Below are 144,179 nucleotides of genomic sequence, written 5' to 3'. Positions count from 1 at the left end.
CTAGAGAAAGTGTGCTATTAGCGCTAATTGCAATTAATAGCACGTCATATGCAATTGAGCTCAATCTAAAAAGATTCTAAGTCTAAGGAAACCGTGCTATTAGCGCTATTAGCGCTAATAGCAATTAATAGCACGTCATATGCAATTGTGCTAAATCTAACAGAATTCTAAGTCTAAGGAAAGCGTGCTATTAGCGCTAATAGCGCTATTAGCGCTAATAGCAATTAATAGCACGTCATATCCAATTGTGCTAAATCTAAAAAGTCTAGGGAAAGCGTGCTATTAGCGTATTAGCTATTAGTGCCTGCCGGAACTGGGCCTTGATGTTTTTTGTTGATGGTGGGGACAACGGTCACACTAAGTTTCTTGCCCTGCGGAGCCCATTTATATTGGAACTCACTTGGAGTGTTTAGTTGTCGTATGGAGTCACCGGCCTCAGGCCTGCCGGCCCTGCGGCCTTGATGTTTTTTGTTGATGGTGGGGACAGCGGTCACACTAGCTTTGTTGCCCTGCGGGCCCTTTTATATTGGAACTCACTTGGCGTGTGTAGCTGCCGTATGGGCGTAACCGCCCTGGGGCCTGCCGGCCCTGCGGCCTTGGTGTTTTTTGCTGATGGTTGGGACAGCGGTCACACTAAATTTCTCGCCCTGCGGGCCCTTTTATATTGGAACTCACTTGGAGTGTTTAGTTGTCGTATGGGAGTCTCCGGCCTCAGCCCTCCCGGCCCTGCGGCCGTAATATTTTTGATGATGTTGGGGACAGCGGTCACACTAGCTTTCTTGCCCTGTGGGGCCCTTTTATATTGGAACTCACTTGGAGTGTTTAGTTGTCGCATGGGAGTCACCGGCCTTGGGCCTGCCGGTCCTGCGGTCTTGATGTTTTTTGTTGATGTTGGGGACAGCGGTCACACTACATTTCTTGCCCTGCGGGGCCCATTGATATTGGAACTCATTTGGAGTGTTTAGTCGACGTATGGGAGTCCCCGACCTCGGGCCTGCCGGCCCCGCGGCCTTGATGTTTTTTGTTGATGTTGGGAACAGCAGTCACACTAAGTTTCTTGCCTGCGGGGCCCTTTATATTGGAACTCACTTGGAGTGTTAAGTTGTCGTATTGGAGTCTCCGGCCTCGTGCCTGCTGGCCCTGCGGCCTTGATGTTTTTGTTGATGTTGGGACAGTGGTCACACTAGCTTTCTTGCCCTGCGGGGCCCTTTTATATTGGAACTCACCTGGAGTGTTTAGTTGTCTTATGGGAGTCACCGGCCTCGGACCTGCCGGCTCTGCGGCCTTGATGTTTTTTGTTGATGTCGGGGACAGCGGTCACACTAAGTTTCTTGCCCTGCGGGGCCCATTTATATTGGAACTCACTTGGAGTGTTTAGTTGTCGTATGTGAGTCTCCGGCCTCAGGCCTGCCGGCCCTGCGGCCTTGATATTTTTGTTGATGGTGGGGACAGCGGTCACACTAGCTTTCTTGCCCTGCGGGGCCCTTTTATATTGGAACTCACTTGGAGTGTTTAGTTGTCGTATGGGAGTCACCGGCCCTGCGGCCTTGATGTTTTTTGCTGATGGTGGGGACAGTGGTCACACTAAATTTCTTGCCCTGCGGGGCCCTTTTATATTGGAACTCACTTGGAGTGTTTAGTTGTGTGCTATCAGTGTGCTATTAGCGCTAATTGCAATTAATAGCACGTCATATGCAATTGAGCTAAATCTAAAAAGATTCTAAGTCTAAGGAAACCGTGCTATTAGCGCTATTAGCGCTAATAGCAATTAATAGCACGTCATATGCAATTGTGCTAAATCTAACAGAATTCTAAGTCTAAGGAAAGCGTGCTTTTAGCGCTAATAGCGCTATTAGCGCTAATAGCAATTAATAGCACGTCATATCCAATTGTGCTAAATCTAAAAAGTCTAGGGAAAGCGTGCTATTAGCGTATTAGCTATTAGTGCCTGCCGGAACTGGGCCTTGATGTTTTTTGTTGATGGTGGGGACAGCGGTCACACTAAGTTTCTTGCCCTGCGGAGCCCATTTATATTGGAACTCACTTGGAGTGTTTAGTTGTCTTATGGGAGTCACCGGCCTCGGACCTGCCGGCTCTGCGGCCTTGATGTTTTTGTTGATGTCGGGGACAGCGGTCACACTAAGTTTCTTGCCCTGCAGGGGCCCATTTATATTGGAACTCACTTGGAGTGTTTAGTTGTCGTATGTGAGTCTCCGGCCTCAGGCCTGCCGGCCCTGCGGCCTTGATGTTTGTTGTTAATGGTGGGGACAGCGGTCACACTAAGTTTCTTGCCCTGCGGGGCTCATTTTTGGAACTAACTTGGAGTGTTTAGCTGTCATATTAGAGTCTCCGGCCTCTAGCCTGTCGTCTCCGCGGGCTTGATGTTTTTTGTTGATGATGGGGGCAGCCGTCACACTAAGTTTCTTGCCCTGCGGGGCCCTTATTATATTGGAACTCACTTGGAGTGTTTAGTTGTCGTATGGGAGTCTCTAGCCTCAGGCCTGCCGGCCCTGCTGCCTTGATCTTTATTCTTGATGGTGGGTACAGCGGTCAGACTAGCTTTCTTGCCCTGCGGGGCCCTTTTATATTGGAACTCACTTGGAGTGTTTAGTTGTCGTATGGGAGTCACCGGCCCTGCGGCCTTGATGTTTTTTGCTGATGGTGGGGACAGTGGTCACACTAAATTTCTTGCCCTGCGGGGCCCTTTTATATTGGAACTCACTTGGAGTGTTCAGTTGTCGTATGGGAGTCTCCGGCCTCAGCCCTCCCGGCCCTGCGGCCTTAATATTTTTGTTGGAGGTGGGGACAGCGGTGACACTAGCTTTCTTGCCCTGTGGGGCCCTTTTATATTAGAACTCACTTGGAGTGTTTAGTTGTCGTATGGGAGTCACCGGCCTCGGGCCTGCCGGCCCTGCGGCCTTGATGTTTTTTGTTGATGTTGGAGACAGCGGTCACACTACGTTTCTTGCCCTGCAGGGCCCTTTTTATATTGGAACTCACTTGGAGTGTTTAGTTGTCGTATGAGCGTCCCCGGCTGTGGGCCTGCCGGTCCTGAGACCGTGATGTTTTTTGATGATGTTGGGGACAACGGTCACACTAAATTTCTTCCATTGCGGGGCCTATTTATATTGGAACTCACTTGGAGTGTTAAGTTGTCGTATGGGAGTCTGCGGCCTCGGGCCTGCTGGCCCTGCGGCCTTGATGTTTTTTGTTGTTGGTTGGGACAGTGATCACACTAGCTTTGTTGCCCTGCGGGGCCCTTTTATATTGGAACTCACTTGGAGTGTTTAGTTGTCGTATGGGAGTCACCGGCCTAGGGCCTGCCGGCCCTGCGGCCTTGATGTTTTTTGTTGATGGTAGGGACAGCGGTGACACTAGCTTTCTTGCCCATGCTGGGCCCTTTTATATTGGAACTCACTTGGAGTGTTTAGTTGTCGTATGGGAGTCACCGGCCTCGGGCCTGCCGGCCCTGCGCCCTTGATGTTTGTTGTTAATGGTGGGGACAGCGGTCACACTAAGTTTCTTGCCCTGCGGGGCTCATTTTTGGAACTAACTTGGAGTGTTTAGCTGTCATATTAGAGTCTCCGGCCTCTAGCCTGTCGTCTCCGCGGGCTTGATGTTTTTTGTTGATGATGGGGGCAGCCGTCACACTAAGTTTCTTGCCCTGCAGGGCCCTTATTATATTGGAACTCACTTGGAGTGTTTAGTTGTCGTATGGGAGTCTCTAGCCTCAGGCCTGCCGGCCCTGCTGCCTTGATCTTTATTCTTGATGGTAGGTACAGCGGTCAGACTAGCTTTCTTGCCCTGCAGGTACTTTTATATTGGAACTCACTTGGAGTGTTTAGTTGTCGTATGGAGTCTCCGGCCTCAGGCCTGCCGGCCCTGCGGCCTTGATGTTTTTTGTTGTTGGTGGGGACAGAGGTCACACTAGCTTTCTTGACCTGCGGGGCCCCGTTATATTGAAACTCACTTGGGGTGTTTACTTGTCGTATGGGAGTCTCCGGCCTTGGGCCTGCCGGTTCTGCGTCCTTGATGTTTTTGTTAATGATGGGGACAGCGGTCACACTAACTTTCTTGCCCTGCGGGGCCCATTTATATTGGAACTAACTTGGAGTGTTTAGTTGTCATATTGGAGTCTCCGGCCTCTCCGGACTCTGGTGGGGACAGCGATCACACTAAGTTTCTTGCCCTGCGGGGCCCTTTTATATTGCAACTCACTTGGAGTCTTTAGTTGTCGTATGGGAGTCTCCGGCCTCAGGCCTGTCGGCCCTGTGGCCTTGATCTTACACTAATTATCGCTAATAGCGCTAATATCGTTATTAGCACATCTTATGCTAATAGCGCTATTAGCACACCTTACGCTATTAGCGCTATTAGCACACCTTACGCTATTAGCGCTAATAGGGCACATTAAGCTAATGATTGCTATTAGCACTATTAATAGCGCTAATAGCGCCTACCATCCTAACAAAATTAAAAAGACCGTTATTAGCACACCTTACGCTATTAGCGCTAATGAGTGCTATTAGAGAAAAACAATTTTGCAAATGATACGTTAATAGCGCTAATACCGTTATTAGCACACCTTACGCTATTAGTGCTATTAGCATACCTTACGCTATTAGCGCTAATAGCGCAACTCACGCTAATGAGTGCTATTAGCGCTATTAACGCTAATAGCGCTAATAGCGCCTACCATCTTGAGAAAGTAAGCGATTTTACAATGATATGTTATTAGCGCTAATACCGTTACAAACCTTACGCTATTAGTGCTAATAGCGCTATTAGCATACCTTACGCTATTAGCGCTAATAGCGCACCTCACGCTAATAGCGCTAATAGCGCATACCATCCTGAGAGAGTAAACAATTTTGCAAATGAAACGTTAATAGCGCTAATACCGTTATTAGCACACCTTACGCTATTAGTGCTAATAGCGCTATTAGCATACCTTACGCTATAAGCGCTAATAGCGCTAATAGCGCCTACCATCCTGAGAAAGTAAGCGATTTTGCAAATGATATATTAATAGCGTTAATACCGTTATTAGCAAACATTACGCTATTAGTGCTAATAGCGCTATTAGAATATCTTACGCTATTAGCGCTAATAGCGCACCTCACGCTAATGAGTGCTATTAGCGCTAATAGCGCCTACCCTCCTGAGAAAAACAATTTTGCAAATGATACGTTAATAGCACTAATACCGTTATTAGCACACCTTACGCTATTAGTGCTAATAGCGCTATTAGCATACCTTGCGCTATTAGCGCTAATAGCGCACATCACGTTAATGAGTGCTATTAGCGCTATTAGCGCTAATAGCGCTAATAGCGCATACCATCCTGAGAAAGTAAACAATTTTGCAAATGATACGTTAATAGCGCTAATACCGTTATTAGCACACCTTACGCTATTAGTGCTAATAGCGCTATTAGCATACCTTACGCTATTAGCGCTAAAAGCGCACCTCGCGCTAATGAGTGCTATTAGCGCTAATAGCGCCTACCATCCTGAGAAAGTAAGCGATTTTGCAAATGATAGGTCAATAGCGCTAATACCGTTATTAGCCCATCTTACGCTATTAGTGCTAATAGAGCTATTAGCACACCTTACGCTATTAGCGCTAATAGCGCACCTCACGCTAATGAGTGCTACTAGCGCTAGTATCGCTAATAGCGCATACCATCCTGAGAAAGTAAACAATTTTGAAAATGATTCATTAATAGCGCTAATACCGTTATTAGCACACCCTACGCTATTATCGCTAATAGCACCTACCATCATGAGAAAATTAACACTTTTGCAAATAATACGCTAATAATACGCTAATATGCGCTAATAGCGCTAATAGCAATAATAGCGGGGAAATAGCGCTTACGCGCTAATTCTGCTAAGAGCCAATCCCGCACCATGTACAAAATAACGTAAGAGTCCTAATGTACATAATTTAATAAATTAATTTGATATAAATCTGTTTGACCGTGCTAAATTTGGCTTAAATTTACCAATATATGCTTTAATACGAACATGTAGGCGAATACAGACAAGATTAAAAAAACACAAAGAAAAAAAAATAATAACAATTTATTTAAAAAATCTTTAAAATTTTAAACAACAACCAAAAAATGACTCTCCCAGACGGGGAATTGAACCCCGGTCTCCCGCGTGACAGGCGGGGATACTCACCACTATACTATCTAGGATTTGTCGGAGGCACAGGCGAAATTTTAACGTATAGAAATTTCAATGTAGACCTATGCACATTTTCACATGGTAAAAGCTCCGAAAATAAATAAGAGAGATTAATTCTTTGCCTTTTTTTTAATGAAATTGCCTAGAATTATTATATTTAATTATGGTATAGGGCCCTACCTACCAGAAAAACAAAATAAAACAGGCCTGCTCCGTTTTGGAATAAGCTGAGTAATGATGTAAGAAGTTCAACAAATGTGCAGACTTTCAAGCTAAGATTCAAGTCTTAAAATTTGAGCATGTACTTGTTAATGATGTGTTTTTATATTACTTTGAAAATTGTATACATTTCTGTATTTTAATTTTGTATCTAATAGTTGTATATTTTATATAAATTGCATGTTGATAATGATGTATTGCAGGGCCCCATGCTCAAGAGGAAGGTGCGGGATTGGCTCTTAGCAGAATTAGCGCTATTTTGCTAAAACTGCTATTAGCACAAAATTAGTGTATAGAGTCTATGAGAAATTAGCAACGCTATCCACAAAAGTGTTAATTCTGCTAAGAGCCACTCAAGAATAATCTAAAAAGATTCTAAGTCTAAGGAAAGCGTGCTATTAGCGCTAATAGCGCTAATAGCAAATAATAGCACGTCCTATGTAATTTGTGCTAAATCTAAAAGATTCTAATTCTAGGAAAGCGTGCTATTAGCGCTAATAGCGCTATTAGCGCTAATAGCAATTAATAGCACGTCATATGCAATTGTGCTAAATCTAAAAGATTCTAAGTCTAAGGAAAGCGTGCTATTAGCGCTAATAGCGCTATTAGCGCTAATAGCAAATAATAGCACGTCCTATGCAATTTGTGCTCAATCTAAAAAGATTTTAAGTCCAGGGAAAGCGTGCTATTAGCGCTAATAGCAGTTAATAGCACGTCATATGCAATTGTGCTAAATCTAAAAAGATTCTAAGTCTAAGGAATGCGTGCTATTAGCGCTAATAGCGCTATTAGCGCTAATAGCAAATAATAGCTTGCCCTATGCAATTTGTGCTAAATCTAAAAAGATTCTAAGTCTAGGGAAAGCGTGCTATTAGCGCTAATAGCGCTATTAGCGCTAATAGCAGTTAATAGCACGTCATATGCAATTGTGCTAAATCTAAAAATATTCTAAGTCTAAGGAATGCGTGCTATTACCGCTAATAGCGCTATTAGCGCTAATAGCAAATAATAGCACGTCCTATGCAATTTGTGCTAAATCTAACAGAATTCTAAGTCTAGGGAAAGCGTGCTATTAGCGCTATTAGCGCTAATAGCAAATAATAGCACGTCCTATGTAATTTGTGCTAAATCTAAAAAGATTCTAAGTCTAGGGCGTGCTATTAGCGCTAATAGCGCTATTAGCGCTAATAGCAGTTAATAGCACGTCATATGCAATTGTGCTAAATCTAAAAGATTCTAAGTCTAAGGAATGCGTGCTATTAGCGCTAATAGCGCTATTAGCGCTAATAGCAAATAATAGCACGTCCTATGCAATTTGTGCTTAATCTAACAGAATTCTAAGTCTAGGGAAAGCGTGCTATTAGCGCTAATAGCGCTATTAGCGCTAATAGCAATGATAGCACGTCCTATGCAATTAGCACTAATAGCGTATTATTAGCGTCATATGCAATTGTGCTAAATTTGAAAATATTCTAACTCTAGGAAAAGCGTGCTATTAGCGCTATTAGCGCTAATAGCGATTAATAGCAAGTCATATGCAATTGTGCTAAATGTGAAAATATTATAACACTAGGGAATGCGCGCTATTAGCTCTAATAGCAATTAATAGCACGTCATATGCAATTGTGCTAAATCTAAAAAGATTCTAAGTCTAAGGAAAGCGTGCTATTAGCGCTAATAGCGCTATTAGCGCTAATAGCAAATAATAGCACATCCTATGCAATTTGTGCTAAATCTAAAAAGATTCTAAGTCTAGGGAAAGCGTGCTATTAGCGCTAATAGAATCTAAAAAGATTCTAAGTCTAAGGAAAGCGTGCTATTAGCGCTAATAGAATCTAAAAAGATTCTAAGTCTAAGGAAAGCGTGCTATTAGCGCTAATAGCGCTATTAGCGCTAATAGCAAATAATAGCACGCCCTATGCAATTTGTGCTAAATCTAAAAAGATTCTAAGTCTAGGGAAAGCGTGCTATTAGCGCTAATAGCGCTATTAGCGCTAATAACACGTCATATGCAATTGTGCTAAATCTAAAAATATTCTAAGTCTAAGGAATGCGTGCTATTAGCGCTAATAGCGCTATTAGCGCTAATAGCAAATAATAGCACGTCCTATGCAATTTGTGCTAAATCTAACAGAATTCTAAGTCTAGGGAAAGCGTGCTATTAGCGCTATTAGCGCTAATAGCAAATAATAGCACGTCCTATGTAATTTGTGCTAAATCTAAAAGATTCTAATTCTAGGAAAGCGTGCTATTAGCGCTAATAGCGCTATTAGCGCTAATAGCAATTAATAGCACGTCATATGCAATTGTGCTAAATCTAAAAGATTCTAAGTCTAAGGAAAGCGTGCTATTAGCGCTAATAGCGCTATTAGCGCTAATAGCAAATAATAGCACGTCCTATGCAATTTGTGCTCAATCTAAAAAGATTTTAAGTCTAGGGAAAGCGTGCTATTAGCGCTAATAGCAGTTAATAGCACGTCATATGCAATTGTGCTAAATCTAAAAAGATTCTAAGTCTAAGGAATGCGTGCTATTAGCGCTAATAGCGCTATTAGCGCTAATAGCAAATAATAGCTTGCCCTATGCAATTTGTGCTAAATCTAAAAAGATTCTAAGTCTAGGGAAAGCGTGCTATTAGCGCTATTAGCGCTAATAGCAGTTAATAGCACGTCATATGCAATTGTGCTAAATCTAAATATATTCTAAGTCTAAGGAATGCGTGCTATTACCGCTAATAGCGCTATTAGCGCTAATAGCAAATAATAGCACGTCCTATGCAATTTGTGCTAAATCTAACAGAATTCTAAGTCTAGGGAAAGCGTGCTATTAGCGCTATTAGCGCTAATAGCAAATAATAGCACGTCCTATGTAATTTGTGCTAAATCTAAAAAGATTCTAATTCTAGGGAAAGCGTGCTATTAGCGCTAATAGCGCTATTAACGCTAATAGCAGTTAATAGCACGTCATATGCAATTGTGCTAAATCTAAAAAGATTCTAAGTCTAAGGAATGCGTGCTATTAGCGCTAATAGCGCTATTAGCGCTAATAGCAAATAATAGCACGTCCTATGCAATTTGTGCTTAATCTAACAGAATTCTAAGTCTAGGGAAAGCGTGCTATTAGCGCTAATAGCGCTATTAGCGCTAATAGCAATGATAGCACGTCCTATGCAATTTGTGCTAAATCTAACATTATTCTCAGTCTAGGAAAGCGTGCTATTAGCGCTAATAGCGCTATTAGCGCTAATAGCAAATAATAGCACGTCCTATGTAATTTGTGCTAAATCTAAAAAGATTCTAAGTCTAGGGAAAGCGTGCTATTAGCGCTAATAGCGATATTAGCGGTAATAGCAATTAATAGCACGTCATATGCAATTTGTGCTAAATCTAAAAAGATTCTAAGTCTAGGGAAAGCGTGCTATTAGCGCTAATAGCGCTATTAGCGCTAATAGCAATCAATAGCACGTCATATGCAATTGTGCTAAATCTAACAGAATTCTAAGTCTAGAGAAAGTGTGCTATTAGCGCTAATAGCGCTATTAGCGCTAATAGCAAATAATAGCACGTCCTATGCAATTTGTGCTAAATCTAAAAAGATTCTAAGTCTAGGGAAAGCGTGCTATTAGCGCTAATAGCGCTATTAGCGCTAATAGCAGTTAATAGCACGTCATATGCAATTGTGCTAAATCTAAAAAGATTCTAAGTCTAAGGAATGCGTGCTATTAGCGCTATTAGCGCTAATAGCAAATAATAGCACGTCCTATGCAATTTGTGCTAAATCTAACAGAGTTCTAAGTCTAGGGAAAGCGTGCTATTAGCGCTAATAGCGCTATTAGCGCTAATAGCAATTAATAGCACGTCATATGCAATTTGTGCTAAATCTAAAAAGATTCTAAGTCTAGGGAAAGCGTGCTATTAGCGCTAATAGCGCTATTAGCGCTAATAGCAATTAATAGCACGTCATATGCAATTTGTGCTAAATCTAAAAAGATTCTAAGTCTAGGGAAAGCGTGCTATTAGCGCTAATAGCGCTATTAGCGCTACTAGCAAATAATAGCACGTCCTATGCAATTTGTGCTAAATCTAACAGAATTCTAAGTCTAGGGAAAGCGTGCTATTAGCGCTAATAGCGCTATTAGCGCTAATAGCAAATAATAGCACGTCCTATGTAATTTGTGCTAAATCTAAAAAGATTCTAAGTCTAGGGAAAGCGTGCTATTAGCGCTAATAGCGCTATTAGCGCTAATAGCAATTAATAGCACGTCATATGCAATTTGTGCTAAATCTAAAAGATTCTAAGTCTAGGAAAGCGTGCTATTAGCGCTATTAGCGCTAATAGCAATCAATAACACGTCATATGCAATTGTGCTAAATCTAACAGAATTCTAAGTCTAGAGAAAGTGTGCTATTAGCGCTAATAGCGCTATTAGCGCTAATAGCAAATAATAGCACGTCCTATGCAGTTTGTGCTAAATCTAAAAAGATTCTAAGTCTAGGGAAAGTGTGCTATTAGCGCTAATAGTGCTATTAGCGCTAATAGCAAATAATAGCACGTCCTATGCAATTTGTGCTAAATCTAAAAATATTCTAAGTCTAGGGAAAGCGTGCTATTAGCGCTAATAGCGCTATTAGCGCTAATAGCAATTAATAGCACGTCATATGCAATTTGTGCTAAATCTAAAAAGATTCTAAGTCTAAGCAAACCGTGCTATTAGCGCTAATAGCGCTATTAGCGCTAATAGCAATTAATAGCACGTCATATGCAATTTTGCTAAATCTAAAAGATTCCAAGTCTAAGGAAAGCGTGCTATTAGCGCTAATAGCGCTATTAGCGCTAATAGCAATTAATAGCACGTCCTATGTTTTTTGTTGATGTTGGGGACAGCGGTCACACTAAGTTTCTTGCCCTGCGGGCCCATTTATATTGGAACTCACTTGGAGTGTTTAGTTGTCGTATGTGAGTCTCCGGCCTCAGGCCTGCCGGCCCTGCGGTCTTGATATTTTTGTTGATGGTGGGGACAGCGGTCACACTAGCTTTCTTGCCCTGCAGGGCCCTTTTATATTGGAACTCACTTGGAGTGTTTAGTTGTCGTATGGGAGTCACCGGCCCTGCGGCCTTGATGTTTTTTGCTGATGGTGGGGACAGTGGTCACACTAAATTTCTTGCCATGCAGGGCCCTTTTATATAGGAACTCACTTGGAGTGTTTAGTTGTCGTATGGGAGTCTCCGGCCTCAGCCCTCCCGGCCCTGCGGCCTTAATATTTTTGTTGAAGGTGGGGACAGCGGTGACACTAGCTTTCTTGCCCTGCAGGGGCCCTTTTATATTAGAACTCACTTGGAGTGTTTAGTTGTCGTATGGGAGTCACCGGTCTCAGGCCTGCCGGCCCTGCGGCCTTGATGTTTTTGTTGATGTTGGAGACAGCGGTCACACTACGTTTCTTGCCCTGCAGGGGCCCTTTTATATTGGAACTCACTTGGAGTGTTTAGTTGTCGTATGGGAGTCACCGGCCTCAGGCCTGCCGGCCCTGCGGCCTTGATGTTTTTGTTGATGTTGGGGACAGCGGTCACACTCAATTTCTTCCCATGCAGGGCCCTTTTAAATTGGAACTCACTTGGATTGTTTAGTTGTCGTAGAGTCACCGGCCTCAGGCCTGCCGGCCCTGCGGCCTTGATGTTTTGTTGATGTTGGGGACAGCAGTCACACTAAGTTTCTTGCCTTGCTGAGCCTATTTATATTGGAACTCACTTGGAGTGTTAAGTTGTCGTATGGGGAGTCTGCGGCCTCAGGCCTGCTGGCCCTGCGGCCTTGATGTTTTTGTTGATGGTGGGGACAGCGATCACACTAGCTTTCTTGCCCTGCGGGGCCCTTTTATATTGGAACTCACTTGGAGTGTTTAGTTGTCGTATGGGAGTCACCGGCCTCGGGCCTGCCGGCCCTGCGGCCTTGATGTCTTTTGCTGATGGTGGGGACAGTGGTCACACTAAATTTCTTGCCCTGCGGGGCCCTTTTATATTGGAACTCACGTGGAGTGTTTAGTTGTCGTATGGGGAGTCTCTGGCCTCAGCCCTCCCGGCCCTGCGGCCTTAATATTTTTGTTGATGGTGGGGACAGCGGTGACACTAGCTTTCTTACCCTGCGGGGCCCTTTTATATAGGAACTCACTTGGAGTGTTTAGTTGTCGTATGGGAGTCACCGGCCTCGGGCCTGCCGGCCCTGCGGCCTTGATGTTTTTTGTTGATGTTTGAGACAGCGGTCACATTACGTTTCGTGCCCTGCGTGGCCCTTTTATATTGGAACCCACTTGGAGTGTTTAGTTGCCGTATGGGCGTCACCGGCCTCGGGCCTGCCGGCCCTGCGGCCTTGATGTTTTTTGATGATGTTGGGGACAACGGTCACACTAAATTTCTTGCCTTGCGGGGCCTATTTATATTGGAACTCACTTGGAGTGTTAAGGTGTCGTATGGGAGTCTGCGGCCTCGGGCCTGCTGGCCCTGCGGCCTTGATGTTTTTGTTGGTGGTGGGGACAGGGGGCTCACTAGCTTTCTTGCCCTGGGGGGCCCTTTAATATTGGAACTCACTTGGAGTGTTTAGTTGTCGTATGGAGTCACCGGCCTCAGGCCTGCCGGCCCTGCGGCCTTGATGTCTTTGCTGATGGTGGGGACAGTGGTCACACTAAATTTCTTGCCCTGAGGGGCACTTTTATATTGGAACTCACTTGGAGTGTTTAGTTGTCGTATGGGAGTCTCTGGCCTCAGCCCTCCCGGCCCTGCGGCCTTAATATTTTTGTTGATGGTGGGGACAGCGGTGACACTAGCTTTCTTACCCTGCGGGGCCCTTTTATATAGGAACTCACTTGGAGTGTTTAGTTGTCGTATGGGAGTCACCGGCCTCGGGCCTGCCGGCCCTGCGGCCTTGATGTTTTTTGTTGATGTTTGAGACAGCGGTCACATTACGTTTCGTGCCCTGCGTGGCCCTTTTATATTGGAACCCACTTGGAGTGTTTAGTTGCCGTATGGAGTCACCGGCCTCAGGCCTGCCGGCCCTGCGGCCTTGATGTTTTTTGATGATGTTGGGGACAACGGTCACACTAAATTTCTTGCATTGCGGGGCCTATTTATATTGGAACTCACTTGGAGTGTTAAGGTGTCGTATGGGAGTCTGCGGCCTCGGGCCTGCTGGCCCTGCGGCCTTGATGTTTTTGTTGTTGGTGGGGACAGTGATCACACTAGCTTTGTTGCCCTGCGGGGCCCTTTTATCTCGGCGCTCGCTTGGTGTGTTGTGTTGTCGGAGGGGTGGTACCGGCCTCGGGCCTGCCGGCCCTGCGGCCTTGATGTTTTTTGTTGATGGTAGGGACAGCGGTGACACTAGCTTTCTTTCCCATGCTGGGCCCTTTTATATTGGAACTCACTTGGAGTGTTTAGTTGTCGTATGGGAGTCACTGGCCTCGGGCCTGCCGGCCCTGCGGCCTTGATGTTTGTTGTTGATGGTGAGGACAGCGGTCACACTAGCTTTCTTGCCCTGCGGGGCCCTTTTATATTGGAACTCACTTGGAGTGTTTAGTTGTCGTATGGGATTGTACGGCCTCGGGCCTGCCGACCCTGCGGCCTTGATGTTTTTGTTGATGATGGGGACAGCGGTCACACTAAGTTTCTTGCCCTGCAGGGCCCTTATTATATTGGAACTCACTTGGAGTGTTTAGTTGTCGTATGGGAGTCTCCGGCCTCAGGCCTGCCGGCCCTGCTGCCTTGATCTTTATTCTTGATGGTGGGTACAGCGGTCAGACTAGCTTTCTTGCCCTGCAGGGGCCCTTTATATTTGAACTCACTTGGAGTGTTTACTTGTCGTATGGGAGTCTCCGGCCTTGGGCCTGCCGGTTCTGCGTCCTTGATGTTTTTGTTAATGATGGGGACAGCGGTCACACTAACTTTCTTGCCCTGCGGGGCCCATTTATTTTGGAACTAACTTGGAGTGTTTAGATGTCATATTGGAGTCTCCGGCCTCTCCGGACTCTGGTGGGGACAGCAATCACACTAAGTTTCTTGCCCTGCGACGCCCTTTTATATTGCAACTCACTTGGAGTGTTTAGTTGTCGTATGGGCGTCTCCGGCCTCAGGCCTGCCGGCCCTGTGGCATTGATCTTACACTAATTATCGCTAATAGCGCTAATATCGTTATTAGCACATCTTATGCTATTAGCGCTAATAGCGCTATTAGCACACCTTACGCTATTAGCGCTAATAGGGCACATTAAGCTAATGATTGCTATTAGCACTATTAATAGCGCTAATAGCGCCTACCATCCTGACAAAATTAAAAAGACCGTTATTAGCACACCTTACGCTATTAGCGCTAATAGCGCCTACCAACTCACGCTAATGAGTGCTATTAGCGCTATTAACGCTAATAGCGCCTACCATCTTGAGAAAGTAAGCGATTTTGCAAATGATATGTTAATAGCGCTAATACCGTTATTAGCAAACCTTACGCTATTAGTGCTAATAGCGCTATTAGCATACATTACGCTATTAGCGCTAATAGCGCACCTCACGCTAATGCGTGCTATTAGCGCTATTAGCGCTAATATCGCCTACCATCCTGAGAAAGTAAGCGATTTTGCAAATGATACGTTAATAGCGCTAATACCGTTATTAGCACACCTTACGCTATTAGTGCTAATAGCGCTATTAGCATACCTTACGCTATTAGCGCTAATAGCGCACCTCACACTAATGCGTGCTATTAGCGCTATTAGCGCTAATAGCGCATACCATCCTGAGAGAGTAAACAATTTGCAAATGAAACGTTAATAGCGCTAGTACCGTTATTAGCACACCTTACGCTATTAGTGCTAATATCGCTATTAGCATACGTTACGCTATAAGCGCTAATAGCGCTAATAGCGCCTACCATCCTGAGAAAGTAAGCGATTTTGCAAATGATATGTTAATAGCGCTAATACCGTTATTAGCAAACATTACGCTATTAGTGCTAATAGCGCTATTAGCATATCTTACGCTATTAGCACTAATAGCGCACCTCGCGCTAATGAGTGCTATTGGCGCTAATAGCGCCTACCCTCCTGAGAAAAACAATTTTGCAAATGATACGTTAATAGCACTAATACCGTTATTAGCACACCTTACGCTATTAGTGCTAATAGCGCTATTAGCATACCTTACGCTATTAGCGCTAATAGCGCACATCACGCTAATGAGTGCTATTAGCGCTAATAGCGCATACCATTCTGAGAAAGTAAACAATTTTGCAAATGATACGTTAATAGCGCTAATACCGTTATTAGCACACCTTACGCTATTAGTGCTAATAGCGCTATTAGCATACCTTACGCTATTAGCGCTAATAGCGCACCTCGCGCTAATGAGTGCTATTAGCGCTAATAGCCCCTACCATCCTGAGAAAGTAAGCGATTTTGCAAATGATACGTTAATAGCGCTAATACCATTATTAGCCCATCTTACGCTATTAGTGCTAATAGCGCTATTAGCACACCTTACGCTATTAGCACTAATAGCGCACCTCACGCTAATGAGTGCTATTAGAGCTAGTATCGCTAATAGCGCATACCATCCTGAGAAAGTAAAAATTTTGAAAATGATTCATTAATAGCGCTAATACCGTTATTAGCACACCCTACGCTATTATCGCTAATAGCACCTACCATCCTGAGAAAATTAACACTTTTGCAAATAATACGCTAATAATACGCTAATATGCGCTAATAGCGCTAATAGCAATAATAGCGGGGAAATAGCGCTTACGCGCTAATTCTGCTAAGAGCCAATCCCGCACCATGTACCGATTTGAGCAGGTCAGATCTATGAAGAAAAATAAAATTGGGTATACAACCGGGTATACACCTTATTGTGCTTGCTAATTTAAGACTTTTTTCAAACAAAATTAAGGATCGAATGCATTTTAGTGTCCAAAAAGGCAAAATTATCGTCAAAGATCTGCCAAGTTCTGCACGGTTGCGAAAGCTGCAATGGGAGCTGATGATCATGGAAGATCGATACACAACAACTGTTTTTATGTGTATTATTTCAATCGGAATCATAGGTCCCCTCAGTGGACTAGTGGTTTGCGTCAGGCGCTGTCAATCCGATGACATTGGTTCAATTCCTGGTAGCAGCATTTTTATTTATTTATTTATTGATAAAGGTGCGATGATGGTTATTTAGCGCGTTAGCGCTGCTCACTAGCAAAATTGCAAATTGCGCGGTATTTGCAATTTTCCACGCTAATAGTTTTTTCCACGCTAATATCGCCGATAGCGTGATAATAACAAACCTTTGCTATTTCGTGCTAATTGTGGTGAACCAGTTGCGCGCTATTACCAAAACTGCTAAAATGTTCTCGGCATGGTAAGCGATATTAGCGCTAATAGTAGGCATGTCCACTAAAAATTGAAGTACTTTTAAATTGATTCAGACCTAACTTATTGGCTGGGAATTGATGAAAGAAACATTTTGGCGTTTAAATAATCTTAATCGGACGTTTCATTCCAGAGATATGGCCTTTTGAGTGTTACGGTTTTATATAGGGCTGCTAGAACATTTTAAAAGTTAAAGTCCAAAAGGATTACTAACAGAAAGTGCAATTTTAAGGTACTTTTTCTTAATGTATTTATTAACTAGCGTTATCTGGAACATTATATTTGCTTATAACAACATGAAAATAAGATCATCCTGAAAATTTAATCGATTTTGTTGACATACAACAAAAATATAAGACCTCAAAACCCATGGTTTGTTTGGTGAAACCGCAAGCATGATCATAGATGGCCGCCATGGAAAATATCTCCATAGAGGAGATGAACAATAAGTGCATTATTTCAAATGAATGGCGGTAGTCTTAAACATTGTTCAATCTTTTACGGTCAGCACATTTTATCTTCAAAAATTATTATATTTCATCATGGCATAAGTTTGGTAACATTAATCACTGCCAATTTTGAGAAATTTGCTCCAACTCAAAGTTTATCTTTACTACATTGAGCAATACACTGTGTGCATGGAAGCCATGATGGTCCCCGGTTTTATACTCCCTATGAAATGGACATGGTAGTAAGAAGTGCACGGGGAAGTGCATGATTTGAGATGGGCCGCGGTAGGCTTAAACATTCTTAAATTTCTTAACATCCTACACATTTTGTCTTCATAAATAGTTAAATTTTATGAGTATGTAAGTTTGCTTGTCTGATTCACTCCAAATTTGGAGATAATTGCGTTTGAACACCTGATGCACGGAATGGTGTCACTTCAACCTGTTGTAGTTCTCATCTCATTAAATTTTTCATTAAAAAAGTTGATCTCTTCATGCAGGAAGGTCCTCTCTATTTACTGACCAAACAGGAAAAAGTTTGGTGAATGTTTTCTGGTGGAATCAGGAATTTCTTGAAACACCCTGATATAGGCCTACATTTGGATCAAAACAAGTATGTACGCCATTTAACATGCCTGGGATTTCTTGTATCGATCAGTTTCTCCATAGACAATACGTGTGTGAGTGCACGCACACAGTAAATGAAAAATCGTTCTAGTGGAAACTGTATTGAGAGTGGGCATCCCTACTAATAGCGTTAATAGCGGCCATTACCGTAATGAGCGCTATTAGCGCTATTAGCGTGAGTCGTGCTATTTTCATCACTAACGCTATTAGCACTCATTAGCATATCACTTGCAAAAGTTCTAAAAATGCTCTCAATAGCGTAAGGTGTGCTACTAGTGCTATTAGCACTAATAGCGCTAATAGCACTCATTAGCGTGAGATGCGCTTTTAGCGCTAATACCGATAGGTATGCTAATAACGATATTACAACTCATTGTATTATGTGCCAAATTGTTAATGTTCTGAGAATGGAAGACGCTAATAGCGCTAATAGCACTTATTAGCGCGAGGTGCGCTATTAGCGCTAATAGCGTAAGGTGTGCTATTAGCGCTAATACCGACAGTATTGCTAATAACGATATTACAACTCATTGTATTATGTGCCAAATTGTTCATTTACTGCGAATGGTAGACGCTATTGGCGCTAATAGCACTCATTAGCGCGAGATGCGCAATTAGCGCTAATAGCGTAAGGTGTGCTACTAGCGCCAATAGCGTAGTTTGTGCTAATAGCGATATTAGCGCTCATTAGTGTATCGTATGCAAATTTTAAAATTGATAATTTTCTACGGATGGTAGGTGCTATTAGCGCTAATAGCGCTAATAATACTCATTAGCGTGAGATGCGCTATTAGCGCTAATAGCGTAAGGCGTGCTATTAGCGCTAATACCGACAGGATTGCTAATAACGATATTACAACTCATTGTATTATGTGCCAAATTGTTCATTTACTGCGAATGGTAGACGCTATTGGCGCTAATAGCACTCATTAGCGCGAGATGCGCAATTAGCGCTAATAGCGTTAGGTGTGCTACTAGCGCTAATAGCGTAGTTTGTGCTAATAGCAATATTAGCGCTCATTAGTGTATTGTTTGCAAATTTTAAAATTGATCATTTTCTACGGATGTTAGGTGCTATTAGCGCTATTAGGTAATAGCACTCATTAGCGTGAGATGCGCTATTAGCGCTAATAGCGTAAGGCGTGCTATTAGCGCTAATACCGACAGGATTGCTAATAACGATATTACAACTCATTGTATTATGTGCCAAATTGTTCATTTACTGCGAATGGTAGACGCTATTGGCGCTAATAGCACTCATTAGCGCGAGATGCGCAATTAGCGCTAATAGCGTTAGGTGTGCTACTAGCGCTAATAGCGTAGTTTGTGCTAATAGCAATATTAGCGCTCATTAGTGTATTGTTTGCAAATTTTAAAATTGATCATTTTCTACGGATGTTAGGTGCTATTAGCGCTATTAGGTAATAGCACTCATTAGCGTGAGATGCGCTATTAGCGCTAATAGCGTAAGGCGTGCTATTAGCGCTAATACCGACAGGTATGCTAATAACGATATTACAACTCATTGTATTATGTGCCAAATTGTTCATTTTCTGCGAATGGTAGACGCTATTAGCTGGTGACTCCCATACAACAACTAAACACGCTAAGTGAGTTTTAATGTATAAGGTCCCCGCAGGGCAATAAAGCTAGTGTGACCGCTGTCCCCATCATCAACAAAAACATCAAGGCCGCAGGGCCGGCAGGCCCGAAGCCGGAGACTCCCATACGACAACTTAACACTCCAAGTGAGTTCCAATATAAAAGGGCCCCGCAGGGCAACAAAGCTAGTGTGACCGCTATCCCCACCATCAGCAAAAAACATCAAGGCCGCAGGGCCGGTGACTCCCATACGACAACTAAACACTCCAAGCGAGTTCCAATATAAATGGGCCCCGCAGGGCAAGAAACTTAGTGTGACCGCTGTCCCCAACATCAACAAAAAATATCAAGGCCGCAGGGCCGGCAGGCCTGAGGCCGGAGACTCCCATACGACAACTAAACACTCCAAGTGAGTTCCAATATAAAAGGGCCCCGCAGGCCAAGAAACTTAGTGTGACCGCTGTCCCCAACATCAACAAAAATATCAAGGCCGCAGGGCCGGCAGGCCCGAGGCCGCTGACTCCCATACGACAACTAAACACTCCAAGTGAGTTCCAATATAAAAGGGCCCCGCAGGGCAAGAAACTTAGTGTGACCACTGTCCCCACCATCAACAAAAAACATCAAGGCCGCAGGGCCGGTGACTCCCATACGACAACTAAACACTCCGTCATATGCAATATGCTAAATTTCAAAATATTCTTAGTCTAGGGAAAGCGCCGCGCTATTAGTGTTAATCGCGATTAATAGCACGTCATATGCAATTGTGCTAAATTTAACAAGATTCTAAGTCTAGGAAAAGCGCGCTAATAGCGCTAAAAGTCATAATAAACAAACTATTGCATGTTTATACAGGTAACTTCACCTATTTCATGAAATACAATTATACAGGGTACGTCACAACACCATTTAATAAGGCTGCATTTTTTTATCAACTTCATTAATGTCATTTGATAGTTGCAGTCCTAAAGGGATTTTTATTGAAGATCATTTCCATTTTCATATTTATCTCTCCATCCCCGGGCTCCCCATTTGTCCAATTTACATACCGGGTACCCTTTCCACATTATTATTAGCACATTGCGAGTTTGCTACCTTTTTTTTTTCTTTCCAATTTTGCGTGTTTTTGCCTATACCCACGTCAAATAAAACTACCGGTACCCTTTTTACGCGTTTTTATTATCGCGGATGGTGTACAGGCCACAATGGGAGTGAACCCCCGTGCCTCTACCCCCCCCCCCCTATTTTTCCACCTCAACCATTGGAAATAAGCTTGCCTTTTCTGCAGGCTTAACGGGTTATCCTGGCTTGTCATTTTTTTGTCTGTGTGTCCTGGCCTGATCCCAAATGGCTTTTGGCTGATTTAATTCAGCTTCACATTGATGTGCTTTGTAATATTTTTTCTGTCTTTATAATTTGTTTTTGTATTCTAATGATCTTGCCAAATAAAAAACAAACAAACTAGGTATTAATTTAAAACCAACCCATGAAAATCATTAAAAAGTGGAAAAAATGCTCTATCATGAATTGCATGACTGATGCAGTTTCCAAATAAAATGCATCTACAGGGTGTATCAAAATGATTGGTACCGAAGACTTCTCATTGTTTGCCGAATTTTTTTACTATTTTTTAACCCAGTTTGGGGTAAATTGTTTAAATATTTGTAATTATAGTAGTTTTATCTTTTCTAAAAATTTAGATCATAAAAATAGCTCATTCTGTTCAGAAGTTACATGATTCTAAATGAAAGTAGGTGTTTTCACACTTTTCATCGTAACGTTGGATCAGTAGCGCATCATTTTCAAAGCTCTATTTTACTGCAAATACCTTGTGAGAATGACATGTTAAAAATCATGGAAATGTTTTATATTTTCCTTGACTATTTCTTCATTCATAACGTATATAAATGTTCTAATCAATATTTATTGTTTTATTGAGTAATATTATTGACTTGAATGATTTAGATGGGGTGAAAGAAGTATGTGTATCAACACCTTCCAAGGCGGTAATTTAAATTGTAGTATTGAGATTACTAGATGGGTGTGGCAGAATGGCTATAGACTAGACGGTGTAGGTTAGAGTTTAGACCTGGTAAAAGTTATTGGAATGGCCCCACAGTATTCCACACTTCAGTGTGCATTCATAGTTAAGAATCACTGGTTGACGCGAAGCTATGTAGCTATTTAGTTTCCAAGAGCAAGGCGTATCCCATGCAAACATGCTATAACATGATAACTTGCAATGCTTTAAAATTTGATATGGGTAGTTATAGAATGGATCCATCTCAGGTGTTTTAACTTAAAAGTTCTTTCAAGATAGTGCTCACACTGCCAGAGTCGTAAGGCAGGGACTTCAGGAACTATCTTTTTAAAAGCATGTGTAAAGCAATTTTATGTTCTGTAGACTGAGTTGAGATATTGAAGAGCATGTATGCAATAAATGGTTCAAGCAGTGAACCTACTCATCTTGTGTTGTGTAAGTAAAACCATGATTACGCCGATCTTCGTTTAAATGACGATAGCTCTCAGATGAATCAACCTATCAACTTCAGATTATTTGATCAATAAGTTAACATATGCCCCTTTCTATCCATAGTACAAAAACTGTATTAATTACCAATTTTATATTTTTGATATATTTTTGAAAATGTCACATAGCCCGGTACCAATCATTTTGATACACCACATCTCATCTCAACCCTTTATCTAATCCTGCCCTACATGACAAGGACTTTTCAGCACATCTTATCTTGTATTGAGACAATGGCAGCCAGGACTATTTTGCCTTTTTTCTAAGCATGTTTACTATTGGATTGAGCCATCACATGATTATAATAGGCTTTACTGATTGGTGGGTAAGGTCAATGCTATTGTTTATTTTGTGATAAGGCTGTGCATATTACTGCATATATGAAAAATACACTGCATATTTTGATACAGGCGATTTACTCAATAACTTCCAACTGACGAAATTTAGTTCCTGTTATATACCCAGTAATGTTTGCTTATCTTAATTGGATCTTGGCCAATGTTATTATCTGCATGGAATTATTGAATTTCAAAAGGTATATGATAGTGTCAGTATTTACCATCCTCCTGGGAATCTTTCCAGTGTAGTTTGTACTGTTTAGGACGTATTTGATCTCATCCTTCTCCGGAAATCTTCCTCTGCTGCTGGTATCGATGGTATCTCGGGTGCCATGCTTAAAGGTACTGCCATCACCGTCTCTCCAATTCTTACCTATATTTTCAATCTTTCCTTGTCTTCGGGCAGGGTCCCTTCTGCTTGGAAAATATGTTGCGTTATTCCTATTTTCTCTCTCTGCCCATTATTTCCAAGATTTTAGAGAAAGTTATTCATAAACACATTCTCTCCCACCTTCAAGAATTCAATCTGCTCACTGAGAGGCAATTTTGATTCCTTCCAAATTCATCTACCACTGATGCCCTTCTTACAGCCATCTTGTGGCACAATGCCATTGAAGGCCGCAAAGATGTTATGGTTGCCCTTTTCGATCTGGCGAAAGCCTTTGATAAAGTTCCACACAGACTTTTGCTTCAAAAACTTAGTGCTTTTGGCATATCTGGTCAACTGCTGTCATGAATTAGTTCTCACCTTACAGACAGATACCAGTGTGTTGCTGTCCATGGGTGTTCCTCTCGTCTTATTACCGTTGTTTCTGGGATTCCCCATGCAGGGGTCTGTCCTGGGGCCCCTTCTTTTCTTGCTTTTTATCAACAACATATCTCTCATCCCATTTTCTGCAGGTAGCAAATTATTATGCAGATGACACTACATTGTACAAGCCAATCAGCAACCATCGTGACCAAATTCTCCGTTTGGTTTTCTTGCAATCTATTTCAAGCCAATGCTAAGAAAACCAAAGCCATGATCATCTCCACCAAAATTAATCCCTATCCGGACCTTCTTTTACAACTTAACAACCAACCTATTGAGAAAGTGACAGACATCATCTTCCTTGGCATTCACATTTTAAATTAAATTGGAACATCCACATTGATGTCCTTTGTAAGAAGGCTCGTCGGATGATTGGCATGATACACAGGAACTTCCACCTTGCTCCTCAACACCTTCGCCGGGCACCTTCGTCGCACCCTGTATACTTCTCTCTCTGGTCCATCCATGTCCAGCTCTTGAGTACAGCAGCTCAACCTGGCACCCACTCACCAAAACCCAAACCAACCGCCTGGAATCTGTTCAGAGGTTTGCCTGCCGGGTCATATTACAATCTGGGGACCTGGATCATGACAGCCTCCTTTCCCAAACTAACCGTCGCGATTCCTTTACGGTGCGCCATGTATTCAAAATTCTTGCCGGCCTTTCATCTGCTCCTAATGTATTCACACCTCATTCACGTTCCAACTCAAGTTGTAACCACGCGCTCTCTACCCACCTTTCAGCCGCCTCACACTTTAAGAAGTTTCTTCCACCTTAATCCTATGTTATGGAATAAGCTACCGGAAACTGTTGTCTGTTGTCCCACCTTGTCCGCTTTCAAGGCTGCAGTTAAAGCACTCCAATAATTGTCTGTTTTATCTTGTTTTTGCTTTTCAGTTAATTTTTTGTTCACTTTGTATGTAGGGCTTCCCTTTAATTTAGTGCTCTTTGAGCACTATTGGGTATTGCCTGTGCTTTTTGCCAAATGTAGGCCTAATAAATAAATAAAAGATTTGAAAGTTTGTATTTCAATGAGTCGTTTCTTGCTGGAGAGTTATAAGCCAGAGTCATGATGTAGGTATCATTTATGCCTCAAATCACTAATTTATTGTAAGATCAGTGCAGAGTAGGTTTGATATGAAAATGGAAAGTTGGAACAAATCATACAATCACCCCCCCCAATGTTGACGCCTGTATGTGGGTTTCTGACCAAATTAACCTCATATTTGGCCACTGATTTTAGCCCCAAAGTGCAATTTTTTCAAGCTTCGCACGAATTTATTCCACTCTTGCACCATATTTCATCAATTTAGCTTCAATATGGCTAAATTTTTCGTGCGCTTCGCGCGCATTTGTAGGCCTAAATTTTATTAACTTATTCTGTCGCCAAAAGCAAAAGGTGCTTGATTCACTATACTTCAAGAAATTAGTTTTGTGGGGTTCATTAGCGAACCCCAACGGTTTTAGCTTGTATTTATGTTATTTATTAACATAGGCCTATTTGTTTGTGATATTTCAAGCATTTTAAAATTTCAAAATAATCCCATTCAATTACACGGTTGACGATGGAAATTTACTGAATTTAGAGAATGCTCGGCGCATACCACCTGGTGGTGAACTGTGTCTTTTTAAAAGACTCTACTTGTTTCAGGTTGTTGTTGTTTTATTTTTATTTTTGACTTCGGAGACAGTTTTATGATTATCCTAGAGTTTTGTTATGTGTAGGGCTAAGCTTTCTTCAGCATTGATTTATTAAAAGTTCAGCTCTAGCGCTCACAAAATTGTATCATACTGCCCTCTGTTGCTATTCTGGGAGGATCATGAATCCCTACGATATGGTCGTATCGATAAGTGATCAATCAATTATTTATACACCAAGTAGCAAGCGAAGATGGCGGACGTATTCAAGGCCGGTGGCCTAGAGCCCGGACATAAGGATTCAATTACATCAGGTAAGCAGCAATGACATCTATTTTCACGAAATATTTATGTCGAATATTGTCTTCGGGATTGATTTGGCAAGTTTGGTGTAAATCGAGGGTGGAATATTGTGGATAGTGTGGTGGTAAAAGTTGAGTACGTGTGAGATGTTTACATCGCATCACTGATCCGAAACCACAGCAGTTCAGTGTGTACTGCACTAGTTACTGGTGCTGCATACATCAGTCACACTGTAAAACAGTGTAGTATTTAGTACGTGTATATAGCATTACAGCATCTACATTTGTACTTACTGTGGCTCTGCTAATGCTAGTGAGTTTGATTTTAAAGAATTTACCCCACATAATTTGACTTTCAAGTTAGTCTAGACGGTAGTGTAGGCTAGCCTGGACTTTTTTTAACTGAAGGGTAGGGAGGGGGGCAAGGCAAATCTGTGCTGAGGGGAAACATTTAATTTATGAAAATTTGTATGGTTGCTTTGGTTGTGAATGGCAGCTTGACAAACTGAGAAAATTTGGTACAGGGCCTACAGTAATCAAAGAACAGTCAGTCCCACTCCTGCCACCAACCTTCACTTGATGATTTGCCATCAATATGATATGTCTATGATTGCAGGGATGGTACCATTAAACGCATGTACCGTTAAACGCACACATTGTTTTGCAATTGCAGTAGATATGTACGCAAGTCATTTCCAACCTTCAATTTGCCATTCTTCAATGCAACAGTTGAAGGTAATGAGGTCTGTTGCCTTCGCAAATATTGTCCCATGTACAGCGCATTGATCTTGACCTAGTAACAATATTCTTTAATTAATAGGGGTTTGAGATCCAGGTGCTTCCACTGAATGGATTCATAATTCCAGTGATTAATGCATGTCTCATCACCTTCAGCCAATTGTGGCTAAAACTTGTCTCTGTCCTTACTAGGTGTAGACCTGATTTTTTCAACTGGTATCAATTTTGTGCATAAACATTATGGGATCAGGGACCTCCTGCACTTCCATCTAGATATGTCATATTTTGTGGCTATCTCATCTTTCTTGTTTGGTTCTTATTCATTATCAATGCCTTTGTACCAGCACGCATATCATCGGTGGTGAAGTCATCAGATCTTTGAATCTTGGATGATCTTCATGGATGCTCATTCCATCCTTAAACTCAAAGGACCATTTTGCTGCTGTTGAGTATCAAGGACTTCATCACCATTCACAGCAACTGTATACCGGTATTGATAAATTGTTATTTGAGTTTTCAGCTTCATCAGGATGAATTCCATGATGACCCTGTAGTTCTGGAAGTACCTAGTATAATTCAAGGAAGTAGGCCTGTTCTGCAGGATGTCCTGTCCATAGGTACAATATTAATGCCAAAATCTACTATTTTTATGTTGTGATTGTGAAGGAACAAGCTTTCAAACAGGCCTCGAAATAAGCCAGAATTTCTGAGGCCATCCTCCCAATTTGGGCCATTGGTTTTAACCTATGAAACTCCACAAAAAAGTGAGAAAATGGTAATTTTTTTGCGGGCCATTTGGGCCTACCGGATGTATCTTTTGCGGGCCCTCATTGATTTTCGGGGCCGAGGGCCCTTGGCCCCTCCTTATTTCGAGGCCTGCTTTCAAATGAGATCAAATTCATTACCCTGCAACAAAGTTTAATTCTTAAGATTTATGAACTAATTTAGCAGCCCCTTGGTAAAATCTTTTTAACCCTAAAACTCCCCAATACTACAAAAAATAACTCCCCAATACTGCAAAAAAACAACTTAACAAAGCGAAGTGCTGCAAAAACAAGCATCCCACATATGTTTTGATTGTGTGGTCATTCAAAATCACATGTACACATGGAATATAATATGTTCCACATTTGTTTGGAGTACGTAACCTTTATTTTTGTCATTGAAATCAAGAAATACCACTTTGATATTATAATAGGCCTATGTTCCACATTTGTTTGGAGTAACCTTTATTTTTGTGTAGTTATTATCAATTGAATGGCTTACTGACTCCACACTAGGAAGAGATCAATAAAGCTTTTAAAATTTCATAAACATATTTTGGACAATGGTCAAGGTCCAATGCCCTTAAACCTTAATTGCTCCAATGTGCTATGGAATGTATTGTACATTGTAGTAGTAGTAATACTACTTATATTTAGTATGTGAAAATGGATGACAAAGTTGCATTCTTTTTCAAAGAAAACTGAACATTGGGTTTGAGTTTTGGGTGGTCCAAGCCCCTTACTCACTCTCTTCCTTCCTTCCTTTTCACCCTCTCTCCCAGGTTCTTTTCTCTTTGTCTCCCTCTCCTCATTTTCTCCTTTCATCCCTTTTCTCACCCTCTAAATCACATGGGGTGATCTGCAGTTATTCCCCTACCCACTGATTGTCCTTTTAAAGGGCTCATATTGAAATACCCTACCACGTTTTCACACAGAAAGAAGGCAGTATTCCCCTCGCTAAGCGCGTGCCTCAGGAAAGCTCGGTCATAATTATATGCATCAGTGATACACCCTGCCCAGGATTTTAACAAAAGAAGGCTAGCACAGGAAAGCTGCAGGATGGCGCACACCTTCCTGTGTAAGGGAATTTCGATATGAGCCCTTATTTCTCTCAGTGTCTCAGTGGTATATTGGCTAATGGGAGGGGGACGGCTAATGCTATAAAAAAGAGTGCCAATGAGAAAGATCTGAAAGTGGAGATACCAATTTAAATGTGGTGGGTGTACAAAAACTGTACATTGTACCTCATTACACATTTATGTTAACCCAATGATGGAGAGTAACAGGGTCATAGAGTTACCTTGCATTGCCCTCAGTATTGAAAAAAAAGCATCAGGATAGTTCAGATTTGACACTGTGTGTACTGTGTAGCCTAATAATTGTAAGTTTGAATGTATGCCGTGGCAACACTGGGTGTATGCTTTTAAAAGTTATCACTCAATTCAGATCAATACAACGAACATGGGGGAGTTAACTTTATTTCATCTTCCATTGCTCAATAAATTGAAACTTTTGAATTGTATTCAAAATTATTGATTCACTTGTCAAATAACATGTTTTCCAACTGGGGCCAGAATGAATCAATTAACTGTATAATGTAGGCATACATACATGTATTTAAAATGGGGGCTATAAATGTACTATACCTGCTCATAGGTGGACAATGATAAATCGAATGGGAATTCAGAATTACATACATGTGATGTGATCAAAATGTAAGTTAGTAATTAACCCGGGCAATTAAGTAATAATATGTGGCTCACTTTTTTTTTCAATTTCTGTACATTACACAGGTTCTGCCTATATTATTTTTAAAAAGCATTATCCCTTTTGAAGAAAAATTTAAAAAAAATGAAATGATTTTAATTCACAAATGACTCATACTTACTGATCATAATCTCATAAGAGGATTATTTTTCATATTTTACCCACATCAAACAGATTCACACTCTTGCTACAAATGAATCAAATGATGCATGATAATAATTAGTTTTTTTAGTAAGTTTAAGCCTCAAGCAAAGTATTACTAGTATTATGTGTGGGGGTGTACACATTTGCCACCAAAAGCATAATATTACAACACAGCCGGGAAATATGCAAGGGCAGCCAGGCCAATTCTGCTATTAAAAAGGGCTGCTAGGGCACCAAGACAATCACATGCTAAAGAATACATCCAAAGTTATACATTATTTATGATGGGCACCAAGGCAGAGGGATGGGGCACCCAAGTCAATTGCCTTCAGTGTCTCCGGTTATTTTTTTCCCTGACAACAAAGTGGATATTTTGATAGAAGTTGTGATTAAAAATAAAATAACCGGACCCTGCCACTGAATTTGACTCAAAATTGTTTTCTAATTCATTATCTGTGATAAACTCAGCAAAATTCATTTGACTATTAAAATATTGACCTTGTTTGAAGGAAATATCATGTACAATGTAATGTGCTATTGATCCTTGGATAATAATGTCAATTTAATATTTAAAAGATACCATTAGGAAAAACCTAGAAAAAATTAAATGTGTATTGTCCATGGATTTAAGCTTTTTTTTCCTTATAGTAGGGATGCCCACTCTCAATACAGTTTCCACTAGAACGATTTTTCATTTACTGTGTGCGTGCACTCACACACGTATTGTCTATGAAGAAACTGATCGATACAAGAAATCCCAGGCCTGTTAAATGGCGTACATACTCTTGTTTTGATCCAAATGTAGGCCTATATCAGGGTGTTTCAAGAAATTCCTGATTCCACCAGAAAACATTAACCAAACTTTTGCCTGTTTGGTCAGTAAATAGAGAGGACCTTCCTGCATGAAGAGATCAACTTTTTTTAATGAAAAATTTAATGAGATGAGAACTACAACAGGTTGAAGTGACACCATTCCGTGCATCAGGTGTTCAAACGCAATTATCTCCCAATTTGGAGTGAATCAGACAAGCAAACTTACATACTCATAAAATTTAACTATTTATGAAGACAAAATGTGTAGGATGTTAAGAAATTTAAGAATGTTTAAGCCTACATGCCCATCTCAAATCATGCACTTCCCCATGCACTTCTCACTACCATGTCCATTTCATAGGGAGTATAAAAACCGGGGACCATCATGGCTTCCATGCACACACAGTGTATTGCTCAATGTAGTAAAGATAACTTTTGAGTTGGAGCAAATTTCTCAAAATTGGTAGTGATTAATGTTACCAAACTTATGCCATGATGAAATATAATAATTTTTGAAGATAAAATGTGCTGACCTTAAAAGATTGAACAATGTTTAAGACTACCGCTTTTCATTTGAAATAATGCACTTATTGTTCATCTCCTCTATGGAGATATTTTCCATGGCGGCCATCTATGATCATGCTTGAGGTTTCACCAAACAAACCATGGGTTTTGAGGTCTTATATTTTTGTTGTATGTCAACAAAATCGATTAAATTTTCAGGATGATCTTATTTTCATGTTGTTATAAGCAAATATAATGTTCCAGATAAGATAGTTAATAAATACATTAAGAAAAAGTACCTTAAAGTTGCACTTTCTGTTAGTATTCCTTTTTGAACTTTAACTTTTTAACATGTTCTAGCAGCCCTATATAAAACCGGGACACTCGAAAGGCCATATCTCTGGAATGAAACGTCCAATTAAGATTATTTAAACGCCAAAATGTTTCTTTCATCAATTCCCATCCAATAAGTTAGGTCTGAATCAATTTAAAAGTACTTCAATTTTTAGTGGACATGCCTACTTATAGCTTATCAAATGTATGTGGTAATATGTGCCCTTGTAAAGCTTGATCAAATGTATGGTGTAATTTGAAACAAACCAAACACAAATAGTTTAGATATGAATAGAGACAAGTGGTTATATAAAGTTGTTGACAGAGTGGATCTTAACTGATAGTGATGGATGAACTCTGATCAGGGCATAATACAATATCAACCCTTCCCATCATGCTTCATTGTAGAATCTATAATTAGCAAGTGATCTTTCATATTTGCCAAATTAAAACAATTTATTTTGACTGTATAAGGCTAATGAAACTTGATGTTGAGTTTAGCGTCCCATTTTTTTCAGCTCATAATGAGGCAACAATTTCATTATTCATTATTCATTATTTTCAAGGTTTCATTATCAGCGGCCTTTTACCAATGCTTATGCGCTTTTGTTCATTCTAATTGGGTATCGCCAGTCGCAATATAATGTCACAAACACACATAAACATTGATAAAAGTATAAAATTTTATCATGCTTTTTCTTTTTCAAGTTTTAAAACAAACTAAATGTATTCAAAGTATACCACGCCAGTCTTCTTCACTCCAATTTGTACTAACCTCTCTGTATACATTTGAGGATAGGGGGAAATGGGGGGGGGGTGGGGATTGACTCATTTTATACAAAAATAACAATCATGCAGAACATAATATGAAATACATTTTGGCACCAATTTGTCAAAACTAGGTCTTTCCTAGTTAAATTATTTACAACATCAACAGTGTCCATCTGGTAAAATCATTTTGGCTAGGTTGATTTCTTTTCTAAAATTCTAGTCTACCCTGGTATCCCAAAGGTATAATTGAAATAATTGGATAGAGCAAAGGTCAAAAACCTGTATATTTTTAATGCTAAAATATTTAGATGGATTCATCTAATAGTTCTCATGCTTTCTATAGTTTTTGAAGGGTTCAAATACAAAAAAAAAAAGGGTTTAAAAATTTTGAAGAACAAATTTTCTTTCTGGTTTAGTAGTAATTTGCAAAATAATGAATTATTTTCAGATTTTACATCTCAAACGCTGCACAAAATTCATAACGCTTGCGGTGGACGCTAAACTCAGAATCAAGTTTCAAGTGCCTAATCAGGTTTGACATTAGTTAAAAGTTAGGCCTAGGTCTGTGTTCTATCAACAATTTCAATGAGGCAATAACCACCCTATAGGCCTTCTGAGTTCTAGTAAGAATACAGATCCAGGATCTGTGGTAAGAATTGCAAGGTTATGTGTTTACCTGCATGTGCATGATGTAGTGTAATATTCTAGTTCAATGTCAGTTTTAATTGCAATGCATTCTGGGAACACGTGAATTTACACTATGTGATCAGGGAGCTGTATTTCACCAAAGAACAATCTGCACTGAATGTCATCTTGAAAAGGGCCAGTTTGATGGATAGAGTGAATAAAATCATAAGTGTTGCAATTTCATATTCATGCACACACCACAACCAAACATAAAACTTGTGTACTGGTACCTGGTACATATAAACATGTAAATTGCAATTTATTGTTACATGTACATTTAACGCAGTTTAAAAGAATGTAATTATCTAGTCAAAGCCTGTAGTTTTACCTTTAGTATTTTTCTTTGCACCATATGGTTGTCTAAGATAACAATTGATCAGATTATATAACCAGTAAGTACAGTTATGTAGGACCAAAGATACTTGGTAGGACCTAGGAAACACATGTATGATCATGCATATCTGTATACCTGAAATGAAGGAAAATAAATCCTGTAGTGAGAATTGCATTTTTGCTTCCACTATTGGTATTATAAATTAAGAAAACCCAAATTTTCACTGCCCACAACCAACACAGCTGTTTTGGTACAAATGTACAAAATTATAGGGGCCTACATGTTTCAGACTCAATTGAACTTTATCGTGTGTACCAGAATGAACAGTCCAGGATAAAAGTGCCGGGGTAACCAATAATTTAGTAACATTTCTCAGAGACCATCCAGCCTTTCTAGGCTACTGCAGGTCATAATAATACTGCTGTCACCATAATTTTAGCAAGATAGTTGCTGAATGTCCCTTTGGTAATGTTCAAACCTACATAGTGTTCACTGGGAGTGCTCTTTGTCACTGTTTGTTATTATGCTCCTTTTTTGATGCTCAATGAAATCAAATTTAGGTTTAAAATTGGGTAAATTTCCTGTTGAGGCCTGGTTTCTCACCCTTGGGTGATACTATATAGGGCAAATTGAGTGATTGGACAGCACACAGGAGGAGCAATGGGTGACACACATTACACAAATCTAATGCAATGTGATGCAGTATGATCTGACCAAACCAGTGACAGCAATTTTGAAAAGTGGGTTCTCCAACTTGCCCAGTAGGCAAGCATGATATAGTATTGCTGAATTCTTACTGATCCAAATGTACTTCTTGTTTACAAAGTTGTAAGCTTAACGTTGTATAAAATTATTTTAAAGCTCAAGCAATATATTAATAAAAAGAGTTTTAAAAAAAGCAACATGAATCGCTTTAATTTTAATGATGTTTTTGTAGCATTCTGCCCTTCAGAGCATGTACAGTACCGAACCATTTTCCAAGAATGCGTCGAAAAGTGTTTACAACTGCCAGCAAGGCCAATTTTGCACTACCTCCCACACAAGTCAATTCCTGAAAATCCTAGAGAGATGAGAATTAAAACATTAGTTTTGTGCAGCCTAATGTCAATTTTGTCTTCAGTTTTAGGGGTTTTTTTCAGTCCCTATTTTAATCTTTCACACTTGCTACCTTTGGCCTGGCTCGATCAGATCAGCACATTATTCACATTGTCATCAGGTGAATGAGGCGATGTAATGCATACGTACTTACGGCATTCTAGCATTCGCCTTTAGATAATGAAGAAATTGAAGATGGATGAGGGAAAAAAAGCAAGAAGTGTTAGGATGTGAATGTCATAATATAATTTAGTGGATGATGATGTATGATCAATCATTTCCAAATGCCCTCTCCACCTTTAAAGGGATATTTTCTCATTTAGTTGAAAAGCATACATGATAGTGGGTAACCGCTTCCCTGAGCATGATACATGCAGGCAATTTGTTTTATGCAGCAATTTTACTGCATTTCTTTTTATTTGAGAATTCCAGAAACATGCATGAGGTGCCTACCGGTGTATTTGAGAAATGCATATATTTTAAAAATATTATGTCAAATAAAATTAATAATTTCATTGACAACCAATCTATAGTTTTCCAATTATAATTCATAATCTACAGTACTTGTAACTGATTTGACTGTACAAATGTAGACATCAGGATTTGAAGCATATTTGACCATAAAACCAGTCACACACTACATAATCTGTGATACAATGTACATGTACTTACAAAATGAAACAAATAAAAAAGGAAAAGATCGTTCACATCCTGGTTAAAAAAACAAAAACTTATCAATTAATTTGATTTATTTATATTTTGGTCATAGTCCTGTAGGAATGTTAGATGAAACTTAGATGAAATGGAAAGCTTTCCTTTAAATATTATACAGCAATTTGTGTCTATTTAGATTGATGATGTGCATACATGTGATCAATCATATCCAGATTCCAGCCTGTTAGTCCAGATTAGTACTTTAGGAAGAGGATTTCCACTATATCCTGTCTCACTTCAAAACATTTGGTTTCTTTTCATTATGAACATCATATTTTAATTTTTCATATTTTAAATTTTCATATATATTATAATGTTCAGCACAATGATTTGATGAATAGGATTAATTATATTTAGCTTAGTACACATGAACACCAAATACGTGACAATATCTTGCAACTTAGTTAAATGCCAAATAAGAAAATCAAAGGATTCCACAGATGGGTGAATTTGTATGCTCATTTTGATATCACTTTCAAATGTGACATATGATCAAGGGGAATGAGTCGGATGTCGCTAATATTGTTATTGAGATATTGGCAAAAACAGTGTTCAAATTCTTTTGTTTTATACTGTTTTCAGCCATTGATAAATTGCTCATAACTCGGTAATCAGATGTCTAATTTTGATGGGGTTTGCATCAAAATATAGCATTCGTAAACTGCCAGAAAATGATGTAAAAAACTTCTAATAGAAAATTGCCGACATGTGACTCATTCCCTTTGATCTTGTCACATTATATCGACGACATTCCTGTATAAAAATTACTACAATATTTCAACTGTTAGTAGATAGATGAAATAACATTAACCTCACTCTGATCTTTAGTGGAAAACTATTCTAATTGACTACAAGTCTAATTGGTCTATTTCTCGGAAAACAATATAGAAAATGTGAGTTGTAATTACTGAGGTTATCATTTACAAAATGATTCATAGTAAGTGCAAATTGTGATCAAGCTATTAAAATGTTGATGTCATTTGTAAGATTTGTAACATCATTTTGCTGTTATGCATCAGCATCATTAAAATGTCGGTATTCAAAAAATTCTACTGTTTCCCGGTATTAATACATGTAGTGGGTCATATAATATAGTTAGATTCCAGTATCAGTTTATTTCTGTAGACATATTTTTACAGATTAATAATAAGTAGATATACATCACTACTACTACTACTAGTGCTAGAAAATACTATGTTATACTACGGAATTATACAGACTGTAGAAACTCTTTGGACTGCTGGAAAAATATTAATTAAACCGTAGGGATATCTCATTCAAGCCAGTGTGATATGGGCCGCTGAACTCATGAATATTGCAAAATATGACATAAAGAGGATTTAGTAGTGGCTGGTTAGTGTTGGTGATTAATGAATAAATGACTGGCCGGCCGGCTGATTACGGAATGAGTAATGAATCTCAACCAGCTGTGATATACTTTCACTACACCAGCCCCTGTCTGTAATAACTCTTCTCATAGACATTGGAAATATCTACTATAGTAGATAACAAGGCTCCCGCTATTAGGCGCAACTGTCAAGATCCTTGTGTCCAGGACACAATTTTTGGTGGGCGGGATGTCCTGTTCGGCAAGCTACATCAATGCCTTCCATCCGTATGGATGCAAATTTCAAATCATAATCAAGCTTTAGATAATTCAATATACTTAGCATGAAATAAAATTTATTGATATTTTCTGAACTTGTATCATGCTTAAATTAATATTTTCGCAACATAGAGAACAATCAGTAAATGAGTTAGCATTTAACCACATCCATTTTGTGACAACTACGGGGTCAAGACAGTCAATGGAAATTCTAACTGATTCACAACATGTGAATCGCTTAAGCTTTCACTCAAAACACGACAGCAGATTTGTTTTAATTATTTTGTTTTTTATCGGAAATAATATGACAGTACATTGTAGTAATGTTGGTTGATTTAAGTGATAGCAGGGGAAGTGTTTTTCCCATGACTACTTGTTTTGAACAGGATCCCTGTTTTGAAATAATATCCTTATGAGGTATACAGGTAGACCTACACGTAGGCCCAGTAAAACGATATAATGATAGTGATAGCACAGAATGGCAGGGCCAGTGTTTTTCACCCATGACTGCATGTACTTGTTATGAAGGCCTGGGTCACATAAAACCTTTGTAGACAGAGTGACCATTCTATGGCAGATACTAAGAATGATGAGTACCAAGACTATCAGTTCTTCTGCTTCTTTTGATAATTGAACTTATAGATCTTTTCACAGTGTGCTTCATTTTATGAGCCATAACCACCATCGAAAAGGCTTCCACTAATAATATGAGAACAAACTTGGTAATAAAAACATTTGGACAGAGTCCACCACTTTGCTAAATCATGCCAATTGTTGGAAATGAATGCATTCGCACAGAATTCTGAGGCTATTATTAATCCTGACCATTGTCCAGTGTTTAATCTGTTTCAATGCAGATCAAATAGTGAACATGGGCTTTCTGTAGAATTTCCAGTGGCAATAGATTGTATTGATATCCATATATACAAACATGTATATTGTTTCTAGATCCCAATCTGTATTTCATTTTGAAGGACACAAATCCGGGGGGGGGCACTCCCTATCTGAAATGGCAGGGATGTGCCTCGCCATGTTAAAAGTAGGGGGCATTCAGGTCAAATGTACAATTACAAAAATATGGGGTCATTCAGTACACAACCTGAATAAAAATGGGGCCATTCGGTATGAAACTTTGAAAAAGGATGGTCATTGGGGTAACAAAAAGTAAAATGGGAGTCATTGAGTACAGGATTGCCAAAAGACCCGCCAAAAGAGTATCATTAAGTACACATAAATAAATGCCAAACTGCGTAAAAACAACTTGGCCACCTTGGAAATGTGAAAAATCTCATTATTTCTGGAGGAGAACACAAATACCACCTAAATTTGGGAATTAAAAGGGGGTCATTGGGTATAGCAGGAAATAGAAAAAGGGGGTCATTAAGTACATGAATTTTTTTAAAGGGGGTCATTGGGTAATAGGTAGGACCATAACACAAAAAGGGGGTCATTGGGTACAAGCCGGTTTGAAAAAGGGGGTCTATCCCGAGGCACATGATGCATATCTGTCATGGAAGTGCCCCCCACCCCGGGCACAAATCAAGACTTGTTTCTATTCTATACACTAGGATCCACAACATGCTCACCCATCAGGGCACAGTTCTTTAATCCAATACATTTGTACATTCATTGAATGACCTTTGAAAATTTGGGGACAAAAACTCATACTCTGTAACTTGAGGTCAAATTTTGCACTATGGTTGTTTAATTGAGGTTATTGAACTATGCCATTAGGATGAGGCCATTGTGGTCCATAGTGATATCACTGACTGAATGAAATTAGAGCTTGTTTTAATGAATTGACCTATGAATAGATTCATTAAAATGCAATTGACTATCAAATGAAATCTAATAGTCATAGCTAAGATGCAGACATGTATGCCTGGATGGATGGGGTATTTGGAGCTAATGGTTCTGACACTGAACAAATCAAATATAACAGAGCAAATAAAAGGCAATTATAAATCAAAGTAAAACAAAACAATACAAATGTTAGCAAAATATTACCATACTATAAATTATTGCATTTATAAATTATCAATTTTGTAGGGGGTTGGGGCCTTTTTATATGTGACATGATCAAGAGGAATGAGTTGGGATGTTGCAAAAACTGTGTTCTAATTCTTTTGTTTTATATTGTTTGTAGCCATTGATAAATTGCTCCTAACTCGGTAACCAGATGTCCAGGGGTTTGAATCAAAATGTAGCATTCATAAACTGCCAGAAAATGATGTAAAAAACTTCTAGTTCTAATTGAAAATTGCTGACATGTGACTCATTCCCCTTGATCATGTCATATGTATTTATGTAATATATTTGAACGTATCTTAACAACCAATATTTTTGTACTGAATATGTTGGTTGTAAATGAGATAGATAGTGCTCATAGTGATTATGAATATGGCTTTGTGGTCATACATGTACATTCAATCACATTTTATGTGCTATGATATAAATGGTTGGAATGATGTAAATTTGTGCCCCTCCTCCGAAAGGGAGTGGTACAAACCGGAGGTACAAAGTACAAACATCTATTATATTTCAAGTACATCAGAAACATGTCAAATCTACACATGGAATGCTACACTCCACCATTAAAATTACTTTTTGATCATATGTCACATAATTTTTAAATAAATAGAATAGAGTAAAAAAGCTAGCTGCAGTCTTGTGGACCTCACAGACTTAGCGTGTGCAAGGACAGCCCGAAGGGCTGAAGCGAGATTTGACGCAACCTCTCTGGATATCTGTGACTAAAGTGATATAGCCCAAAAGTAGTGCTATGTTATTGATGATTTCGACTGAAAAAAAAAATTGAAAAAAATCGGACTGTGCTTTATAATGCAACCTTCCAGATCTCAGTTGAAGTTCACAGGGCTTCGTAGCCCTTTTAAAAGTCTCCCTTTCTGGACTAAATGTAAGAGAATAAAAGAAAAGGAGGTCAAATTTCAGTGGCTTTTTTTTATGGAAATGAACACAGGTTTTGTTTTACAGTTAATACATTGAATTATACATGAATGCAGGGTTGTGAAATGCTAGCATGGTGGGAGTTATCAACCTTGCTGTTACATGCCCTACCAAGTATTAGTCTTCACATTGTATGTTAGGGCACGGATCTGGCTAATTGTTTTAAGGTGGTATTGGAGGCATTATGAAAGTGCTCTAAGCATGTTTTAAACAGATTAATTGAGTAGAGCAAAGCACACTTATCAATATGCTTAATTAATTAGCATTTAGCTCATTAATTATGTAAATATGCAAATTAGAGGGCAGCTTCACTATATAGTATCCATTAGAACATATTAGAAACACTTTGACCAAGTTTCAAGGTAAAAGTATGCAAAATAAAAGTACCCTAAACATTTATGCATTGATTTATGGCAAAATATTGGCAAAAATTACATGAGCCTTTCCAGTCCTTTAAGCTCATTAACTTTATTGATTATTGATAAAAACAATAAGATACAAAGAAAATATAAATTGATATATTTTGAAAACCGTATGTCCAATTTGCTCCAAACAAAAGGCATATTGATAAGTGTTCTTTACCCTACTCAATTAATCTGTTTAAAACATGCTCAAAGCATTTCCTAATTTCTAGAAAATGCATCCAATACCACCTTAATAGTGAACTTATTCAGCAGTCAAGTGTAACTCTGGCCCCAGGGTACCCAGGCGCTTGGAGGGGGACCTCAGCAGGGCCTCAATTTTGCAATTTGACATCTCTCCCGCTAAGCCCTGTTGACTTCCATTGGAGGGGAGGGGAGGAGGGGTTGGTGACTCTTGGACCATGTTCCAGTCTGCCCTACTGCATGCAGGAGCTTGTTTCAAGAGTTAATGAGGACTCAACAGTGACTGTCTTGAGTCAATATCGAGTACAACGCCCTGGCCGATGGGGATGCTTGTGCTAGCCAAAGCTCTATGCTCTGCTAAGGGTGCCCAGGGGCCGGGTGCACAATTAGACAGCTGCATTAGGTTGCGATCACATAGAAGTATACGGTATTCGCTATACGAAATACGCTCATTCGATCAAGCTGAGTTCACATAGTATACTCCTATGTGAACTCAGCCTGATCGAATGAGTGTATTTCATATAGCGAATACCGTATACTTCTATGTGATCGCAGCCTTATGCCCAAAATCCCAGTCTAAATTGTTGCAAAGCTATAGATTCAATAGTCATTATTAAGATGCTGCTGAACCTTTGATTGCTAACAATTGGATACTGGTTTCATATATAGAAGCTGAATTTGATTGAGGGTTTGGAATGATTTTTGAGGGTTGGGAAGAATTTTGGTGTGATTCAACATACAAAAAAAGCAAATATATAAATTTATAATGGGCAAAGTACTGCACAGTTTGTACAATTCCAACTAATTTTGGTCAAGATTACAGAAACTTATGCTGCTGAACGTTCTCCATGCCTACCACATGTCTTCTTTCTTTCTTAACCACTGGTCATCTAACAGCATTTCTGATTGGTTAATAACTTGAAATGCTCATTTCAATTGCCAATTATGAATAGGCTTTAAACTATTTATGGTCAACTTGCATTTGCAGATGATCTTATTAAAATTAATACCCTCCTTGATTGGTTCAAAATTGGACACAATATTAATTTTGGCCAATCAGCAGGTAGTTCTCATTGGGTTAAAATTGCCTTTCCTTTGATCTATTTTAGACTTTTCAAAGAATTTCTATCTTTCAGCTTGGTTTTGATTTAATTTCCTTTTGAAGCCATCAAATTTGTGTTGTCACCTCATACCACTTAACTTTGTGTCAGCGATGAGTGCCAACCCAAATTTTGACAACATTTTGCAAGTTTTTGACACAACACAATGTCCCAAGGGAGGTAGAAATTAATCAACGATGAAACGCTCAATTCCAGGTCAAATTTGAGGAGATAATATTGAGTGCAAACTTGACAGGATAAAAAGCTAACAAGATAAATTTTGTATTTTAACGAAAATCTGACTTTTACATGTGAGCCTTTTTGCTGATCAATATTGGTTTTTATTGATTGACTAATCAATCAATCCAATTAATACATGTAGGGTGCTCATTCATTCTTTCGTTTACTCATTTGAACTATCTTTCATTCATTGGTAAATTCTGTCATATTTTCTTTTATTCATTTCATAATAGTCATTTCTTCATTTATGTGTTTATTCATTCATTCATTTCATTCATTTCATTCATTTCAGTTCAGTTCAGTTCAGTTCAGTTCAGTTCAGTTTATTTCCTTCCTTCATTTCATTTGATTTAAAAAGTAAATATTTATTTGCTCATCTCATTCAGTTATCATTCTTAATTAATTAGCGGCCTGAATTCTAAGATGCTATGACCATAATTTTGTTTCAGCTTTGTTCCCCATAAACCTACTTACTGCACATGACATACATAGAACTAGAAGCCCATTTTTTTAAAGGTGTAAGTATTACATATCCCTATTCAATTTCTCAATCTAAATATGTATTTATGACAGGTGCTACGTACATGTATATTTAGTCTACAGCCATGTCTGTTCAAGATAATCATAGCATTGGTAATGTTGACTTTCTATCGCTCTATTTAATTTGTACAATGCGTTGAGCCCACTGCACGGATATTTACGGTGATTAGGCAATACAACCCATGATTTCTAGGTACCGCTGCAATATAACCGCAATTTCTAGGTACCGTAATATTATTGGCCATGTTAAACGTTTACAGCATGTGTATGTGTTTCGTCTACTTTTGATTTTCAATTTTGTTCCAAAAATGAATGTAAACCTAGAATATTAATGTTTGATTTTTTTTCTGGGGTTAAAATAACCCTAAAATATCATTGAAAGCTTGAAAAATCTGGCAAAAATTTGATGATTTTGGCAAGCACATTTGAAAATGTTCTGAATTTCTCCCCAAAATTCGCCAAAAAATTGCTGATTATGAACTAGCCCTGTTCACAAACCACTACACCCCGGGAATATCCTCTCAAAAAGCAAGCAGCGAGCGAATGAACATTATTGTTGGAGTATCTTAGATCATCATACAGATGGCAGAGTCCTAACCAAATTTTTTAAAAAAATCTCTCGAAACACAATTTTTTTGTCACCTAATGAGAAATTCATCCCTTATTGTCAACTTCTCATTTGTGTTGGAACCAGCTTTGACCATTGCTTCTCATCTGGCTGTGTTTTAACTAGTTTATAAATAAATACCAATACGGCCCAGCATCATATCCGGGACATAATGATTAGGATAATATTAATGGGCAATATTTAATTACATAGCTCATACGTATAGTTGAATGACCTATATGCATCAGTGCACTAATTAATAGAATTGAAACTGCCATTTTAATTTTCATTGATCACATAATTTTTATGTTTCTTTGGTGTACAACTGTACAAATGTATTCAGTGGTTTTGCATATCATGGTCATGGGTTGTGTGACAGGTGGTATAATTATACGTAACTGATAGCGATTGTCTTGCACAGAGGAATTTTTAGAAAATTATTTTTGATTTGATGTTCAAATCATTTGAAGGACTACTTTAATGTCCATGGCAAATATTAAAGGAATGAATTTTATGTCATTTAAAATTCCACAAATGCAAGAAACCAGTATTCACTGGACATGTATCAATTGATAACACATCAATACAAATACCACTGGACATAACAATTCAGTGCTTTACCCTGGACATAAAGTAGACAGTTGGTTTTAGTGATGTCGTCTGAATCAACATTGCTCAAGTATTCTATAGATTAGTATTGATAAACCAATAAAATGTCATAGAAGGAGCCAGTATGGTGACAGATATGTCAATTTATCTGGATGTACTGACATGATTGTCATTTAGACCCACATGATGTTCAACTTGACATTATTTTTGTACTTCTAAACTTTTTCTCATCTTCCAAATAATTTTGTTTGGTGTTTTGCGCTGATAAACTGCCAACATGTGCCGGGTGTAATCTAGGTACAAAAATGTAAATTGTGGCTTCACTGCTCGCTGTCACACAATCCCGAATCGTAAAGGTTTCAAAGAAAGTTTGAAGTGCTCGCATAATAAAGTTAAAATTGTATTCCTTCTCTTGTGTTGTTACTACATGCAAGTATAAAAATCAGATAAAAATCAGGCGATGCGCGATCTATCCAAGTACATGTGGGTGGGTGGTGAAAAGTTCAATACGATTTGTGGTCTTATACATGTATCTACTGCCCTGGTCTGCAACATACTTGAAACTGACACTGACCATACCCTGACCACATGAGTGTTTACAGAAGTCAAGTAACGCACACAAACACACACACCGTTATCTTATCACTGTTACTCTTCAGTCCTGATTGACAGATTTCGCTAAGGCGTTAACATTCCAGTAAACCATCAACACCATCATGCCTTGTGGCAAAAACAAAATGAACTCATCACTAACGAAGGAACATGTCTCAAAATAGAAACGTGAACAAGGGGCGTACAAATGGCAGTGCGGTGTCGGAGCCCTGAGGTGTCCGTCCATGAAAGGCAACGTGGGCTCTTTGCTGAGATTTCTCATGAGCAAACAAACATTTACAGGATGGTTTTATACAGATGGTTTGCCGTTACGACAATATGACTTTGTTAACTTATACTTGATTATTCTCAGGAGCAAGCACTTTTTCAGAAAGTTAAATTACTAATTAATTAATTGCTTGATTAAGCTTTTTTGTCATGGCTGAGATGCAGTTTGTTGAACTTAAAAAAATCACAATTTTTCTTCAGAAATGAATTTTAACTTGGTCTCAAGTTGAACTTAAAATCTCTTGTAAATTTCAACTTCCTTGGAGCAGTGTGTGTCACTATGTGAGGTGATGTGATACTCAAGATGAGTTAAATTCTTGCGGCTTTGTATTTGTTTATATGACACAATTAAACAAATGGGAGAAATATGATGTATTGCATTGAAATCCATTGCTATACACTTGGGATACATCCTCAGGGTAAATTTGTGGCTGGGGACATGATGGGGTACTTGGTACAAGGATTATTCCGACATGTTATATTGCTTCTGTGAGTTTAGAATGTTCACTGTGTTATTGGTAAACTGTGTTTACAAGTCCAATAATTTACTCACGTTTTTAGCCGTTTCATCTTCCGATCGGAAGACTTCATCAGTAATGCCATCACAGATATTGGATTGTGTTCCAATATCTGTGATGCCATGAACCAGCAACACTCCGATCAGAAGATGAAGCATCTAAAAACGGGAGTAAATTATTGGACTTGCAAACACAATTTACCAATAGTATGATACCTAACAGTCCTGATGAACTTATTCAAAGAGTTCACTTTGTTACTTAAGCTTGAATGATATAAAACAACTGCAATGGCATACAGTCTTCTTTTAGTTGTATCCGAAATAGATTGTCCTGACATGCAACTTATTGTCCACATATTAATGTGACATAAAATAAAATACTGGAAATTAAATTTGTAACTCACTATGCCTCATATATGTTGCATCTGGGGGGAACCACCAGACTTCTTCAGGTATCTGACTGATGGTGTTGTAATTAATGGACACATTTCATAGGATTAGGGTGAGCAGGGCTTCAAATGTGCGACTTCATGATTCAGATGTGCGACTTCATGATTCAGATATGTGCGACTTCATGATGTGCGGCTTCAAATGTGTGACTTCATGATTCAGCAAGACATCCATGAAGCTGCTGGTCTGTAGCTGAAGTGCTGCATACAAGTAGACCTACACAAACAAAAATCTATATCATACCAACTACATGACTTGGGCCTGTGGTTCATTCAACTTCTGAATGAACTACAGTTCAAATTTATTCCTGTATTTTCTTGATAAGCAACAAAATCCAAACATGGTACATGTAAGTGAGATTTGGTGAAGAGTGCAGACTTTGATTTCAACCCAAGATTTGTAAACATCACTTCTGTCATAGCCTACAGGTGAGATTAAACTGGGTTAAAGATTGTTGAAACAAGTACTTCAATGTTGAGAGGACTCCCAGGTACATTACCACGGCAAATTATGCCCAATGTACACTTTCCACATCGCGGTTACGATATTAGACATACCATACCATCATGTATGTAAAGTATTCTTATCTTATACATGATGATACTTTCTGAGTCAGGTTTATACAACCTGCACTGTGCAAATGAATTTCAGGTCATTGTGGCTCAAGTGAAAAGATGATCAGCATTTGTCTGCAATAATTTAATGCTGTGCTAACCTGGCCTGTACGCAGGGGGGCAGTCACCCCCTCCCAAATGTGCAAAAGTATACAAAAAGTCCCTTGCGAGCATAGCGAGCAAACAATTCAGGTTTTTTATGCTTTTTTGGTCAAAAATTTTGGGAAGAAAGTCCACTTTTTAAAATCTTGCGTACGGGCCTGATACTAACTATAAGCATCTCATTGACTGTTTCAAGTGATTATCTAATGCATCAGTATTAACATCATAAGCCTTTCTTGAGATAGCGACACATATTTCATGATGGGAGCATATTTCAATACTGATACTGTGATAGAAAAGGAGCATCGCAAGTTCGCAACAGTAAGCAAAAACACAATCTATATCTAATCGAGTATACATCAGGCATAACACCCTATCACGGCACTCAGTCTAAACTTACAGTATTCCATACATGCAATCAAAACCAAATAACTCTTATCTAGATACAGTTACTTTTTCCATTTGCTCAAGTTCACTATCACCATCACAAATTTAGCTTAAACAGTTTAAGTTTCTATTTCAAGTTACCAGAGGTGTCAAAAGAGTTTCTCTGTGGATGCAGTCCTGATTATTTCCTTGATTTGTGCAGTGTTGGATTTCTACTATTAATGGTGTTGCCTACTTTTTATTTTCAGGCCCAAGGTTTGTTTGGGTAATAGTTTTCTGAGGTGTTTGAAGACGGCTCTATCTGTAGCAGTAAGGAACGTATTGTGTTCATTTGAAACAACTCAAGGAAATAGATCACCTAAATAATGGATAATAGACTTAACCTGTTTTCATACTTAACACCAAGTTGTAACCAGAGTTACCATTATTCGTTCCATTAACCGCCCAGGGTGCTTAACAAAATCATTTCGGGTGGGCGCTTATTTTTTACATTGTTTAGGCCAACAAGATGTAAAAAAGGCCCAAAATATTCATCTATCACCATCAGTATGTCATGTTTCAGACTATGATTCAGATTTGCATGGGCAGTTAATAGATTAATATCAGTTTGCTTGTTGTAAAGTTACTGGGTAGGCGCTTATAGTGGCATGGGCGGTTAATGGAACGAATACGGTACTCCAAAAACCAAAACCAATTAGCATCATTCCGAAAGCTGCAGCTGTGAAGTGCCAGACAGTGCCTGGCAGTAACAAACTTGTATAGTCAGGACAGCTTCCCAACTTTCACTTGGGTAAATGGGTCAATCAGCAACAAGGGTGAAAATAAGAGAGCTTGAACCAGGGGCCACTTTGGCAAAAATAGTTCTCCCTTGTTCGTGAAGATATAGAGTGAACCAGGGGCCACTTTGGATTAACCAGGGGCCACTTCACCAGTAAATTGTTTGCCCAGAAAAATTTTAGTAGTGTATTTTTTTAGGCAGGAGAACATCTAATAACTGCCTGGACTTTCCAAGCTACTCTTGTGGTACTACTGCTGGGATATTTGAATAGTATCATGATCATTGTTGGCAAGGTACGGCATGGCCGTGGCAACTTGAGTGTTAATTCAGCATATGCAATAGCCCAGTCTTTATCTGTCACCCTATATAAACACAGTGATAGAGTGTTAATTCTCTGTAAGTCATCTGCTATGCCTAGAGCTAATGTACAGCTTTTAATGGATAACCCAATCTTTTTACCGATGTGGCTGATATTGTATTATTCACTTGGTTGGATTTTTCACCTGCTTTGGTGCTTTCATAGCTATACACTGATGCACTAATGGAATGCAATGAAATGATAACAAAGTTGTGTGTAATGTGTGCTAACCGGATGAAATGGGTGATGCCCGCTAGGGTTTTTAGTAGAAAAAAGTGGTTGAAAATGTCACTAATTTCATAGAACGTAGATTTTTGTTCAGAAATCATTTATGCTTTCTACACATGCTACATGTAGGGCTTATATGTACAGTAGTAGGGGTCAGCTACTGCCTGACAAGAAATTCAACAACAACAACAACAACAGTACTTTACACCCTCCGTTGCCTTCCTCCTTTCTTGTCAATTTTTTGTGTTGCATTTTTTGTCGGGGGGGGGGGGGTTTACAAAGGAAAAAAACTTCAAAGGATATCAGCTCTTCTATAAATTCATGGCCCTTCAGTATTACTGACAGAAAAACTCCTCTTCAAGGAATCATCTCATGCCACATCACACAAGAGTTGGCTATCATGGTGTGAAATTGGTTAAAAATACCATTCTGTGAAAATTTTGTCCTCACCCAAAGATCACCAGGAGAAATCGGTTTGCTAATGTATTTTTGCAATGGAGTGTCAAATGCTATTTCAAGCTCATTTGGAATTTAATGCTTTCACACACACCTCTAGGTTTCACAGTGTTTACAAACAAGTGTGTCTTCAAAATCATGGCTCCCTTTTGTTAAATAGTTGGTGTATAGAGATGTAGATAACTTAAACTCCACCCTGGCAAAAACGACGTTTGAACATTATTATTCACTTGTCAGAGTAGATTTTTGCGCCAAGTTTAATGAAAATAACCAAAATTAACAAAAAAATTGACAAATTTGAAGTTGAAAGCTGCCTTTCCTTTGACTATCAAAGAAACTGACCAATCAAGCGAAACAATTTAAATTCGGATTGCTATCATGTTTGCCGTTGAGGAAATATGTCCGCTAGCTAGGTATGGGCGTATTGATGATAAATTCCTTGTGACAGCATTTAATCCCAATGTAAAGGAGATCAATGTACCTCATCTCTATGGCTAATTAGATATGTACTATATCACCAAGTTGAAATTGACTAACCAGATTCAATGGCAGGTTATTGCTCATTTAAGGGGGCACCCTTAAGGGGTTGGGTGACCTATACTTAGGTTTGACCCAGATATGCACAAACCTGCCGCCACTGTGTTATCTAAGTTTAATGAATGTGAATTAAAGAAGGCAAATTGATTGCGGTAGTTGTGTAATATGTCAAGTGGAAGGTGGTGGTCTGAATGTAATTATCCCTAACATCGAGTCGTCATCGACATTTAAAGAGTTAAGTTTACTGGCTACCTTTTTCAAATTACAAACTGATTAGAATATTTTTTATGCAAATTAGCTGGCATGAAAAATATTTCTGATTTTTTTAAAACAACAAGCAAGCTCCATATTGAAATTGCAATTTACATAGTATTGCCTGTACAGGGTGTCCCGTAAAAAGCGGGTTTCAACTAATTAAAATGTGTTTTCAGCCATCTTCAGGCTTAAATACGTAATGTAAAGCTGGAACCTGTTTTTTTTTATGGGACACGCTGTATAAGAGGTGACCATTTTAACGTCTGCAAAGTTGTTAAGAAATTTGTGCTCAGTTTCATATTGTGAAATAAATGTGTTTGTAGTGCAGTATGTGGGGAATAGGAAATTGTGAGTGGTTTGAATAGATAATGATTACGTTTGACTTGAAATGTCCTGTTTTTTATGGAAGGTTATTTCTTTAGTTTTGTCAGGCTATGAGTGAAACTTGCTTAGTTTTCTTGGATCATGATGCCTGAACAGCGAGTGCGTAGCGCAAGCAAAGGCGCACACAGTGCTAACCTGCCAAATGCCTCGCCATAGGCATTAGCGCCTCATGAAAGTCCTTTAGTTATGGGGAGGGGGTCAAAAAGTCTTGTTTGTTTGTAAAAAACTAATTAAAATATTGGCGAAAGTTGATCTTTTGGGTTGGAATTTTCAACATTACACACTTACGCTTCAGAGGAGGGGGTCAGCCTCGTAACAAAAGTACTTTCATTTTATAGCAGGTCATCAATTTTTGGTTTGTTCCCTAAATGTATCACTTCCAGATGTTGAGACAATGACTTGTGAATTGCATTTCTGATGTATTTGAAACTGTTCAATACGAGTTCATCACCTAGATAATACAGATGTAATGCACCCCAGTGGAACCATGAATGGGTTTTTCATCCTGTAGATTTCAAGTTCAAGTTTAGACAAGTGTTCCCCATTAATAGAGTTAATGTACATTTTAAAAGTTCACTCATGTGAGGTGTGGACAGCTTGCAGAAACAGGTGTTCATGTAATGTATATGTTATTTCATTGTGAGGAAACAAAACATGAAAACTGGAATCGGTTGCCTGAAAAACAGGATTTTGTTGCTGTTGATTGTAAACCATATCATGGATTTGATTAAAAATATGTTATCTACTGTATATAATTATTAAACGCCCCGGTGGGTTGCATTTTCCAAAAGGGGAGGTTTATTGGAAGTGATTTTTACAGTAATAAATCTGAAAAAATCATTAGGTAAGCTTAAAAATTATGGTAATTGTAAAAGCTTAAAAATTATGGAAATTGTAAAAATGGTTGGAAATCTGATGTTCCGAAATTTTACATAAACTATGAAAGCAGGTGATAGTAGGTGATATTAATATCATAGACTGTAGAAATTTCCCTTGTACAGTGTGCGATAATGTGCACTTTAATAATCATAATTCACGTAAACAATAGAAGTGGTACTCTGTGTGATTTTTTTTTCACGCTGCAGCAGTTCACACCTTTTTTGTCATTTTAAAGTGTAACAATTCAGGGATATGTAAAATGCAATTGGGCAACACAGTTAAGAAATATTATTGCTTTTCATTATTTTTGGAAAAAGTAAAAAGTGCATGAAAGTAACGGCAAATTTTAAATACAAAAGAAGTCTAACTAGTACATTGACCATCCTGTCTTCTGTTATTAGAATGTCTTTTTGAGGGGTATATGACTGTGTACATGTATGTGTGAGTTTTTGCCTGTTGCTTTATGTGATATTTTGATTGCATTTGACCTGAAACGTGAAATATAATTCAAATTATCGATACTAAGCAGAAACAGTAGCTAATCTGCTACAAATGATGAAATCAACCGGAAAATTAACCATATAAAATGCCTTGGGCGCTACAGATGGAAATCCAACTGGTTACTTTCTTTCATAATGTAATTAAATTTGTTTCAAAAACTTACACAATTATTAAAGTTGATGAAAGCTTGTAAATTTAGCGTGATAATCAGGCCGAGTGTCAGAGTACTTCAGCAGCTTTCAGCGGAGCGGTCACGCCCACAAATAAATGCTTAATTTAGTGTGTGATGTATTAGAAACTTTCAATAAGCAGTATGGTAACAAACCCCTGGTCAGTTTGAGTGTGTCATGCTACTTATATTTAGATGAGAAAGGACGTTCTGGGATACTGATTTTGCATGCATCAGGTAGATCCAATATAAGGGAGGCCAGGGCAGTGGTTTATTGATGACAAAATAGACAACCCAATCTTTCAGGCGCAGTTCTTTAACCTTAATATGCTTATACACTAATTGCATGACATTTGAATGCATTGGGAACTGAAAGTCATACTCCAAAACTTTAAGTCAAAGTTCGATCCATGATTGTTGAATGTAGATTATTGAACTTAGCCACAGGAATGAGATTAACCTGTGGAGATTTATCTGGTTCATAGTGTTCAGTTTCAAGTTTGCAGTGTAAGGGGAGGGGAAAGGGTTGGGTCATACAGAAAGATTAATTTTTTGACATCTATAAAAGAGGAAAAGGGTCAGATTAGAGAAATGCTGTTGCTGTTGAAAGAAATGAAGTTTGAATCAGAGGTGTTGAGAATTTATTGACAGATTTGTAGAGGTTGTTAGGAAAGAATGAACAGTTTACCAACCCAAAGTGTTACAATTAAACATGACAACAAATAAACACAAATCCCGACCAGCACACACCCCAACTTGAAAAAAAAAGCAAGAGAATGTGCCCACATGTGAATCGAACCCACGACCTTCCGATCTCTAGATGGACGGCTTATCCATTGGGCTACCAGCTCCCTAAAACGGTGGTTAAAACTGGGTCTAATTGTTGTTAGGAAAGTTTTCATGCAACAGTATGTTGTAAAGTTGATTAGGTGAACTTAATTGATTAGGTCAAGTTCATGATTTGTCCCCAGAATTTCAGAATTTTCCATATCACTACTTTTGAGCTCTGTTGTTTCTAAAGTATACTATCCAGGGAGGTTGCGTCAGCAAGTATTCGCTCTTGAATCTCATGCCAAGTACTTGATATTTTCGCGAGAACACATACTGCAGCTATATTTTCCTCTTCACATCCATGCTAGTGATGACAAGGGGGTGGGGGACTCAACCCCTACACATATAAAACACAAAGGTGGTTTGCAAGCTCTGCTCAAGCTATTTTGAATTGTGTGAAAAGAAGTATTTGTTTGAACTTTATTATCCAATTTTGTTTTACAGTGTCAGATTTTAGTTTTCACAGCTAGCCATAAAATGTATCTAGTTAAAAAAATTATCTTTAAAAGGGAAAGCCAGCTTCATAGAAGAGGTCTTGCAATTAGTTTGGGTGGAAGTCATTTTTAGGAGTTTTATTCAATTGATATTGATTGTGATATATTTGAATTGTGTTTTTGAATTATGTCGGCATTTGTAGGTGAAGGTGGCACTTATGGTTGGTTTTGTTAGAAAAAATACAAACTCTTAACATTGATGAAGATTTTTGGTGTTCTGGTCAAGCAAAAACACTGACAGGGACTTAATGGGACTGGTAGCAGAACCAATGGAATACACTAAATTAATATGAAACTGTGCATATCATGTATTACTGGATGTTCTTTAGGGCTAAGGAAACTTGATTCATTGGATCCTGTTCCTGCATGCATGCTGTATATAGCCTGTATATGCTGCTATTTAGATCATTTTAAAGGTATAAATATTAGAATTTTTCTCTCAAAATGGATTGTTATAATGCAAATATTCTGCATCTGTGTGATAGATGTATATTAACAACCACAAGTGTGTGCCTTTTTGAAACTATTCAAGTGCCATTTTGTTGGGAGAAGATGGGACTGTCACAGTACTTTAGTACTGGAATAAGATTGGGGTCACTCCTGAGCTGCCCAGATCCACTACTCCAAAGGCAGAAGTATTTGTTCTCTTTCTCTGAAAATTGATCATACAATATTATGGAAGCACCTTTCAATTATTTTTCTAGGACTTACATATTGCTAGAGTCACTCCTGATTCGTACGAAGAGATTTTGCAGGAATCATTTGACTCTCACAAATAATATAGTATAGGCATATATATATGATCAGTTTGCAGTATGCAGGACTCATAACATTTGTGGATACTTTTTCCTATACACTGCTCGAAAAGTTCACTCGAGTGCTCTGTGAAACATTGACACATATTTGATAAGATCATAAACTTGAGTTTCAAAAAGTCAAAACTATTTCAAATATGAGTCATCGAGGCTCATCATCATTCATGTATGCAACTGATGAACTGAGCTGAAATTGAATTGACTAAAACTATGGGAATGGGTAATGTGTATCGCTTTGCAATGCTTTGCAAATAAATAATGTGTTTTGGTTATTGGCTCCTTGGGTTTTAATATTTAAAATGTTAGTTACGGTAGGTGCTGGTAGGACAGGGTACCTTAGTTTGTAACAAAAATAAATGGTACATGTGCTACACACATTTGCTATTTCCTTATGCAATTCTGGCATGTGTGATTTGCTTACAACTTCATTGTATCACATACAACACTACACCCCTGGCCCATTCTACTCCACTCTGGTGCAATTTTGGCATGTGTGCTTTGCTTAGAACCTCATTGTATGATCACATACAGCACCACACTCCTCCTCTCCCCTTCCCCATTCTACTCCACTCTGGAGCTCAAGGCCTGGGCTTTCCACTTGCTGCTTCACATGCAATAGAGGTTATCCACTTTACTCATGCGTGACTTCTAACAAAAGGCGCTGGTTCCCGTAGTATTCCTCATTCAAACGAATTCAATGCACGACCTTGGAGTTACCTGCATGACTTTGGCGGGCTATTTTGAAATAGTCATGGTTGCACATGCAGGAACTTCTTTTGAAAGTCCTAAACAAGGTATAGGAGTCGCTGGTAGGATATGCAGCTTATAGAACACGGATAACCTCTATTTGTGAGACCCAGGGTGAGAACATCAGGATCCATGGAAACTCTGTGCCTTTATCGTGGCATTGACCATATCTGCTGATGGCTAAGCATTGATTTGATCACTTCCCTGATTTGATGAAACATTTAAGAATCGTTCATGTGAGATTTTGTATTTTAGTTTGATAAAAAGTACAATGTTGTCCATGCTGACACATTGCTGTAGCAGACAAATACATCTGTGAAAATTGTGGATATTTGACCCATGTGAAAGTATAAAAATGATGCGTAATAATTGCAATAGGAAATCGTAGTTATAAAGAATGCATGCATACATGTCATCAGAGCTGGTGTTTTGTTCGGTGCGTTTTGGTAGTTTTTGTTGCTGGCAGACCTGAACCATTGTCCTGATCAGAGTCAGGTAGGGAAGTGCATGATGCAGGTCATATGCAATGTAATTGCCTTTGAGTTTCTAGGTCAACTATGTGGCAGTAAATATGCAATGTATTGAATTTCATAATTGAGTTCTATAAATGGGAAAATTGAGGGGGAGGGATTTGAGGAAATGCCATGTTTTGTTAAAACTCATAAAGAATGGTAATAAAATTCAGTGGTCTGTAATATTTTAAAACTAAATACATACATCTGTAAATTTTGTTCATTTTGAACAATTCCTACGAAAAACGAAGTTTTTAACTCACGTTTACATGTTCAAGATATGTGACCAGATCGACATCCCCCACTCTTTCCCATCAAAATGGCTCATGTTTTACTCATAATCCCGTTGAAATTTTATAAAATGGTCCTGAAATATGTTCCGTTTTGATAGATGTGATGAACAAAAAAAGTGATAGCCTTATCCTCATGGTGGTACACTACACATACCTTACTATGGGTCGTTGTGAACCATTGTGAAACACATTTTTACTTCTAATATCAAAACCACAAGTGCAATTTACCTCAAAACCTGGGAATCAGATTATCTTGGTATGGATCTAGGTGAGGTACAAAACACAATGTGAAAAAAATCTGACTATGCCCCTTTAAGCAAAAGTCAAATTCTATGTCTGGAATTGTTATCATGCATCTTGCTAAGACTTCAATAACCCTTACAAACTATTTTTACCTCACTTTCTCTTGCAAGTTAATTATGGCATTCAAGTTCACTTTTTGCAAGTCAAAAGTTTTGATAGATAGAGGAGGTCATCACTGTTCCTTCATATGAAACCCAATTTTGAGATTCAGACAACAGGTGATTTCATACACATGGCTTGGTTCAAATCTGTAGTATTGCATAATAATGGTTTTTGTAACAGATTTTGTGACTCCTATTACATCAAGAAGGTCAACTTCCCATAATTCGTCAGCTGTATTTCATAGTGGCGCATCGTAGGGAACTCCGAATAAACAACTTATGAAATAATCACGTTTGAAGATATAGCATTTACCTAAACTCAAGAACTGCAATTATTGGCTTCCTTTGACTCATTTCTTAAAAGATCAATTTAAGATGTACACTGCAGTTTTTAGTTAAAGTTAATGTTAAATTTGGTCCTGGTAAATCATGTGGATGATTACTCAAGATTAACACGGTTAAACATCTAACATGATAAACAAGATACTCCATGTATGAACATAACTTTAGATTGAAGGTAAGAACAGCATAGGGGTATAATCTGACACTATGGACCACAATGGCCTCATCCCAATGGCATAATTCTATAACCTCAATTATACACTGGTGGTGCAAATTTTGACCTCAAGTTGCAGAGTATGAGTTTTTGTACCCAAATTTTCAATGAATGTACAAATGTATTATGGTTAAAGAACTGTGACCTGATAGATGAGCATGTTGTGAATCCTAGTGCGAGTAAGGAGTTTGGCAAGAAAATGTCTGTTCTTGCATCACTTCTCTATCTTTAGAAGATATCTGTCTCAAAATATTCCTATGTGATGTGGTGATCCTGAAATAAATCGCAAGACATGATAACATACCAAGTCACATGAATGATGAATGAATGAATGCATGGAATGATTATCAAACCCAGGCAAAACATTGAGTACCTTATTAGTCTTACCTACATTGCGGAGGCGGCACTTTACATGCTGTTGACGAAAATAACATCCCTACATATCATGAGATGAATAGTTATTGGGTGTTGTAAATAATTAGTCAAGAAAGATGATATTTGAGATGTAGAATCTGGATTGGCGAAAAATTGAAAGTGCAAGGAGGAGGCTGTTAGGTTTGTCAGCAAACTTTGGTTTGTAAATGTAATGTATGTTGATTTACCTAATCTTATAAAAGTAAATTCTTGAAGAAATTCATTAGGTTTGTGTGCTAATTTATATAGAAATGTTCAAGTTTTTAAAACCAAATATATTTACTGACCTGCCACTTACAGTATGGACGAAGGCCATCATCAGAGTGATGGTGGTTGATCCTTCTGGTTCAAACACCATGAACAGAGATGAGGGACATATAATCCACTTCTGGGTGCTAGTGCACCCTCTGTTGTTGATCAGTTACACAGAAGGAAGGATCAACCACCATCACTCCAATGATGGCCTTCGTCCATACTGTAAGTGGCAGGTCAGTAAATATATTTGGATTTGACAAAAATAAACCTTTCTATAACTATTATTAAGCAGAGTTTCCCCAAAACATGCAAAACAAAAATGTGAATGTTCAAGACTTGTTTTACATTTTGTTTTTTAATAAACTTTGGTTTTGACACTTGATTTTATTATTGGTCTTCCATGCTCAGCGAGTTCGCATGAATGCCAAAGTTGATTTAGATCAACTTCTTTACACAGCAGCCAATTCTAAAAAGCAAGAATCAAGTGATTTTCTCAGAAGTCTTTTATAAAGAATCAAGGCTCTCACTCACTGCGACATTCTTCCCTAGATTTCAAGTTAAAATTTTTTGACTTGTTCGTCCTCTCCAATAATTGCTAGATTAAAATGCGTACAAAATGGTCACGTACACGCATTCTAGCAAGAATATTTGAGCTCATAAGTGATACATAGTACTCTATTACTATCTTGATATTCACTTGAAAAGCTTAGTTACTTTTCAGTCATACCCGGGTTATACATACATATGATATAGAAAGTAATAAAGGCTCATAGCTATTCATAGAAATACAACCTATATTAAAATCCATGTGGCTAATTGTCATCTTCCGTATGTCTATTAAAGCGTAGGCCCTTGAGCTAGGCTGCATAAATGCATGTGTACTACTAGCATCTTGAGATGCATGTCTATAATAACGACATGGTTGCGATCATTGGAAGAAATCAGGTGGTGAAGTAGTCCCAATAATACATAGTGAATTCATTGCCATTCCTTCATATTTCTAAGTACAGCCTGCAGGGGTTTATACAGCAAAATTGTATTTAATTGTACTCTTGGATTTCAATGACTTAAAATTTTACTAATATGATTGCAGACTTCGATTTTTCTCCGATACTATTTGACATTTATGCATCATAATGTATGTGTTGGAATTTAATTGTGCCATGTGAATTATATGATTATATTGGATCAACAGGTTATTTCTGTACGTCAGACAACTCCGATAAAATTTTAAGTGCATTAAAATTATTTTCTTTTAAAAGTAAATAATATGGTGAATATGGTTTACAAATTTTGAAATGGCTTCAACCAGAATGTCTTGCCTGCAGGTATTTGGCAGACATGACCATGGCTTTTAAACTTAACCTTTTGACCTTGCCAAGAGCTAAACTTGGTTTAGACATGGGTTAAGGTTGATGAAGCTGATTGTTGAATAGTGTATACTAGCCAAGTACTACTGGGGCAATTAATTGTTTTGCTTTCAAATATTTTGTTCACAAAAAGCCATAGCTGCATGAACCTGCACTTAAAATAGTATGAAAAGTGGAAAATTAATTCAAGCAAGTTTAATAAAAACAATCCTAATTGGGAAAAAGGAACCAACTACTTAGTATACAAATGTCACTGTGGTACATTTTGATGAGAGCTCATCTATCAGGGGCACAGTTCTTAAACCCCAATACATTTTTACATTCATTGAATGACCTTTGAAGATTTGGGTACAAAAACTCATACTCTGCAGCTTGAGGTCAAATTTTGCACTATGATTATGTAATTGAGGTTATTGGACTATGCCATTGGGATGAGGCTATTGTGGTCCATAGTGTATGCGTTCTGATGAGAATGTAGTTATAAGAAGAAATTGGTTTCCTGTAAAATTACTGAAGAGTAAGAAACTTGCTCTGATTTTCTGGCGGTAAGATGATGTGCATATAAGATTGTAAACCCACAAGAAGGCCTCATTACATTATACTGCAATTACTTCTGTGGCTTGCATCGATGACACCAGAAAGCAATTTCATCATCATGCCGTCTCGATCATGCTGGTCAGCGGTACTTTCAAGACGATCAGACTTTAAAGTAGATTTCTATTTGATTTTGTAATTTAATTTACAAAATGATATGTTATATGTTATCTTTAAATGTTGAAGGAAAAAAAACACGGCTATACGATAAGGCAGTATCACAATTTATATTATGCTTTATGATCATGCTGCCATGCTGGTTAAAGGCACTCTTCAATAATTAAACTAAGTCTATAATAGATTGGAATAATTATTTCCTTCAATCTTCAAATAAAAACTTAAATATACAAATTTGCCTTTGATTATATTGCTTTTCCCTCACAGTCAAGCCTCAAAATAAGCAGATCTGGACCAGATGCCACACATTTGGAAAAAGCAGCGCCTGATCCTGAGATATGAACCAGGAGCCATTTTTAAAGAGCTAAGAGTCATTTAAATTTCAATTGAACACATTAAATACAAAACCTGCTTTAACTACCAGGCTCTATTTAAAAAAAATGCAGACCTTGGTTCATATGATTTTGGTGTGGACCAGGAGCCAAAATGTTATGACCATTGGGTAAATGGCTCCTGGATGCCTGGTTATTTTGAAGCTTGTCCACAGTGATGATAATATAATGTATTGTAGCTATATCATTTCTAACTTTCATTTATATATATTTTTTTCTCTTTCATGTTTTGCCACTCCTACATGATCTGTCCACCTGTGTCCTTTTTACACCATTGAATACTAAACAGGTAAGCAAACTTTGAACATATTTTTTTGGACATTTAACCCTTTTACAAGCAGATGAAATTTCACTTACTGGTGGAATTTTCGTGGAAACTCTGAACATGTTTTTGAGAATAACACCTATAATCCATGGCATACCAGTTTTGTCACTTTGTTGCCGTTAGTTTCTATGTAACCACAACCAGGTAATGAATTAATGAGTGGTGACACAAGCTTCATGAGATAAGTTCATACACACTTACAGACAATCATATCCCGATTAGGATCTTAGTTTCGGTCAATATTCATCAGTTCAAGGAGCCAAGTGGCTGAGTGGTCAGATCAGAAAACACACAATTTGATTTGCTTTGAATGGGGCTAATTGAAGAACACAAGTTCAGACTCTTGTATAACAGAAGGATAAGTCGGTTCTCATCAATTTGTAGTGACTTAAGTGGACTAGATGGGGGTTGAGTAGTCTTTCAGGTCACATTAGGGTCAGATCTATAACATGCTATTTTATTTGCATTGAATGGGGCTACAGAACAACCCGGGGGGGCACTCAACTTAAATTTTGGTAGGGGTGTGCGGCGCGGAGCGCAGAACTTTGAGAACAAAGAACTGATTTTTGGGCAAAATAGGGGCTTGATGAACTGAAATTTCAAGATTTTTATGAGGGTCTGTGAACTAAAATTGGGCCAAATTATAGGCTTTGGAGCTAAAATTGGGCCAAATTATAGGCTTTTTAGCTTAAAAATTCAATTTTTCCCCAAATTTGAGCTCAAGAGCTAAAATTGTTAGAGTTTGAGGCTCAATGAACTGGAGCATGATGCAAATGTGGGTCTTAAGGAACTGCCGGAGAGCCTGAAAAAGGGACCCTTGACCGCCGCACATACCCGTACCACCGTGAGTGAGCCCCCCGGGCAGAACAAACTCCTAGTGTCATTCAGTTATACTAGCTTTTTGAGTGGTTTGGAGGTAAGCCTTAAAATTATATAGATGTTGATATCATTATCACTGGATGGAGAGAAGGCAAATAGATGGAATTTGGAAAAAATATTACTTTGTGTGGAAGGTAAAAATCAGCATTAGGATGTTGTTGTTGTTGGGTTTTTTTAAACGTGCGCTTCTCCTAAGCATCAGCACACATCAACAATTATTCCGCTGGCATTAGGATACATCAGAATCATTTCCGCTTCACCAAGTCCGCAACTGATGCGCAGGTACTCTCAGCGACTTAGATTGTAATTACCCCCAGTAGCTCCCCATTTTACACCCAGGTGGAGTGAAGCAATTGGGAATTAAGCTATCTTGCTCAAGGATGCAACACACTGACCGTGGTGGGGCTCGAACCCGCAACCTTTCGATTATGAAGCTCGTGCCCCAACCACTAGGCCACCGTGCTTCCCGTTCAGTGGGGGATTACAGGAGTGGCATCAGACTTTTGCAATGGGGGTGGGGGTGGGGGCAGCTGAGCAGTTTCGGAGGGGGGGGTTGAAATACCAATCCTTTATTGAAACATGTACAAATGGTCAACTCATTGGGGGAGCAAGGGGTCCATGGGGGATCCCCTTCTAGATTTACTACTGGTTCATATAACTTGTTTTCTTCTCCCTTCAGATCAGCTGTCAATAAAGTGTTTATTTATTTATTTATTTATTTATTTATAAAGAGGCGTAGAATCCCATGTTGTAAGTCTAGTCATTGCATTGAATAATGATACACAATGGATCAAATATCCATTTAGAAATTTAGGCAACAATTTCAAACAATCAAAAGTTATGAAAGAGAAATGGTTATACCATACATAATTGATGTATGTTTGACTTTATTCAAGTTATTTTCCCACCGGTTGATATTGAAAACAACATATGCATGACCGTTCACATTTTTGACATCCTGTTTGATGATGAACCTCTTTGACATCCAGACAAAAGTCAAATTATGATTGAAAAATCAAAGTGTACATGTTTGAATAGTGGGTAATTTCAAAACCATTACAGACATCTAAAAATATATTGCTTTGTATGAGTTACAAACTAATCTTAGAGTGAAACAGATTTGCCCAGTGTAATGTTTTTCAAACAGTCACTGTGCCCACCATGCACCACCCTTGTGTTCCTCATTTGTGGTGTAATCAAGCTAAATCAGTCTGAAGTTGGTCATGTTCAATTTTCAGTTTCTTATCGGATAGTCAAAAACATTTACAAAGCTGTATTTTGCACAAAACCCCATTGAATTTTAACAACCAATACAAAAGATATGAGCTACCGTACTAAAGAGTTTCCAAAACAAAAGGAAATTTTGTTCGCCTATTGAGGCCTATCTAAAAATTTATATTTCCTACTTACGGCTGATTTTATTTCAGCACATCACATTTACGGATTATGATCCTTTTGATCAAATTTTTATATGACACAATATAATTACCAAAATGCTTAATAATCCCATTAATAAAAATGCAAAATTGTTCATAATTCACTTTCCTGGTACCTTGTATGTTTGATATTGAAAATCATCTTCAAATTATTTTTGATGTTTAACTAAAGGGGTACAGTACAGACGTAAATATTTTGTTTTGTGATAGTTTGAGGAAGATCATACGCTGTAGATAGTGTGATCCTTAAAGCAGCTGGTATGACTGAATCAGGTGATGTTGTAGGCTTATGAGGAGCAAACTTGAACTTACTATGATAACACACTGATCAGCGTCAATTTGTCAAGGGTGTTACCGTCATAATTAACCTCATAACCTATGATAATAAAACATTTAATAAGAATAACACTAATCATCACTGTAATATGAAGATAATCAACTATTTAGAATGTTATGCTGAGCATTTTGTGCTGAGATACAATATGGCACACAGTAGGGAGTCACTATTTCGTAGAATTTGCAAGTGAAGCTGTGCACACCTGAAAGAAGTGTCACATATCACAGCATTTCCTATTCTATTAATTTTTGTACTTTTTTTATAGTGTCAAAAATCATTTTAAAGCAGCATTTGGAGCTAGTTTTTCCAAAGATCCTATTTTAGCATCTTTGGTTTCTCGACCCATAGATGCTCAACCACTTTTCTAAACTTCATTTCAAATAGATTTGAAGGCGAAGTCCACACAGAATTTAGTGGTTTACAGTTACACAAAGGAGGTAGAAGTTACTGGCCTTCAGACCCCCTTTTGTCTGCAATATGAGGAATTCCACTCACTCAAGGGAATTGCATTTTTTACCTTATTTCTGCCTAGTAGGGAGCATAGCCAATTAGCCATTGCTCCTTACTTCGCAGAAATGATGTAGGCAGCTGCCACCCCAGGAACATCTTCCCCCCTCCCCCGGGGGGATCTTGGTAGTCACAATATTTGAGAATGTCACACTGTCCCCCTCCCCCACCCGAAAAATCCTGGCTAGACTGGCACTGGTAGAGAGAGAGAGAGTGATGAGAATCAAGATCTTCCTCCCCCTATTTGTGAAACGCTGCTCACAATTTGGCTAACCAAAATAGTAGACTGCATCGCATACAGTGCTCTGTCATAATTTGCCAGTGTGACTCAAACGGTGATACTTTGAGTAGCACAGCTCTCTAGGGCCGCACATAGGATTGACTTGAACTTACCTGCCCTTACACAGATCAAGGGGAATAATAAGCATAAGCTGTGATATGCCAATGACTGGCTACTGTATGCTGCAAAACTTGTCTTGATATTGAAATCTGGAATGATTTCTGACATCTACACACTCCCAAAGTGTGAAAAAGTAAAAGCACTCAGACCTGTCTGGAGACATGTTATTTTTGTGGCAGATTTTCTGTAATGTGTTCTGAAAAGCAGACCCTAAATAATGTATAGTAAGTTTTTTTTTTCTGGAGGATCGATCGGATGGGCCGCAGGACTTCCCTCATGGTCTTTAATCCAGAAAAAAAACGGGCTTGTATATAAAGATGTATTTTAACTCTCTCAGACTCAAGTGTACTGCTTGGATCTATTCTTATTACATCTAGACCATTTGGCTAAATCTTAGTCTATTCACAAAATAGGCCTTTAGATGGATGGCATTGCATTGCACCACACACCACTGGTTCCAGTTGCTAGCTTGACTGAAAAGATACACTTTGTAATTTGATGGCTACAGTTCTCATTCCAGGTTCTTTGTAGGTTTACAATACATACTATTTGCATAGTTAATTTCCCATACCCCCACGAAGAAGGTAACAAAGCACAGTTTCTTTTGTTACTGAAAATAATATTTGATTGATGCAGTCAAATTCAGAAACTGTGCTAATATTGCTATGTGAATAAATCAGGGCTTCATTCAAGTGACCCTATATTTTTTGAACTCATATTTTTGAAACTATCATTACAAAAATACTAAATTTTTTCCAAATTCAGCTAATTGACATTTTTTATTTCACTTGCAGGAGTGAATTTTATGTAAAATTTAAAATTCCTGTGCAGCTGTCGTAAATTTTCAGCAGACCAGCGGGTAGATTTTACTGGCAGTATATTATTTACAAACAGCAAATCAGTCCAAAATGATGCAAACATCATGCAATTATAAAATTAAAGTTTCTTTGCGACTAGTTTGTGGTCTCTGCTACCCATTGTATTAATTTCCACTGTCCTATTTTGCCTCAAAATGTTCTGCTGGCTTGAAACCTTTGAATAAATCAGGTACTAATATTTAGTAGAATGACAGTATTTTGTAGAGTAAGAGTTTGGACAGTTTGTTTCATTAAAAATATCTGAATTTCTATGGTCAAATAGACCTATTTATTAAAGTTAAGTGATGAATTTGTAGAGCAGCAAGTCATTTTATCAAATCACTGTATTTCCCTTTAAAAAGTTAATGCACATTGTGCTCAGTTATTTTATCCATAAGATCACTGCAAGGAAAACAGATCATTTTGAAGATATAAATTCTAGAAAAGGCACATAGTTGACTCAAATATGTGCAATTTGTTTCTATTTTGTGATCTTGATCGCGGGTCCGGAAGGATACATCAAAAGGGGCCAAATTAATGCGCTTCCTTTTCACGTTAAGCTTGGTTAGCTGTGATGAGTGATGCGTATGTACTAGGGACCTCAGTGCTGGAGAAATAGTGCAATTCTAGGGATTTATGTGGATAAAGAAACAATGTACTGGTCAAAACTTATAATTAAATTTTATCTAAAATGGTCAAACTCTGTTCTTCTTGCTGTGAATACTATTACTAGTGAGTACCGGTATGTAGTATTTTAATAGAAGTTTTCCATGTTTTTTTCTGCTGCTGTGTGTTTTCTCTCCTTGCTTAGCATTCAGTTGACTTGTTCTATCTCTCTATCTTTTGTAATCTTTAAATAGCTCACTCATTTCTTAACCATCTCCTCAAGCCTGTGTGCAGGGGGCGTGCAATCCACAAAGATCCATATTTTGCTTTTTTCTTTTCAATAAAAAAGTCCAAAAGTATGAAAAAAATTAACAAAAGGTCCACTTCTGATGATAAGGCATTCAAAACGTTTTAGGGAGTGGGGATTAGGTCCACTTTTGTTCAATTCTTCACAAGTGCACTTTTCATTCCAAAATGGTCCACCTTTGGTAAGTCACACACCCTCCAAATAAATCCTGTATACGGGCTTGCATCGCCCTGTAGGCTGTATTATATTCCAAACCACTTACATCACCCCCCACACACTTGCACCCTACATATCATGCACACCCTATACACTAAGGTGTGCACCGGGGGCACTCAACACAAATGACCATACGGGTATGCTCCCCGGAAAGACCCCCTTTTGGGTTTCGCAGCTCCGAAAGACCCCCTATATTTGACCAAAATAACGCTCCGAAAGACCCTTGATTTTTGGCTCTGAGCGGAGCTTATCAGTGCCTTTGTCATGCAACTAACTAGCATTCATTTTCAGGCCACAATACGCTGTTGGTTTTTATGCTAAGGATCATTTAATGACTGATATGAAGACTTAAGTTTCGCTTTCTAAGTTTGGCTAAGTTATTTTCTAATCGATTGCACTCCAGATTTTATTGAAATTCAGGCGATAAAAGTATTATTTTTGGGTAAAAAAGACCAAAATAGTCACGATAATCGAGTTATATCTTGGTTCCCTGTGTGTGCTAGAGATTATTCTGGTCTGTATAATTTAAGATGCGTAATACAGACGGAAACCAATGGAGGTACATTTCTTAAGATTTAGTTCAGATCAGAAATTATTTGACTACTTCTTAACTTTTCTTCACTATTTCTTTATAATTTAAATAAAGAGATAGGTAAGGAATGTCAAAAATAGTCAAGAACATGTCTGAATCTTGAATAAATCCCGAATAAATCTGAACAAATGACTTTTCTGGGGACTATTTGGCTTATGCAAGTGCAGTACGAAAAGCACTGTGCCGATTTTTTTTTTGTTAAAGGTCACGTTTTTACCGATAAGCTGCGATGCTCAACAAACTTCGTACTTTTCTATGAGGCTATTTTGAACCAATAAATCGATTAGTTTTTCTTGATTGATGACATCACCATTTCTGAACCAATCAGCAAACAGTTTTGTGTGATTGATCTATTCTTGCAGTAGTCTCCACAGCAGCCAGATTGGTTTCGCCCCTTCCACACAAACATTTTTGTGGAGGGAGCGTAACCAAACTGGCTGCATAGGAGACTAAGTTCACTGACCCACTGACCTTGCAAACTCAACCACAGAGAGCTACGATGCATAATCGAGGTGAAAATACGCTAGTTTGTTTACCATTCTGAGCTCATGAGCTTCTGGTAAATGTCATTCAAGCATTTACGAGCATACCATAATATTTTTTTTATTAAATATAAAGATGTTTATTTAAGTTATTTGTAAAATTCAGCGATGGACTTAATATAGAAGTGGTTTGATTTTAGTTGTAAACGCGGGACTCGACCGGCATGACAAGTTGAACATGTGAAGTTCCAAATTCGGAAGCCATGTACTACTATTCCATGTACGATGGTCTCACACGAACTGCTCCGAGGTTATATACTGACTACTAGATTTTCTACTTTTGTACTTTCGTAAGTGATGAAATTGAAGAAAAAATCATGAAGTGAAATCTATCAGAAATAAACACTGATGTGATGTAGGCTAGTCCTGCTTAATCGGAGTACAGCATCCAGACCAGGCAGATCCAGATCCGAACAGAACTTACGATTGTTCGGTTGGACCGGGTTCAACACACATGAGAACACAACAGACATGTCAGGACAGAACAGTTTTGGTGTTTACAAAAAATGCAAATGATCTCAAGTCACAAAATTTGTTATAAAATTTCATTTTTGTCTCGCCTCAGTATTTCTGTCTGTCCGGGGTGTGGATGTCCGTGTGTCCGCCTGGAGCTGTATCTGGGAAACTGTAAGACCTACGCAGTAAGTGGACGCTACGGGGTGGGAGGAAGGGTATCTAAGTTTGATCCGTAATTGTATGTTTTCGGTGAAAAATAATGCAAATTAACATAGCTAATTTGCATAATTTATGCAAAAATCAGCGCAAATTGATAAAATTTCATTTCTGAACTTTGTTCAGGATGGGACTTAGTAATCACTATTTCCGCCTGTGTGTGGGGGTGGGATGTCCAATGTTTGTCCGAGCTGTATCTGGGGAACCGTAAGACTCTACGGGGACGCTACTTGGTGGGAGGAAGGGTATCCAAGTTTGCTCAGTAATTGTATGTTTTCGGTGAAAATATGCAAATTAACATAGCTAATTTGCATAATTTATGCGAATATCAGCGCAAATTGATAGCGGTGCATGGTAACGAAACCTTGTGACAGGAATGATACACACCTGCTGATCACCTGATTAGTTTTTAAGCGAAAAGTATGCGCATTTAGTTGTTAAGTTGCATAATTTATGCGGAACGCTTCTACAAAATGGTTGGAAATCTGAAGAAATCCGCCTTGTGAAGCTGTTTCTGGGGATCCGTAAGAATGCTAAGCCCTATGATGATGAAACGTGGTGGGGGTAGCATGACCAGAGGATCTCGACCTGATTCGATTTTCAGCGCAAAATATGGTAATTACCTACCTAATTTGCATAATTTATGCATAATATGCAAAAACCTTTTTCTCGGAGACTAGGGGTCGCACATTCTTCAAACTTGGTGGGCGGGTGCATCTTGACCCCAGACAGAACAAGTTTGTATTGGTTAGTGGGTGAAGGTCACTCGAGGTCATCCAGGGGTCATCTAAGGTCAAATTACTAAAACTGTCGATGGGCATGAAACTTGGTGGGTACAGTTAACATTTAGAGTCAAATTTTCTGACGGTCATTTTGGGGTCATCCGAGGTCACTTAGGGGTCATCCAAGGTCAAATTACTAAAAACTGTCGTATGAGCATGAAACTTGATGGATACACTTAACATTATGAGTCAAAGTTTCGGAAGGTAATTTCGGGGTCATCCAAGGTCACCAAGGGGTCATCTGAGGTCACATTACTAAAAACTGTCGTATGGGCATGAAACTTGGTGGGTACAGTCAACATTTAGAGTCAAATTATCGGACGGTCATTTCGGGGTCATCCAAGGTCACCAAGGGGTCACCTGAGGTCAAATTACTAAAACTTGTATGGGCATGAAACTTGGTGGGTACACTTAACATTTAGAGTCAAATTTTCAGACGGTTATTTTGGGGTCATCTGAGGTCACCAAGGGGTCATCTGAGGTCAAATTACTAAAAACTGTTGTAGGGGCATGAAACTTTGTGGGTACAGTCAACATTTAGAGTCAAATTTTTGGAAGGTCATTTCGGGGTCATCCGAGGTCACCCAGGGGTCATCTGAGGTTAAGTTACTAAAAACTCGCATGGGCATGAAACTTGGTGGGTACAGTCAACATTTCAAGCCAAATTTTTGGAATGTCATTTTGGGGTCATCCAAGGTCACTCAGGGGTCATCTGTGGTCAAATTACTAAAACCTCATGTGGATATGAAACTTATTGATGGATGTATTATGCTCTGCAAATAAGATATAGCTACCAACCAGCAAGATGTATGATTGCGTGTGATCTGGCACATACAATGTATATGATTTCACCTGTTGCACATTCGACTGCAATTACTTTCACATTCAAAAAAGCACAGAGCCACAGCGCCATTGGTGCTCTTGTTATAATTTCAGCTCTAAAAGACCCCAAAATTGCTCATTCCTCATATTTCTTGTTTTTTCAGGCGGTTTTCAACCAAAAAGCCAAGAAAGACCCTTGATTTTGACTTTTCGCAGCTCCAAAAGACCCCATTTTACTTGTTCACAGCTCCGAAAGACCCCTTTTACCGGCACGCCGTCAGCTCCCAAAGACCCACCACCTCAAAATTCCGGGGGAGCATACCCACCAAAATTTTTGATGTGCCCCCCTGGGGTGTGCACACACCCATGATTATTACCCATTTTTGCGGACCTTATATCTCACATACGAAATAGGCAAAGGACATATTTTAGCAAATACATTACACATGCAATTGCGGTCATTTGCAAACCATGAACCAAGGATGGTCCCCCATTGCAGACAGGTCCACGGTTTAAATGTGAAAAACGAGTGTGTGTCCTCATTTGCTGGGAAACACCTTAAGCATCACGGTCTGCAAACCTAAGCTGTGCACATCTAAATGATACAACATAATTATTTGAAGGCAAAATTTTGACAAATAATTTCATATTGATGCTGTAATCATCATCATTATTCAGCTCAGTAAACATGGCTGTGACAGCTGCTCTGAAATTATGATGAATTTCTGCCAATAACTGCCACCCAATATGAAGTGCACAAATTGGAAATGAACGAAAATTACAAGTTATAATATTTTGTCTGCACGATGAGGATAAACATCATCAAAAGGAAGAATATTTAACACAGATATTGGAACACATTTCAATATCTGTGATTAGAAGGAAATACTTGAAGGAGGAAGATGGATATACCATTTTCATCATCTAAGAGTTCAATGGTGACAAGACAATTTGTTGAGAGAATGAAAATTATTTGCGAAAACATTTTAAACTTACAAGTGGTGTAACGTATCGCTGTCTATAAGGTCTGTCGTTTGCCGTGGTAACTCGTGTGTGGGGCTGTGTACTGGGGAGGGGATGTGATGTTAGTATGGTTGAATGTTTGTCCTGGTAATACAAGGTTGTGCATATTGCATAGGTGGGCATTCATGCGCACATGAATTTTCATAATTGAATGTTCTCAATCTCTATAAATGCAAAGGAGATGTCATGTCAGCAAAATTCCATATGATTTACAAGATATATTGAATCTCTTACTTCCATGATTGAATGTTAAAGAGCTTGCAATATTTTTAGTTGAAACTGTCAAATGTACTCTTTCATAGGGAATAATCACATTTCCCCAAGTCATCATGTCAGTTAACTAAACCAATGATTGGTTGAGGCACATTATTAGATATGTCCACATGGAAGACTGAAACTACAAGGGCTCTGAACCTTGAGGTTCAGATCCCAACCTAACAGGTTGAGGTTCAGGCAGTGTGAATGCATTTGAAGATTTTACACAAACTTAATTTGGAGGGTCTACATGATTGTCTTGAGCACCCTGAAAACCTAGGTGGTTTCAGTATAACTGTTGAGCTGAGCTCTCAGTATCCAAGTTTAGTTGAAAGCAGGATTGTGACTTTGACATGCGGCACATTCAATTTCGCTTTTTCTCTCTTGGTCCGGCTGTCACAAGGCCTGTCACACATGGGGCAAAATTAATGAAAATCCTATTTGGGCAAATTTTGTGCAAGCCTGACTGTATCTTCCTTTTGTGCATATAGGGAGCCTACTCTAAGGAGACAACAAACCTGAATTTCAAACTGACCACTATAATTTGCAGTGTTCCCTTTGAAAGTATTATGTGGACAGGATAACACAGCAGAATGGGTGATTTTGTAACACTCTAAGGTTCAAATCTTTTGAGGTTCTTGTATGTGCGAACATAGTGTGTTATGGTTGACTTAGAATTAAGTAGTCCATTCCCAAATGGCTGTATTAAATAAGGCATAATGCAATTAACCTCTTGATGGCTTGAACTCACCTGTGTGTACATCATTCCCAGCGGAATTAACCTATAATCCCTATTTAATCATGAATGTGACTTCATGCCAATTTCCATGTTAATTTTTCCATATTTGATGTTGACATTGATAATGTGGGCGACATTTCCTTTTATTTTGCTATTGATTTGTGAATTATACGTTACCATGGTTACAAATTAGGGGATTTCAAATTAGAACAGCAATATAGCCTCAAAATGAGCATAAGTTTCAATATTTCAAAAGCAATTGGAGGTTTCCACATTACAGTGTGATTATGATTACTAAATCTAGATTTGGAGCTATTTGACCTATTTGAAGTGACTTGTATATTGTGATAGAGAAGTTGTACTGTGGCTCCCAGTGCATGATATAGCATGCACATTGTCATCTTTCCCGATTAGCATGTAAAACTGAACACTCCCTTGTTATATTTTAAGTGTAATGTGCAGAGGCCATGCGAGGTGGAAAGTACCAAATATAAGGCTTCCAAAAACTCTTAAAGTACTGGTTTAACTCTACAATACAAATTTTTTTTTTCAATATTTTTATAAAGATTCCTTTTTTGTTTTAGTGAAGAAATTTACAAACCGATCTTTGTAAGCCATTCTTCCACAAAAATCATACCCTGTCGGGGATACTGCAGGCCCTACACATATTTGTTAAAATTTTGATTTGGCCATAATAATTATTTTCAGTAGATGTACAGTGTATTAGATTTGAGATCAATAGAATAGGATGGCAGGATGATTGCCTATGCGAGAGTGGACTTTGTTATTTGTAGATAAATGTTTCAATTATTCACACTCATTACCATTGCCAATATTACACTTGATGTGGTATGATCAGACCATACTATGGTGACAGGAAATATATTTACTTATTAATATTTACTTATTTACAGTACCGAAAATTTGCTGTACAACTGTTTCCCGTCTTCGTTTGTTTTATTTTATGTTATATATTTCACAGGAGTGCATCTTTAGAGATCCAGTTAAAGTATGTGTGTTTCGTCAACTTTCTGTCTACAAATTACTTATTAATAATTAACATTGATAGCTTTCAGATGACACTGGGGTCTTGTGCCCTTTTTGACAACATTGTCACAATTTTTTTAACATAAGTAAGAAAATTGATAACAAAAGATATTTGCTGCCAAGCAAGCACTCCAAATATTGCACTTGCAGTTTTCTTCTTCTTGTGGTTCTTGTCCAGAGAGGATATCTTACACTTCCCATAATACATTTCTCCATTTTAATTCCCTCTACTGATTTGCTAGTGCAACATGGATCAATAGTGACAAAATGTACCTCAATGAACAGACTACATCCAGATTTTGCAAAATATGTTTATTTCTTGACTGTCGACCCATGTTTAGCCAGTCTATTCTCAAAATGAAAACAAATCAAACCTATACAAAGTAATGAGAGTGTCATATTATGTTGCAAAGGATTCTGGGAAGGGTAAGTTATCTTCTCTGGTTCTTGTCAGAAGGCCAGAAATTGACAAAGAAAGTCATTATCCATATTGTGACACATCTCAAACAACATTAAATAGGCAAATTGGGAATGCAAAATTTAGATTCCTCAGAGTAAATCTTCAAGAAGATCAATGAATCACATAATTTCGCAGTTGTACTGTGAATTTTACAAGGTCTTAAAAACTCACAAAGATGGAATCACTCCTTAGCATCACATCATCACATTAAGTGCAAGTCTTGGACTAGGAGGTGTATTCTATTGATTGATGCGACCTAGATTTAGACATGGTTGATGGCATTGGTCAAAGACTTGGGACATGTCATGAGTGACCATTGCCATGGGACAGAGAGGAATGACCAGTAACTAGTTCCTTGATTTTCTTGCCCTGTGCTCCCGTCACTGTGACTTAACTCTGCTTTACGTTTTTGTTTTTTCCGAAGCCCCTTGGTAAGAAAATATTGAACTCTCCGAGGTTGCCAGAGGACACATTGATCAAAACTGAATTATTTCCCTGTCTGCTGAAAATTGCAATACACTTGGTACACCTACAGCGGATAATTATGCTGTTCCATGCCTTATAAACCAGCACCTAATAAAGCAAAGAACATCAAGGCACTGGGATCCACAACATGCTCATCTATCAGGCCACAGCACAGTTCTTTAACCCCAATACATTGTATATTCATTGAATGACCTCTGAATGAATCTTTGGTATACTTCTGATGCGTACAAAAACTTGGATGAAGAAACACAAATTTATCAATCCATGTCTACATTTTGATCAACTTTATTAATCCTGACTGATCAACAAATTTTAAACTAAAGTTAGCGATCTGGCCTTCTTGAATACAGCTTACATTTAAAAAAAAGTCCATTAATATACCATAAAAACATAATGCATGTAATGCACTGTAAAATCTTCTTAGGAGTTTTAAAAGTAAATAGATTTCGGATTTTTGGTGATATTAATCATGTTATGTATTAAAGATAGGTGGATTTAGTGGAGAAGATTAGTGCACATGGATCAGTCAAATTTGTTATCAATTGAGAATCTGTTGATACATTTTGACAGATACAAAAAAGATCATGCCTTCAACTTTGGGATTATTGGAATTATATTAATTTTGATATTTTAGAGAAGATTTGCCAGCCGAAGTAAAAATCTAGCAATTGCTGTAGAAGGAAGGTCAAAAATTGCAAGTTAGAAAGTTCAATGGTGCGCTAATTACCAAAGGGTGACCAATTAGGTCAAGTATGATAATGCAAATTTTTCAGTTCTTATACTTGTTTGTTTGTTGTTGTGTAATTCACACTGTGAGACACCTTCTACAGTGGAGATGCAGGACTAGGAAAGCGTACATTATATGCACACAGACACTTTCTACAATGGATATGCGCATGAATAGGAAAGCGAACATAATTATCAACGCTTTATACCATGTTCATAGCCACTGCCAGGCATGTGACAGCTAGCTACCTATCACTTTGTTTTTCCCGCCAAAAGAAACTTTTTGATAAAAAAGCATCCACAATGCTTCACTCTGCTAAACTTTGCAGACTGTAACATGATTTCCCTGCATTGTACCTAGTGCGGTGACATGGAGCCCTGTATTACAAAGAGGATTAGGGAGCACGGTGGCCGAGCGGAACAGACCCTGACTCATAATCAGAAGGTTGCGGGTTCGAGCCCCTGCGACGCCATTGTGTTGTGCCCTTGAGTAAGGTACTTTATCTCGTTTACTCCTCTCCACCCAGGTGTATAAATGGGTACCGGCATTCTTAAATGTTCGGAAGGTAACAGACTCGTTGTGGAGGAGGTGTAGCGATCCCCCTATAGCAATATTTCAGTCATGGTGGAGTCTGGCCTAATCGCTAATGAAAGAGAGATAGGCACTCCATCCTGTAAAAAAATGCAGGTTTGACTCCTTTACCTTTACTTTAGGGCTAGAATTAGGGTAAGGGTTAGCATCTAGAGTTAGAGTTAGCTTCTAGGGTTAGGGTTAGATTTACAGGTTAGGGTTACCGGTTAGAGTAAGGGTTAACCTTAAACTTCTTTTATGCACCAAGTGAAATTATGCAGTAGACCGTAAAAACTCAATAGTTTGCATATGTGCTTACTATCGAGCGCTTTTAAAAACATAAAATTGTACCAAAGTTGGGCGCTTTACCAACTGAGCTAATGGGGTTGAGACACACATTTGCAGGTTTACTTGTTTGTATATAATTATGTGTATCGATGCTTAGCTCAAAAACCTTTACACTTTTGTGAATGGGGTTCTTCATCAGTTTGCATGTTTTAAAAGTGCTCGATAGTAAGCACAAATGGAGTTTTTACAGTATTGAATCAGATAACTGCCGTAGCCTTAAACCATGCTTAAATAGACCTGTTTTACTTAGTCAGTAACAATGTTACTCTTTGGCAACTGCAAGTGTATTGATTGTTTTGGTCTGATGGGTCTGCTAATGATCAGGATACCCTATTCAGTCTTGTACATGATCCATAACATTGCTGTACATCCTGCGTGCCACGTAAAATAACTTCCATTCTTAAAATCATTTCCTTTTATTAATTTGAATGCTTCGCACGCTTCACACGATGGTTTATAGATTTCAACAATGATATTTGCTGTTTGAATTTTCTCCTGAAGCAACAGAACCAACTTGTATTCAGTTACACAAAATTTGTCGATTTCAATTTATCTATTCATATGTGAAAGTAATAGTTTACCATTCTCACCCTTTTCAAAATAAAAATGTGCAAATGTGCTATGTCTTACAGCATAAATGTCAATGCACTGAGAGTTAAATATCTTTCCACTACTTAGTGATGGAGGTAGTTCCATGTTGTTTTTGGCACATAATGTGCACAGCCAAATAGCCGGTGTCAAAACAACAAGAAAAGTGCAGGAAATCTTGCATGTTCAATGTGAAATTTTAAAGGATATTATCAGAAACTACTTGCCTGGTATAGGGGCCTCACATCCCAGAGGTTTGACAATTCTGTATTATAATTACAAAACTGGTATTCTTTGTGAAAAGTGTGACATAAATAAATCCATAACTGAATACACATAAAAAGAAAAGATACATCATACATAAAATTACTATTAATAAGACGAGCAAGTTAGCGCAGCGGTTGTTCCCTCGTCTTGCACCACTGAGGTCCCGGGTTCAAGCCCCAGCCGTGCCCAAGGACTCATGTGCACTTGGTTTATCTAGATTCCATGCTCGCTCTTGCAGGTTTCTCCGGGATCTCCGGTTTCTGTGATTAGTGGTTTGGTTATCAAAAACTTCCATCACCCAATTTAGGGAGCTGCACAGATAACTGGTGGATGTTACAATCTAAGCGAAGATAGGTTTGCGCCAGATTTGGCTGCAACTGGCCTAGTTGATGCGATCTGATTGTGATGATTCACCATGGCAGTGAAATTACAGCAATTTGAATCCTCCAAGATCTGGTAAAAAGGTGCTATATCCGAAATTTGATTTTACCAGTCTGAAGAGTAGGGCTTGTTTTTTCTTAGTCACTGACCATCTACTCAATCTCTGAGTGCAAAAGAAAGATGAACAGTGAAAGTTAGAGAGCCGCTCCAACCAGGTCCTACTCATCAAAACTGAAAATTACTTTACTAAACATTACTTAGAGTCTTCCATGAATCTTCCATTGATAATGGCATGGCCTCACATTTGATTTCAACATCCCCCCCTCATTCAGTGGAGTGTAGGGCCTTATCGCCACTAAGTGAGGAAAATTAGTAAATTCCATCTTCATTTTACTATTTTAAAGAGCCTGTTGAAATTGAGAGTTTTCAAACATTGACAAACTTTTGATTTTCTTAATCCAGACAGGAAATACTTAGGTTTAATTCTGAAATGATGCAGAATGGCATGAAATCATTGTAGATCACTCCAACAATAGTATACAAGAAGAAACTGACACCAACATGACAAAAATGACACTTCAAGCTAACCAAATACTTCCCTTCTCAAGTACTAAAGATGGAGACATACAATTGAATACCTGAGTGGAAGAAGGGCCCAACTCCATCAAAACTGTTTTTGAGATATTAAGAAAAAACTTAATATTTAGAAAAGTTTTATAGACAGAACGTTTTCATCTTTAGGGGACCTTCAATACATGAACATACAATAGTACATACATTCGAAATTATATTTGATGTTTCCAAGGCAGCGGTACAGGTCTTAATACGAGTTGGAGTTGGGCCCTTCTTCCACTAATATACTGCAAGTGCCAGTTCTGTGTTATAAATAGCTACAGAAATTACGTAATCACCATTAATTGCACATGTAGAACTCATGTAATATGTTAGCAAGAAAATTTATTGTAGTGAAAAGCAGATTTCATGGATGAACAAAATTCATCTTTAACCCTATATTTGTGGAAGAAGGGCCCAACTCCATGGAGTTGGGCCTTTCTTCCATGAAAACCATGATTAAGTGTACGTGAAAGACTATTTAGAGAGTGGATTTTGGCTCATCTTTCACACACAAGGAAGATCAGTCTGCTGGCAATAAAATGCTGGGTCTAACTCATTTTTGTAAAAAATTGGAGTTGGGCCCTTCTTCCACTCAGGTATTCAATTATAGTCAAATTGGTTTTTATATTCTTTGAATGAAGTGAAGTGTGTTGTGACTACTATCAAACATATTTTCTTTAGTAAGTAAATTATATGCTCAGGTTGTGAGCAGAATATGCTGAAATGAAATAATGTTTTTGTGGAATGCACTAACAGTGTTGCCAGAAATATCTTCCAAAGTCCTGAGGAATAATGCCCAAATTGACCAAAATTCTTCTCAGATCAAAAGTACTCAAATATGTATTTCAAAAGAGATTTTTTTCTTTTTTGTTTTTGACAAGTTTAATAAAAATTCCTTTAAAAAAAGGAACGGGGTGCCCAATGGGAGCTTTGCTGTGATGTGCTGAAATGGCCAAAAGGATTTATTTTACATAATAAAAGGTATCTGCCATCTGGAAAGGCTTCTTGATTTTATGAACATACTACTTTGAACATAGACGGCACAAATAAAATGTACAAACAAAAAACTACAGACAAATCAAACAATTGCTCAAAATAGAGGCAATCATATGTTTTTACTGTGGAAAATGAGTGTTGTACATTTGCTTTGAAGTAGGAATGTATGTATAGAATAGTTGCACTGCTAGACCTGTTTTGTACAGACTTAGGAAATAGTGCTGTAATATAAGGTCAGAACAAGGGGGCAAGGGAAAGGAGCCTTAAGGGGCTTAATAAAAGACAATCTGATTTTCATCATGAATCTCATTTTAAGGGTATTTATAGAGCATCCTTTTTGGACACTACCTGAGGCTTGATAAGGTGTCCACTTGGCAAGTTCCATATGTGACCTGCTCCCACGAGTTATCGAGACTTTCCAACTGTTGAGTTGATGTTCTTTGTGATATTGGCAGGAGTATGTCTTTTGTGAACGGGGACAGAATTGAATAAAGAGTACAGCAAATTATGTCCCAATTCACAAAGGACACACCACTGACTATTCGCCAGTGAAGTGGTTACATAACTCCCTGGTAACGGGATCATGCACCTTTTGGAATTGGTAGTACATGTCATAGACTTTGTGTTGCGATCATTTCGATCATGGTGCAGAACTCAAAAGCGTGATCCAGTTGACATGGTGATAATCTGATTACATGTAACACTTCGCTGGCGAATACAGGTTCCAAAGAACACCAACTCAATAAACACCATTTATTGAGTTGGTGTTCCTGGGAGCAGCTCAAAAACTTTCAGAGATATCAGGACCAAGAGAAACTTTTCTACTAGTCACTATGGACCACAATGGCCTCATCCCAATGGCATAGTTCAATAATCTCAATTAAACAATCAGAGCAAAATTTGACCTCAAGTTGCAGAGTATGAGTTTTTGTACCCAAATTGTCAAAGGTCATTCAATGAATGTGCAAATATATTGGGGTTAAAGAACTGTACCTTGATAGATGAGCATGTTGTGGATCCTAGTGAGTGTGGAGTCAGATCAAGGTCCTCAGTTGCAGGTCTTGGCAAATGCACACCCCCACATTCTCACACCCCACCCCCACATTCTCACACCCCACCCCCTCATTCTCACACCCCACCCCCCTCATGCCCCCGTCACACCCCACCCCTCCTGCCCCTACCCCCTCACACCCCACTCCTCATACCCCCATACACACACCATCAAATATAGCACACACATAATCAAACTGAAACAAAATCCTCCTCAGAGAGTCAGTTTTAGCAAATCCCAACTCCCCAGGGTCCCCCATGGATACAGGCCATCAATTGCCATGTTTTCTTAACAAGTGCTGTTAAGGGGACCATATAACCTCCCTAGCATTATAACTTAGCTCCTCAGGCAGGTCAGGCCGGAGACGACGGTATTTCCATCTGGAAACCTGCTCATTTCCAACGGGAAACTCTCTTAATTTCCCTCCTCCTTCACTCACGTCTCTCTCTCCCTTTTATCTGTGAACAAGTTTATTCTAGGGTCTTATGCTTTATGGCTCTGTAAGCTTTTGTGGTTGCGGTTATATGAGGTTGCCAACTCCAGTGAAATGAGGTGATTTCTGGTCTAAATTTGTACATTTATGTTACCTTCATAGTCAAAGTGCAGATACCTCAGCCATCTTGTGGGCATTCATTTTATTAGGAGAGGAAATTTTGTCTGTAAAAATGAATGGCTGTATGGCTTGAAGTCTACTTAATTTGAGCATTTTTAGCCTTATAGGTTCTGATTATCAGTTAACTTAAAAAAACACCTTTATTCCAGACTTGGAATAGCCTTCTGCATAATGCTACATAGTAAATCCTGGGGGTATATATGTCTTATTGGATTTGCGGGATTGAATTGTCATACATTGGGACCAAATTTAAGTATATTTGGCATTTATTGACAAAATCCTGAAATCAGTAGATAATTAGTATCTTTTAGCTTTGATTATAAAACAAGGTTTGTGTATGCAAGCCTGGTGCACATTATCGGACATTACTCACAGAATGAAAACAAGACTGCACATTTAAGGGAAGTTTACCAGCCGCTTGGCAAAATAATCCACAGGTGCATTATTTTTCCACCCACAAATGACACACAAACATGGTGGAGTCCGGATGGGATATACTCTTCATATCTCCCTGGATACAAGTGCACTAGATATTAGATAAGAATGATGCGATCAATGCAGAACAGCGATAGTAATGATATTAGTTTGTGTAAGCCAGCTAACATACACACTTATATTGTGTTATCTTGTCAGTGACATTTATTAATGTCTGTCTGTCTGTGAGTGACCTATTTTATGTTCAACTTCATTGAATTTACAATGAGAGAAAACAATGGGGAAGGAAGCTTGCAATTACGGATGTGTGTACAAGTACAAAAGAATAACATAATATGCTTATTCAGAGATCAATTGCTCTCGATATACAGTGGATTTGTTAATTGAATGACAATGTTGTTTTGTTAGAAAGATCTAAAAATATCAGTCGACAATGATGTTCTTAAAAGAACACAGCATTACAGTCTTTAAGTTTGAAAGTACATCTTTTTGATTCTGTGAAGAACCTATATTCAAGCAAAAATGTAAAAATTTGCTTTAACCCTAACAGGACCAAGTACTACAAAATACTACTTGATATACGTGCTGTTTGTGCGTGCATCCCACGTGGTGTGATGACGCAATCGCCCTAAGTGATATATAGGCACGGTTTCGCTGGCCAGCGAAGCCCAAGAGTCCAAGACCCGTGGCGAAGTGTCGCCGACCCAGTGCCTGGCATGCGAGGGGTCTCGGGTTCGAATCCCACCCAGAGCAAACAACTTCTTTCTTTTCTCTCTTTATTCCTTTCTTCTTTCCCTTCCCGTCGCCAAAAGCCCGGTGGCGGTTAGGGTTAGGTTACCACTATCGAAACTCAGTATAGGCTTCCTTAACCCTAACAGGACCAAGTACTACAAAATACTACTTGATATATAAGCTGTTCGTATGCGTGCATCCCACGTGGTGTGATGACGCAATCGCCCTAAGTGATATATAGGCACGGTTTCGCTGGCCAGCGAAGCCCAAGACCCGTGGCGAATGTCGCCAACCCAGTGCCTGGCATGCAAGGGGTCTCAGGTTCGAATCCCACCCAGAGCAAACAACTTCTTTCTTTCTTTTCTCTCTTTATTCCTTCCTTCTTTTCTTTCCCGTCGCCCAAAAAGCCCAGTGGCGGTTAGGGTTAATATTTGGTAATTTTTTGCTTTAAAATAATACAATTTTCAGTGATACAAATTATTTTTCAGGAGGGGGGATGTGTTTTTTCACAAAAGTAAAATACATTTTACTAAGATCACATCAATCCGGAAAGATCGGAATATAGATTCCCAATCCAAAATTCTAAATAATCTTACGTGTAGAATCGCTGTTTTCTATAATCATAACTAGTATAATTTTGCAATAAAGTTAAGTGATGTAACATCCAGAGCTTAATCAATAGATCACATGTGAAAGTGACACATGTTCACATGACAATGTTTATAAAGTTCAACATGTATAGCAACTCAAATCATAACAAGAAAAAAACTCAAAATGGAAGATTACCCCTATGGCAAGAAATCACAGGAAATGGCCGAGCTTGCCAAAAAGCTTAAAATCCAAAAATAGGTATTTATGTCTTGGCAAGCTTATCCTATATGTTTTCCATGTGATGTGATGAAATATACCTGTATGCGTGCCAGATTTGGTCATGTTTCTGTAATTCAGAAAAAAAATACATGAGGAAAATGATCATATTCGTATGTGCTTTCCGTAGAGTTAGGTTTTCATTGCGCATTCATCATTTCATCCACATTCTGTATGTTTGTAAGTGTGTGTGTGGGGGTGAGCGTGTGCAATCGTCTTCAATTGAGGACACACACACACTCCACATTCCAACCCTGGACCACTTGGCAATGGGGGACTGTCCTCAGTTTGTGGAGGTCTGCAAACGACCGCAAATGCATGTATAATGTATTTGCGAAATATGACCTCTATCGATACATTACATATAATGTTTGCAGTTGCTAGGTTATATTCCATAACCACAAAAATACACAAAAAAATTGTGGAAAACATCCTCGGTATGTCAATTGAGTATGGATTCATACGTCCATGTTTGCATAGTCCTAAACAGCATCCACGTCTAGAGGCGATTGCATGTAGGGGGTGTAATCGTGTGTGGATGGATTTTGTACAGCTTGAAGAGGCTTATTCCTAAAAAAGAGAAATGTTAGAAAGAAATAGTTGTCAATCCAAGAGTGTTCCATGTGCAAACCTAACACTTATTCGTTAATTTAGACACAAGTTCTCATTTGATTTTGGTCCTTTCCGAAAAATTGCTATGGTTCTTCTATTTTGGTTCCCATCTGTGACAATCCAAATAGGTGTATTTCCCATAGTGTTACACTCAAGGCCTTGAAGAGTCTAAAATCTTGCAAGGGAACCTCTTTGATGACTCCTTGATTTCAATAGAGAGCCCCTCCAAACAGAAGTGAGCAACTGAAAATAACTTAACCAAGTATCAGACGTAGTGCTTTTACCTTGGTTTTAATGAGTTTGCATATAAACTGATTGAATAATTGAAAAAGGAAATACCAGCATATCAAAAGATTACTTGTTGGGTTTAAATAAATTGTATAATTATTAAATCTTGTATCCAGCTAGCTGATTCGATTGACCAAAGGAAATTCTGTGCATTTTGTCATTAGCTCTTGTGTGCGTGATGGCACATAGTATACTTTTTTAATCCCCAGATGTGTGAAATATCCGTACTCTGCATTGAAGATGTGATACTGCATAGCACCTGGGTAGGGGCCCCTTAAGTTGGGGCACTCGCTATTAATATAATATTTGTAGTTTTTATATGGCAATATTAACCATTATTTTTCTATACATAGTTGTTATAATTGCCTTGTGTGCGTGATGGCACATAGTATACTTCTTTGTATATACTCAAAATTAACGCAGTCGCTATAGTGTGTTTAAAAGGCCCTACTCAGTGGCGTAGCGTCATAGGGGCACGGGGACCAATCATGGTTGGTGCCCTCCCCCAATGTGATGACCCACGCTATGCCACTGGCCCTACTAGGGCTACTAATTGTACTCATAACGCCATAATGTGTTTTTTTTTTGTATCTGTACATTCTTATAGTAGCAAACTTTCAAAAACAATTCAAATTTATGCCATATCAAAAGTAGCAACTAGGCGAGTTAACATAGATAAGGCCTAAAATAAAAAATTGTTTGATTGGTGTAACATAAAAGAAAAATTAGGGTAGGTCGGTCGGCAATTTTTATTTTGATAAATATTTTTTTACATTTTGATTAAATTTCAATTTTTTTTTTTTTTTTTTAAATTTTTTAAAATTTTATGGAGACTCTCCCATATCCCACCCTTTACAACTAACCCCCATCTTTTAAAGGATCTTACAGATCTGCTGAGCCATGAAAATATGTCCAACATACTGGGTTTTAAAAGCAGGCTTTAGCAACTTGTTTGAATCTGGACTCTTGTGGGGGGGGGGGGGGTCCCTTTAGCTCAGGCTGAAATCACTCAGTGTGACAGGAAAGTAAGGTTTTACATTCTGATTTTTCTGTCCATCAATTTGTGTATTAATTATTAAATGTCTCCAAAATAGTACATTTTAAGCTCTTGAATTAAAGGGAAAATTTAAATTTTGTGCTGAAAGGTTAATAAACCTGTGGTTGAACCAACAAAAAAATAATAATTTTATCACAGATTGATGGTCTATTTTTGGTACGAACATAAGCCTGGGTACTTTGCCGAGTCAGGTTTGTGTTGAAATTAGGAAAGCTGCAATACAAAAATGCTATAATTCACTAATTGTACTTAATACCTAGATTATTTCAAAACATCAGGTTTATTTAAAACTTGCACTTGAACTTGAACTTAAAACTTTGGCCATTTCCTGACCGTGCAAAAAGTTTCAATTGGTAAGAATAGAAAATCTTTGTGTGATAAGTCTTGGGGATAAGTCATTCTTCAGTTGTAATGTAAAATTACCTTTCCTTGTTACATCATAATATTGAATGTAAAAGCATTGTTTTTAGTGCCTACACTATGGACCACAAGAGCCTCATCCCAATGACACAGTCCAATAACCTTAATTAAATAATCATAGTGCAAAATTTGACCTCAAGTTGCAGAGTATGAGTTTTTGTACCAAAATCTATTGGGTTAAAGAACTGTGCCCTGATACTGATAGATGAGCATGTTGTGGATCCTGGTGCTATTGGGTCTAGTCGGAGGGGAGCAGCCTGAAGTAAATTTGATTTTGTTAGAAAAAATGAGAGACTTGAAGTTCAGATCAAAGAAAAGAAAAAGGGAGAGAGGTGAAAATGAAGGAAATGAATCAAGTTGTATGAAAGAAAATGAAATATAAGCAAAGGTATTACATGTAGTCAATGTGGAAAAGCAACTTAAGAGGAAGGGAGGGGGGAGATAAAAGAGTGAGAGACGTATGAATGAACAGAAAGAAAAGAGATGCTGAAGGAAGAAATAGATTTCTAATAAAAGGAAGGGAGTGGAAATGTGAAGCAGGTAGAGCTATTGGAAATAACCCAAAAGTTTGAAGTCCTATAAACGAAAGTCCTTCTGTTAGGGAGGGAGGTGGTTAAAAAGTCTTGATTATGTTTGTAAAAAAAGTAGGTAAAACATCAATCAAAGTATTTTTAAGGATTTAAAATATAATTTTAAGATTTTAGTACAATTTCAGAAAATTTCTGAATTTTTTTACAGTGGTTACTTCAAAATGATTTCAAATCAATATAGAGGGCAGTATTCGCAACCTGCATCTTTGATTCTTTTTTATTTGAAAATCCAGCAAGTCCTATTTTTTTTTTTTTTTAAAATAAAAATATTTTAAAATAAAATAGAATATTTGTTTCTTCTATAAACGTGATCAATATCCTAGCATTGTCACAGACTAGAATTTTCGACACTTACGTTAGAGGGGAGGGGCTAGCCTTCTAAAGAAAGGACTTTCGTCTGTAGGACTTCATCAAACTTTTGGGTTGTTCCCTAAGGAAGATAGTGAAATTAAATGATGAGCCTTTTGATAGCAAGAATGTAAACAGTATGTTGATTTATGTAGGCAGGTGTAATAATGGGGGTATAAATATTGTAGATATAGTCCCCTTGGATGCTTCATCGTCATCCTGGGATCGTCATTCTGTGTTGGTAGGCCTAGCTTCTTGATAGGCTCAGTCCCATTTATCACTCATTGCATATGTCTCATTACATATGACTAACACTTAAATCACTGTAAGAAAGCACATGTCATGATGATAGGACACTGAAAGCAAACCATAATCGTTTTGCGATTTGATGCGGCGTTAACAGAAAGACTGTCAAGGGGAGAGTGTCTTACGGTGATTATCGGTGGTTAAACTTAGGTATTAGATTAGGTGGGGACATCCCATAGGGCTGACATTCACACCTCAGTAGGATTACTTTAATGTCAAATACAAAGAAACATCATTCTTCAAGTGTGTCAACTGGGTGTGTTAAGAAGTGTTGATGTTGATTTGCAATGAGAGTCCCCTGCAGACTACAGTCCTGAAGTAACTTGTAAATGCTGCTGTCATAGTAAATCACACATTTTCCACTCATACACATTTTTACTTTGATATAATTTTTAAGAATTTATTAATATCAAAAGAGCTTCCAGCAAATTTGCAGATTTCCCTCTACGCAATTGTTATGATTTGATCATCTAATTTGAATTGAAAATATAAAAACAATGTTTTTCTTCTTCGTTATCGTCGGACATTTTGCATATTTCTGCTGTAATATTTTTGTTGTCTGCTGGATTTAGATTGCATTGATATTGGATTACATGTGTGTAACCCAGAGAAGATATGTTGCACTACCCACAATGCATTGTGTTCAGTTTCAGATTTCTGTGCTTGTAGGCTGTGCAGTGCAACATGGTTTTTCAGGATGTTTAGTAACAAAAAGTACCTCAATGAGCAGAGCACATCTTTAATCTTGCAAATTATCGTAATTCAGTAGCATATACAGCCCTTTAAGGTTATTACTTATTTTAAACTGTTGTGATTTGGTAGTTCACAGCATCTTACGAATGGTAATGAGCTTTGGCAAAAACTGCATTGCTCAATTCATAGAGAGCGTGTAGAAGAATTAAAATATCACAGATACACCTTTATAGGTGCTGCGGTTCTTGAGTTACGTTGTAAAGAGGGCTGAAACAACAACACTTTTGTAAAACGTACATAACTCATTAACAACAATAAATTAAGTAAGTTTGCAAAGTATATGATTTGTAGAATGAACTTATGCAAAACATCAAGGTGTTAATTTTCAATAATATATTGATTTAGATAATGAAAATCGATTTTTAGTTTGCTTCGACCAACAATACCTCGTCTACCCTTAAACGGGCGCGAGCCCCCCGGGTATCGAAAAATGAGTAGAGAAATTGGAGAAAAAGAGAAGAGAAACGCCTGTGTGCATGTAATTTTACTAAATCAATCTCATATTTGACCATTTCAGCTTTTAAAAAGGCAAATTTAGGCGTGCTTCACATGAATTTGTTCCAATTTAAAACATATTTGACCATTTTTAAATGGTCAAATATGGTAAAAGCCAATATGTTACACGTTTCATGATCCTTTCTTAGCTCACCAAGAAATTCCCTCCCCTCGGTTGCTGAAGTTCTGTATACGCGCCTGTACTTCATTGACTAACAGCCCCTGTTTAGTCTATTCTAAAGCACAGCAGCTGAAGGGAGTATCCCATTATGCTTTGCGGCACCATAATCGAAATGAATGTGCTATAAGAAAATGTACACAAAATCCCTCACTTCATCTTTAAATAACCCGCTTAAATCAGGCAAGCTTAGACTTTAGTTTGCAAAAATATGACCCCTAAAGTTCTGTGAAACTATCCGTAGCTCTCAATATCTAAGCGGTTCTTGTTTATAAATATTTTGTATACATTTGCTATGGGGCATGCAGATATACTGCAATGCATGATGGGATACTCCCTTCAGCTGCTATGATTCTAAAGATATGTTTTACAGGGAGTCTGTGAAAAGAAACAGGAGTGTCATTTGATTACATGAAGCAGTGTAACATGCTGCAAAGGATTCTGGGAAGGGACAGATATCTGCTCTGCATGTAACCAGTTAGGTCATTCTGAGGGGGCAAAATCTTAGTTCTCAGGAAAGTTTGTCACGGTTGAAGGCAAAACAGGTTTCAAAATCAGATTTGACATCCCATTTTTTTTCCATCTTGAGAATATAATGGGGGCAGTCATGGTTTTGTCCCTGTTGGAGAAGAAATAATGTTGAAAAAGCATTTTTTTGTGCTCTAAGCAGTCAAATTATCATGTTTTGAATCTGCATTTTCAACACAGTCACTGACACATTTCTGACGCACACTCATGAAATCTTTTGAAAACATCCAATACTGCACATAAATGTTTGAATGTGAAACACATACTGTTGCATCATGCGTGGTAAACTAATTGATACCAATCGTGCAAAGCCAACATTTTAGAACCAATATCCCTTTCCACTTGGTATGTGAACTCAGCCTCAAAGCCTGTTCATATCATAGCTAATTAACCACGTCACAGCTAATTGATCTTCTTACAGCACAGCTCCGATCAAAAACACACATCCAGTCATTTCATGTGTTTACTTTAGATTCTTCATACTTCAGCATTAAACATGCGTATGTATTAAAACTGCTTTGAGATTCTTGTTAGATATATTGTTATTACGGTTCTCACTTTTCTGCAATTTCCGACTTGTCAAAAAAAATGTGATTGGTGTTATTTTTATTGTCTTGTTGCTTGAGTAATGTCATATTATTGTTTACATTAATTAATAATGGGGTGGAGGGAGGGGGAATCAACTCAAGTTTGGTTTTGGTTTGAGTAGGGAAGTGCCGCTAACACTAGGATCCACACTTTAAATTCCACAGCATGCTCATCTATCAGGGCACAGACCCAATACATTTGTACATTCATTGAATGACCTATTTTGATCTTTGAAAATTTGTGTACAAAAGCTTATACTCTACAACTTGAGGTCTAATTTTTCACTACCCGTATTTAATTGAAGTTATTGAACTATGCCATTTGGATGAGGCCATTGTGGTCCATAGTGTAAGAATCTGAAAGTGGACCCATCAATATAGCAAACAGGTATTCAAGATTTGTGGCCAAATTTTGGCCAGAATTTGTACAACTTTTCCCAATTAATTGAGAAAATTATGAAAATTTACCCATCCATACATCAAAATTGGAAACCAATGTTTGCATTACATCCCCATATTGTAATTTGTACTGAGTACTTAAAACCTTACTATCTGATTGCTATACCCAGAGGTTAAAGTTTTAATTATTTGCATTTTTTTATGCATGATAATTATCCAGTTAGGTGTTTTGCACTGCAATAGTTGACTAATTAATTCAGGACTCAGACATATAATTTCCGGCATCAATTATTCAGCCAGTATTTTATCATGACTGTAATGACAATGTGCGGTTTCAACATTTTATGTGACACGATCTAGTAAATAGAGTTGATAGTTGTGCAAAAGTAATTTGCAATTTTTCTTTTTGTCCAGAATATTCGTGCTCATAACAATAAACAGGCTATATTATATGCATAAAATCCCATCAAATAAGACTTTCGGATCCTGTCCTGTACTGTTTTGTGCGCACATAAATGTGTTGTCTTTAAATGTACGCAGTATATATTGCCAGCTCTTTGAGTGAATGCTAACCAATCATAGGTGTTTGAGGAGATACCTACCGTATTTAGGTCAAATAGTAGCCCCCCTCAAATAAACGCCGCCACCATTTTTTTCAACCAAGAAAAAAAAAAAATTCTGATATTTCCATGCTATCTTGTGTAGTAAGCTTACCAAGTTGCGCACATGGTCGATAATAGCATCAATAATTGGCGAAAATCTGGATCAGAAGTGAGCCAGAAGTCAGTGTTTCTAGTTCATAGTTCGTCATTTTAGCGTGTGTTTTTAGTTTACCTAATGATTTTAACGGACAGTATCGTGCTAAAATTGACCTTGAATAAACGCCCCCCCTTGGGAAAATGTAACGCCCCCGGGGGCGTTTATTTGACGAAATACGGTATGTACCAATAGAGGCTGCACCCAATGTCAAACTGATGTCACTGGCTGCAATAAGCCAAAACCACAGGAGTTTTTTGGCTTATTGCAGTCATTGACATCAGGTTGACATTGGTGTCATCTTCTAACATTGCAGTAAAAGTAATGGGGGGGGGGGAGGGATTGAGCGCAACTCTCAGGGACGCATTAGAGTAATTATAATATATACAAAGACCCTTCCTCAGAGTTTGCCAGCTTTGGTAAAGTTAAGTCATATGTTTACCTTGCATTTAGTAAGTCTTAAAAAGTTAAAATCCGTAAAAAAATAAAATCCGTTTTCTCCACCGATATGTTGTTATCAGTATTATCTGTAAGTGCATGTGTAAAAATAGAAGTCTGCATGTTACTGCATAACACATCCGCTCCTAAGAGCACGTATACAGGAACATGCAGGCCATAATTCAATAAATGGGTTCTATGCTTTGCATTATTTCTATGGTCTGACAACTAGTAAGGGTAGGTTTGTTACCTGTATCCCATCCAAAGCAAACCTTGTCGCTACTTCAATGTGTTGCATAGTTACAGGTTTTGGAGGAACTTGAAATTAAGTTCAAACATCCTTTCTCAGTACGGTACATTTAGAATATTATAAATGAACCATGGGAGCATTGTGTCCTTTGGTGGGGACATTAGCCATCTGTTACATATTGAGCATTGTGCAATAGCCTATATCTTACAAGCATTGTTCAAAAAACATGAACAACTTCTGAAAGTCTATATTTGTGAGAAATGTTGGGTGGTATGATTCGCTGAAAGATAATATTTTAATCTCAAGTGTCTACAGTATGTATGCTTCATTAGCGATAGTTTGCTTTAAGAAACAGGTCAACCGATATAGCTATGTTCTTCCTGAATAATTAACGGATACAGCGCCTCACATATTTGTCTTCAAAAAATTATATGAAAAATGTATCTTGACACGGTCTGCTACCAGGATTCCAAGCAGAAAAAATTTAGCACTTAAAAGAAGACATTTTACCTAAATGGATTATATTTTAAACGAAAAGTTGTTTTAAGTTTTTGAAAATAGGTCAAGCATAATGGTCATGTCCCCCTTAAGCAAAGGGTGAAATCAGCGAACTGCTTAGATTTCCCCCTTGGCATTTGTAAGAGGTTATACTTCATTAGACGTAGTCTGAAGCTTACAAAATAGGTCTTGCATCATGGCACTTGCATCCTTAATGATCAGAAAATGATGAATATATTTCTTTAAATATTCAAAAGAATAGAGAGTAGAATCTGATCAGTGTTGGATGCATTCCTCCAAAATGTCATCATGCGGGCCCAGATGGGGCATGAAATTTGGAGTTTGGAGTGCTTGTTATCAATTTTTGTACTTCTTTTAAATTTGAAGACCAAAATTGTGAACCAGCTGTGGTTATTTCTTCAAGTTCATGTTCATTGGCTGAATTGTAAGACAGTCATAAATATTCTTTAAATTATATTGGCCTATATTTAGGCTTTAAAAAAAAAAGTGAAATGGCAACTGCAAAATGGGAGAAAAGGCAAGATTTATGCCCAAAAATTGTCGACAATTAATTAATTAAATAAAAAACTGCTGCCCTGTATTGACTAACTCAATTTAACCCAATTTATGAGCAGACCTGACACTGGATCGGAGTGACCAAAAATACGCAAAATAATGTTTTCCTCATAAATCAGCTTAAAAGATCAATATACTGCATAATTTGTGTCGTGAAATGGCAAAAACCAGAAAATCTTATTCAGTTGTAATGGTTGTCGAATTCTGGATATATATACACCACAGAAACAGTTTTTCTTGGTGGAAATGAATCTTTTAAAAGTAAAAAAGTACTAAAAAGCAGATTCACAGCGAGAAATACGAGATAGCGTTTTCTCTTTCATTCTACCTATTTCTTTACACTTTAATAGTCCAATAACCTCAATTACATAATCATAGTGCAAAATTTGACCTCGAGTTGCAAGAGTATGAGTTTTTGAACCCAAATTTTCATAGGTCATTCAATGAATGTACAAATGTATTGGGGTTTAAGAACTGTGCCCCTGATAGATGAGCATGTTGTGGATCCAAGGGGTAGTCTTGACACCTTGTGACAAGCTGATAAATAACTCCAGGTTGTAGATCTCTTCATTATCACAAACCAGGTGTACCATGTGATGTAATCAAGCCAATTGAGTCAGATCTCCACGGTAACTCAATTTTGACTTCTCAACATAATTAATTTACTCATTTTGAGCAATACATTTTGTTTTGAGCAAGCCACTAATAAACCTAGCCCAGGTCCCTTCGATCATTATGTGCCACGAATTGTGAGCACGTTGGAGCGAGACCTTACTAAGAACGAGACCTATACTCTATTGCTGTTTGATTGGTGGTGTTTTTATGTGACTCCGACTAAGTAACGAAGGACTTATTTTATGCATCAATAGGTTCAAAATGTCACTTATTGAAATCTGAGTTGGTCAGGCAAAATCTGAGTCGGTCAGGCAGATTTTGTGGGTGTGGATGGCTTCTACGTAACTTTGTATTCAGTTTTGCTGTTTCTCAAAAAGCTGATTTAAGATATTACGAAGATAATAACACATTTAGTCAAAGCAATAGCATAAATAATCATATGAGGATTGTGGGGCATCCATAATAGAATATCGCTAAAAAACTGTCAAGTTATTCCAGTCTTCACATAACTAACCATCTTGTGCCTCTTTTTCATTTCCCCCAATGCAGCCTTACAATCACTCGACAGTCTCAACGACCAGATCGTCCAGGTCATGCTCACACCAAAATCAATTGAATGTCAAGTGTCTCACCAAGCCCGTGAAAGAGATGGCCTCAAATCAAGTCTGGGACTAATGAGAAGGCTATTATTAGATGCACAGACGAAATATAGGAGAGTTGTGGAAGAGAATAAGAAATTGATAACCAAGATCAATGATCAAACTATACAGGTAAGTGTTGATACTAGATATGTAGAAGAGATTGGTAGTGATTATCATTTGTATAGGGAAAAAAGTGAATCATAGAAATGATAGCCAAGATCAAGATCAAACTAAATTTAGAGGATCCTTTTTGCAAGAGGAAATACCATCAGGTAGTGAAACATATGCTATATAAATTGTTACAAAATTAATGAAGTCCTAATGTCATTTTGAAATAAGGTAAAGTTTTCGTTCGCTCAAGTGTATGTAATTTTGAGGACAAATATTGAAAATTATCTTTATGTCATACTCAGGCGAAATTGAATGGAAAAGACAGATAAACACAATTAAGGGTCATTCTAGTTTGGATAATGCTCTTTTCAGAGCCATTATCCTTCCTGTGAACACAATACTTTCTAGGCAGCTCTTTTATGAGCCAATAGTTCATTACTAGGCTAATGGTCAGCTCAGAACAATTCTTTTTAGAGCCACCATCATTTCAGTGGGCATAGAGTTATTTTTAAACAGCTCTTTTCAGAGCCACCAATTCATTACCAGACCAAGGGTCAACCTACTTAGAACAATTGTTTTCAGAGCCACAATTTTGGCAGTAGATAAAAGTATCTACATTGTAGACTCATTTTAAAGTTGTCAGTAGGAAGGGCAGTCTAGCATAAAGGGCTTCTTTTAGTACTGTCAAACAAGAGTCAGTCTGGATGCCTCCAAAGGGTTTTGTTTGTTGAAGTCTATGCAATTACCCCCACCAACCTAGTGTTTAACATATCCAGCAATTTAGCACAAATTTAGTCTAATATTCCGAAATGTAAACAGTCTTTTGTATAACTCAAGCAACCTGAAGAAATAATATGTCAGAAATGTAGCGAGGAAATGGGTTGATAATATTAAAGGAAGGATATCTACAAGCGGTACTTCCTATCAACATTTCCTATCATTGATGGAGAACATAATATCAATATATAGAGAAAGTTTCATGCTACTTTAGTTCAGTTTGACCAACTCAAGGGTAAGCTGTCCTTTTAATATCTTCCATTAGGCTATTCCATTTAAAATCCACACTACCCCTGTGGAATATTTTGGAAATATCTGCCACAGGGGGAGTATGAATTTCAAATGGAATGAGCACATTAGGCAGCTTCATTTTGCAATTCATCATACACCCTCTTAAAAAGATTCAACTCGATTATTCCCCTAAAAAAATAAATGTTGGTGATTTAACGTGCGCTTCAGCTAGGCATGACCTAATTATCAGCACACTTCAACAATTATTCCCCTGCTATTAGGATATATCAGAATCATTTCCATTTCACCAAGTCTGCAGCTGATGCACAGGTACTCTCAGTGACTTAGATTGTGATTACACCCAACAGCTCCCCATTTTACACCTTGGTGGAGTGAAGCAATTTGGAATTAAGCTATCTTGCTCAAGGACGCAACACACTGGCAGTGGGGGGGGGGGGCTCAAACCCGTAACCTTTCGATTATGAAGCTTGTGCCCTAACCATTGGGCCACCGTGCTTCCCCTGAGGGAGAGTGAGATTCAAATGCATCTGTTAATGTGTTATATCATAGAAATTCATACTCCCCCTGAGGAAGATTTTTCCAAAATCTTCCACAGGGGTAGTGTGGATTTCAACTGGAATAGCCGTATATCATCCATTGTAATGAAATCACTCTTCGAAGTGTGAAGTATGTGATACTATGATGTAAACAGGATCCTGAGGTGGCTGACTTCAAAGTACACAAATGAGACATCACAAGTGTCACAGGGCATTCACATTATCAAGGCAAAATAAGTTTATAATTTTGCCTAGCAACCAACTCGTCCAAATCAAGGGTGCAAAATACAAGTGAATAGCTTTCTCTTACTTGAGATATTGTCCTGCAACTACATGTATGATGGTGTTTTTCTACAGACCTTTTCAGTGGCTGATCAGAAACCTTCCGAAATTGTTCAGAATGATGTTGTGTGTGGTAAACAACAACAATGCTGGTTTCATACTTTCCTGTCGCTTGCCGCTCTGCTGCTCTGAAGATGATTTTGCTTCACTTGCGCAATCGCACCAGAAACACTAGCGTTGACCAGCGGCAAGCCGATATATCAATCACTCCAACGCTTTGCCCAAGGGGCAGCATCGCTGGGAGTTGAATTCAAGTCAACTCGGAGCTGTGCCGCTCTGACGTATGAGAACAAAATACGATTTTGGAGCGGTGCTTAGCGGCAAAAGTGGCTTTCAGAGTCATGCCACTGCTGCTCAGCGGTGTGCCGCTCCATTTGCAGACGAGTGCAAGCGGCATGATGAAGCATCACGCCACTCAGCGGCAAGCAGCAGAAAGTATGAAACCAGCATAATCCCCAGACATTGATTGGTTGAATATATTTTGATGGTTGTATGTGACATGTGCGATTAGACCTGAGATATTGTCATTTGATGTCACGCCGATGTGCACATGTAGAGAACATCGTTACTGTGCATTTGAAAGCCGTGAAGTGTGCAGTAACGATGTGCGCATTGGCGTGATGACATCAGAGGTCTAACCGCAAAGAATTATGGGATTTACCGAAAAGATCAATTCCAATACATGTGACACAAACTGGTTACTGAAACAGATAAAAAAACTGCATGAATTCTTCTTCCAATGAACAATGTTTGTTGGTTTGTTTATTTATTAGTTTGTATCTGTACAAACTTAAATAATATACACACATGCAATCTTTATGGATGTGTTGCACATTTTGTATGGGACCAAGTTTAGCAGCTAACTTGGTTACATATTCATCAGATATTACTGTTGCTCAACTGTTGACTTGTTTCACACGCAAGCATGGCAACATAGCGTTTCTGATTTGTTCATTGATTGCACTGGAAAGACGTAAGACAAATTACAAATTAAATTGTATGGAAAGAGTATCTTGATCACAAAGCTGTGGGTTGGTAGCAATAAATTGCAAGTTCCTAATTCATTCAAAGAAGAATGTGCCATGCCTGAAATGAAGGAGTAACCGTTCAGTGCAGTATTGTGCAAGTGTCATTTCCTCACAGGTAGCAATTATCTCTCCAAGTTTATTATTGAGGAAAGTCTAAAAGTCAACATCAGATGAAAAGGCATGTTAAGTCATCAAAGTTCTTTTTGAGATATTTGCTTTTGAACCTCTAAAACACATGAAGGACCAAAAATTATTGGTTTCTTAAATGCTAAATTGATTGGTTGGTTGATTGATTGACTTACTGATTCATGATTTATTGGTTCATTGATTGATTGATTGATTGATTGATTGACTCATTCATTCATTCATTCATTCATCAGGGGTGTGATTTGTCTAGATTTTTCCAGATTTTCTGGATTTTTTGTGGCCAAAATTTACACAATTTTATTGATTTTCAGCCTGTTTTAGAGTATTTTTGCCTGATTTCATGCTGTTTTTCTGGATTTTTTAAATATTTTCTGGATATTTCACAAGCTTTGAATCACACCCCTGATTGTGTTGAAGTCTGTAATTGATATTTAGGACCAATAAATAAATATAATCTCTTTCACATTTTGTTGTAGCCACCACCAGTCACAGAGACACATATAACAGATCTAGGATCTGATGCAGAGTCTATGCCAGATAGTGAACATGATTCAACAAGAGGTAAGTTGATAAATATCAAGATGGATTCTACATAATGATGAATACCGGATGACTAGAAACTGTCCCTATATGAACGAAAAAGATCAGACTGAGTACAGGCAGTCAAAGTCTTAGCATCACCCAATAATGAGGGCCGATTGTTCCATGAAATGCGACAGGCAAAACTGCTACGCATTTACCGCGTACTTTTACGGTCTATCGCGTAATCGCAAAGGTACGCAATGTTCTATCATGTATACATGAAGGCATGCAATGCTGGCGTGATTGTTAAGCGCGCTTCAGACTCCGAGTATTGTACAATATTATATGTACAATATGTACGTTATTTAATCTATTACCATTCTATTTCCAGTAATGTTTAAGTTCTAACGAATGTATGATGACGAAAAGACGATAATATGTTACATACAATACCTAGCAGAAATATACTATCGATTTTACATCATCAAACATTCGTTAGAACTTAAACAGTACTGGAAATAGAATGGCAATAGATTAAATAACGTACATATTGTACATACAATATTGTACGTACAATAAAAAGTCTGTATACTGCTTTAGACATGGCATGATCGAACAATTGTCCCTCATGAATATGCGAGAATTCACAGCATACAATGCATGGGATTTTGGCTGTTGATATATGGTCTGTATCTGTGGTCTCTATATAACATGTGAAGAGCCCTGTATGAATCGCCATTACAAAATAGCTTTGCACCGCAAAAAATAAGCATTGCCCTTTATTTTCGCCCATTATCGGTATAAAACAAATGGACCAGTTACTAGCTATCTGGGATTCTCAGTATGCTGTAATATGCTTCACACAGCAGCTAAAAAACATAATGAATTACAGAAAATACTTACGGAAACCTGAAGTTTAAATGCTTCAACGCTTAGTGCAGAATCTTCAATTAATTAGAGATTTGTATTTAAATGTGACAAAATGCTGTCACATAGCTTTATCAAATTCCAAACTGATGAAATGCTGGATTCATGGCTTTTAGTTTTTCAAGTACATTCACATGAAGGTGTGCTCCCTAGTGCAATTTGTAAAATTATATCTTAATTTGGGAAAAATCATTATTATTTTAAAACAGGGGTTAATTTCAATTAGTATACATCAAGCACAGATCACTTTTTCGTGTGATATTGATATAGACACTATGGACCACAATGGCCTCATCCCAATGGCATAGTTCAATAACCTCAATTAAACAATCATAGTGAAAAATTTGACCTCAAGTTGCGGAGTATGAGTTTTTGTACCCAAATTTTCACAGGTCGTTCAATGAATGTACAGGTGTATTGGGGTTTAAGAATTATGCCCTGATAGATGAGCATGTTGTGGATCCTAGTGGGATGATAGTTTTCTATACTCTTGGTAATTGTTACGCTAAGATATCACAGGTGTAATATCAAAGCAAGTACCCTATAGGCATACTACCTGGTAATGTTGATTTGTCAAATTATGACTTGCTTGTCTAAACTCACAAACGTCACATATTAATTTATAAATCGTATTTGTCAAGTTATAATAAAGATGCTATATTGTGAAGTGGACTTTTTTTGTGGAACATTAATTTCGTGCTCAATGCAGCTACCGCAAAAATTAAAATGGGCAAATATGTTATTAAATGTATATACGTCTATGTCAGAAAAGTCAAAATCACAAAATTTTAAAACAGGCGAAATAGTTTAAATGCTGACAAGTATAAAAAATTGCACACACAAAAATTACCACCTTTACAAAAGCTTGTACACAGTAAGAAGTTTGGATTATTTATAAATGGCAGGTTACAGGGTTGTGTGTGTTGGGATAGAATAGTGTGTTATCAATAGTAAATGCTCTCAGATTCCTCCAAGTTTGTATAAAAGCTAAATCTTGCCTCGGAGATATGTGCAATTGCAAATTATTTGAAAACAAGATTTGAAACTTGACACTACTAGTAATATTTTGTAACAGATATTGTAGAAATTTAGAATCTATACAAGTTGAATCGTAATTTGTACGAATAGTATCATAAGAAATAAGATGCAACATTTATAATGGTACTTGAGAGAAAATGCACAATTAAGGAGATTTAGAATTGCAATTTGTATGAAAAAAAACAAGATCCGGCACAATCTTTCAGGTTAATTGTAATTCGATCATTTTGAAATATTTAAATGCAAATTTTTGGGGGGAAAATCAAATATTTTTTCATGGTATTACCAGGTGCTGTGGGTAGGATGTTATATTCTTGGCATGATGAATTCTGACATTCTGTAAAATTAGAACAAAATTAAAATAAAGAAAAGCAAACCTAAAAGACTTAATTTTGCTTTTAAGAGATAGTAGTGTATTTAAAAACATGATTTTAAAAGCTGTGTAGTTTGATATATTGTATCCGCAATCTTATTTTTTATGAAATTATTCCAAATTTAGTGCTTCAACACAACACTACATGATATCAGTTTGAACTCAGACACTAGGATCCACAACATGCTCATCTATCAGGGCACAGTTCTTTAACCCCAATATAGTTGCACATTCATTGAATGACCTTTGAAAATTTGGGTACACAAACTCATACTTTGCAACTTGAGGTCAAATTTTGCACTATGATTATTTAATTGAAGTTATTGAACTATGGCATTGGGATGAGGCTATTGTGGTCCATAGTGAGATCTAATAACATTTGAAGTGCAAATCCACTTAATATATATGTAAATCTGTATGCAGTTTGCAATATGAATGTTATGTACAATTTCACAATTCACTTGCTGTCATCCAACCAAATATGAGGCCACCGCCCACTACATCCGCTGTGCATCCCCAAATTACATTTGTAAATGCACTTTACATGAATTAAAATTGAGACAGGTTTCCGGAGTACGAATTAGTACGAGTTAATAGGTTATTTACATTTGGAAATATTCACAATTTTCTGATAATACATGTAACAGTTAATTGAAATAGAGTGATGCGAGTAGGTACAGAATATTAAAATTTAAAATTTATGTATTCAGAAGTTCCCACCCGTAATATCGTCAACTTTCAAAGTTTGTATTAATATTTTCATTTTGATTAGAGTGAATATTTCATATGTTGGCACGATAGCGTTACCTATTACGTCAGTTCAAATCAGGTATCATCGTATAGTAATTACACCAGATAGTACTAGTAAATTAAAAGTGTAATATGCATGTTATATGGTTGTAAGCATATTACCAAAGCTGTCAGCCTCATGGCCCCATTTCTCATTACGAAGACCATATCAGATAAAAATGTTGCATAAAAACGTGGAATATTTTGTATCATATGCGTAGAATACAAGGTTGAATGGATGAATTAATTCCTATATGTTCTGTCAATGAACAGGTGATATGCAATACACAAGTGAATACATGGAACATGAGGAGATGTTTGTTTGGAATATCATGAATTCATGAAAAACAGTCCCTTTATATACAACTGTGATTATAAAAAAAGAGCATGTTTCACAGGCCTTGTCACAAAATGTGAATTTGAAAATTCTGGAAGACAGAGAAAATAATTGGGTTATGAAATGCAAGTTTAGTCTGCATACAGTACAATGTGATAATATAATTGAATTGGCATTTCAAATGCTTTTATATGAACTGAAGAGTTGTGTACTTAAAGATAGCAAAATGAAGTGTCTATTTTTAAAATGTTTCAAGAAGTACTTGTTTTAAATGAATTTTGATGAAGTGATGCAAATTATCATCAAAACAAATATCCATCTTAAAAAACTTGGAAATTGAAAAGAAAATTGTGAAGAGTTTAGATTTCGATAGACATGTTATTGCAACAGTTTTTGCGTGCGATAACTATTCGCCAATTACCCCTTAGGGCCATAATGTGAGATAATATGCCTTGTCTAAAGAAACCTAATGAACCACTTTAACTCATGTTAGAGCTCATTTTGTAATTCATCTCCGTGTTCATGAACTCGTCCGTGTATAGTCATGCATGCCCACGTGCTATACTGGATCAAAACTCAACTAGTTATTGTTAAATGCTTGGGATGAAGCTGGCGATTTAGTTTCAGCAGGTGTAAGCCGTCAAGCTGAGCGATAAATGTCTGATATATTGTGTGCTATCTCATGAACCACTGACATAAAACTGATCATGTTTGTTCTTATTTGGGTACTGCACATTTCTATCCCGATACACTATAATGAAAATGAGATGATCTGATTTTAATTATATTTTTATTATACAAAATTATTCAATTGAGTTTGAATTTTACAGTTGTATAGTGTTTTAGTGCGCCATTGTATCCCGCAGCGATATTACAGAGCTGTGGAATGCATATAGGTATCGTAATAGGACTCATCTAAAGCATTAATTACTACGATCCATGTCTAGTGAGGCAGGAGGCCGTGTACAAATACGACATTGTTTCTCTTGGACCTGACCTGAATTCATAATGTGAAATTCTTTTAGGATCTATGTCTGGTGTTGAGGCATAATAATTATTTGTTTTTCTTTCATTTGACCCGATTTTATTGCAAACAAAAGTTTAGTGCTTTTAAATTGTTTTAAATGGTATATAAATAATTTAATTTGTTAATACTGCTTAAAAGATATGCCAACATGATGGTTGGTCTGACTGGTATTTTTGGATTTAAAACAACTTGCATAGTAAACAGCTCTGCTTTGGAATAAATACCTCAAAAAAAGTAACTAACCCCCCTTAAATAATGACCATTATTCAAAAACGGGCGATTGTATTATAAATCTTTTAAAATGCGTTGGAAGCAGAATTTATTTCTGCACATTTTGATACCTCATTTATAGCAATTGACTAAATATTGACGTCACAGTGTACATTTAAATCAATGTAACCCAAGATTTGAAAGTTGCAGTAAATTGTATTGATATTGTATTGAGTGTAATGGAAGGAAATCTGTGTAATGATATCTTGAGTGTTTTTGTATTGTAAACATTTGTATGTAAGTGCAACTTTCAAATCTGGACCACACTACATTAAATTGACCGGTGTTGTTTTCTGGGCTATCGTATCAAATGAGGTGTAAAAATACGCAGAAATAAATTCTGCTTCCAACACATTTTACAGATTTGTAATACAATAGCCCCTTTTTGAATAATGGCCATTATTTAAGGGGGGTGAGTTACTTTTTTTGAGGTGTTTATTAGGAACAATGTGAGGTACTGTCTTTGAGGCTGTGTAATGAAAAAAATACAAAAATAAATAAAACATTGCATTTGTGTTAAGTTTTCTGACATTGTTAGCTGTTGATGACATCTTGGATGATAGACAACATTGTTTCTTTGTGAATTTTAATTTATTTGGCATCAAGAAAAAATGAAATCAATAATTTAATGATTTGAATGAAGAATGTCTCAAGCGATCATCAGGAGCATTGTGTCCCTTTGTATCAAGTGCCTTTAAAGCATTGGACATGGAGCACAACACTCTCAGTAAACAGCAAATGCAGTCTTTCTATTCAAGGCAATTCCTTGTTTATTGACAGTCTGCTCGGTAAAAACAGTAGCAGACGACACAATCCAATAGAAAAATAAGTCTGCCAACTTTTATTTTGTGCAATATCAAATGAACCATACAGATAATGCAAAAACAATGGTGTGTCAGACTGTGACTTGCTTTAACCCCCTGAGCACTACCTGCCGATCTAACATTGCCTCTGATTGGTCAATTACATGATATCTTCACTTTAATCACCAATCAGAATGGAGCTTTGCAAATAATTCAACCCAATTTTTTTACGTAGTGAAATTATTCTAAAAATGTTGCTGATTGGTCCAATTGATAATGAAAACTTCTTTTTGGCCAATCGGCAGGTAGTTCTCTTGGGGTTAAGGATTTATTATATAGTCAGTTTGGTAAAAACAGTAGCAGACAACATGGGAACAGCCGACACAATCCAATAGAAAAATAAATGATTTCCATATGCGGATATCATCATCATGAGTCTGCCAACAGCCTCATAAAGATTATTGTCATCAAGACTCTTATAATAATGGCAATGACTAATTGATGGGGATTTAGAGTTGATGAAATGACTTTGGCAGCGTAAATTATTTTAAAGTAACAAATATGTAATTTTCTCTGATATGCATACTTATGATACTGAATACAAGGCTGACATCATTTTTAATGCATTCAATCATGTAATTTAGGCATATTATTTGAAAAGAAAGCTTAACAAATTTGTAACATATATCTTACTTTCACTTACAAAAGTATGTGCCAAAATAAATGAAGGTTTTTAATTCTGCTATGAGCTGAACATTCGTTTATTTGTAAGATTGTGTGTTTGTTTGTCCGCCTGTTGGTGAATAAGGGTCAATGTGTGTGGAATTCAACAGCCAGCTATTCATAATTGTATGTTATTCTTTACTTATCCCACAGCAGAATGGCACAATGAACGAGATGAGAGCGAGTTGGCGAGATTACGACAACAAAATGACAGACTCGAGTCAGATAACAAGAACCTCCTGCAGCAGTTGGATGACTTGAGGGCGCTCGGTCATTGTGAAGTAGAAATACCGAGTGCGAGTGAACTTAAGATTCAGCTGACGCAAACAGAGCATGAATTGGCCAGGGCCAAGGAGGCATTATCAGGTAAAGAATACATAATCCCGGCTGCTTTACTACTTGTAAGTGTGTTGGACAGTATTACATTTACATCCAAGTCTAGATCTAAATACATGGTGAGATCTGTTATAGATTACAATTCTGTGTCTTGACTTTGTCTTTCGGCTTCAAAATACATATCAAAGTCAGAGAAACACAGCCTGTTCTGCATTTATGTACCAAAAGCTAAAGCTGTTTCATGTATGAATTTGTAAATGTTTTACCTTTAGTATACACAAAGAGTGACAGATCTACTTTCTTGTAATTTCATATAAAGTATATATTGTGCTGAGTTGGAAGCTTCAATGAAAGTACTGATCCTGTCAGCTCTGTAACACAATATTTTGGGGCAAAAATTGTTCACAATAGACATAAAAATCCTGTTCTGCGGTAATTTGCTTTCATGCATGTTGTTAGTCAACTACATGTATATAGTAAATGGAAAATGGTGGTAAATACCTTCATGGATATATTTGCAGCAACTTAACTTTAAAAATTTGAGTCTCTCACAACATTTGTGAAATTATGCAACTCCCAAATTACCTTACCGACTTACAAAAGAAGAGAAACAAAAAGACATAAGAATGACAAATCTTTGACAAGTACAGCGACTTTTCATCGAAATGTGCTTCTCACGTATTGTGTTTTATGCATTGATTGAGCAACAATGTGGTATTGATTTCAGTTTCTCCCCCTAGCTATGAAATAAGACATAAAGAGGTTACTAGGACAGAAGTAGACCAAAATAAGATCAAAGCAAAAAAGTAAAATGTGTTAATGTCAAATCAAGTTTACGGCCTACAGTTACATTTCCTTCCCTCAAGCAATGAACATGATGAAGGAGGCAAAAATAGATCAGCACGCTAGAAGTGGGGGCATATATGCCAGATAAACTAGTTCCCCAGTCATATATGGCTTGTTATCAACTTAGCCTCCTCCTCCCCTGTTTTGCCCATGTGTCATTTGTTCCTTTAGCCTACCATGACACTCTCCGTAAATTATAGGCATAACCATACTCTTATCGTATATATTTTCCATAACCATAATGAACTGTAAAACTGGACCCAAACCCTAACTATAATCATTAAACATGCCCCTTAATCATGATCCTAATCATAAATTGAACCTGTACCTCAACTTGCAGCCCTAAACCATACCCAACCATAATCAAAGTACACACTTGTAACTTTTACTCTAACCCTAACCATTGTTTTAACCTTAATTTTAACTTTAATCATTTGCTGGGAAATGATCTTAATCCTAACCCTAAACCTTAACCCCAACCAAACCCATCCATAACATGAACCATAATATGAACCTTAAACTCAAACCTAAATCATAATGTAGACTGGACAAAATGTCATGTACACCATGGCACACAACAAAGCGGCAACAGTTGCAACTTCCCCATGTCATTTTGGTTTTAGCGCTAATGTATCTCAAATCATTTGCCTGTAGCATTGACATAGAACAAATAGAGACACAGGACAGGAGTGGACATCCTGAATAATATGAAGTGAAAGTAATGCGTTCAAGCCATCTTGGTTCACTTACTACTAATAAAAGCTTGGGCTATTCCATTTAAAATCCACACTATCCCTATGGAAGATTTTAGAAATATCTATCACAGGGGAAGTATGTTTTTCAAATGTTATTGGTCAGGGTCAATCATTTTGAAACCCATACTCCCCCTGTATTATGGCTTAATATCTACCATAGGGGAGTATGTTTTTCAAATGTTATTCTTCAGGGTCAATCATTTTGAAACCCATACTCCCCCTGTATTATGGCTTATATATCTACCACAGAGGAGTATGTTTTTCAAATGTTATTCTTCAGGGTCAATCATTTTGAAACCCATACTCCCCTGTATTATTGCTTTACTTATATCTTCCACACCTGGAGTGAGTATTTCAAATGGAAGTTATCCTACTGTCTGTTCTATTTGAAACTCATACTCCCTCTGTGGAAGACTTTAGCTAAATCTTCCACAGGGGTAGTATGGATTTCAACTGGAATATCCTAATGTTACTCTTCCCCTTGCAGCAATGAAACAAGACAGAAAGAGACTGAAGGGTGAGAAAGTTGATCTGTTAAACCAGATGAAGCAGCTTTATTGTACATTGGAATCAAAGGAAGAAGAGATGAGGGATTTCTTACGTAACTATGAGCAACGGATGTCAGAGAGTGATGAGAATCTCAAGAAGATCATTGCAGAGAAAGAGGAGGTGGAAAAAGACAGGTTAGAACTGGTGTTGGGTTGAAGTTGTATAGAAAAATGCATAGGAACTTAATGCTCTGCGTGCTAGCCATGCGCTTCAACGGAAAAAGTTGAAATTTTGAAATATTTTCTCAAAATATCAAGAGCTATCTTAAGAACTACTGAACCAATACTAGGCTTGTTTGTACTCATTTTAATGTATTTTTCAAGCTGATACCAAATATGGTCATGACAATTTACATTACTGAAATTTTTGAATTTTAAAAATTTTTTGAAACTGGTCGTCTGCAGTCGACACCCGTGTGGAGAGAGTTAAAATAGACTTTTAGAAATAAATCTAATACCGGACCTTACTATTTGCAACTTTGCAATGTTGTGTTTGGAGCCAACAGACTTCATCAGGCAACCAGTATTAGATTTATTTCCAAAACTCTGTTTACAACTACTGGGTGACTAAGGACATACACTCAGAAGCAAAATAGATAAATGAAAGTTAGGACGATTCAATGCTCCTAATTTTGATGCAAAAGACGTACCATCTCAGTTGATACTAGATTAAAGATACACCAAAATATTCTAAAAAGCATTTCTTAAGCTTTTTGTTTGAATATATCAAATAAGTGGTTTACATTTGGAATAATTTGACATGAAAGGGGTTTATTTTTATTTTTATATTAAAAACATAGGCTGGAATTGTCATATATCACAGGCATATTAACTTAATGAAAGCAGATTTTGAGAAAACAGTTTGTCATGCAGGGTTTCAGGCTTCAGTTGCAAGGTTGTCTAGAAGTATCAATACTCTTGAAATGCAAACTAAATTATTTAAAAAATAATGCATCAAGTTCAATTTGAGTTTAATATATGATTTTTGGTCCATCTCTGGTCTGTTTCAGGTGGGAGATTCTGAAGAGAGCCAGAGAAGCTGCTGAGAGATCGGTGGCATTACGGGAAACGCTGGATAAGAAGGAGAAAGAAGTGGAAAGTCTTGAACAAGAGTTAGACAGGGTAAGACCACAGATATCAAATATGAAATACAACCAAAGAATGGTTGATACGTACACTTTATGACATGTTGAAATTGGATATTCCAGTTAAGACCCATACACCGATAAGGAAGACATGACCTTAATCTCACACACAAGGAGTGTGAATTTCAAATGGAGTCACCCATTAAGATATGACCATAATCTTCCATGCAAGGAGTGTGAATGGAGTTCATATCCTAATGGGTGACTCCATTTGAAATCTACACTCCCTGTGTGGAAGATTAAGGTCATATCTTCCATAGGGGTGTTTGGATTTCAACTGTAATAGCCCAATCCTCACTTCTTGCCATTCGGATGCGATTCATATAGTCCAAGTTTGCTATTAAGAAGACCATATTTTCTTTCCCCTTGTCTTTCCACACACCCCTTCAATCAATATAGGGGAGATGTTGGTCTCAAGTCACCAATATTAAAACCACTTTCATCATGCTTGAGTTGGGATGGTGGTTTTGGTTAAGTTCACCAAAATGTACCAACAAGTTTCCTTGATTGTAGGTTTAAAATCAACCACTTGGAGTTTTTCCAACACATAAGTTATGATAGATCCACAGACTTCAAATAAACTTGCTACTTAACTTCTTACTAACCTGAACTCTCCAAGTCCTTATTATATAAATAATTGAACTGATCATGATATAGGTAAAACGTTTTATTTATAAGAAGTTAGCACGACAATTACACAGTCGCAATTGGTCATGGGCAGTCAGTATTTCCTCTCCAGCAGACAGAATTACAAAAAAGGAACCGGAGATACTTAAAAGAAAGAATTAGCAAGGGTTTTAAGATTAAATAGCAGTCATCACAAAGTTTTGAGGTAGCGAGTAGACAAAGAACCAAAATGGACCCATCTCTCATTGCACAGTTCAATAAACTCCATTCAATAGTATTAACTCAAAAATTGACACTGTGTTATTGAGGATGAGTTTTTGTACCCAGTGTCTTCCAAGGTCATTATTTGAGTATGCAAGCATATTGGGGTTCAGGGACTTTGTCTTTACAGATTAGCATGTGTGAGGGAGTTCCTATTGAGACAAGGGGCAAGTATCCCCTGGGGTTATGTTTTGTACAATGTTAAGGTCGGTTTAAGTCAAGACAGAGAAGATTCTTTTATGTAAGGTATATGAAAGGGTCAGGCTGAAGTAAGGGGGTTTTTATTGTGTAACAACAGATGATGAAGTAGTGAAAAGTTTGAGGATTAAGTTATGCATTGGTCATCATAGAGGTATCAAGTAGTAATAATTCCCTTAGGTGCAAAGCTGAGATCTCAGATTAAGGGTTTTGAGTTACGCTTACAAAGCAGTCATCACTGAGATAAGCCAGCTAAGTTGGCAGGTTTGCCTTAGCAGAGATCAGAGTAAGCTTTGATACTCGCTGGTTCGCAACTATATGAAGCCACTTGCCACCTTGGCACATATCAAAGGTGCAGAAAAGGCCTCATTACATCATAATTCACTTCAATTTATATAAATTCTGTTTAATTCAATTAAGATGTTTGGGAGGATGGGTTAGTGTAGTCTTCTCACTCGCTTCTCACCACTGCGGCCCGGGTTCAATTCCTTGCAGTGCCACGTGAGTTTGGTTGCCGAGCAGGTTGGCATCCCTTAAATTTAGTAGCCTCTGAGCACTATTGGGCTTAGCCTGGCTTCAACCGAATTTTATAAATAAATAATATGCCAAGTATGCTAGCAAGTTACATCAACATATGTTGTGTTTGAGCAGATCTTGCATCAGTGTATTAGTTATCTCCTTTATGACTTGCCCCATTGCGTTAACTCGTGATGTGTAGACTAATAGACAAAGTAATGAGAGCCAGAAAAAAAATCGCCCTTTAGATTGATGGTCAACATCTGATCCTGCCCTGATCAGTGTTTGTGCAGTCTTACATGGTCAGAGCATTCAAACGGAGCTCCAAGATGCAAGGTACCAGGGTTATCATGGTACAGATCTAAGCCTGTCCTTAGCCCGGGTTCTTAGATATTGATGAAGATTACACACTAGTCATCATTGACCGCTGACATATATTGGTCCTATGAGACCATTAAACAGGTCAGATCAAGACAGGCCACTTGTCAATTTGACTCTAGTTGAGATAGTGAGAATTGTCAGCCGCTTGATTAATTTAGAAGGTAATGTTATGATGATCATATCATCATAAGAGGCTTATCAATTGTTAGTAATAAGGTGTGTTCAAGTCAAAATTAACAGTAGCTGCATGAAAATAAAAGTAATGGCTCTGTTATAGATATTCACAGAAATCTGGAAGGGTTTACCTTTGTAACAAATTGATTCAATTCCAAATTTCATGTTAACCTTTGTACTTAGCTCAAGAACCATAACACATACAGAATTTATTTTGTGTACATCAGATTCATCCTTAAGCACATGGCATGAATGGTATAAAGAAAGTTAAATGTCTTATGATGTTTTATTTATTAATTGGAACAGAAAAAGAACAGATGATATTTGTTTTAGAAGACTTAGTCATTTTAATTTACTTCTGCTTTGTTTGTTTTGTTTTGGAAAAGCCCTAGTAATGCTCATTTTGAAAAGCATTAATACACTAATGCACAGAAATCTGCATTAGGTGCAAGTACACTAGATTCTCAACAACTTTGCAAAATCTGATTTAATTCTTAGTGCTCAAAAGAATCTTTCTATTTATCTCTCATTAAGAATCCAAACAAACAAAGCAGGGTCTTTTTGTATGCACCCATGCATGAAGCAATAGTATTGGAAATAACCTTGCTTCGTTATTCACATGAATTGATTTGATAACAAATAAAGTTTAATTCTATAACCCTGACACAAAATGAAAAATGACTGCATACAGGTATTATACGTATTATGAGAATCTACCCAACCTGAAACAATTGTGAGAAAAGTATTTTGGACTGAAAGCATTCTAATTGGAAGCAATTTTAGGTCAAATTCAACAAAGAGAGTTGAAAACTTGAAAGAAATCTATTAAATCATAAATACAGACTGTCCTTGACATTGATGGGCATTTAGGCAAGAGGCAGTACAATGCTGTGATTGATGGAGGGTTTAACCTATACTTCTTTAATCAAACTGCATGTTGTCATATTTGTTGTCAACTTGAACCTGGGACAAACATAGCAAGGGATAGGAAGCTGACTGAGTGCAAATTCCATTTAAAATCCACACTACCTCTGTGGAAGATTTTGGAAATATCTTCCACAGAGGGAGTATGAGTTTCAAATATAATAGACAGTTGGGTAACTTCCATTTGAAATACTCACTCCAGTTGTGGAAGATATAGGTAAAGTCGTAATACAGGGGGAGTATGGGTTTCAAAATGATTGACCCTGACATGTGAAAAACATACTCCCCCTGTAGAAGATATTTCCAAAATCTTCCACAGGGGTAGTGTGGATTTTAAATGGAATAGCCCAGTTATTGTGAAATACAAAAAGTGAAACTTTGATTGATGGTTCTGCTGGTGTGACAGAAGGATAAATATTGTGCCATAATATTAGTAGTTTGAGGACTAGGTATTACAGTTTGTTATAACAGGAAAGAAAAGGGTAAAGAATAGAAAAGGGGAAAATTAAAAAAGGAGAGGAGACATAATGAGCTAAGTGGGTGTGTATTGTGACCCTCATTGACTGGGATGATTGTATAGTCCTAGGCTATAATTTGGTTCATCTCAAGTTTGGTAGTGATGCATGTGCGTTTTTCCCGTGATGCGTAAAGTTAAACGCCCTAAATGTACACGCACACGTACACCCTCGTTTTGTTATCACGCTTGCAATGCAACAGCGAAGTACCATTGAAGTCACTTCCAAACTTGAGGTGAACCAAATTATAGTTCAAAGTGCTGGACCAAGTGCAAGGTGATAATGGTTCCTCTCCCTGGATAGTATACTTGTGCCTGGATAGTTTCCTGAAGTGGCATTCCAGAAGTAGTGCTAGGGTAGTTTAGTGGATATGTGTGTGCATGACCTAGCTTGTGGACTTGGACAAGTGTATGTAAATGTGAGGCAAGGGTTGGATAGAGAATAAAGGAAAGCAAAAAATAAACCTCTCTGCTTGGTTAATGTAGATGCGGGGACAGAAATATTTATACACAAAGATAAGCAACTCCATTGCTATGCTTGGAAGAACAGCACACAACCCATACACTATCCAATATCATAGCCCAAGTTACCCTATATCTGATTTTGCGCAAATTTTAAAAGCATGGGCGTTCAGTAAAACTTGATGCGTGCACATACTGAAGGGGCAAAGAACAACAAAAACTGTTGACCAAATGATTGGTATGATGCCACGTGCCACCTCATCTGTCCCAGGATAGTATACTAAAGCCAAAAAGTACTACTATACCTGTATTTCCTTGACTCATATCTGGCATAATAAGTTACTCATACAAAAAGCTAGACAAAAACGTCTTGTGACAGAAAAGAACAGCGAGCGAAAGGTTGAACTAGAGACAGCCTGACAGGTACATAGGCTTCTGTTTCTATATATAGCCTCCATAAATCCTATTGTTGCATTAAGTTGCACCTTGATAGATACAGCCGTGGCAGACGACTTATACCTGGACACAGATGACTTGTCAAGGTATCATTGTGGTAAAATGGCGTATCTTACTTTATCTCATTTGTAACTTACTTTTGTTTACCTTGGAAAGGTAAGACTTTTGTTGCATGGCAACCAAGTAGAATATGGATGTAACTATACTTGTTTTCACCTTGAGTTTGGTGGTGATGTCAGTGCTTGTAACAGGTGTATATGCGGTTGTGCTGCCCCACTGCGATATTTCCCTACCAAAAAATAGCGCTATCTCTTGATATACGGATATGTTTGACAGCAATATTTTGAGGAGTTCCCGAAACATCGTGAACAACTGAACTATGAGAAATTATCAGTACCACAAATTTCCAATCAAAACCTGGCATGTAGAAGATCGTTTGACAGCTTTTATATTTCCAATAATACATACTATTTTGTAGAAAATAAATAGGTTGATATTTAACTAGATTCAATCAATTTCCGAAGGGCTATTTTGATAAAAATTTTCATCTAAAGGCCAAATTATGATGACATTTTGTATCCCAATTTTACAATATTTTATGAGTTTTGTTGAGAATTTTGAAAGTTTTCTAAGGTGTAGGCCCTATATAATACAACGCACACATACATGCATATGACATCTTCCCATTTTTGGCGTATTTTTTCTACAAATTTTATTGGACCTGCCTTTTATATATATTCCAACGCCTCAGCATGCGATCGGATGTATTATAGAACACACAGACATACTAAAACAGGTAGAGGTTATAAAAGCGAGTTTCAATTTGCAGTTAACTACCGAATGATAGCATGGAATGTAACAGAGATGCCAATCTTCCGATTTAAATCGGAATTCCGATTTTTTTGTATTTTTCCAAAAAAAATCAGATTTTCTAAAAAAAAATTTTTTTTTTTTTTTTTTTTTTTTTTTTTTTTCAAAAATAATTACTTGTTATTCAAGGTTGAAACCATAGAAATACTGCTATTTCAAAAAAAAATGGCCAATTTTATTTTACAAAGTTGGATAAAGTTGTACATTTTGATTACTTTTGCTTCTATTGAACAGTCAGGAACACATTGAATTAATATACATTGCTAGCTGTTCAGTAGAAGTAAAAGTAATTAAAATGTACAACTTTATCCAACTTTGTAAAATAAAATTGGCAATTTTTTTGTTTTTGAAGTAGCAGTATTTCTATGGTTTCCCACATTAAATAACAAGTAATTTAGGGCATATAACTTGCATTTTGGCCAAAATATTTTTTGAAAATTTAACAAAAAAATAGGGGGGGGGGCCAAAATTTGCGTATATATTACGCATTATATATATTCATTTCAGCCATGTAGGCCATGTTATTAGGCCAAAAAAATACTTTGGAAAATGTTTCTCATGTACAAAAGTATAGGAAACTGAACATTTAAAACCACTTTTTGGGATGAAGGAAGCATTTTTTCAAAAAAAGTCTAAAACAGGTTTTTATGTTAAAAATGGCCTTTTGGGGTGCTAATTCTGCTAAAATTGCCTGGGCTTAGGTACCTAATTTGCATATTTTATGGTATAATTTTGAGAAAACAAGCCTTGAAGAATATTACATGTATAATAGATAGTCTTCAATACTGCTATCTAGGCTTGTTTTCTCAAAATAACCTTATTTTTTAATCCATTTGAATGTAATTTTACCTCAGAAATGGTGTCTCCTGCAGTGTAAAATGTGTAGAAACCCTCTGGCTTTGGGGGCTTCCCCTCACTTCACCGGGCTTTGCCCAGTACCACTGAGGGGCCCTTAAGCGGCCCCTGGACCCCCGGCCGTGGGGGCGAGACTTGTCGCTTCGCTCCCTACGCTCGCAAATTTCAGATTTTTTTTCATAACCCATTGGCATCTCTGATGTAAATATACCTATAAGTATAAGCTAAACTCTGAAGTTGCCAGAGCGCTTCTTGTAAACTCATCACAAGAATACTCTAAAAATAAAAATAAATTTTGGATTTATAAAGCGCCTTTCTCCAGATCTTAGAGGACTCAAAGCGCTGTAATTTCGCTGCAATGGTGAATCATCACAATCAGATCGCATCAACTAGGTTGCTGCCAACAGCGCACACCTATCCGCATTTAGATTGTAACATCCACCAATTATCTGTGCAGCTCCCCAAATTCCATTGGGTGAAGGAAGTTTTGATAACCAAACAACTAATCACTGATATTTGCGATACAGGAGGAAACCGGAGATCCCGGAGTAAACCTGCGAGAGCGAGCATGGAATCGGGATAAACCAGGGGCACATGAGTCCTTGGGCCGCGCCGGGGCTTGAAACCGGGACCTCAGTGGTGCAAAGCGAGGGAATTACCGTTGCGCTAACTCGCCCTCCCTACTCTGCTAGCAATATTTACAAAAGATTTTTTCTGGAGTATTCATGATAACAACATGGTAGCCTGCATGGTAGCTGCCTGGTATTATCTCTTGCACATGCTTTGGGCGTGCTGTGGTGCAACCTTGGAAAAGGTATACTGCTGTCTTGGGTGCGAGTCCAGTTGAGAAATAGTATTTCGGTACGTGGTCAGTGAGTGAAATATCGCTGTATGCCTTTGTATGCATGTGTATACATTTTCACCGATTAGATTAGTGCAATTAGATTCTGCGAAATATGCCAAACTCGATGTGAAACAAAGTCAGTTGCTTCATGATATAGTCTGTTATGATTTTTTAGAGTATAATTTTACACTTCCTGTAACCAAAGAATGTACTACACATTTAATTCCATGGAAGTTACAACTTTTTGCACATTTGATGAGTAAGATAACACAAGCTATAGTAAAAGAAAGTAACGTTTTAGGGTACTGAATGAAGATTCAACTTTTTGAATTTGAATTCATTCACATAGCAGTTTAATTCATTCACATAGCAGTTGAATTCATTCACATAGCAGTTCAGATAATCTTGAAATTGTCCCCAAACTCCCAAGGGACCCCAGGGAGGAAGGTGAGCACGGGGATAGAGTCTTTGATATAGGAACTAGATGATTCCATGCTTGTAATAAATCAGTTACCCATTTCAATGAAAAGGTCATTTTTAGAGGGAGCCGAGAGAGGAAGGGAACCCCATTACAGGTAGCCATGTTTAGTGATGTGTATGTAAGGGGTGGTTAGGATGCTTATCAGGTATAATTCAATTTGGTTAGATATGATCAAAGTGATGATATAATGTTATGCTGGCGAATATTTTGGTAGTATCTATAGTTTGCTCTAGAAGAATCTCTAGACATTCTAACAATATTTTCAGTTATATTATATTGCCAGTATTTGTCCAATTTGCTTTCCAGACGCCAAATATTTATCTTCAAATGTCACTATGGAATATGAGAAGATTGATTTGCCCATCAGATTCTGTGGCACTTAAAAAGCAGAATGCTGGTTCCCATCTAATACTCATCTCTGAACTGGGTTGGCTCATTGCTGATTATTCTTACATTTCCATCAGTTTGTGAAATCAAAATTGTTGCAATTGGCAATTTATAAATATACAAGCTTCAGTTTGATGAAACTGGGTGTAATAATGTTTAAAGCAAACCAAATGTAATTGCGTAAAGCTATCAAAACTACACCAGGCACAAAAAGAAACTCATCAGTTATAGTCATCCTTGCTGTTCAACAACCTGATAATTTTGGATTATTCTGAAATATACATTATGTTAATTGGACTTTGCTTTCTCATTTGACATCCTGTTTGTGAAAATTGAGCAAGAATTGACCATGATATGCACCTCCAAACTCTCAAACTTCAAAATCAAAAGTTACAATTTTAACAATTCAATTGTGCCTGTTATATTGTGTGCTTTATTGATTGGCCCGTGGTGCTTGCATTATGTAATACATCGATGCGTTCCCATTGAAAATCATTGAAATGGCAACTTTTGATTTTGGGGTTGAGGGTTTGGAGGCGCATATCTTGGTCAATACTTGTTCGATTTTCACAAACAGGGTGTCAAAAGAGAAAGCAAAGTCCAATTAACAAAATGTATATTTCATAATAATCCAAAATTATTAGGTTGTTGAACAGCAAGGATGACTATAACTGACAAGTTTCTTTTTGTGCCTGGTGTATGTGCTGGGTTGGTTTTTAGGTTTAAAAATGCTGTTTTTTTTCAGTACATGCAAAATTCTGCCCTTCACATTTTTTCATTCATCCTGTAAGTAATAGATAATCATCATCATCTGCTTCCTCCTTCTTGCAATCATCAGTAGCGTGTACAAAAGGAAACCGGGGAGCTACGGCCTGTCCAATTCAGTCAGGGGAAAGTGCACCCAGTCAGCAGAGATGCACCTAGTCAGGACAATCAAGACCTGCCCCCACCCCTCCTTTTCAAAAACCTGTTCATACCACATGGTCATCATTATCAATGCCTTCATTGATGGTCGCAGGGCCTAGATTTTGTCTTGGTTTGCTAGGATCAAAACCCATCATAGTCACTGCACTTACTGTATGATACAATGAGAGAAGTTGATTCTCACAACCGAAATCTAAGCCCTGTGGTGGTGGTTGGCATCATTTGAATTTTACATCATTTTGTATGAAGTTGGGTCCTGGATCACCCTATATGAGATCAAGTCTTACATTTATATTTTGTACAACACCCTATATAAAGGAAATCATGCCAGTCTTTCATCACGTTCAACAGATCAAATAGTAATATAGCAGTTTAATAAGAGCTAATTTGCAGCAGACATGACTGATCCTTTTATACCTTTCTGTGATTTCTATACATGTAAACACCTGCCTGGCAGGATGGACTATAGAAATAATAGGAAATAAAAGCAATTTTAGTTATCGTACTTGATCAGGTCATCTGAATGTCACAAGTTCAATAGAAAATTGTCATACGTAGGTCCTGGTAGGCCAAAATATAAGAGGTTTTTGTGAGACGACCAAGCGTATGTTTTTAAAATTACACATATAGCACATTCCTTTTCCTTTTTTCATGTTTAGAAGGTTTTTTACTCATCAAACAAACAAACAAAAAGGAAAAAGAAAAGAAATTTGGCCACCAAAAGTAAAAAGAAACAAAAAAGTGCATACCACTACTTCAGTTTTTCCAATTTTTTTCTGAAGCAAACCTTTTGTTTGGCCTAAGAAGAAAGGGAATTTTGTATTTCAAATACTCTGGACAAATTAGGAAATACATGAATTCTGATGATTTATGTCAAATGTGTGGTGAACTGTAGAGCATGGAAGATTAATTGTGGAAATTACCCAAATCTGGTTCTTGTAGCTGAGTGGGTTATGCACAAGTCACAGACGCCAATGAAATTGTGATTTCTGTAATACGGTAGTTTTTGTAGGAGGGATATGGAAATTATATTACAAGTTTGGTGTTTGATATCAAATAAAAGATGATTTAGGAAAATAACAGGTGAACTGCCGACAACAACAAGCTAAAACACTAAAATACTTTTATATACTTTAGATCAACAATTAAGCAGTTATGAGTCACACCTTTAAAATCAGGCAACAATAGTTAAAATCTAAGATTCAATTTCTGTGAAACACACATTTGCACACCCTGGAGAGAGATATAGAAAAAACATGCGTATTTGTATGTTATGATGGCTGTTAACGGAAAAGGATAATTATATAGCAGCTTATGTGAAACATATCAGAAAAATAGCATCATATCTGACCTCCATTGACTTCAAGCTGGAACTCTTGCCAACACTTAAATAGCTCATTATTCACACACTCACATGTTTTATGTTTACTGTAAGTTTTCTTTCACACACATGATTTGACACATAATTTTATAATGTGGTGAGATGGGAATGTAGCTGTTAGAGAGCCAGTTGAGTCTGATCATACTACATTTGAAAAAATCGTCCAGCTCATGGGAGAGGGGGAGTCATGGAAGGAAAGAGTTTGCGGTGTCAAGGGAAGGCTGTCAAAGGAAGGGTATTCCTTGCTTATCAAGGACAGGGCAAGTTTTAAAATGCAAGTACTGTTCATGGATATGGAATTGCCCAAACCATAAGCAGCAAGGAAACACAAGTTATCTGTCTTGGACCTTTACTTTCAATTCTTGTCACACACCTTTCACTATCCTGATTATTAAGATGCAACTTGTCTTTGGGTACCAATACCAGTATTTCATGACTTGATTATACATCAGCCAATTTGGACCCATTTTTGTATTTTCACACTCACACATTACATCATTAAACTATAATTGCAACAGACTTTTTATATCAGCAAAAAGAGAACAAATTGATGAAGTGAAATCTCTGCAGACTACACAAAATTAAATATATTTAAAAATTGAGTTTTTCACAGTATGTTATTACCTATGATTCACCAGTACATTCATGCAGTAAAAGTAGATTGGGTTTAAAATATCACTTCTCAATATAGTAACATAACCTATGTGAACTACATTCATTTCTCATCTTAAACCTTTAGATAGTGTCACCTATAATTTTCTCTTTTTAGATTCCAAATTCTAATAATATTGAATATTTCTTTTTTCTTTTCAAAACATAATTCACAGCTTAATTTTCAAGTGTACTTTCTCTCCTCAAGCCTTCAGGTTGCACATCACACCCTTATCAGTTTCCAGTCTTTTATAATCAAACCTTGCCTTAATTAAATGAAATTATAACTTTGATATAAATTTAACATGTCCTGGGAAACATACAACAGGAGTATATCTATTTGTTTTTTGTTTTCTTTGAATAGCACTGAGAGAAATCCGTAAACAAGTTCATCAGGATTGTCAATAGATATCATTTGTAAAATTTCATATAAACAAATCCAATTGATTATTTGGTAAAATGATGTTAAACATACCTAACAATGACGTTTCGTGCTACATTATAGCACTTTCTCAAATCGACTGACCAATTCTCCCAGTCCTCCTTGTCAGCTTCCTGTTGGAGCTTGATGTTGGTGGCCCTGTTTTGGGTTTTAGGAGCTGGTCATAGATGTGCGGCAGGAAGTGGTTTCCTTCATCCCGGTTTAGTGTGTTGGCCTCCCTTTTCCGAATCCAAATCGCTTCTTTTATGTGTCTTCTATTTCTATTATCCTTTATGCGTGCATCATCCCAGTTGATCACATGCTTGTCCTCCGCTACATGGTCTGTGATAGCGGATTTATTAACCTCTCCGGTGACCGAGGCCTTCCTCTGAGAGAAATCATTACAAGAAATTTACTCTTTGTCACCTGTAGGAAGATTTTAGTACTTGTTAACATTTACCTGTATGAGTAGTACTCAACGTGTGTACCCATGCTTTTACTCAACTACAAACTACTCCTTATAAAGTGTACTAGGATGTAATGTTCCCATTTCAGTAATCATGTACCTTTATGAGAGTCTTGCAAGTTCTAAGTGTCATAATTGGTTGTTTTTCTACAGGTAAAAGAACAACTTGCACTAGAGAGAAGAAAGATGTCCAACTCAACCCCAAGAATTACGGTAACAAGCACAACAGTAAATGGCACTCCCGATGGTAGTATCAAAGAACTGCACCTGTCATCTGATAGTAACATCTCACAGGGACTGAGAGGAGAACCGGTAGGGAGCGCAGGGGACACACCTGTAAGGGAGATACCAATGACACCGGTGTCAGCAAGGAGTAGTAGGTCTACACAGTCATATGCCTCAGGTAGGTCATTAGAGGGAATTAGGGAGATGTAGGGAGTGCTGGAGACACACCTTTAAGAGAGATACCAATGACACCGGTGTCAGCAAGGAGTAGTAGGTCTACACAGTCATATACCTCAGGTAGGTCATTAGAGTGAATCAGGAAGATGTAGGGAGTGCAGGGGACACACCAGTAAGAGAGATACCAATGACACCAGTGTCAGCAAGGAGTAGTAGGTCTACACAGTCATATTCCTCAGGTAGGTCATTAGAGTGAATCAGGAAGATGTAGGGAGTGCTGGGGATACACCCGTAAGAGAGATACCAATGACACCTGTGTCAGGAAGGAGTAGTAGGTCTACACAGTCATATGCCTCAGGTAAAACATTAAAAGGTGACATGGAGAGCTAGTGAGAGGGGTCAATAAATGTGTGCACGTCAGAGGCTTAACCTTTATAACATACCTCTCCCCCCCCCCCTCAAAAAAAAAGGATGGAATAGCAGATAGTACAAATACTGTTCAAATCCTGGATGGTCAGTGATTTTATTTTCACTGACTATCATTTATATATGTAGAGACTTTTAAAAATCATTTCCATACTGTTGACCACCGGCGTGTCCAGGATCAGTTCCTGCGGGGGCTCAGAGCTATCGGGGGTGCACACGCCACAGTTGACCATGATCACAACTTAAAATTCATGATCAGCATTCTTTAAAAAAATTCAATTTTGGGTAACAACAATCGATAACGTTGTGAATAATGCTGGAATACTGCTTATAACCACTCATACAATGAGTAATAAAGTTGAGTCCACATTTGAAGACACATAAGAGTTACCTTTGAGAAAAGAAAAATTCAGAACTTGAAACAGAGCATAGTTACTCCATAATTAGACATTATTCCTTGCCTCTCCTCCAGATGTGACATCAGCAGACAGCGGCAGTAGAGAATACCTTATCCATCCAAGCGAACCGCTCTCAAGATCAACAGAAGAACTCGCTATCATCGAAAACATGCCTCCAAAGGAAAAGAAGAAGATGAAGAAAAAGAAGTTCAATTCGTTATCAAAAATCTTTGGCAAGAAAAACAGACCTACCTTGGAACAAATTGTATTTGATGGTAAGTGGAAATTGAAACGTCAAGTTAAAGCCGCATCACAGTGGTCTTGGCTCTCTCCACGTAAGTTTTGACTGCAGACGACAAGTTTCAAATTTTGTTTAAAAAATTCACAAATTTCAAAATGTAAATTTTCAGGATCATATTTGGAATCAGCATGAAATATGCATTGAAATGAGTACAAACAAGCCTAGTATTGGCTCAGAGGCTCTCATAACAGTGGTCTTGGCTCTCTCCACGTGGGTTTCGACTGCAGACGACAAGTTTCAAATTTTGTTTTAAAAATTCAAAAATTTCAGAAATGGAAATGGCTCTTGAGATGACTCTTGATATCTTGAGGAAATATCTCAAAACTTTGACTTTTTATGTAGGCTATACTAACACACAGAGCAATAAACATGCCAATCTGCACCGATGATGCTAACTCACATCACCCCGCATCATCCTTCACTCGATATGTTTCTACTGGGGCTTTTACCGCATAGTTTGCATTACCCGTCACCGTTTGCTCACTAGAAACACACTGTAAAAGTGTGATGGGTGAAATAAAATCAGAAAGCGAGAAACTGCCAAAAGAATTTATGAATGAGTGATATAAATGTTGACCTACATATTCAGTTGAAAAATCAACTTATCGTTCATACAAAAGTAATTTCATATTGCAGAGATATGATAAACTTAAAAAAGAAAACAAAAGCTTATTTTATACTTATCTTCAAATCAATTTCAGCAAAAATGCATCTCATTTAGTCTGATAACATCACTTTAATGCAGAAATAGCATGCTAGCATTATCAGCATAGTATTTTGTAGACTTAATAAATAAATCCAATAGTACTTTAACCCATTCAGACTTACAGAGTGCTACAACACTCTTGTCAGATAAAACAAGTCTTAAAATACTTTCAAAAATGTTCCTTCATTCAGGGATGTAAGTGTTCAGGCTTTTGCCTGAATTCATGCTTTTTTGTAGTCCAGATTTACGCAATTTCTTTTATTTTCAGTCCGTTTTGGGGCCATTCTGGTAATTTTTGATGCTGTTTTTTCAGGCCTTTTGTCAATTTGTTATAATTTTAGAGTCGATTAGAATGACTTCTATAATTACAGCAAAATATATTTTGGGATAGTTCTATGATTCATTATATATGAACAAAATTATTATGAAAACCCGCAATCATTTCAGGTCACCATAAGCTTGTTTGTTGTTTTGAAACCTATCGATGTAGGAACATTTGGCTTAGGCATATTTGGGCAGAGTATTCAGTTATATGCTTGGGAAAATAAATTATGAATTATCCTATTTTTTGTCAACAATGGAAGAAACAAACAAATACAGGTTATGACAAAACAAAATGGTTGACTACTTGTTTGGAATGTCTATATTTGCGTGTTTATTCATGCATGTATTGGGAGTGTAAACAATACCGGCAATATGCATGAATGCATCAATACACACAGGCTAATCGGATATCAATCTTTTTGTTTACAAATAATAACATATTGTTACTGACCCCAAGTACAGTAATATATTCCAACTTGTTAGTGATAGTCATCTTTGAACTTGTTGTTGTGGCATATTAGGAGCAGATGTGTCAGATGAAATATTGCTAGTTAATTGGCAATGGATCAACTAATGATGTAGACCTCTTTGCATTCCCTTTTTGATAAACAATTCACACCAAGCTATGCCATTCCATCCATAAAACACAACACATCCCCAGTGACTTTTGGAGTGGGCCACCATAGTTGAAGATTTATAGCTGTTGGATCAATAGGGAATACAGGGATGATAAATAAAAGGGGCTACTAAAGTAGACTACTAATGATGTATCTTTATAGCAAGATAGTAAACATCTAAGAATGTTCCAAAGTCCTGTTGCGAATATTACTGAAATTCAAATGAACATAAAATTATCAAAATTTGTTTTCACCTGTAAAATTATAGTTATTTGTTTGTTTGTTTGTCTGATGGTCTGTTTGTATGTATGTTTGTTTATATGTTTGTTTGTATGTTTGTTTGTACATTTGTTTGTTTGTACAGGTTTCTTCATAGATCCCAAAATAGCCAACCTACAATCATCAGGTAAAAATGATATTTTAAACATAAATCTAGAGTAATCATTGGAAGATATTAGAAAGGGTTGGTGAACTGTTTGTTTGTTTGTGTGTTTGTTTGTTTGTTTGTTTTTTACAATTACAAGTCAAATCACACTAACTTTTACTTTTGAAATGTATTTACCCTTCCCAGATACCAATATTTCCACATCATCATCAGGTTCCAGACATAACCTGCACACAGAACTTGCCTTAGATGACCAAGAGAAAGCCAGATTAGCAGAGAAATGCAAGACTACACCAATGTCACAATGGAAAGCTAGTATGATTGTGTCATGGATTGAAGTCAATATGTGTCTTCCACAGTATTCAGAGAGATGCGCTGAAAATATCAAGAGTGGACGGGTAAGAGATTGATTGATTGATTGATTGATTGATTGATTGATTGATTTTGATTGATTGATTGATTGATTGGTTGGTTTTATAATTGTCTGACTAATACAAGTCATGATACAGCTTTTATTTTAGAATCAAAATATTGTCAATGGGCAGGAAAAACTTGTGGCCCTTGAACATGTTTAAAACAAAACTGCAAAGAGGTTTTTGCTTTTATAAACATGTTCAGGGGCCAATGACACACAAGGTTTTCCTGTCCATCGCCGATATACAAAATCCACAGTGAGAAAATTGAAAAAAAAATGATGCTGGGAGCTATAGATAAAAGACCGAAGTTTGGCGAAGCCATTAAGCCTTTGCACAGTCGTTTTAAAATGAGATTCTCATTTTGGCAGCAAGAATGGTCAACTGCAGATCCGTCGGATAACGCTTTTTCAATGGGAAATGAACTTTGCTGCTTGGATGATGTCACGATGAGGTTAGCATTTATTCGGTATTGAAAAGCGTGTTCCGACGGATCTGCACTCGACCGGCCTCAAGATGGTGGATCCATGCAAAGGGTCAATTTTAGCCCATTGGTGATGATGATTTATGGATTGATTCATTAATTTATTTGATTGAGCCATTTATCAATGAAGCATATTGGATGGTTGGTGGGTTGATTGATTGATTGGTAAGTCAACTGATTGATTGATGTGATAGATTTAGAAGATATTTTAGTGCTTACAAGGCACTCTGAATGCACTGTAAACCCAAGAAGGGCTCTGACACTATACAACACCTTTATACATGCCTTACAAACCTGATATGGAATTAATAGTCAGAGGGGAAACAGGTGCAATGTGGGTAGGCAGTTTATAGTTGCATATTTAAATGCAAACCACTTGGTTCCTGTTGATTCATCCCTCACTATATCAAGTATGGTGGTAGCATATCATATACTTGGTGCTCAAAAAGGTTAACTGCATGGGCTGCTTGGTGCTCAAAAAGGTTAACTGGTAAGGATTAACAAAGGTGGTTAGCCCTTTTGAGCTTCAGGCAGACCTTGTAGTTTGCGTTTTTGTGCTCCAAGGGGGCGACGTGTGACCTGCACTTATTCTTCTAGTGTAAATGTCAACAAGTTTGTAATTAAAGTTATTATTATATACATGAATTAGAAGTAATCTTGTAAGGGTTCATATTGAAATTCCCTTACACAGGAAGGTGTGCGCCATCCTGCAGCTTTCCTGTGCTAGCCTTTTGTTAAAATCCTGGGCAGGGTGTCACTGATGCATATAATCCATCCGCTTTATGACCGAAGCTTTCCTGAGGCGCCGCTTAGCGAGGGAATCCTGCCTTCTTTCTGTGTGAAAACGTGGTAGGGTATTTCAATATGAGCCCTAAATGTTGACAACCTATATATCCAATGGCAAAGTTGTGACAAATTATAAAATTCTTTTTTTTTAATGTTTTTGATATCTCAGTTTGACATGTATTTCACTTTGATAATTTGCAACATTTAATTGATTAGAATTGGTCACATATGGATTTAGTTATTCATGCACAGAGATATTAAAATCAATAATTTTCCACTGTTCAATTAAAAATAATAGCACATGAGTATTGTATAATTGGTTGTACATGAGAGAAATATGCAGCTGTGAAAACGTTTAGGATATGTGCAGGCTATCGACCCATGTGTTAGCAGATTATATATTATTATTATTAATATTTTTTGGCACAACTTCAGAATACCTTCCTCAAACTGTGTTTTAAGGGACGTGCTGCAAACATGAGTCTCATTTTCAGCCATTTGGTATATCAATGACCAGTTTTACTAGGCCAATTTTGGTATATTGATGGGTCATTTTTTTACAATTTTCTCCCAAAATAGCCCAATTTTACCTTACTTTAGCCAAAAAAATTGTAATTTGCCAAAAATATTGGGATAACTTGTAAAAACAGTAAATTTTGCCAACATTTTGGCTGGTATAGCGATGAGTAAAAATTTGGTCCACCTTCAAAAAGCTTCACACCCCAACCTAAACCAAACTTGAGCCTCCCCGGTACAGTTTATGTTTAGGGTTTGGATGGGGTTAGAGTTTGTGTTAAGCAGTGGGTGTAGAAATTATCATAAATTAAGGATTCGTTCATATATTTTCATGACTAGACAATTGTTTATACGCGAGGGTTTATGTCCGAGGGCATAAACAACGTTTAGCCATGAAAAAAAATGAATGAATGAACCCAGTTCTTACTTATGCAACATTTTCCACCACAACTAAAAATACAAATGTTTTCGATTAAAAAACTACCAGTTCCTTATCCTTTTTGAAAGTTTTTCCATCACCAATTGAGGGAAAACTGTTTATGTGCTCGGCCCATCATGTTAGACGCGCGCAAACATCACGTACATTGCTCACGCATTGCGGAAATATCGTGCGAGTGTGTATATGGGTTCCAGCGTGGATTGTTTACAACCGGAGAAGTGGGTATTAACATTGTTTATGCCTGGCTGTCGACCAATCATGCATGTTGTTATATAGCGTAGCGTATGAACATGTCTTAAAAGTAATATTTCAAATATTAAAAACCTGATGAGCCTAGTGTATATCCAATGGCATAAGTAGAACCATATTAATGACTAATATTCATATGTTGTTTCATTATTGACTTATATCTCACTTTAATAATTTGGAACATTTAAAGACTGATTATATCATATTGAATAATATAATATCATTTATTAATATCAGCAACAAAATTAAATGCTTCCTCACCACTCAAATGGTTTTGCCTAAGTTAAGAGAAATAGACAGCTGTGAAACATGTTCTTGTGTTAGGGCAAGAATGTCATACCAGCATTTTTACAGGAGAAGCATTTTTGTATTTCAATTTTTGTTACTTATTCATTGTTTTTTAATGTTTTCATTAATTATTTTAATTTAATTCATAACCTCATGAATCGTGATCATTGCCATGGAAATGGAATAGAAAGCACAGGTTACAAATTTGATAACATGGCAGAAAAGATTCTCCAGACTCTAGTGAACATTTTGATATATGATTTGTCCATTTGAAACATCTGTCCAACAATGCGGAAATTTCATAGGGCTGACCCTTACTGCTCCAAATAACTGATGTGCAGTTATTAACCTCAAATTGATTACAAAAGCTTGTAATATATCTTATCTTAAGATGTTTGCATTTACCTATATGTTCATAATCCATTAATATCTAAATTTATCTCCCAAAATGATGTACGCCATTCTTTCAGTTATCTGATGATGTTTTCTTATTAGTGATATGATATGTTCAGGCTTAATTATCATTGTTTATCAGAGACTACTGCAGACTATTCGCAAACAGGTAAAGTCCCAGCATCACCTGTTAATAAGTTAACAAGTTAATGGGTAATTGAGTTAACCTGTTAACAGATAAAACTGCTTCGCAAATACCACATATTTTTATGATCGGCCCCATGAATATGCGAGAATTCAAAGCATACAAAGCACAGAGACTTTGGCTGTTTGTGAATAGTCTGTAGTAATCTAGTTGTTATAACATGCAATGCATTGGGGGTTTTTTTTCGATAGGATTTGGTTGCATATCTAAAATGATATTTCTTATTTTGTTATCTTTGTATTTTACATTTCTACAGGTGCTATTAGGTCTTTCAGATCAGGAATTAGAGCAGGGGATGGGAATTGATAATGTGCTGCACAGACGTAAACTTAGAATGGCTATAGAAGAACAGAGAAATCCTGCTGATGTGTAAGTATAATGCCCCTACTGTAAAAACTTGATAGTAAGCATATGTGCTTACTATCGAGCGCTTTTGAAAACATGAAATTATACCAAAGTCTGGTGCTTTACCAACTGAGCTAATGGGGTTGAGACACACATTTTGCAGGTTTACTTTTTCGTATATAACTATGTGTATCGATGATTTGCTCAAAACCCTTTACACTTTTGTGGATGGGGCTCTTCGTGTTTGCATGTTCTCAAAACGCTTGATAGTAAGCACATATGCTAACTATCAAGTTTTTACGGTATATAAGATGAAAATTCCATACAGGCAATGGAAGCAATATTCTTGGCCTAATTTTCACAGAATTAACAGGAGTGCTAATTTAAAAAAAAAAAATAATGTGCATTCTGAAATTAAGACCTTTGAACAGAAGGCAATCACTGATTTATGGTCAACTATATGACCATGATGTCAGATATTAAATGTTAGTATAGCTTTTAATATATGCCAAATGGCACAAAGAAGCTGTTGTTATTCTCATTTGTGCGAGGATTAAGTTTTTGTGCAAGCCTGTCAAATTCAGCAACCTTTTGAAACAGTACATTTTAGAGCTAGTTCTGTAAGTCTTTTTAGTATTATTAAAAGAGAAATGGTAAAATGACATGGCAATGGTGTAGTTAGTGATGTGGGGCCATAGTGGTCAGCGACAACCTGTAAAGTGTGCTGAGGCTTCTGGATCAACATCTAGGCGTTGTGCCTGTGCGTAGCGCACTATAAATCACTGCGCTTTTTTTTAAATATGCATACTTTATGTATCAAAGGTGATATACGGCACATTAAAATGTTTGAGGGCTTAAGTATTGGTAGACTATGTACGACACATACATGTATGTCCACAACATATGATAAGTTAGCCCCAGCCTCAAAATCTGTTGGGGTTGGTCCTAACAATTAGAGAAGGGTTTGAGTAATTTAGCCCCCCTTCCCTATCCCCCTCCCCCCAAAAAACAAAGAAAGAATAAGTTAGTCCCAGCCTCAAAATCTCTGTTGGGGTTGGTCCTAGTAATTAGAAAAGGGTTTGGGTAATTTAGCCCCTTCTCTATCCCAACCCCGTCCCCCCCAAAAAAAAAAAAGATATTAATAATTAATAAAGTACAAAATCACAACCAGAAGTACAATGTGGGTGGACAACTTTTAGTATTGATCTTACTGATTATGAATTGAGTGTGAAGGTCAGGGTTGCAAAAAATATAAGCACGTATCATCGGACAAATAATTGAAAACTCGCCCAATTTTCTCTTAACTATTGGCTTCCATGGGATAGGAAACTACCGGATGTCACTAGAACCAATGTTGAAAAGTCACCCAATATTTTTCTTAACCATTGGTTTCTATGGGATAGGAAATTGTAGAAAGTCGCAGGCAAAATCTTCAAAAGTCACCCAATTGGGCTACCAAATCGTGGGTTTGGCAACCGTGGGGAAGGGGCACAATTAGGTCAACTGTGGTGTTTCAGGAACTGCTGGATAATAGGATCAAATAAGGGGCTCATTGCTATGTCAGATTAATAGACACATATCCCTGTAACTCATCATTACTGATGACATTGATTGCAGAATGATGAGAAAGTCATTCTGTGACAATGCAATAAATTCAGTGTTGAAATAAGACAGATGAAATTGCTTAGTATAGTATAGGAGTTTAGTATATTTTTTGCCCTTGCCTTTTGCACTGCGAAATAATGGAAAAGGTCAGTGGATAGCCATAGATGCTGATTAAAGTTTTTGGATCTGCAGAAATAGAGCTTAAATTTCAAGCTCAGAAATCAAAATGGCACTGAAACTAATGAGAATTAGCATGTGTGTATGATGAATTAGTGTTGTGCCCGGTTATGATAAACATTTCTGAGAAAGAGGGTCTGTATATATTATCTAAGAAGATTTCTGCGTCATTAAGCATTTCACATTTCAATTTTTCCGGAGGTATAATATATTGTTCTCCATTAGCGACTCGCAAATATGGCAGAGTCAGTTCTCTTTGGGTCTCTTCTCCTTGATATATTAGATATGCCCAAAAATGCACACAAAACTCCTACTGATAAAATTTTCATCAAAACACATTATGCAGTATGTAAAATTGGCTTTACTTAGGCGCAATACCCAGTTTGCTCTTTTCATATTTATTCAGATGTTCAAATAAAGAGGTTTTTTTTTCATTTCAAGTGAAAAAGTAAAGGATGATTGGCATTTTGTAATAACAATTCTATAATCAAACAATCTAACAAGAGAGCAATTGACAGGCACAATAGTCTCTGTTTATAATTTCATCTAGTCAGTGATTTTAATATTTTATATCCAGAAGTTCAAACACATGCTGCCTCAGGCTGAATAATTTCAAACAAGATTGTTTGTAATAATTTTGCAACAAAAACAAAATTGTCTGTTTTTAATTGTCATGCTTTTAAACAGACACTGGTCACTATTTAGAATAAAGCTTGTATGCTGAACTACATGTTTGCACACTGTCTGCATCTACATTGATATAATGAACATAAACATACTATGTTTTCCTATTTTAGCCAATTTTGAATATGTCTATTAACAACATCCCGAATTGTTACCAAACATCATCTCACATGGCCTATCTACAAGCGCCACATGTGTCTGGTATTCAGGGTTGCCAAAAGATTTCAGCCCGAATCGCGGGTCAAATAATCGAAAAGTCGCCCAATTTTTCTCTTTACCATTGGTTTCTATGGGACATGAAACTATCGTAAAGTCGCGAGCCAATGTTGAAAAAGTCGCCCAATTTTTTTCTTAACCATTGGTTTCTATGGGACAGGAAATTGTCAAAAGTCGCGGAAAAATCTTCAAAAGTCCCCCAATTGGGCTATCAAATCGCGGGTTTGGCAACCCTGCTGGTATTCATCAAATGTTCCTACATACATATTGATACAACCCATACACATGTTGTGGTTAGTAGCCCATATAGGGGATACCATTGTTGTCACGACGATACGAAGGGAAGGATGAGTATGTACTAATTATAGATGATGTCACTCGTCACTGATGCTACACAGATCACTTGTGCAACTGCTAACTAGCGTTTCCTGGTGTGGTCTATATACTCTCGATTCCAAAATTGCGGAACTAACTTTGTTCAAATTAATTTTTTTTATTAAGGACGACAGATTTAGATTAAGGATTCAATTATAATCCTTTAGTTAAGACTTAATTGGGACTGTGTATAAAAAAAGTCAGGAATGTTTGTTTCTGAGAACTTAACTTTGTTCAAATTAATGTTTTGATTAATTTTGACAGATTTAGATTAAGGATTTAAATTATTATAATCCTTTAGTAAGACTTTAATTGGGAATGTATATAAAGGTATTGTTTGTTGCCGCTGTCGTGCATCTATTCATCTCATGTAACATGGGCGACATCATTATTTAAAGGAAAACAATGAGGTGAAGCCGAGTTGCTTAACTCCAAAAACAATGACGTTGCATGTTACATGAGGCGATAGATGCTTGACAGTAGCTAAAAATAATACCTTTATTCTCATTCTTAAACACTTCAATTCAAATAAATATATTAATCATAAGTATACCAAATTTCAATCAAATTAAATCTACATTTTACAAGGAATTACCTAGGGCTTAGAATCAATCGGTCCCATTGTTGCTATGCACCTCCGATTGGTTCAAATAGCGCGCACACACTAAATTGTGTGATATCATGTCATACCACACGACTAACAATCAATAAGATTGCAGGAACTTTCTGAAGTGTTTAAGAATTTTTGTTTGTTGTATTACCAGTGAGGTCAAAGGTAAAGGATTTATATCAAGCAACATACCAAATTTGTTCAAATCTTTATAAATTTATATCTCTTTTTATGTGGAAAACTTTGTTCCAAACTATTTTGAATCCAGCGTATATTGCCCATTTGGTTTCTTTGAGGCAGTGTTTGCCCAGTGGGTGCAGTATTAACTCAAAAACACTGGATATTTACATGTGCGATCAAAGGCATTGCATTTGTAAACACGCAAAGTAACTACAACAAAGTTCTGACATCACCTCGTCAAGAAAGCTAAATGGACTATAGTAATAGATATTGTCGTCACTCATCTTCTTAACTACACATATCACTTCTACAACCGCTAACTGGCTTTTCCTTATGATACGCTTTATCTGGTGTGAAATTGAAAATTCATGATGACCTGAAGGATAACTGAAATAGCTACCATCATGACCATGAGTGAGCTCACATTTTTAATTTTCAAAACAAACTTTGCCAGTTTATTTAGGTATTTATATGAAACAGCTGTGAGGGGTGGTGAAGTAATATTTGATGAGTGACAAAGGAGTTTAGGGTAGTGCCGGTCAGGGGCAAGGAGTGAGTGGACAAAATTGGGCTGTTACAGTTGAAATCCATACACCTATGGACCTATGTGAATTTCAAATGGGGTTACCCATTCAGTGTCATCTGCTCCAAAATTGGGCTATTACAGGTGAAATCCATACACCACCTATGGAAGACATGACCTTAATCTTCTACACAGGGAGTGTGAATTTCAAATGGAGTTCCTTATTCAGTGTCGTCTGCTCCAATATTGAGCTATTACAGTTGAAATCCATACACCCCCAATGTAAGACATGATTCTACACGGAGTGTGAATTTCAAATGGGATTACCCATTCAGTGTCGTGTGCTCCAAAATGGGCTATTACAGTTGAAATCCATACACCCCCAATGTAAGACATGATTCTACACAGGGAGTGTGAATTTCAAATGTGGTTACCCATTCAGTGTCGTCTGCTCCAAAATTGGGCTATAACAATTGAAATCCATACACCACCTATGGAAGACATGATTCTACACAGGGAGTGTGAATTTCAAATGGGAATACCCATTCAGTGTCGTCTGCTTCAAAATGGGCTATTACAGTTGAAATCCATACACCTCCTGTGGAAGGCATGACCTTAATCTTCTATACAGTGAGTGTGGGTTTCATATGTGGTTACCTTAATGGGTAACTTCATTTGAAATATACACCCCCTGTGTGTGAGACCATGGAAGTACTACTTCCATGGTGAGACTGAGGCCATGTCTTCCATAGGGGTTGTATGGATTTCAACTGGAATAGCTGAGTGGAATGTGACAGGCGAGGTGTAAATTGAACTGTTAGTTGTCAAAATTTTCTTTAGTGAATTATCTAAGGATTATGTGATTAGGGAGGTCAGTTTGTGTTGTTTTTACACTGTTGATGATATGAAATTTTCATCACAAAATTAGTTTAAATTGTTAGAGTATTGAGAGGCAACAAAGAATGGTTATCGGAGACCTTAAGCAACAGATTTTTATTGAAATAGGTCTTGATGCCCCTGTTCAAAAATATTCAGCTCGCTTTGCTTGCTGTAATTGGCAATCCCAAAATTCTTCCCCCGAGTTGGTGCATTTTCCCCGACTGACTGACGAAAATTGGGGGTTATGGCCCCCTCTGCATACACCAAGGAGTATAGAGAAACCAACTAAAAAGAAAGATGAAATAAAAGGAAGAGAGAGAGAGAAAGTCATGAAGTAATAAATATATGATGGCAAAGGTATTTTATGACATGGACATTGTCAGTGCTATGTCATGAAGAAAAGTACAGTCCATAGTCCATTTATAGCTAAGAATATGTAAGATGGGAAGTATGTAGGGTCAATGTCATCTATTTCTAGATTAGGTCTTGCATTTTTTGTCACACACCTTTTCAATGTTCATGGTCAGATCATGGGCAACTTTTTATAAGTTTTGTAACTTCTGCAAATCTGAACAATCAGATTTTCAAATCTTCAAAAAAACAAATTTAGGTGAAAGAAAAAAAGCCCAGTTATTGAAATTTTGTAGGCCTAATATCTGAATAATATAAAGTAAATTTTTACCAGTGTCTTTTGCAAATAATCAATAACCAGCATACTTTCCAAGAGTGTGCAGAATGTGTGTACGCACCCAGGTTCTATGCCTAAAATGCAACATAAATGTTTGTATTTATACAGCGCCTTTCACATGTGAACATGTACCAAAGCGCTTTACATTAATTCTGCCGTTGTTAGAATATGTCAGCTGCCATACAATGCCCAAGGCATGCTCATACCTTTGGACGGTGCTCAATGGACAGTATTCATAACAGCTCCCCATTTCACACCTGGGTGGAGAGGAGTAATCGAGATAAAGTGCCTTACTCAAGGGCACAACACGATGGCGCCACCGGGCTCGAACCCGCAACCTTCCGATTATGAGTCGTAGCCCGTTCCGCTCGGCCACCATGCTCCCAAAAACATCAGATCATTTTGAAACTATTCTTGTATTCCTGTAGTGTGAGTTCAGAATTTGGAGACTCCAGGGGTGTCTGCTTGGTACCTCAGATCTGCATTGATGCACATCAATGACATTTATTTCTGGATTATGTCTTACATTTCTTGTGGTACACCTGTGTAATGTTCAGGGTTAGATCATGTGGTGTCTACATGGTGCAGCAAATCCGTATTAATGTGCATCATTTGTGCATCTATTGCTGGATTAGATCTTTTAATTTTTATATACACCTAATGTTCAGGTCAGAGAATGGGCTATCTTTATGCAGCAGATCTGCACCAATGTGAGGTCCATGTCATCTATTTCTGGATTAGATCTTAGATTTGTTGCATTACACCTGTCTCATGTTCATGGTCAGAAGATGGGTTATCTACACAGTGCAGTAGATACATATGGATGTGCATAAATTATTTCTGGATTAGATCTTAGATTTGTTGCATTACACCTGTCTCAAGTTCATGGTCAGAAGATGGGTTATCTACACAGTGCAGTACATACATATGGATGTGCATAAATTATTTCTGGATTAGATCTTAGATTTGTTGCATTACACCTGTCTCATGTTCATGGTCAGAAGATGGGTTATCTACACAGTGCAGTAGATACATATGGATGTGCATAAATTATTTCTGGATTAGCTTAGATTTGTTTTAGCTCCAGCACACCTGTCTAATGTTCTTGATCAGATTTTGGGGCTACATGTATCTACAATGTGCAGCAGATCTGCATAGATGTGCACCAATGTTATACTTTTGTAGTTGGTTTCCTTGCTGTCCAAGTCCAATCTGGATTGGAGTACTGTAAAAGTAAAAATTTTCGCGAGGTTTTTATTTTCGCGAATTTCGCGAGTGGACATAAAATCGCCAAAAATAAAAACTCGTGAAAATAAACTTTTGCATTAGGTTTCTATTGTATCAATATCAAAACCGTGAAATTTAATTCTCGCGCAATTGACAAAATCTTCAAAATCGCGAAAATATCGACTTTTACAGTACTTCATCACTGGACTAGATAGCTCACCAAAGTTTGGATTAGTTGAGTGTTGTGACAGATTATTGTTATGACATGCATGGTATGAATCAAAGCATTGGCTAGTATATCATGGTCAAACAAAGAGGATGTTATTCATTTGATTAAAGGAGGGGATTTTATTTTGATTCATATTTATGATAAAACAGTTCCGGTAAAGGTATTGACTAAGCTAGGAATGCTGAGTGATTCATTTTCTATTTTATAAAGAAATAAATCTAATAAAAAATGAATCTTTCATATTCATGATTGTAAGCTTTTGATGTACATCACTCCCCTAATATGTAAAAGAATTGGCATAGTGCCCTCGAATTGTGATGCTTGAATTGTGAGGGCATAACATGACGCAGAGGGTGTTGTGACTAGAAGTAAATTGGATAGTGATGGCGACTCTTAGTACTTAAGCTAATCTATACAGGTACAACCTTTTACAAAGTCAGTCCCAATGCTTAATATTCCACTCGCAAATGGATAATATTAACTACTTGTGCCCAGCACTGACATTTTTCAAGTATTATGGAATATTTCATGCATACTATTAACCAGAATAAACAGTTTTGCAGTGTAAAAAATAGTGACTAAATTGCAAAGCAGGGTTAGGGGTAGTCAATCAGCATTAACCAGGTTTGATATATATTTCATTCAGGTCACTTACAAGACAATGTATTTCTCCTTGTTTTTAATGCAGGTTATACCCCAAGACATCCGAGTTAGACCACAGGTGGGTGTCAAGAACCTGGATAAATGACATCGGGTTAGGTCAGTATTCACAGCAATTTGACGGGGAGAAAATAGATGGGCGTGTGTTAAACAGTCTGAACAGGAAAGACCTGGAGAAACATCTCAACATCACAAGGAAATTCCACCAAGTCAGCATTCTTCATGGCATCGATTTACTCAGGAGAGTCAAGTTTGACAAAGCGGTAAGTTTAAAAACAATTTCAACATTCATAATTATTGAAGATGCTAGTTCTAAAAAGGGTTTTAACCCTTTTTAGAACTAGCATCTTAACTTAAAAGTCACAAAATCATGAAAATGGAGATAAGTGTCCGCTTCTGCTACAAGGGGCTAACAAACACCCTCTGCAAGTTTTAAAGTAAAATGATATAGTAGAGCATTGACACTGCAAGGACAAAACTACCTCCTTGCATTGAAACTGCATGGATCTAACAACCTTCTTTGCTATTTGTCTCGAAATGCACTCAATGTCACTTTAATCTCAGTTTAAAACCAGGTGGTGGTCACCGTGCATTCTCTAAATTCAGTAAATTTTCATCGTCAAAGGTGTAATTGAATGGGATTATTTTGAAATTTTAAAACGCTTGAAATATCACAAACAAATAGGCCTATGTTATTAAATAATACAAATACAAGCTAAAACCGTTGGGGTTTGATAATGAACCCCACAAAACTAACCGAGTATATGGAAAATGCCATACGGCCGGGCGGTTTCACAAGTTGCCGGCTCGATCATGCCACTCGCCGCCTGTTTAAAACTAGTATCTTTAATATTGGTTTGACAGAAGGCACTCGAGAGTAATGGCTGCATCCTATGGATGCTACCATTTTGTATAGCAAATTAGCTTCCAAATTTGCCATGGGGTAGTTTGTTTGACAGCTGCCATGGTTAAGGTCTGATTGATGGTACAGCAATGAAACCACACAATCAGTCAAATTCTTGGATGCTAGCCAACATCTGCGCTGTTAAATATCTCTGTAATCGTTTATTACAAACTTAATAGTCATACCTGGTAGAATCAGGGCATCACAAAACAATATCCACTGTATAGGTTTATCTTTGCACTGACTTGATAATTGTAATTATGTGCAAAATGATGAACTTTTACAACCACAGACTACTAAAGACTATCCATCAAAATTCAAAGTCCCTGTGCTTTGTATGCTGTGAATCCTCACATATTCATAAGGGCTGATCGTTCGATCGTGCATGTATAACAATCATTGCAGCATTGCATGCCTTTGCATATATATGCAGTAGAGTGTTGTGTGTCTTCACGTTTACGCAAAAGACAGTAAAAATATGCAGTAGCAGTTTCGTCTGTCGCACTTCATAGAACGATAGGCCCACATGATCGGTTGATGCTGAGACTTTGACTGTTTGTGGTTAGTCCTAGTAGTCTGTGGGTACAATTTCATTGCTGGACCATATTAGGAAATAAAGACAAGAATAATTATACAAAAATGTGAACATTTATGGTGACCTTTGACCTACAGATGCTGGCAGAGAGAAGGGCACAGAGTCAGGACATAGACTGTGATCCATTGGTGTGGACGACACAGAGATTGCTGAAATGGGCTAGGAGTATTGACCTCAAGGTAAGGCATCATGTTCATGTAAGAAAGCTATAATGGACTATTCCATTTAAAATTCACACTACCCCTGTGGAAGATTTTGGAAATATCTGCCACAGGGAGAGTATGAATTTCAAATGTAATCAACACATTAGCAGCTCCATTTGAAACTCGCCTCTCCTTCTGTGGAAGATTCAGGTTGAATCTTTCTCAGAGGGTGTATGAAATTCAAATGGAGCTGCCTATCGCCCTCATTCCATTTGAAATTCATACTCCCCTGTGACAGATATTTCCAAAATCTTCCACAGTGGTGATGTGGATTTTAAATGGAATAGCCCAATACTTACAAAAGCTGGGTTAGGGGTAGGGTAAGAATTAGAAGTGGATGTGTGTATAATGGATCAATATTGGATCAATTAGGAACCGGCTTACCAGGCCTTGAAATATTTTTTATATATTTGTGTTGCAAAATTTCACCCCATTTGATAAAAAATTGCTATTAAATTCTGAGTATTCATCATCATCACTAGATAGAAGGAAGGATGAAAATTCTTGTCCTTTATTCCAAAAATTGCTCCAAATTTTAAAGTTCATTGGAAGGAATCATGACAATGAATTTTTCTTACAAACTTAATGGATGAATTTGGGAAAATAAATTATGGTTATGCAAATATAATACTTTACACATTGCCATACAAGTTTACTTCAAAATGGGATAGTTGAGCATAGTATAAATATTTTATATAAACATAAGTTTTTAACATACTTTCTTTTTGTAGGAATATGCAGATAACTTACTAGACAGTGGTGTACATGGTGCCCTGCTTGTCTTAGAGCCTTCATTTGATTCCGATGCCATGGCAAACGCCCTCGGTATTCCAACCAGTAAAACCATTATCAGAAGACATCTGACGACTGAACTCAATGGCCTAATACAGCCTGCAAGGTGAGTCTCCAGAGGATGTTTAAAGACATTCCCACAACCCAATGGGATTTCAGACCTTGTATGTCTGGCTTTTGTACACAGGTGGTACAGTTGATCATACCTTGCATTGGGATTGTGTGCAAATATCTGGTGTTTTCATCCTTTTATTTAACATTCAAAACATCAAGACTTATGAATAAAATTAATGCAGTGGGACAATATGAATGTTTCCTGTAAGAAAATCAAATATCAGTCATAAGTCTCAACTATTAGCTCGTTGGCTGCAGTTTTAAAATTACCATTTTGTGTGTGTGGCAATGGGGACTTTGCCTTTAAAATTCGGTTATATTGATCAAATTTCCCAATCATAGTGCATTGTAGGAATGCCTTTAAGCCTCCTCTGGTGAGTCTCATGGGATATCGTCAGGCCCGTAGCCAGGATTTTTGTGGGGGTGCTGATTTAAAAAAGAATTTGACAATTTTGTGAAAAGTGGACTTTCTTTCGTAGTAGTGTGTGCTTGGATGCTACATCATCAAAGTACACCAAATCTCATAAGCATTAATTGCCGCAATGGGTTATTCCATTTAAAATCCACACTACCCCTGTAGAAGATTTAGCTATAGTCTGCCACAGAGGGAGTATCAATTTTGAATAGAATAGACAAATTTGGTAACTTCCATTTGTAATACTCACTCTAGATGTGGAAGATGTAAAGCCATAATACAGGGGAGTATGGGTTTCAAAATGATTACCTCTGACCAATTATTTGAAAAACATATTTCCAAAATCTTCCACAGGGGGAGTGTGGATTTCAACTGGTCAACAGCTACATTGACCGACTGATGCTGCAAGTCTAGTTCATCCCACATCTCACATCTCACAATAATATTAACCAAGATGTTGATTATATTATGTTGATTTTCAGATCCACGTTGGAGGCCTTAAGCATCGATGGTAGATTAAGACGTTCCAGTGCCAACTCATTAAATAGAAATTTCCAGAGAAATTATACGAGTCCAAACACAGAGAGGGAAAGAGGAGGGAAGCCAACATTCAGGGTAAGTGGGAGATAGTAGTGGTTTCAAGTCATTTCTTTAACATTTATGATGAATCATATGTCTTAAATTCGTTGTAAATCCCACACCCATCATAACTCATCTGTATGACTTACGATGGATTTGGACTTACAATGCATTGTTGGGCAGGAAAAACCTCCTATGTGCTTTTGGCCCCTGAACATGTTTCAAACAAAACTGCCAACAGGTTACATAGGAGGTTTTGCTTTAAACATGTTCAGGGGCCAATGACACATAGGAGGTTTTTCCTGGCCAACAACGCAATGGCTTAAAAGACTTACCATGTGTCATAAATGTTAGTGAAATACAGTTTATTTATATATTTTAGAATCGGCTCAATAAATAGCAGAAAGTTCAGTATGTAGCCAGTGGAAAAATCTTAACACAAACAACTTTTGTTTGTGGCAAATTCAAAGTTTCACACTCTTTTAGAAATGGATATTTATTCTGATGGATGCAAAAGGAGCCACTATGGCTTCTGTATCTTCATAAGCTTACTAGTATGCTTATTAATATTTTTATAAATCTGTGTATTCACTCTCGGTTGAAGCAATTTGTGTGTCAGAAATAGTTACTCATTACTATCAACATACCAGCAAGACTTCTATATCTGCTTCACGATATACTTATTGCTATAGAGCTGTGTATTCACTGTAATTAAAGTATGCTGCCTGTGTAATGTGGGTGGACACATGGGTTGTGGCAGTGAAACCAAATTACTTCGTCTTTTGAGTCAAACAAAAGTGTTTATATATATTTCAACTTGTCATCAGTTTGTGTTAGGGTATGTGATATCACTTCTGCAAAAATATTTAAAAACATGTAAATTATAGTCATTGTTTGAACTTCATGCTATACTTTAGGGTTCCCAGCCACTCAGGGAAAATGAAAATCCATTTTTCCTAACAGAGCAAACTCTGGAAATTTGAAAAAAAAAGAAGTCAAAATCAGGGTGAAACTCAGGGAGTTTGAGTGGCCCAAGAGGGCAGTTATTTTTTGTCATTTTGGCATACATGGGTCTTGCATATAATGTATGACTCCCAAACTGTGCTGCAACCATTCAGCTATATTTGAGTTCATATTTCATACTTTTGGAAAGAATTATCCATTCTTTGTGTCTATGTCGTCATTTGAAAAAAAAGTGCAGTGATTTATAGTGTGCTACGCACAGGCACAACACCTAGACGTTGATCCACAAGCCTCAGCACACTTTACAGTCCATATCCCGATACAAACTTTTTAAACTTGTGGAAATATTTTTCATGGAATTTTGGAAATTTGTCAGGGAAAATTCAGGAATTAGTTTGTTTTTGTGAAAAGCTGGGAACCCTATACTTTCATCATTCTAAATGAAATTTTGTAGTCCAATATTTGTGGCTAATTTCTTTTATGCTCATTTCCAGAATTCAGTCGTTCTGACTGGAAATCAAGTGGCCTGACTAGTAGGACTACAAGCAAGCAACTCTCTTATCAAGTTGCAGCCTGGGGAGGGACTATACTTGCTCAAGGTTGCTGACCATATTCATGTTTATTAGTACAGCACACCTATCCCTCTGCAAACAGTAAACCTTAACCTATCCCACAATCCTTTGTTGTAATTCTTAAACCTTAAATATTATTAACCTGTCTCTTATCTTAATATAAAATTTTGCTCCTTGGCAACAAAAAGTAATCATCATTAAAAAAAATAATTCTTTATAAACCTTAAATTATTAACCTGTCTCTTATCTTAATATAAAATTTTGCTCCTTGGCAATAAAAAATAATCATCATTAAAAAAATTGCATTAAAGAAATTAAGCTTGCTCCTTATCCGTGCCAAATTTTCTGCAATGCTAACTATTTCTTTCCCGAATAAATTATAAAATGGTTCATAGCTTGCTTAAATGCTTCTTTCTAATAAGTACCACTCGAGCTCTTTCTACTATTAATATTTCAAAATACAACATAAAGCAACAACACCCAAGTCCTTATTATAAATTATCCCTAAAATTGCAAGCCTTTACATAAATTTTAAAATGAATTAACTGTTACTATTAAGCCAGCAGACTTAACAATTTGTCCATGCTTTGTTTCTTATTGCAGGGCTCATTAGGAAGAGCGTTGGGCAGAAAACTCCGAAATGAAATGAACTATGCATCTACATTCAGCTCTGTGCCTGAACAGGTCAGAGCCAAGTCAAGAAGTCAGGAACTAGAGAGCACCATTGTATGATTAACCAGGTGTGAAGGTAATCTTAACTAGGTTTATAACATATGTAACCATTTTAAGTTGAATGTATAAACCTGGTTTAAGAAAAAGAAATTATAGTTTTTTATGTGGCTGTGCGGGTCAGAGCCAAGTTGAAATGTTAAGAAATGTAAACCATAGACAAAGCAAAATATACAGACCATTCACCAACAGGTAAAGTCCCCATGCTTTGTATGCTAAGAATTATTGCATATTCATGAGGGCTGATCGTTGGTGATTGGTCTGTATCTCTTTAGTTTATGATGTAAACACCTTATAACTATTATTGTATTATTATTACTGGTTCTATTTATTCTTAACCAGGTTTATCACATTTGTAACCTGTTTTAAGTTAAATCATAAACCTGGTTAGAGAATACTGATAAAGCAATTCCTTCTACTGGTTTTATGTATTCTTTATTAGGTTTATAATGTATGTAGCTTTTGTTAAGTTGAAGTTAAAACCAGGTTAGCGTAAAATTTACACCTTGCCATTATAGAAACACTGCATGTATCGATTTTGATATTCAGTATAATCTGAGACAGAATTTAAAAGTTTGCATCTGGCATCACTGTCAATCAAACTCCCTGCAACCCGTAATTGATTAGTAGCACATAAATGGAAGGTTGATTCATCTGGTGCCGATTGGAGAAACGGAATTGCAGAAAATGGTGAAAACTTACAGTACATTTTACAAAAAAGCAGCTTTTCTAGGCATTGTTGACATGGTGCCTTCAGGAAAAAAGCTTTTATTATTAAAAGACCAAACTTTTGAAATGGATAGTATATTTGAAGGTGCAAAATTAACCATACGACACGATTTTACCACTATGTTCAATACTCAATCATCACAACACTCGTAAACAAATCATGCCCGAGTTTGATTGACAGATGACGCCAGATTAACTAGTTTCGCTTTTAGTTCTGTCTTTGATTTATTATGTATTACGGTAATTCTCAATTGTGATTGGAACCCAAAATACATCATGTGGATACGTGCATTGTTACTTCATTGGGCTATTCCATTTGAAATTACACTACCCCTGTGGAAGATTTAGCTAAAACCTTCCACAGAGGGAGTATGAGTTTCAAACAGAATAGACAATTGGGTAACTTCCATTTGGAATATTCACTCCAGTTGTTGAAGACATAGGTAAAGTCATAATACAGGGGGAGTATGGGTTTCAGAATGATTAACCTGGACCAATTACATTTGAAAAACATTTTCCCCCCTGTGGAAGATATAACTAAAATCTTCCACAGGGGAAGTGTGGATTTCAACTGGAATAGCCCATTGTTCAACATGCGCAGTGACATTGTTCACATCAATTTGCTCCTTGGCTGCAAAGGATTCTGGCAATTGCCGAAAAAGTCTATAAACTAGACAGGCATGATATGTGTGTGCTGCCAGTTGATGACATGCTTGTGAACAGAGCTTATGTCACAAAGACTTGCGCTGAATTTATACTCCATCACTGAGCGACAAGTGATTGGTATTTGACCAATGAGATAGCGTGTTTTTCCAAATGCAACGAAAGCGCCATATCTCATTGACTGAAAACTGATCATTTGTAGCTCAGTGGCTAAGTATAAAAATTTAGCTTTACAATGGATAAAATATTTGTTTTATTAAGTCATCGGTTGAAAATAAAAAGGTTATAAGTGCAGAGTAATAATGAAGCATTATACCCATCTTGTTTCAAGTATTAGTGTAAGCCCTGATTAAATCAAGCTTGAGATGGCTTGTGAGTCTTTGTTAAACTGGCCCCAGATTAGATATATGTACAGGAGAGTTATGGCACAGCTGATTTCAAAGGTTCCAAATACATCAAAACATGTTTCACTCGCCTCTCAATTTTGATAGGGCACATATTTCCATTGTTTAGTGCAAGTGTGCCAACTTTTATTTTCCTGGATTATAGCCCTATACATGATCCCAAACCCTTATCTTTTATTCTAGATATAAGCCCTAAACCTGAAATAATTTAATGCCAAAATATGAGACCACTGTACTTCATAGCATTATTACCATGCCAGGAAGATCCTAAGGGCCCTAAGTTGTGCTGCAAGCCTTTGAGAAATCAGCTTCTGATGTGTTTCTAATATTTTATATGAAGAGTTTAGACATTGATGTAACTCTCCTTATCATATGTCAAATGTGTGCTTTTTTTGAAGATGAATATTTAAAGATGTTTGAAGATGTGACATACTGTGGGTTGACATTTTGTTGAAGATTCTACTGGTAACTATGGGTTCTAAGCAATATAGTGTGTGAAGATTTGTATTCAAATGCCTGTCTATTGCAACTTATTATTACAGCAAAATTAACTCTAAAATTGAACAAGTGAGTGCATGGATGTCATATCAGTGATAGCTAGCTGCCTCTGTCAACAAACACTGCCTTATGCCTAAAGAGCGAATTTCCATTGGATGTGTTAGTACAAAAACCCATCCTTAGGTCAATTTCAGAGGTATCAGGATTTAATGAGTTAGTTGGACAGGAAAAATCTCATATGTGCTTGTGGCCCCTGAACATGTGTAAAACAAAACTGCCAACAGGTTACATGGTAAAGCTTTTGCTTTAAACATTCAGGGGCCAATGACACATAGGTTTTTTTCTGCCCAACGATGATGTGTAATTATCTGGAATTCGATTTGAGAGCAAGCAATTTCTTATAGGAAAATGAGAAATATGTCTTTATTAAGCATATGAAAGCTATACTGTAGGCCTATGAGCCAAGAGTTATGCAGCTGTTTTATTTTCATGCATTTCTCACTCAGTTTGATATAGACCCTCAAATTCAATACCATGCAAATGGGCTATTCCATTTAAAATCCACAATACCTGTGTCGAAGATTTTGGAAACATCTTCCATGGGGGGAGTATGAATATCAAATCGAATTAATACTTTAACAGTTCCATTTGAAACTCACCTTCCCTCTGTGGAAGATTCAGGTTGAATCTTTCTCAGAGGATGTATGAAATTCAAATGGAGCTGTCTAACATGTTTATTCAATTTGAAATGTATACTCCTTCTGTGGGAAATATTTCCAAAATCTTCCACAGGCGTAGTCTGAAATGGAATGGCCCAATGAGTTCGATGATGAAGCTTAACTACTAAGAAATCTACAACCATGAAAATAATAGTGAAGCTAGCAAATATATGCATGTGAAAATACTGGCTTACACTGTATTTTAATACTAGACTGTTTTATATAGGCTGTGTGAGCATTATGGAGACAATGTATTGGGATATTCCAGTTGAATGGAAGACATGACCTTCAAACTTCCACACAGGGAGTGTGAATTTCAAATGGGAGTTACCTGAATGGGTAAATCCATTTGAAATTCACACTCCCTGTATAGGAAATTAAGGTTATGTCTTCCATAGGGGGTGTATGGATTCCAACTGGAATGTAATTGGCTATATAAAGCATTGTATATACTATGCTGTGCCTCAAAATTTGCTATACTGAATAATTGTATATGCCGTCATATCAAATTTACATATTATATTCTATTTGCTAGGTCCTATATTTGTCTATAGAAGGGTCTCAAATGTATGACATTGCATATCAAAGTAGAATGAATACACCACCCACCCTTATAGATACCTCAAAAAAAGAAGTACATGTTTGTTTGGTTTGTGATTGGTAATATTATTACATTTGTTACAATATGATTGATATGAACATTTGTGATGCGATCAAGCAAAATCAGTCTGAAGTAGGCCCGGGACAATTTTGGGATTTTTACATTTTGATTTTCAGCGTATTCACAGCTCCATATTAGTGAAAATCCCATACGACCTTTGGTTAAAAAGTTAAAAGAATATGAACACCGGTACGTTAAAAGGAAAGAACCTGAGAAAATCAAGTTTAAAGTTAGAGTACTTTAACATCAATTTTGATTTTTCCACCCCAACACCCATTATTTGGCCCATATCTCAAAACTAATTCCAATATATTATTTATAGACATAATACCAGTCCAAAATAATGTGCACATCATGCACTATTATAGTATCTTTGGGACATTTCACCGTTGCTGCTGATACCCACTGTATTTGACTTCTGCTGTCCTAAATTTGTCCAATCTTTCATTCTAAATGTTCCTATGTTACTCCTATATTTTTGCAAGGATTGGCTTGAGGAAGCCCTGTGTCCTCTTTGAAGTGAGTATCATAAAAATTTATGCATGTAACAAAATGACCCAATCTTTGTTATCTAGTTTATGGATTGTCACAAATTATAATAATGCAACCAGCCAAACAAACATGGACTTTCTGTTTTTGTGGTGTTTAGTTGATTTGTATAGAATCCCCCACAGATCATATAGACTATTTTCAATTTGTATAGACCTATGTATATGTGTATAGGCGATATGTTGTATAGATACTTGTATAGACAACTTGATATAAATAGAGTTTTATCTTTTGAAAAGCAATACTTTATATCGGAAAACATGAAGTGTATAGCTGGGGAAAAGTTCATGTAGTTGAACTTTTCAGAGAAAAATTATATTTACTGTAGGGTAGATTATTATGAGGTGTGAGAGATGTTGTGTGTCAGCGATGTTTTATATTTAAAACACAGATTTTACAATGGTATGAAGCTCTCTTTTCTTATATTAAAATTAAAAAAGAAAGCACTTTTGAAAAGCTGTTTTTTATGTAAACTAGACGTAAGCATAGTTAGCTTTAATAATTTGATTACTCAAAATAAGATGATTTTATTATGAAGTGTCAAGAAATTGTTCCTCAATTCAATTGTCCTTGCCAATATTGTGTGGAATCAAACCATTAAATGGCATTATGGTTCATTTGACTTCCTTGAGACAGTAGTTCCTGTGTGATATGTGGCACGATCAAAGGCGAGATGCACATGTACATCTCCTTTGATCACACATATATCACATACGGATGCTACCCTCTCAAAGAAGCCAAGTGGACTATAGCTTATAACCTATAGACGAATCCAACGAGCCAAGTCATGGTCAGGATTTGGACAGCCATGACGGGTCCCCGCATGCACCAAACTGGTGTAGTGACTGCCCAATTGGGTGGATTAAAGCCACTTAAAATTCGATGTTAGATTCTTTTGTGTTGTACACTGTCATTATTCTTTTGTCTACGTGTAACACAGGTGATAAAATGCAGTTTAAAATACCCTCCAAGGCCGCATCATTTCACATTTTAGGTGAGATGGGGACCCAACTTTGGCAGCCATTGAGGTGTAGGAAGGCGTGAAATTGAAATCCTGACCATGACTTGGCTCGTTGAAAGTATAGATACTTTCATTCAAATGTTTCTGCCAAACTATTAACTGCCAGTAGTATGGTTAGTTGAAAATGCTCACCATTCTCACTGCCAAATTGCGGTGATGAGCATAAATTTCCTAATTTGAGTTTTAATGAATATATTGTATTAGATAGAATGGCAATGCCTGGTATGTAAAGACCACATATTTCCTTAGTTGAGGCTTTTTCACTATTTGTGAGTAAACAGATTTGGTTCAATCAATAATTGTTACTCAGTATTAAATACTGTGTCTTCTCAAGTTGAGAGTAACGCCATGTTAGATTTCGCAGTGGCATATTTGAATCAGTGTGTTTACACAATTGTTAGGTATGTTGAGGCAAACGTCTAGGCATTATGCCCTTCTACGATTTCTGTAAGACCTGCGGCATTACGTTAGTGCACACAATTCAAATCTGCTACTGCGAAATCCAACATGGTGTTACTCTCAACTTGAATGATGAGACAGACTATACCTGGCTTGTCTTTCCATCATGCAGTGCTTGTTTGAATCAAAACTATGGCAAATGGGGTCGTGTCATATGAGTACACGCAAATTTTAGAATTCTTTGTGGTGCAGGTACATGTTGATGATAACGGATCATGTAGAAGAGATAAAGTGGACACACCAATGACCAATGGGTCAAATGTCTTGTTGTCATGACCATTGATCAGCTATTCAGCGTCGACAGCAGGATTGTTTATTTCTTTACACAGCGCACACACCACAGAAACCTTTACTTAAGAGCAGCTTTGACTCGTGATAAACAATCTAAGAACAGCTGACTTCTGTCTACTTATGTTACATGACAGCTCTCTGAAATCAAACTGTATTGCCATAGGTGTAGCCCAAGTTTTGTGGCATTTGCCCATACAATTTCCATATCAATGATATCAACTGAAAAATGTAGAACCCAAAATGTAGTAAAACAGAAAATTAATGATCATTCAAATTTGTGAGTTTTGGTTTGAGTTAACTGGTATAATATCAAAATTGACTTAGGCTGCAAAATGAAAGTGATCAACAGGCACTCAAATCTAAGAGTTACTAGTTAAGTTTGGTTTAGTGTGTACTTTTTCAATGTAGCTTGAAAACTTATTCATGTTCACTTATTTTTGTCCAATAATGCCACATTTATTTTATTATTTTGCACAAAACCTAATATTTTGGTTGGGTACACAGTTGGTAGGTAAAAGACAGTTCATTTGGATGAAACAATGCTTAAGTTAAAGTTGCATCTTACAGTAACACCATACATAGTTCCATTGATTTTGTACAGTTTGCCTTAGTATGTTATTAAGGTGTACGTTTTCATTTGTAACTTGAAAACTTATTCATGTTCACTTATTTTTGTCCAATAATGCCACATTTATTTATTATTTTGCATAAAACCTAATATTTTGGTTGGGTACACAATTGGTAGATAAAAGACAGTCATTTGGATGAAACAATGCTTAAGTTAAAGTTGCATCTTACAGTAACACCATACATAGTTCCATTGATTTTGTACAGTTTGCCTTAGTATGTTACTAAGGTGTACTTTTTCATTTGTAACTTGAAAACCTATTCACCCTGTTCACTTATTGTTGTCCAAAAATGCCACATTTATTTATTATTTTGCACAGAACCTAATATTTTTGTTGAGCACAAGTTGGTATGTAAGACAGTTCATTTTGATGAAACAATGTTTAAAATTGCACCGTACAGTTATACCAATTGCACATAGTTCATTGATTTTGTACAGTTTGCCTTAGTATGTTAAGGTGGTATTTTAGTGAATGTGGATGAATATTTGGTGACCAAACATTATGCTTCTTTCTAATATCTTTTATATATTTTGATCATATAATTATCTCTTGATATAGTTTGAGAGTGTATAACATTGCTTTTACTTCTTTCCATTAATATACTCCATCTAGATATATTGATCTTTAACCCCATGAGAACTACCTGCTGATTGGTTAAAAAGGAAATTTCATTATCAATTGGACCAATCAGCAACATTGTTAGAATAATTTCACCTTGCAAAAAAATTGGGGTGAATTATTTGCAAAGCTTCATTCTGATTGGTGATTAAAGTGAAGATACCATGTAATTGACCAATCAGAGGCAATGTTAGATCGGCAGGTAGTACTCAGGAGGTTAAGCTTACGATTTATAACAGTTGCACCACAATTATCATTATAGGTTTGGAGAATGTAAAAATCTCCAAGATTTGAGAAAATGAGAAAATGGTAAAATAATGCTGCTTATGTGTGTGGCATGGTAATATGTATGTACATTTGGGTCCAATTCTGTAAAATTTTGAGTTTAAATTCATTTTCAATTTTGTTATAATATTTTGACATTTCAATAGTAATTTGCATTCATAAATGAATTGTGTGTATGCATGTAATGATCATTTTAAATATCATTTGTTAGCCTTTATAGGAACAGGGTAAAAATAGTTTTATAAACCCCTATTTTCTGTTCATCTGAGACATAAAGTTTTTAGTTTTTAATTGTACTTTTATATCAATATATTATGTATTTCCTTCAGTTGAGGCTTTTTCACTATTGTTATGTTTTACTATTATGAATCATGGAGCTGTACGAGGGGGTATCAACAAATTTTAGAAATCGCCCAGAAGTGAAAGAGCTATATCAATGAAATTTTGTCAGTGCAATCACTGGTCCTTATGTACACTATGATGCAAA

General features: G+C 37.3%; 1 protein-coding gene and 1 non-coding gene across 5 annotated transcripts; one reads left to right on the top strand and one right to left on the bottom strand.

Moving 5' to 3' along the window:
* Nucleotides 1-6,133: 6,133 nt before the first annotated feature.
* Trnad-guc (transfer RNA aspartic acid (anticodon GUC)) lies at nt 6,134-6,205 on the bottom strand. Its single transcript has one exon. It is a non-coding gene; the product is annotated as a tRNA-Asp (tRNA).
* An 18,819-nt stretch (nt 6,206-25,024) lies between these two features.
* On the top strand, nt 25,025-136,947 carry LOC140156771 (kazrin-like). 4 transcript variants are annotated; one of them, XR_011859589.1, is made up of 17 exons: nt 25,025-25,116; nt 89,054-89,274; nt 92,815-92,899; nt 99,301-99,513; nt 101,572-101,767; nt 102,643-102,754; nt 114,724-114,973; nt 115,871-116,071; nt 118,109-118,150; nt 118,316-118,527; nt 122,159-122,271; nt 130,329-130,563; nt 131,877-131,978; nt 132,734-132,900; nt 133,806-133,938; nt 135,360-135,464; nt 136,041-136,154. XR_011859589.1 is itself a non-coding variant. In XM_072179734.1 (16 exons), the coding sequence occupies exons 1-16, from the start codon at nt 25,056-25,058 to the stop codon at nt 136,167-136,169; spliced, it is 2,469 nt and encodes an 822-aa protein (XP_072035835.1). In that variant the 5' UTR covers nt 25,025-25,055; the 3' UTR covers nt 136,170-136,947. The 4 variants fall into 4 exon arrangements, 3 of the variants coding, with proteins under 3 accessions (XP_072035835.1, XP_072035834.1, XP_072035836.1); XM_072179734.1 differs by lacking the exon at nt 135,360-135,464 and having other exon boundaries at nt 99,304-99,513; nt 136,041-136,947; XM_072179733.1 differs by lacking the exon at nt 135,360-135,464 and having other exon boundaries at nt 136,041-136,947.
* Nucleotides 136,948-144,179: the final 7,232 nt, after the last annotated feature.

The sequence above is a fragment of the Amphiura filiformis genome, chromosome 7 (genome assembly GCF_039555335.1).
Source record: "Amphiura filiformis chromosome 7, Afil_fr2py, whole genome shotgun sequence".
In the NCBI taxonomy this organism is placed as follows: domain Eukaryota; kingdom Metazoa; phylum Echinodermata; class Ophiuroidea; order Amphilepidida; family Amphiuridae; genus Amphiura; species Amphiura filiformis.
The sequence above is the reverse complement of the archived record's forward strand: the minus strand, read 5'-3'. Positions and strand labels throughout refer to the sequence as shown.

Bases quoted from the DNA above. Each gene is read 5' to 3' on its own strand.
- LOC140156771 (XM_072179733.1), top strand. From the start codon at position 25,056: ATGGCGGACGTATTCAAGGCCGGTGGCCTAGAGCCCGGACATAAGGAT. The intron at 118,151-118,315 runs GTAAAAATGATA...TACCCTTCCCAG, and splicing joins AGCCAACCTACAATCATCAG to ATACCAATATTTCCACATCA. The intron at 133,939-136,040 runs GTAAGTGGGAGA...TTCTTATTGCAG, and splicing joins GAGGGAAGCCAACATTCAGG to GGCTCATTAGGAAGAGCGTT.